We start from the raw sequence: 144,179 nt of genomic DNA on the forward strand, positions 1-144,179 counted from the left end.
TTTATCAGGATACAGTGCGGAAAATGGGCATAGATACCTCAAGGATTAAGCCCACAAGAATGACCTTTAAAGGCGTTATACCAGGTGTAGAAGCCAACTGTACAGGCTCAGTAACACTTGACGTGGTCTTCGGATCCCCGGACAATTTCTGAAGCGAAGAGTTAATCTTCGATATAGTCCAATTTCGCAGTGGCTATCATGCCCTGCTCGGACGAACCGCATTTGCAAAGTTCAATGCGGTGCCGCACTACGCATATCTCAAGCTCAAGATGCCAGGCCCTCGAGGAGTAATTACGGTCAACGGAAACACCGAACGCTCCCTCCGTACGGAGGAGCATACGGCGGCTCTCGCAACGGAGGTACGAAGTAGCCTTCTCAGGCAATTCTCCAGTCCGGCTATCAAAAAACCAGACACTGCCAAGCGCGCCCGGAGTAACCCACAGCAGGACCGCCTGGCACACCCAGAGCAAGCGTAGCAATGTGGCCCCAACCCCAGCTTTCGCGACATAGCGAAACCAGTACCTCGCGTACATAACTATGCCCTTGAAATACCATGGGCACAGGGGAAGGGGCACAATAACGGCACGCCCAGAATACGGCTTAAAACGTACTAGGGGCTGCCGGATTTTTTTTTATTTTTTCTTACTTTCAGGACTCCATACTTCGGACGACCTGTTCGGCAATTCGACTGCCGCACAAATGATGCAAGATCCAGGGAGGCAGACAAGCAATGCCGCATTATGGAACTCCCAGGTGGTCTCTGTTACGAGTGGTATACCTGTTTTAAATACAATTCCGCGGCCTGCCCCTGGTCAGGACATACTGAATAGTCCAAATATCTTTTTGCTTATCGCACTCCTTGTATCGTTCGGCTTTGATAAATAGCCTCTCTATAAACAATGCATAGCTTTTGTCTATTTTTTGCATTACTCTCTTTTATATATGTTCATTAATGACATGTTGCACCCGTACACTGTGGTACGGCAAGTACGCCAGGGGCTTCAGTACCCTTTAATATGGTGTGAGAAGTCCGTACACTTTCACAAGTGCGGCACCCCGAACTTATAGCACTATATGCATCGGCTCCGAATCATGATTTGGGTCAATAGTTGGGTTTGCCCGGCTCCTATGTTTTGGTGCCTTACGTTCCGCTCTATCGGCTAAGGTAGCACTAGGAGAACCACTGCGATTGTGCCCCGGTTGAGCTGGGTTAAGCACCTCAGTGGAGAAAGCTAAAACTGACTGTCATGATGAGGCGAGAGAACGGTCGCTGTTCGAGAGGTTTTCCGAGTCCCTAAAGACTTATGCCGCTTCGAGCGAGGAGCCGGATTTTGTCCGGCCAAGGCGTGGATAGCGCTTCGAACTCGGTCTTCCGAACTAGGGGCTTCGCCGAAATTTAAAATTATAAAGTTCTATGGCTAAGTGAGAGTGTTCAAGCATTATAGTCCGATGGCCTGGTTCGTTGTGCTGAGCGCCTCCCTCGAAGGACCCAACTATGGGAAAAAGAGCGCTCAGGTTTATCCCGAACACCCCAGCACTAGTGGCATGGGGGCAGAAGCCGACGACTGGCCATCTCTCAATTTTTTGATAAACGGCCGCACAGAAAATAATATTTTAAATTCAACAAGCATTGCTTAAAGCGCCTATGAACAAGTTTTCAGCGCACAGGATAAAAATGAGCGAGTTTATTCAAAAATTACATCCTTGGTACATTCATCTGCCACAAGGCGGGCACCTGCAAGAACATCCTTCTAATAGTTCTCGGGCTTGCGATGCTCCTTCCCCAGCGGCGGCCCGTCCCTCACAAGCTTCTCACCGTCCAGCTTACCCCAGTGCACCTTCGCACGGGCAAGGGCCCTATGGGCTCCTTCGATGCAGACGGACTGCTTGATGACCTCGAGCCTTGGACAGGCCTCCACCAGCCACCGCACCAGCCCGAAGTAGCTCCCAGGCAGGGCCTCTCCAGGCCACAGCCGAACTATGAAACCCTTCATGGCCTGTTCGGCCGCCTTGTGGAGCTCGACCAGCTGTTTCAGCTGGTCGCTCAAGGGCACAGGGTGTCCGGCCTCAGCATACTGAGACCAGAACACCTTCTCCGTCGAGTTGCCCTCTTCAGCTCGGTAGAATGCGGCAGCGTCGGATACGCTGCGGGGAAGATCTGCGAACGCCCCTGGAGAGCTCCGGATTCGGGTAAGTAACAAGTAGTTTACTTTTATATTTCTACTTTGCATAAAGAATGCCTTACCCGCTGCTATCTTCTTCATCTCCTACAACTCTTGGAGGGCCTTTTGGGCTTCGGCCTTGGCAGACTTGGCAGTCTCAAGGGCCGCCGCGAGCTCGGACGCTTGGGTCTTTGACTCAAGCTCCAAACTCTCATGTTTTTCATGAGAGCCTGAAGCTCTTGCTGCACCTCGCCGACCTGAGCCCCAAGTTTCTCTCGCTCGGTGCGCTCCGCGGACGTTTTCTTTTCGGCCTCGGACAACGCCTGCTTGAGGGTCGCCACCTCAGTCGTGGCCCCTATAATAAGCAGTGCAATCCTGTTATTTTTTGCAATCACGCCTCTCTATAGGCACTTTTTCTGTAAGGTATTTCCTACCTTCTTTTTCCTCGAGCTGCCGCTTGGCAAGGCCGAGCTCTTGCTTGGTCCGCTCGAGTCCCTGTTTCAGGGCACCCACCTCCACAGTCAGTGCGGCGGTGGCTAGCAGCGAAGCCTGCATACGCATATTGACTCTTTTTGTTAGACTCCTACGAAATTTACTAGATCCTCTATTCGGCTTTTCTTTCCGAACGCCAAACAGAGCATCAGGGGCTACTGTCTATGTGGTAATATTTTTACATATCTTTTACTTACCTCGAAGCCTGTTAGGAGGCTAGCGCAAGCTTCACTCAGTCCGCTCTTGGCGGACTGAACCTTCTGGATCAACGTACTCATAATAGTACGGTGCTCCTCGTCGATGGAGGCGCCGTCAAGCACCTCGAGCAGATTGTCCGGCACCTCCGGTTGGACGGAGGCCGCCGGTTCAGAAGTCTTGCTCCTCTTGGAAGGAGTTCGCCTACCGCGGTCCGGAACTTTTGAAGATTCCGGCGCGGTGTCCGGCACAAAGCCGGACTTGGAGCCCTGGGGGGTCTTGTCCCCTTTACTACTGGAGTCCGGGAGGTCGCCTTGCGGCTCCTCCAGGACCACCTCCTCCTGCCCCGGAGCTTGTTGCGACGCCACTTCGGCGTCATCCGCAGTGCGGGGGGAGACAGCGGGCGGAACTGAGTTCACGTCCGATGAATCCAGGGAGCCGCTCGACGACTCGTTGAGTTCGGCCCAAGGCGGGCTGCATGATTATATTCGACGTTAGGGAAAGCTGTGCAACAAAAGGAATATCATGAGTTACTCTGGTATCCGAACACTTACGATTTCTCCGGACGCCTGGTCCTGTCCGGCCACTCCTCTTCATCCTCGTTGGCGTCGGGGGCGTAGTCCGGCGGAGGGGTTTTCCTCTTCTTGGACCCTTCGGCCCCCCTACTGGGGCGGCCTTCCTCTTCTTGCCTCCCCCCGCTGGAGGGGGAGAGGTTTCTTCTTCCTCCTCCTCGTCTCCACGGGAGGGGTGCGTCTCGGACTCGTCGGACGACGAGTCCGACACCACCATATGCCGGGAACTCTTTTGAGTCCCCGTGGCCTTCTTCTTCTTGGCCTTCTTCTCCGGCACCACATAAGGTGCCGGAACCAGCAGCTTCGCTAGTAGAGCGGGGGCTGGGTCTTCGGGCAAGGGAGCCGGACAGTTAATCGATCCGGACTTTGCCCGCCAAGCCTGTCAAAGGTAAGGGAGCTTAGATCCCGCATAGAGTCAAACTATGAAAAAACTTAACATCCTGTAAAAGGTGAAAATGGCTTACCTCGCTAGCGTGACGCTGCGAGCTGTATCCGCGGTCCTCGGAAGCAGATGTGGGAGCCTCGGCGCCTTTGGTTAGCACCCTCCAGACGTCTTCATACGTTGTGTCGAAGAGCCTGTTAAGGGTTCGGTGCTGTGCCGGGTCGAACTCCCACAGACTAAAGTCCCGTTGTTGACACGGGAGGATCCGGTGGACGAGTATAACCTGGACTGCATCGACGAGCTTGATCGGCTTGCTCACCAGGGACTGGATGCATGTCTGCAGTCCGGTCAGCTCTTTTTCGTCGCCCCATGACAGGCCCGTCTCTTTCCAGGACATAAGCCGCGTGGGGGGTCCGGATCAGAACTCGGGGGCTGCGATCCATTTCGGATCGCGCGGCTCGGTGATGTAAAACCACCACGATTGCCACCCCTTCAGGGTCTCCACGAGGGAGCCCTCGAGCCATAGGACGTTGGCCATCTTGCCCGCCATGGCACCTCCGCATTCCGCCTGGCGGCCGCGCACCACCTTGGGCTTGACGTTGAAGGTCTTGAGCCAGAGGCCGAAATGGGGGTGGATGCGGAGGAAGGCCTCGCACACGACGATAAACGCCGAGATGTTGAGGACGAAGTTTGGGGCCAGATCGTGGAAATCCAGGCCATAGTAAAACATGAGCCCCCGGACAAATGGGTGGAGTGGAAAACCCAGTCCGCGGAGGAAGTGGGGAAGGAATACTACCCTCTCATGGGGCCTTGGGGTGGGGAGAAGCTGCCCCTCCTCGGGAAGCCGGTGCGTGATGTCTTTGGACAAGTATCCGGCCTTCCTTAGCTTTTTGACATGGCCCTCCGTGACGGAGGAGACCATCCACTTGCCTCCCGCTCCGGACATTGCTGGAGAAGGTTGAGGTGGGAAGTGCGGGCTTGGGCGCTGGAGTTCGAGTGCGCAGGAGATGGATAGGCAAAGGAGGAAGAAGGCATAGGTAAAAAGGTGGATCCTTATCCCCTTATATGGGCGGATGCAGTTGTGCGTCCCCACCAGCCTAGTAAAACTCGCTTGCCTCCCAAGCGCCGTGATAAATGGCGCGGTTAGGGTTACCCACGTCCGTATTGATGAGAATCCCGTAAGGGGGGTACACGATCTCTGCTTTGACAAGACGTGCCAAGGAAACCGCCTCGCAAAACATGCTGAGGTGGAAAAGTAAAAACGATTCAAGTAAAGGACTTGGCCGTAGTGTGATGACACACTGCGGAATACGTCGGCAGATTAGATTTGTGTCAATGTTATTCTCTCTATGGCAATATGTGGAAACTTATTTTGCAGAGCCGGACACTACTCTTGGTGTTTACAATCTTCTATGAAGGACTTGGAGGAGGAACCCGCCTTGCAATGCCGAAGACAATTTGCGCGTCGGACTCGTCGTCATTGAAGCCTGGTTCAGGGGCTACTGAGGGAGTCCTAGATTAGGGGGTTTTTGGGTAGCCGGACTATACCTTCAGCCGGACTCCTGGACTATGAAGATACAAGATTGAAGACTTCGTCCCGTGTCCGGATGGGACTTTCCTTGGCATGGAAGGCAAGCTTGGCGATGCAGATATTCAAGATCTCCTACCATTGTAACCGACTTTATGTAACCCTAACCCTATCCGGTGTCTATATAAACTGGAGGGTTGTAGTCCGTAGGCAATCAACTCCATACACAACTATCATACCATAGGCTAGCTTCTAGGGTTTAGCCTCCTTGATCTCGTGGTAGATCTACTCTTGTACTACCCATATCATCAATATTAATCAAGCAGGAGTAGGGTATTACCTCCATTGAGAGGGCCCGAACCTGGGTAAAACAAAGTGTTCCCTGCCTCCTGTTACCATCCGGTCTAGACGCACAGTTCGGGACCCCCTACCCGAGATCCGCCGGTTTTGACACCGACATCGGTCAAACCGCATAACAACATACGTTGTTCCCTTTGTCATCGGTATGTTACTTGCCCGAGATTCGATCGTCGGTATCTCAATACCTAGTTCAATCTCGTTACCGGCAAGTCTCTTTACTCATTCTGTAATATATCATCCCGCAACTAACTCATCAGTTGCAATGCTTGCAAGGCTTAAGTGATGTGTATTACCGAGTGGGCCCAGAGATACCTCTCCGACAATCGGAGTGACAAATCCTAATCTCGAAATACGCCAACCCAACAAGTACCTTCGGAGACACATGTAGAGCACCTTTATAATCACCCAGTTACGTTGTGACGTTTGGTAGCACACAAAGTGTTCCTCCGGTAAACGGGAGTTGCATAATCTCATAGTCATAGGAACATGTATAAGTCATGAAGAAAGCAATAGCAACATACTAAACGATCAAGTGCTAAGCTAACGGAATGGGTCAAGTCAATCACATCATTCTTCTAATGATGTGATCCCGTTAATCAAATGACAACTCATGTCTATGGTTAGGAAACTTAGCCATCTTTGATTAACGAGCTAGTCAAGTAGAGGCATACTAGTGACACTATGTGTGTCTATGTATTCACACATGTATTACGTTTCCGGTTAATACAATTCTAGCATGAATAGTAAACATTTATCATGAAATAAGGAAATAAATAATAACTTTATTATTGCCTCTAGGGCATATTTCCTTCAGTTCAGACATCGTAAGGGTTCCGGGAGGTTTTAGACACATACCGGAGTACCGGGGGTTACCGGACCCCCCCCCCGGAAGCTATTGGGCCTTATGGGCCTTAGTGGAGAAGAGAGAGGGCAGCCAGCAGGTGGCGCGCACCCCCCTTGCCCCAATCCGAATTGGACAAGGGGAAGGGGCGGCGGCCCCCTCTACTTCCTTCTCTCCACCTCCACCTCCTCCTTCCCCCTTCTCCTTCTTGGAATAGGAAAGGGAGGGGGCAAACCTACTTGGAGTAGGATTGCCCCCCCCTTGGGCACGCCTCTCCCCTGGCCGGCCCTATCCTCCTCCCCCCTTTATATACGGGGGTAGGGGCACCCCAAAGACACAACAATTGATCTGTTGATCACTTAGCCGTGTGCGGTGCCCCCTCCACCATAATCCACCTCGGTTATATTGTAGCGGTGCTTAGGCGAAGCCCTGCGACGGTAGTTTCATCAACATCGTCACCACGCCGTCATGCTGACAAAAATCTTCCCCGAGCTCTACTGGATCGTGAGTTCGCGGGACGTCACCGAGCTGAACGTGTGCTGAACGCGGAGGTGTCGTACGTTCGGTGCTAAGGATCGGTCGATCGTGAAGACGTATGACTACATCAACCGCGTTGTTATAACGCTTCCGCTTAACGGTCTACGAGGGTACGTGGACGACACTCTCCCCTCTCGTTGCTATGCATCATCATGATCTTGCGTGTGCGTAGGAAAATTTTGAAATTACTACGTTCCCCAACACTGCCGCCACATGAGAAGCAACAACGGTTGTTTGGGCTGCCTTGGCTGCACGGTCGCAGATTGCGTCCGCGCTCACGCAGCCTGTTAGCACGTGCATGGCAACTGCGGCCGCGCTGTCGCCGGAGTGGGCCGCCAAAGTTTCCCTCACGACGCGGGTCCACGTCCCCATCTTTCACCGGCGACGATTGAACAGTAAAATAATATTTGGGGAGCGAGCTGGTGTGCTTGACACGCCGATTGTGGACTGTAGCCGACACACCTTCTCGTGTAAGCCATATGCGCACTATACTCCGACGGTGCTCTAAGATATTTTGTACTACATCTCACACGGTTGGTGATAAACCTGTGTGTGATCTACTTGATTTTTCATCTTGATTTGAATTACATAATGGGGTCACAGCTATAAAGGAGGGTGTTTAAATTGCTAGAACTTTTATCTGCAGTGAACATGCAACCATATGTGTGTCATCAAAAAAATTGAAATTATTCAGGATTCGTTTGGACTTTTTATACATTAACTTAGTTTCTAGGCATTTCAGGTGCGTAATTCAAAATTAAACTACATGCACATACTCCGGTGCATCAAAATGGATTGTAAAATCACGATGATGAGGGGAGGTAGGGGGCACATGAAGAGACCTGTCGGCGCCCGATCTAGGGTTCTGCCTGGGTCGTCCCGAAGGCGACACGGGACGGGAGAAAGTAATGTATTATGATACCATTTCGTAGTTCATATAAATTGAACATAAATTTGTGTATCAAGGTTGAGTAATTTGTGTCCTCGACGGCTAACGAGCTCCAATGTTCACCTCCCTCCAATCATGAACGCTACTGAATTGGAAATTTGAAGTATTTTTGTGAAATTCGGCAAAACAAAGGGGCTTTATAAACCGGAGTCCGGTCGACACAAGGATACACCAAGGAGCCATGGTGGTCCCCCACATGACCTTGACCCCACTGGTCAGCGTCTCGTCACGCCCCTTATCGTTCGACCTCCTTTTCTTCCTCCCGGCGTCAACCTCACTCCAAGCGCCCCAATTTACCAAACCAGTACTCCTCGCCGCTCCGATCCGCCAAATTCTCCAGTCGCTCAAACCCTAGAAGCTATCCCCTGACGGCGAACCACAGAGCTCCAATCGAAGAAGCGGCCGATCAGGGCCATCTACTGCTATTTCTAGCGCCGGATTTGGGTTCGGCGCGATGTCTTGGGCCGGGCCCGACGAGATCCTCCTCTCCACCTCCCTGGCCGGCTTCTTAGATAGTGAGATTTCTCTCCCAGATGCTTGTTTTGTCCCCATTAGTTTCCCCGGTACTGGCAGTGGTTCGTGTCAGGAGCAAGAGTCGATTTTTACGGGGATCTTGGATCCGACTGCGTAGGTTCCGGCTTGCCTAGCCCTCGATGCTTAGCCAGTGTCGGTTGCGCTGATTTGCTTTTGACAGTTTTTCTTGCCAAGAGTTGTTGAATTTGTGCCAAGGTGAGCCCTTTTGATGGGCTATGCAGGCTAAGGACGAACTTGGCGCAGCATGTTTCTATGTGTATTAGCCCCAAATTGGTGTAGATGTGTCAAAAATTCATATGGCCCATTCAAAGTTGGAAGCTTTTTGGTAGAGGGTTACTCTGACTAGAGTTCAGACTTCAGAATCAAGAGCCTGTGGCGGAATACTTTGTATTATTGCTCGAAATATTACATTGAACTGCTTATGGCTATCAATTGAACATGCTGTTGGATTATGTAATTAATTGAACATGCTGTTGGATTATGTTAACACTTGGCAACGTCCCATAGCTTTCACTATAATTCTGGTGGCTAAGCATAAAGATAAGTTATTAATTGGACCCAACTAGTGTAGATTTGGGTTGTTGATGGGGGCCATGGAGCACTTCTATGCAAATTATTGTATGATTTGAATGCGGTAGATTTAGTTGGTTGGGTGGAGCAGATCAGAAAATGTTATATTTCAGTAATTTGTGATGATGTTCCAAACATAAAATGACATATTTTCCTTTAGGTGTCTGGAGATTCAAATGTGACATACTGAATTTTATATTAGGTTGGAAGTATTAGTACTAAAACTGTATTTCCTAAGAAGAGAGAAAAAGAACAATGTGGTTTAAACAGAGTCTCATGAATCAACACAAATTAACCCCTTTGGTTACTGATTATGTATGGAAACCTTAGTGCATTCTTTAATTTCTAGTTTCTACTCGCTGTGCTTGACTTGCTATAAAAGCTGGAATTTCACTTGCTAACTGTGCTGTAATAGATTACAGATTATGTACTTTTACTAACTTAAATATAGAGTATATGCTGTTGGTCTGTTAGTTAGTTGTAGTTATATTGAGCCCTGTGTTTGATGTTCATTGTTCAAAGGGTTTCATCTTTGGTATCCCCAGTAGCATGGCTGAATTGGTTCACCTGAGCTTCTCTGGATTACTTGGCGGCTTTGATGTATTTACATACGTGTTAGATTCTAACCGTATTGACATGTGCTTGGCAGTAGAATCTCTGATGGGTTCTCTAAGGCGATGTGCTCATGACACTTCATACTTATGCATTATTCAATATAAAGTATTTTTTTCATGAACATCATGATTGCTTTATTATTTGGTCGGTACATTGTGATGAATAATGGAACTTATACAGTGCAAGCTACAGGGCTCCAACCGCTTTATCAATTTTTTATATTTGAAGTAAATCATCCCTGGAGCTAAACTGTATCTGTGAAGTTTTTGAAGTGTCTATGAATACCTAGTTTTTGGGTTTTGCATCATTGTTGAGCTAGAAATATTTCTGTTGACCAAATAATTGAAAATGCGGAGACATACAAAATAGTAGAATACAAACAGAAACACCTACACCTATTTGTTCTGCAGCCTGTACCTCCCTTGCATAACTAGCTTTGCATCAGACACACCCTGTTTGTTTGGCAATGCTATTATGATATTAACAGTTTATGCGTCTTCTTCTTGATTACAGAAAAACTTATTGTCCTACTACGAGATGGACGAAAGCTGCTTGGCACTCTCTGCTCATTCGATCAGTTTGGTATGCCACTTCCTACATCCTCTTTTCTTTGCATATTTTTCTGCCATCAAATCTTTAATGTTGTATTTTGCAGCAAATGTTGTTCTTCAGGGTGCTTGTGAACGAGTAATTGTGGGCGAATTATATTGTGATGTTCCTCTTGGTTTATATGTGATCCGCGGAGAGAATGTTGTATTAATTGGAGAACTGGTAATTATCTCTTGTGCACTATGAAATGACCATGGCCAAATCCATTCTCCCATATTAATGCTATAGATCTGGTATTGCATTGAGCAGGATCGCGAGAAGGACGAACTCCCTAGTCACATGACTTGTGTTTCAGAGGCTGAAATAAGAACGGTACACACTTCACTTCACAGAATCTTGTTTGAAGCTCTAGTTTTTTTCTCTTCTGATTTGTAGCTAAAGATGTAAGGCTAATAAAATCATTATCCGAGGAAAAGATGTCACATGTGAGATTGTGCTCATCATTTGGTCCTTCCCTCTTGGCGCAGTCCCCTGTGCACTCTTATGTACACTCAAGCGATCTATACTTTAAGTGGACTTGAACAAGAAACATGACAAGCGTTTTATCTCCCTTTGGAGCAAAATGGCATTATGTATCTAACAAGTGGCATAGGACACAAATAATGAAGAAAGAAGAGTTTTTGTAGGCGTTTGCTGTTCTTGTTGCTTGTGCTGATATTTGTAGTAGCTGCCGGTATTGCTCAAGCAGAGGATCTTGCAACTGATACTACTACGTTTGTGTTTCTCCCTTTTCCCCAGGCCGAGAAAGCCGAAAAGGAAGCAAGGGATCTGAAAGGCACAATGAGGAAGAGGATGGAGTTCCTAGACTTCGATTAGCGTCCATCCATTAGTCAGTCATGTTGATTGATAGTTGGTGCTCCCTTTGTGGCCGCTGGTTTTTAATGGCGGCATTTGCTATGTTTGTGGGCAATGGAAGCTCCTGATTGCACTGTGTCTTATACTTGTTGTTCAGCCCTAATGATGCTCTGGACCGAGGGGCTCTTCCTCAGTAGCAATGTACCGGCCCTGTATTCTTATCTTCTGTTGCAGTTTGTTTCTCTTTCTTGAGAGCTGTTACTTGGCCATGCAATTCTCTGCTCGGATTCTTGGCATTTTTCCGTCTTTGGTGAATCGCATTGCGCCGTAAATTATTACCTGGGACCGTTCCCTATTACTTCCTTGGGCGGGCGGGTTTATTAGGCCCCCTCTTATTTTAGGCCAAATTTTGATCTCGGATTTAACTAACAAAATATGTTATATACTACAAAAATAATATCAGACTCCTTTTGAATACAAATCCAACAATATAATTTTTATGAGATGCAACTTATATGTTGATAGACAAATCTATGGCTAAACTTTGACACAATATAAGGGTGACCAATAAACCCAGGGTGAGGGAGTATTATACATAAACTCTCTATGTTTCTTTTACTTTGCATGTACGAATTGTCTGAAGTCAAACTACGCAAAGTTTAATGAATTTATATTAAAAGTTATCAACACCTACAATACTATGTTGTATAGTATGAAATTAATTTCATAATGCATCTAATAATATTGATTTTGTATTGCAAATGTTTATTTAAAAAAATTGATAAAACTTTTCAAAGTTTGATTTCACACAAATTTTATATACATGACTAAAAAGAAGCGGAAGAAGTATTTTTTTCGGGGTAAGAGAATCTCCAACAGAGGCGCTAAATAAGCGGCGCGCTCGAAAAAACGGCTATTTAGTGTGCATGCGACCGAATCTACAGCTCCAACATATGCGCAAAAATCGTGCGCGCTCTAAAAGCGGCTTAGCGCGTCGAACAAAACTGCATTGCGCCCTGTTAATTTCGAGCGCCCGCTACCGCGCGCTGGACAGCCAATCGGGCGCACGAATCTCCACCAACCGTCGGATCTGAAATATCCACGCGCGCGGCTTCCCCATTTGCTCCGGCGACCCGTCGGCGCTTCCCTCGCCTATCCCCAGTGGGCGCGCCGCTTCCCCTGCTTCTCCGATGGCCGCCGCAGCTTCCTCCGCCTTCTCTCCTCGCCGTCACCTCTCGAGCGCCCGTTCCTCCGACAAACAACGTCCGACGGGGGTTTGCAGCTCGGCGTCCACAAGGTGTTCGACAAAACGCTTGTAAGGTATATATTGCTTCTAACTTCATATTTGTAGATAAATTTGGAGCATGTTGTTTGTAGATTGAAATTTTAGTTTGAATTCAAGTTTGTAGATGAGTTCGCCCTACGATTCTTCCGATGAAGAATATGATCTTCAAGAGGAGGATGTCGCAATGATCCTAGCTATGCACATCAATAGAAAGCAGAAGCATGATGGTTCAATTTTTGGTCGTCAGAAATTATGGAGGGAAAGGATCGATGCCCACAACAGATTGATGAGGAACTATTTTGTGGAGTGTAACGCCCTCGATGCGGCTATATCTCCCACGTGTCGAAGCACGACTTAGAGGCATAACCGCATTGAAAGCAATGTCGCAAGTGAGGTAATCTTCACACAACCCATGTAATACATAAGGGAAAGAGATACATAGTTGGCTTACAATCGCCACTTCACACAATTACATGAATAAAGCATTACATCAACCAGATACAATCAAGGTCCGACTACGGAACCAAAATAAAAGAAGACTACCCCAAAAGCTACACAGATCCCCGATCGTCCCGACTGGGCTCCACTACTGATCAACTAGAATGAAGCAACACAAAGGACAAGATCTTCATCGAGCTCCTCCTTGAGCTTGGTTGCGTCACCTGCTCGGTAACATCGGCACCTGCAAACTGGTTTTGGAAGTATCTGTGAGTCACGGGGACTCAGCAATCTCACAACCTCGCGATCAAGACTATTTAAGCTCATAGGTAAGGTAAAAGGTATGAGGTGGAGCTGCAGCAAGCAACTAGCATATATGGTGGCTAACATACGCAAAAGAGAGCGAGAAGAGAAGGCAAGGCACGATCGAGAAACTATGATCAAGAAGTGATTCTAGAACAACCTACGTCAAGCATTACTCCAACACCGTGTTCACTTCCCGGACCCCGCCTAGAAGAGACCATCACGGTTACACACGTGGTCGATGCATTTTAATTAAGATCAACTTCAGGTTTTCTACAACCGGACATTAACAAATTCCCATTTGCCCATAATCGTGGGTACGACTTTCGAAAGTTCATAACCCTGCAGGGGTGTCCCAACTTAGCCCATCACAAGCTCTCACGATCAACTAAGGATATTCCTTCTCCCGAGACATTTCGATCAGACTCGGCATCCCGGTTACAAGACATCCTCGACAATGGTAAAACAAGTCCAGCAACACCGCCCGAATGTGCCGACAAATCCCGATAGGAGCTGCACATATCTCGTTCTCAGGGCACACTCAGATGAGCTCTCCATACAACTAAAACCAAACCTCGAGTTTCCCCGAGGGGGCGCTGCACATGGCTCTAGTTTGGACCAACACTCAGAGGAGCACTGGCCCGGGGGATTAAAATAAAGATGACCTTGGGCAGGCCTATCCAAGGGAAAGAAAAGGCTAGGTGGCGAATGGTAAAACTAATGTTGGGAATTGCTGGAGGAGTTTTATTCAAGGAGAACTGTCAAGGGGTTCCCATTATGACGGAAACTAGGGCGGCAAGAGTGGAACAAAACACCAGGCATAAGGCCGAGCCTTCCACCCTTTACCAAGTATATAGATGCATTAATTAAATAAGAGATATTGTGATATCCCAACAAAATATCCATGTTCCCACATGGAACAAGCTCCAATCTTCATCTACAACTAACAACGCTATAAGAGGGGCTGAGCAAAGCGGTAACATAGCCAAAACAACGGTTTGCTAGGAAAAGGCGGGTTAGAGGTTTGGTTCAACAATATAGGAGGCATGATTAGCAAGTGGTAGGTATCGCAGCATAGGCATAGCAAAAGAGCGAGCAACTAGCAAGCAAAGATAGAAGTGATTTTGAGGGTATGGTCATCTTGCCTGAAATCCCGCAAGGAAAAAGAACGAGTACATGAAGAAGACAAACAGACGTAGTCGAACGGGTCCTCACAAACGCGACGTTAACGAAACCAATCCGAAGAAGCTACACCGGAAAGAAGCACACAACATAGTAAACAACCAACACATGAACATGGTATGATATGCGGGATGCGGTATGCGGTGCATATGCATGATTTGACAAGTAATGATTGAACCTGGCCTCAACTTGGAAATCCAAGAGTGCCACTGGAAAGGTGAGGTGATTTCGGTTGAAATCGATAATAAAGATCACCGGAATCAGATGCACGGTTTGGAAATGGCAAGCAAAACAAATATGGCACCGGTCTGCGATTAACAACAAGTGACCATCTAAATGCAACAAGATAAATATGCTACATCACTCAAACATGGCAACAAAATACATGACAGGGATCCGCTCATGATGCTTAACAAAAGATGAACACTGAGCTACGGCTAATTCACTCAATAACAGGTTCAAACAAGCATGGCAAAAGTGCAAAAGATAACATGTTTCAGACTTAGTGAAATTAACACAAGTCTGGAATTTATCATCAGGTAGCAATCTTTAGAGCATGAAAACTACATGCTACAGGAACATAACATGGCAAAGCAAGGCATGAAATGAAGCTACTCAAAGCACTTAACAAAAGTACCTTAGTGACCTTGAGCCAAAAGGGATCAGAAAATAGAATTACAAGCATGTGAACATGGCAAAAACATAAACAGATTCAGACTTAGTGAAAAACTGGAGCATGTAAAACAGTTAACAAGTAGGCATGTTTACGAGCTCGATACACTCACTACAGAGTATTGCATGACAAACTAAGCATACACCCATGAAGAAGACATGACATAGAAGCTAGACATGGCAAGAACAACAACATAGCATGCACGGATCAACAACAACAGCCTCGGCAAAATCGCTAAACATGTCAACGATCTGCCAGTAACATTTTATAGCAAAAGTAGAGCTCGATTGGCTCAAGCTAGGGTGCTCCATAATTGCAAACAAAGACATGGATAGATATAGCACAACAATATTAACAAAACATCCTTACTGATCATCCTCAAAAGAGGCACGGATCACTAGGAAACAACATGGACATATGACATAACAACAAAATCAGACAAGGACTTAGAGAAATTCTAAGTCCCTGAAATCAGCATTATCGATTACGCTACTTTGCATGCTCGTGCTAGTCACCACAAATATCACGAAAATACATGGCATACACCCCTGTAAAGATGGCATGGCACATTACAAAACACATGTAGAGCTCAGGATCATAGCATGCACACATTAATTATGGCAAAAATGACAAAATGGCATTTGCTGAAACAGATCTGACAAAATCCTCACATAGCCCTCTTCCAACAACATTTCGAGCATCAAGATGAGCTCAAATGAAAATGATGCAATGATATTAAATGATGTACTCATTGAGATGAACATTTTGATATGCTACACGCACGAATTGGAGCCACGGTGAGGGAGTTATGATGTAATGAAAAATGCCAAAAAATAGGGTTCGGAGGAAAAAGTGAACCGAGTGGAATCTCCAGATCCAGATCTTGATCGCACGCGGACCGATGTGCTCGCTGGAGAAGTCGCCGGAAACAAAGATGGTGGTGGTCGGAGCTGCACCAGCTCGCCGGCCGGAGCTCACGCCGGAGCTCGCCGAAGAGGAGGCCGGAGTGGAAGCGCGGTGGAGGAGGAAGCCCACGGCGGCGGGGCCACGCTGGCGAAGGGCGGCGCCGGTGGGAAGGAGGCGAGACGCGGTGGCGATAGCCGGAGGCGGCGGGGCGCGCCGGCGAGCAGCGGTGGCCGACGGGAGAGGAGCCGTGGCGCGGCGCTCTCCTCGGGTGGCGGCGGCGACGTTTGGGCCCCGCGGGCCCGATTCGGGCCGCGCGGGCCAGCGGCGGGGCTGAGGAGAGAGAGGCGGCGGTGGGACAAGTGGCGATCTCTGATTCGCCCGGGGTGGTGTCGCGGTGACGTGGCGTGCTCCAATAGGCCGGAGTGAGGTGGCGGTGGCGGCGGACATGTCCGGCCGGTGGTGGGGAGTTTTGTCCGGCGGCGCGAGGAGCGGGGCTAGGGTTTCATCTGCGCGAAAAATTCGGGAGGCACACATATATATAGGTAGAGGGAGCTAGGAGAGTCCAAATGAGGTGCGGTTTGCGGCCACGCGATCGTGATCGAACGACCGAGATGATGGAGGAGGTTTAGGTGGGTTTTGGGCCACTTTGGAGGGGTGTTGGGCTGCAACACACACGAGGCCTTTTCGGTCCCTCGGTTAACCGTTGGAGTATCAAACGAAGTCCAAATGGCACGAAACTTGACAGGCGGTCTACCGGTAGTAAACCAAGGCCGCATGACAAGTCTCGGTCCAATCCGAAAACGTTTAACACCCGCACACGAAAAGAGGTAGAAAGGACCACCGGAGGACATAGGAGCGCCGGATTGCAAAACGGATAACGGGGAAAATGCTCAGATGCATGAGACGAACATGAATGCAAATGAAATGCACATGATGACATGATATGCAAAGCGTGACTCGCAAGCAATGACAAGGCAACAACAGCGAATAACTGAAGGACACCTGGCACATCGGTCTCGGGGCGTTACAACACTCCACCACTACGAAAGGATCTCGTCGCGAGATCTTGAATGGCACCGGAGGGAAAACGGAAGAGAAAGAGAAGAGGTAAAACTAAGTTGCTTCTTTGACAAACGAGTGAAACCAAAGAACCTTGCAATGGTTAAGCCATTTCGAGAAAAGAATACAACAGAGATGAACGAAGTTGAAAGTACTCCGTTAGGAAAGAGGAACAAGGAAGAACCGATTCGAGTAGCACTTCGGTTGAAAAGAGATGAAAGACTTGATAAAATGAAAGAGCTTGAGCAAAAGGACACAACCATCCAGTTAAATGGATAAACCAAGAAAAGAACACGATCCTGACAAAATGAAAAGATGGGTTAAAGAGAGCAACATCACAAAGCCTCCGGAACAAAAGTAAGAATGGAATGGAATGAACGACGAGAAATAAGATCTTGAGGGAGCACGCTTACAACAAATGCTAGAACGGAGTTGTTGGAAAACCAACAACAAAAAAACAAGGTTTTAGTGGGCTTATGGAGCACATCTCAAAATTACGAGGTGAAATTCTTCCACTAACGAAAACAATAGATTGGATTGATATAAACAAGGAGACGAGAAACTATTTCACCGAGAGGGTAAAAGAAGAACTTGGGTCAAACATAAGCTCCATAAATAGCAAGAATCCTTAGGGAAAGCTTTAGGTGAAATATAAACCAAGATAACTCGAATGAGGAGATTGATGGGTTTAAATACCTCATTCTTAACAACATGTGAATCATGAAACATGAACTCAAATTATCAAGAATGACATAATACCACCTCCAATGATACGGAAGAAAGAATTGCACTCTGGATAGCAAGATGGAGAATGCTTGAGCTCCTCTGAATAGAATCTTGATGAACACTTTGAGAAGGAATTAAAACCTTTATGAACCAACATGTAGAGCCTCCATGAAGAACTCCGGTAAACAAAAGGATAACGAAAAGAAAGAGAAGTTGAAAACACAAGGTGAAACCTTGCAATGATTTGATGGATCTTTGGAATGATATAATTGAAATAACTTTGAGCTCCGGAAAAGAAAGATGGACAACTTGAATCGAGAATTTGATGAACCTCCGGAATAAGGAATTAATCACTTGGGTGAAACAAGAGTAAGAATTATGTTATGCGTATCCTTCACCAATTAAATTGATGAACATCAACGGATTTGACATATTACTTATTCTCGTAGAAAGGATTAAGATAGATATAGCGTCAACTTGGAAGGTCTTCAATGAACCACCGGTAGGATTAGGAAACAACGAATGAATTGGTATGATAAGGAAGGAAGAGAAATCTTAAACGAACCACCGTAAGGATTGAAAATGAACGAAGATAACATAAAGAAACACCGGAAAGAATTAGCAAATGAGCGAAGATGCTTGAGAGAATTTAGATACATGAGAACGAAGAGATCAAGAGCTGGTAATAGAATACTTGAATGATGCACCGGTAAGATTTAGAGAAAGAGAGTTGAAAGTTGAGAATTAATAAATCTGAGATGATGGACTCCGGATGATCAAACTGAAAAGACTCCTGAATTGCTCCGGATAGGTGAAAAGAATTTTCGCGATCAAAACAATTAAGAGAGGATGGCCTTGAACTAGAACCACGAATCTCTGAGAGAACGGATAAGATATGGATGTAAACTCTTCTTCGATCTTCAAAATCCGAGAAAAACTATGAGAAACACCACCAAATTGTTGAGGCACTCCGGAATGAAGAATAGAAAGGTTGATCCAACGATGAAAAGAGTTTGGAAGATCTTGGAGAAGGCATTTGGCTGATGATAATTCATTCTTACGTCAAACTTGGAAAATAATTTTAGAGTAACTCCGGGAAGATTAGAAGAGTCAGGTAAGATCCTGGAAAAAGACCTGTGGGTTAGGGCCCACTCAAAAGAAACACCGTTGAAATGATTTAAAAGAGAGGCTGCACCGGTTGAATTAAATGAGTTGAGTGAGATAACAACCTCGAAAGATCTTGAACGAATGCAGAGTGGAAAACACGAATCTTCGAGATATCTTGAGCACTCCGGAACAAATGGATAGCGAGAGGTGAATAATTAAGAAGTGCACCGGCAAGAGAAAACATTTGGAACGAGGAAAAGATATGATCGACAAGGCTTGACTTGAATCCACCGGAGAAGAAAAAGAACGAATAATGATTAACTAGAAGCTCCGTTAGAATCTTCATGAGAAAACACCGGGTAAGAACATTGAAAGGAAAGAAAGAAGAGACTTCACAACAATAAAATGATACTTGATTGAGATATATGAGTCCTTCAAGTCAAGCAAGGGTGGGAGGGTGGGAAAACAAAGGCAACTTGGGATGGATGAAACAAACAACGTTGAGAGCTTAGATTGAATCTTGCGGATGTTGAAAATGGACGGATCCGCTTGAAGAGAAGCACACCGGTTGAAAAGAAATTGAAATGACAAACTCGATGATCGAGAAGGATTAGTATTCACATAGAAATATGAGAACACCGCTTAGGAAAGGTATGGGATCAACACTTGACTTCGAAGCAACTCGAATACCACAACTCGAAACAAAGGATTGGCTCGCTGAATAAGCCAGAACAAACATATGATAGAGATTTCGTCCGAAGTTTTCGTGGTGGGGCCTACACGGGCTCGATCGTACAACACCATCATGTACAAGGCAGTGCACATGACATATGAAGCGTCCCCGAGTCGGCATAGCCAAGGACTCTTTAAGACACAACGAGACCACTGTAAAACCAACCGTGGATAGGCAGACCACTAGACGTCGAACCCCAATATCATATCATACATTTGTCGAGAAGATATCCTAGGAGCTACTTGAATTCCCACTTATAAACTCCCGAAACTTCCCGGTTATGCAATCAGGTGTTGGGGATACAGGGGAAGCATAATATCTCGCCCAAACTAGCAAATCCTACATCCAGCTGTATCCATCCTTCAACACATAACCAAGAAACCTTCGGAAATCGTCTACCTCAACCTTCGAAAAGCATCCATTATACGAGTTATGGAAATACTCCCGAACTCCCGCCCCAGTACTGGGTGGCGTCGAGGTTATCTCACCAACAACTGCATAAAAGAGATTTTTGATGTCGGCGAAACTAATCTCAGGTATTCCAGAACTGCAACGATAAAATTGTGACAACAACACCTTGGAGCTCAACTCCCCGGGACACTGCCACAACCCCTAAATGTCAGGAGGCACCAAGAACAATGTTCTCGTCACAAAACCATCAGAACAATTCCAAGATACCCGCGTGATCCTAAATTTTTTAGTGAAATTTGAGAAGAGAAGAGTCAAAACTCTACGTCAGAATGCCTCAGCAGAGCGATGAAGGGACTGGGGAGTAAAAACAATTCCTAACTCTCCGATATATATAATCCTAAATGACTCAAAACATTTTTCTAGACTCAACAACGCCAACGATTCGATCAAGCAGGGGGCTCCTAAGGTCGGGGATGGCTCTGATACCAACTTGTAACGCCCTCGATGCAACTATATCTCCCACGTGTCAAAGCACAACTTAGAGGGATAACCGCATTGAAAGCAATGTCGCAAGTGAGGTAATCTTCACACAACCCATGTAATACATACGGGAAAGAGATACAGCGTTGGCTTACAATCGCCACTTCACACAATTACATGAATAAAGCATTACATGAACCAGATACAATCAAGGTCCGACTACGGAACCAAAATAAAAGAAGACTACCACGAAAGCTACACAGATCCCCGATCGTCCCGACTGGGCTCCACTTCTGATCAACTAGAACGAAGCAACACAAAGGACAAGATCTTCATCGAGCTCCTCCTTGAGCTTGGTTGCGTCACCTGCTCGGTAACATCGGCACCTACAAACTGGTTTTGGAAGTATCTGTGAGTCACGGGGACTCAGCAATCTCACACCCTCGCGATCAAGACTATTTAAGCTCATAGGTAAGGTAAAAGGTATGAGGTGGAGCTGCAGCAAGCGACTAGCATATATGGTGGCTAACATACGCAAAAGAGAGCGAGAAGAGAAGGCAAGGCACGATCGAGAAACTATGATCAAGAAGTGATTCTAGAACAACCTACGTCAAGCATTACTCCAACACCGTGTTCACTTCCCGGACCCCGCTGAGAAGAGACCATCACGGTTACACACACGGTTGATGCATTTTAATTAAGATCAACTTCAGGTTTTCTACAACCGGACATTAACAAATTCCCATCTGCCCATAACCGCGGGCACGGCTTTCGAAAGTTCATAACCCTGCAGGGGTGTCCCAACTTAGCCCATCACAAGCTCTCACGGTCAACGAAGGATATTCCTTCTCCCGAGACATTCCGATCAGACTCGGCATCCCGGTTACAAGACATCCTCGACAATGGTAAAACAAGTCCAGCAACACCGCCCGAATGTGCCGACAAATCCCGATAGGAGCTGCACATATCTCGTTCTCAGGGCACACTACATGAGCTCTCCATACAACTAAAATTAAACCTCGAGTTTCCCTGAGGGGGCGCTGCACAGGGCTCTAGTTTGGACCAAGACTCAGAGGAGCACTGGCCCGCGGGGGGGGGGGGGGGGGGTAAAATAAAGATGACCCTTGGGCAGGCCTACCCAAGGGAAAGAAAAGGCTCGGTGGCGAATGGTAAAACCAATGTTGGGCATTGCTGGAGGAGTTTTATTCAAGGCGAACTGTCAAGGGGTTCCCATTATAACCCAACCGCGTAAGGAACGCAAAATCCGGGAACATAACACCGATATGACGGAAACTAGGGCGGCAAGAGTGGAACAAAACACCAGGCATAAGGCCGAGCCTTCCACCCTTTACCAAGTATATAGATGCATTAATTAAATAAGAGATATTGTGATATCCCAACAAAATATCCATGTTCCCACATGGAACAAGCTCCAATCTTCATCTGCAACTAACAACGCTATAAGAGGGGGCTGAGCAAAGCGGTAACATAGCCAAAACAATGGTTTGCTAGGACAAGGTGGGTTAGAGGCTTGGTTCAACAATATAGGAGGCATGATTAGCAAGTGGTAGGTATCGCAGCATAGGCATAGCAAAAGAGCGAGCAACTAGCAAGCAAAGATAGAAGTGATTTCGAGGGTATGGTCATCTTGCCTGAAATCCCGCAAGGAAAAAGAACGAGTCCATGAAGAAGACAAACGGACGTAGTCGAACGGGTCCTCACAAACGCGACGTTAATGGAACCAACCCGAAGAAGCAACACCGGAAAGAAGCACACAACATAGTAAACAACCAACACATGAACATGGTATGATATGTGGGATGCGGTATGCGGTGCATATGCATGATTTGACAAGGAATGATTGAACCTGGCCTCAACATGGAAATCCAAGAGTGCCACTGGAAAGGTGAGGTGATTTCGGTTGAAATCGATAATAAAGATCACCGGAATCGGATGCACGGTTTGGAAATGGCAAGCAAAACAAATATGGCACCGATCTGCGATTAACAGCAAGTGACCATCTAAATGCAACAAGATAAATATGCTACAACACTCAAACATGGCAACAAAATACATGGCAGGGATCCACTCATGATGTTTAACAAAAGATGAACACTGAGCTACGGCTAATTCACTCAATAACAGGTTCAAACAAGCATGGCAAAAGTGCAAAAGATAACATGTTTCAGACTTAGTGAAATTAACACAAGTCTGGAATTTATCATCAGGTAGCAATCTTTAGAGCATGAAAACTACATGCTACAGGAACATAACATAGCAAAGCAAGGCATGAAATGAAGCTACTCAAAGCACTTAACAAAAGTCCCTTAGTGACCTTGAGCCAAAAGGGATCAGAAAATAGAATTGCAAGCATGTGAACATGGAAAAACCATAAACAGATTCAGACTTAGTGAAAAACTGGAGCATGCAAAACAGTTAACGAGTAGACATGTTTATGAGCTCGATGCACTCACTACAGAGCATTGCATGACAAACTAAGCATACACCCATGAAGAAGACATGGCATAGAAGCTAGACATGGCAAGAACAACAACATAGCATGCACGGATCAACAACAACAGCCTCGGCAAAATTGCTAAACTTGTCAACGATCTGCCAGGAACATTTTATAGCAAAAGTAGAGCTCGATTGGCTCAAGCTAGGGTGACATGGATAGATATAGCACAACAATATTAACAAAACATCCTTACTGATCATCCTCAAAAGAGGCATGGATCACTAGGAAACAACATGAACATATGGCATAACAACAAAATCAAGACAAGGACTTAGAGAAATTCTAAGTCCCTGAAATCAGCATTACCGATTACGCTACTTTGCATGCTCGTGCTAGTCACCACAAATATCATGAAAATACATGGCATACACCCCTGTAAAGATGGCATGGCATATTACAAAACACATGTAGAGCTCAGGATCATAGCATGCACACATTAATTATGGCAAAAATGACAAAATGGCATTTGCTGAAACAGATCTAACAAAATCCTTACATAGCCCTCTTCCAACGACATTTCAGGCATCAAGATGAGCTCAAATGAAAATGATGCAATGAGATTAAATGATGTACTCGTCGTGACGAACATTTTGATATGCTACACGCATGAATTGGAGCCACGGTGAGGGAGTTATGGAGTTATGATGCAATGAAAAATGCCAAAAGATTAGGGTTCGGAGGGAAAAGTCAACCGAGTGGAATCTCCAGATCCAGATCTGGATCACACGCGGACCGATGTGCTCGCCGAGAAGTCGCCGGAAACGAAGATGGTGGTGGTCGGAGCTGCACCAGCTCGCCGGAGAGGAGGGCTCGCCGGCCGAAGCTCACGCCGGAGCTCGCCGGAGAGGAGGCCGGAATGGAGGCGCGGTGGAGGAGGAGGCCCGTGGCGGTGGGGCGCCTGGCGGCGGCGGCGGGGCCACGCCGGCGAAGGGCGGTGCCGGCGGGAAGGAGGCGAGGCGCGCTGGCGAGCAGCGGTGGCCGGCGGGAGAGGAGTCGTGGCGCGGCGCTCTCCTCGGGTGGCGGTGGCGACATTTGGGCCCCGCGGGCCCGATCCGGGCCGCGCGGGCCGGCGGCGGGGCTGAGGAGAGAGAGGCGGCGGTGGGACAGGTGGCGATCTCCGATTCGCCCGGGGCGGCGGCGCGGTGACGTGGTGTGCTCCGGTAGGCCGGAGTGAGGTGGCGGTGGCGGCGGACATGTCCGGCCGGTGGTGGGGAGTTTTGTCCGGCGGCGCGAGGAGCGGGGCTAGGGTTTCATCTGCGCAAAAAATTCGGGAGGCACGCATATATATAGGTAGAGGGAGCTAGGAGAGTCCAAATAAGGTGTGGTTTGCGGCCACGCGATTATGATCGAACGACCGAGATGATGGAGGAGGTTTAGGTGGGTTTTGGGCCACTTTGGAGGGGTGTTGGGCTGCAACACACACGAGGCCTTTTCGGTCCCTCAGTTAACCGTTGGAGTATCAAACGAAGTCCAAATGGCACGAAACTTGACAGGCGGTCTACCGGTAGTAAACCAAGGCCGCATGACAAGTCTTGGTCCAATCCGAAAACGTTTAACACCCGCACACGAAAAGAGGTAGAAAGGACCACCGGAGGATATAGGAGCGCCGGATTGCAAAATGGACAACGGGGAAAATGCTCGGATGCATGAGACGAACATGAATGCAAATGAAATGCACATGATGACATGATATGCAAAGCGTGACACACAAGCAATGACAAGGCAACAACAGCGAATAACTGAAGGACACCTGGCACATCGGTCTCGGGGCGTTACATGGAGAATCCCACATACCCCGAGTCCTACTTTCGCGCCGTTTTAGGATGAGCATCGAGTTGTTCAAACACATTGTGGAGAAACCGGTGGGCCATGATCGGTTTTTCAGCAAAGGAGGAATGCCGCTGGAAGACTCGAGCATAGCACCTCTCAAAAGGTGACCGCCGCTTTGTGTATGTTGGCATACGGTATTCCGGCGGATCTAGTTGATGATCACTTGGGCATAGGTGAGTGTCAAGCCATCATGTGTGTCAAGCGCTTCACAATTGGAATTATGCAAGTGTTTGGTCCGAAGACGCCGCAAGGCTTTTGGAGATGAACCAAGCTTGCGTGTTCTATGTATGCTTGGCTCAATAGATTGAATGCATTGGAGTTGAAAGAACTGTCCTAAGGCATGGCATGAACAATTCCACGGTCAGAAAAAGGGTTCCACTATAATCCTTAAAGCGGTGGCCGATCGGGAGACTTGGATTTGAAATATATATTTTTGAATGCCAGGATCTTTGAATGACATCAATGTTGTTCAACGGTCACCACTCATGAATAGGATTGCAAATGGTGAGATGCCACCGTTGCAGTTTGTAGCAAATGGCCATACATACAACTATGGCTACTATCTTACGGATGACATCTACCCAAGGCGGCAAATATTTGTGAAGCCGTTGACGACACCGCAAGTTAAGAAAAATCTTGATTTCCACAATGCTCAAGCGGCGGCTAGGAAAGATACAGAGAGAGCTTTTGGGATTTTGCAAGCCCAATTTGCTATCGTGAGAGGACCGACTAGATTTTAGGATCAAAAGATCCTTTGATACATCATGAATGCTTGTGTGATCATGCATAACATGATCACCGAGAACAAGCGTGGGCAAGATTTACACTATTCTCAGTATGAGTTGATGGGACACCTCGTGCGAGTGCAGAGGAGGGCTGAGAGGGTGGCTCGCTTTTGTTGCCTCCTATCATGCCATTCGATGTGCCGAAACACATGATGACCTTCAAAAGGATCTAATCGAGGAGTGATGGTCCTGGAATAGGCGACAAAACTAGTTTGATGTTGTATGTTTGTTGTATTGTTGACTATTTGTTGTATTGGCCATGAAGTATTTGTTGTATTGGTCATAACTATTTGTTGTATTGAAGATAAATTATTTGTTTGACTTGTAATAATAATTGAACTATTTATTGTTGATTTATTTTGTGTGTGTTTGATCTTTTGGTTTCACATTGAGTGAGAAATGTTGTTTGTGTTGGGCGCGCGCTGGATTTTACCGCGCCTGCCAGCGGCGAAGCTACGTATTAGTCAGTGGGGTCAGTTGACCCCACAGATTTTTAGAAAATAAGTCTAAAAACACCGTCCAGTTACTGTTCATACTGAAGAAGAAAAAAATCCAAAAAATACCATTGACCCCACAGAAACTTTAGACTGGCCTCGTCGCTGGCGCCCGCTGAAGTGCTACAGCGCCACGCTAAAATTTTGCAGCGTCTGGTGAAGCAACCTTCCTATCCGTCGCGCTAAAACGCACTTTCGGCACGGTAAAAGCGCTGTAGCGGCTCTGTTGAAGATGCTCTGAGTATTACCGACTGCCAGCTTGCGGCACTTATGATGGTCGCTGCTAGATTGGTGAAAGAAAGCATGGCGTCGACCACCTCGCCTACGCCTGCGCCTGCGCCTGGCCCATTCTCTGGAAATGAATTCCCGGAGCGCTTGGAAAGCTTGCAGTCGATGATGATCCGAAATTGGTCTGGGGAATTGATGATAATCGCGGCTGACAAACAGGTCAAGGTCGTTCACATTATACTCTATCTTGTTTGGCATTGCGATAATATCCCCAGTCTGTTGCTGTTGCTGTCTGGGCGTCCCTATCCTTTCCCGCTTCTTTTCGCTGTATCAATCCGGAAGAGGTAAAAGCACCCGAAGTACCCTAACTTGCATGGGATGTGATGTTTTAGTCCCAAACTTGCACAATGCAACTCCACCATACCCTAACTTGCATTGGATGTGATGATTTAGTCCCCGGCCTATCACAGAGTGACAAGTGACAGCCAGGTGGCTGGACAGTCATCGTTTGCACTTTTGCAAAAAACACCCTGCCGTTTTACCTAATCAACCCAAGCTACAGGAGAGCACCTGAATTAATTCTCCCTGAAATCCACTGCACGTCCAAGGATATAGTTGTTGTCCATTCAATTAACATTAGCACGACCATTCAATGAACGAGGAGCTGGGCCAAGTATACACGATTCTCACGGATAAGACTGGGACTTTGAGAGTACGTATAATGTGCAGTATAATGTACGAGAGGCTGTCAAACTCTCAGAGTACGTATGGTGAAGCGACACAGAAGCACATAAATGATTACGCTGATGCTGGCCTGAGGACACTAGTTCTTGCATACCGTCAACTTGAGGAGATCGAATACACTAAATTCGAAAGGAACTTCACAACAGCTAAGAATTCTGTCAGCGCTGATCGGGATGAGCTGATTGACGAAGCGACAGATTTGATAGAGAGGGATTTGATTCTGTTTGGAGCCGCCGCCGTTGAGGACAAGCTGCAAAAGGGGGTGAGTAAATCTTATCTTCTTTCATGCTGCAAAATGGAACAGTTCAAGACTTCTCTTTGGTTTGCGCATGCTAATTTCCCTTTTTCTAGGTACCTGACTCACTAACTGCATCGACAAACTTGCTAAGGCCGGCATCAAGATATGGGTGCTAACGGGCGACAAGACGGAGACCGCCCTCAACATCGGGTATAGCATCTCTCCTAGATGTTTTGATGCTTATAGCGATATTTGGCCAATTTTATGAACTTAAAATCAGATGCTCTTTTTCACAGATATGCCTGCAGTCTACTCAGACAAGGGATGAAACAAATAACCATCACACTGGATACACCAGATATCATTGCCTTGGAGAAAGGTGGTGACAAAGGAGCCATTAATAAGGTAGATAAAGTATTGCAGATTATAGTTACCGAGTCCTCTGTCTAGTACACTGACCAATTCTTATGTAGTTTATACTATCTATGTGTTCATTTTCGGTTCTGTAGTGCATTAAGTTTGGTAACAAATTAACTACATAACTGCCTGCATATTGATCAAACACTGGTTTGTTTCTCTTCTTTTTTGACATGGAACACTCTTATTCCATTTATGACACGGCTGAGATGCTGGTTACATAACGGGTTACATCACCAGGAAAATTTTCCAACCACAAACGCATTTCAGCATTAGCTAATCCTGCGCCCCTTGCTGCCAGTACATGTGATGGCATGTTACAGTCACGTGAGACATGGATTACACTTGTGCTAATGAATTGTGAATTGAGTTTGGCCTTGATATCTCGAAACATTTGTCCCAGTGGAGCAAAGTCATAAGAGTTGGAGGTCACTGCTTGTTGCAAGTTGAGACTGTCAGTCTCAAAAATTACCCGCCCCACGCCCAGTTGGTCAGCTAGCTGAACAACATGTGAGAGGGATATGGTTTCAGCATGTAGAGCATCAGAAACGTCATCAGCAGATCCTGCTGCCAGGAACTTAATGTCTGATTCCGAATCTATGCAAATCATACCCCACCCTCGATGGCCCAAACTTGCGTTAAATGAGGCGTCTACATTGATCTTAACACAGTCTTGTGGAGGGGTCTCCCATCTAGTTTGCGTTGATGTGTGAGCTACTTTTTTCGACGCGAAGAATTCCATCCAATCCCTGACATGGCGTCTCACAGCAAACTGAAACGCATCAACCTCCATTCCTTTCCTTCCATGATTTCCCCCATTCCGTTCAGACCACCACTGCCAGAGGCAAGCAAGTGTCAGTAATTTCTTTTCTTCCGGCAGATCAAAAAATGTCTGGAGAACTTGTTTTGGATTGGTGAATTGGACTAGCTCAGATCAGACATCATCAAGTAGCAGGGCTCTCCAGCGTTGTTTTGCTAGTTTGCATTTGAAGAATAAATGGCCTCCATCCTCAAAGTATTTCCCGCAGACTGCGCATCTAGTGTCCAGATCAACACCACTCCTATTTTATATTCATATAAGTTGGGTGGCTGTTGTGTGCAAACCTCCACAGAAAATGGTGCACTTTTGGCGGGCATCTAATCTTCCATAAAGAAGAGAACAACGATGAAAACTAGTCCTTCTTATCTGAACTTTGGCCAGCCTGCTTGCTCGCCTCCCTTTTAAGCACTACAACGTGAATCTTATATGCGGATTTGACTGAAAACAGACCCTAATTATCGAAGTTAATGCTAATGCTATCTGCAATGCAGTTTCAGTTAATTGAATGGTCGTGCTAATGTTAATTGAATGAACAACAACTATATCCTTGAAACGGACGCGAAGTGGATTTCAGGCAGAATTAATGCAGGTGCTCTCCTGTAGCGCGGGTTGATTATGAAAAACTGTAGGGTGTTTTTTGTAAAAGTGCGGGCGATGACCGAACCAGCCACCTGGCTGCCACTTGTCACGCTACGATAGGTCGGGGACTAAATCATCACATCGAGTGCAAGTTGGGGTATGATGAAGGTGCATTTTGCAAGTTTAGGACTAAAACATCACATTCCATGCAAGTTAGGGTACCTGGGTGCTTTTACCTCAATCCGGAAGCACCCATCCATCAATCATTATCTACCATCGTGACAAGGTGATCTCGCAGTAAGATCTTGCACGATGTGTCTGCCCCCCTTTGGATCCGCAGATCCACGGCAGCGTTGGCCTCTCTCTGTCTGTCTCTCTCATTTACAGCTGCATTTTCACCAGTGATCCGCGGCGCTGTCACCGAAAACGCATGAGGAGGTGCGCGCCGTGGCAGCGCCATCCAGACACAGCACATACTCCTATCTATCTACCCCAACCCCCCTGCCAAACCGATGACCCGCACGTTCCAGCTTGCACGCACGCAGACGGCTGCTCGATCGACCGGGCACCGAGTCGAGAAGCAGATGGGTGATCTGATCACGGGTTAGGCAATGCACGCGACAAGGATCGGCTTCTCTTCCCTTTGAGAACCCACGCACGCACGTAACCTGGGCGGATGCAACGGCCCCGTGATGAGGGTAGTAGGTCTTGGCTGGCGTCGACGAGGACGCATCATGCAGCATGCCCTGCCCACCCCGGCCGAGCATTAGCATCGGCAAGCAGCAGGGCAGGGCGGTGCACATGGCAGTGCAAGGCGGGCAGGGCACCTCTCCCTATCCCTATCCTCGCATTCATGGCGACAACAGTGCAACATGCCGCATGCGTGCTCCGCCCGGTAACTCGTCTATCTATCTCCTGTTGGCTCGGCTTTTTTTTTTGAAACGAATGTTGGCTCGGCTTCGTTCAGCTACGACTCCATCATCACCTCGGCTGGCCCGACTTCAATCCTCCTCTTTTTCTTTCTTTTTTGCGAGAGACTGGCCTGACATCACTCCTGCCTCTGCCTGCCAAACACACATGCACAGAACGGGGGCCGGCGCCCATGGCGGATCGGCCGGTGTGCCGTATACCAGAACTTGGGATTTCTGCAACGACTTTGCCGACTAGCTTTGCTTGCCGTTTACGAACGCGGAATTTCGGCAACCCTTGCTTTGCTTCATTGCTTCTACTCTCCGGCATTATTGGTGAGCATGGAGCAGACTCTCGACATAATCCTCCGAGAATATCGGCCGGGCACGGAATCACGGATCAATTATCGCTTCGCAGTACAAATGTACTGCTCAAGTCCACTAGTAGGTCACAAGCAAACCATGGTTTGTACTCCCAACATGATTGGAATTTGGAATTGCTATAGCACAGTCGTACCATACAGCACCAAACTTGCCTCTGCTTTGGAAGCAAAAAAAAAGGGTCTTAAAAAGAATGAAATGTAGCAATGCAATCTTCAGATTTTCAGACATCAACAAATCGCTTGAGTCGCGGTTAAAAAATTCGTTACATATAATCAATCTACTTCTCCATTGAGCAGTAGTGAGTAGTGTATATACATTAGTGCTGTTGTCTTCATGACCACAGTCACAGGGCAGCACCGTCACCAGCTAGGCTGGCTACTCCTGCCCCGCGCGCCTCACCAGCGCGGCCGGCAGGAAGGGCGCGGCGAAGCACGGCTCCACGCCGGTCCACGACGGCGGGGCGTCGGCCGTCCCCGGGGGCCCCGACAGCACCGCCACGCAGAGCTCGGCCAGGCGCCACATGGCGCTGCGGAACCATCGGAGCTTGATCCGACGCCGGAGGCCGCAAAGGCCGCGGACCCCGCCAGCCCGTGCGCCGGCACCGTCACCGCCGTTCCCGAGCCGGACGACGTGGACCTTGCGGCGCAGCCCGTGGCGCGGCAGGCGGAAGCGCGCCGGGGAACGGCGCGGCGCCACCACGCTGCACGGCGCCTCCCCCATTCTTCTCCTTCTTCTTGATTGGGCTTTTGCTTTCTTGGTTGGTGCAGGCAGAGGCAGTACAGTAGCCTCAGCTCGACCGTGGTTTCTGTTTTCCCGGCCCCTCTCGTGTTGGCGTGTGGTATATAAAGAGGGCGGGAGGAGGAGAGGGGATCAGGGGATGATGGGCTGTGCGTTTGGTGACTTGCTCTGCATGTGCATAGCTCTTGATGAAATAAAGTGTACTATATTAAGATGCTTGTTGGCAAATGCTGTTACGCTGAAATGACAATATGAACATGCATGAACGAATCTTGGGAAAAGAACATACGTGTGGGTCTCTTGGATATTGGTAATCAATTCGATTAGAATTGAGGCAGTTCAGATGTGTCTTTGAAAAGAGCTACTGATAATTGTACTGAGTTTCACCAGAAGGTGACTTTATACATACCTGCCTCTCTTTGTTTTTTTTAATTTTTTGTAATTACACACATGTCCGATTATATTGATAAGTATTACACTAGTTGGTACTAGCTCATAATTGTTGGTAGAGCCATAGAGCTGAACCATATTCTCCTAGAAAAGTTGGCTTCCTAATTGCATTTGTTCTAGCCTCATATGTTAGATTTTAGTTAAGAGTGCTTGAGGATGGCATGTAGTGTGGAATAGCCAAACGTATTTAAACTGAAAAGCCACACTTATCCAAATTAAGTAGTACTACTGTACTGTTTGTGTAGCGTACAGTTCAGGTAAAGCTCGAAGCAAACATTAATAATATCCAGAAAGCAGTACATTAGTTTTCAGTTGTCGATCAGATGCTTCATGCTTGCTCACCGTACACTTGACACGTCCAGGCAACAAGTAGTGGTTCAAACACGTTTGTCAGTACTGACCATATGCTCATGCTCACGGTAGGTGAAATGGAACAAGGGAGAAAAGAAAGAAACGAAAAAGCTGCTAAAAAAGTGTAACGGACCATGTGCATGCATTAAGTCTTTTATTTTCCTTTTGTACGACCACAACTCATTTTCTTTACTTAAGAAGAAAATATGGCTGCTTGGATGTATCAGGCTTCACCCTTTCGTGCCTCTCTGCAGAAATTAAGTAGCGTTTTGCAGTTGTAGAGGTAGTAAATATATGGACTAATGGTTCTCGGAATGTACTCTCTGTCCCGGATTACTCGTTGCAGAAATAGATAATGCGACAAATAATTCGAGGCCGAGGGAGTAGTACAGTACCGCATTCATGTCTTCTTGTGGATTTTGTATAAGCAACCAACTTATACTGTATACGTACAGCTTGAGCTCCACGGTTATTAGTCGCCATCAGCTGCGAAGACCGGAATTAAGAGGGACCGGCGGGCGATTGGAGTACAGTTGGTGACAAGACAAAATATAAAAAAAACTAACTTCCCATCAATGGCTAAAAAGGAATTAACAGCACTCACCATGACATAAAAAAGGAATTCTGAACTTGCCTAGCTGCATCGTCCCATTTGCCTTGGCGGCGTAGTGCGTGTAAACAAGGATGCTATCAGCAGAAATACTGTGAGAAAAATGTGTTGACCGGTGGCATCAACTCTCGGCAGCTCGAATCGTGGGTGCTTCCGTTTCCTTTGCTCGTTCACTCGATTTGTAAAGCAAGATGCACCAAGATCGTCCGTGTTTGTTAGGTTCTCAAAGTGTCGGTATTGAACATGCTTTATCTTATACGCACTCTTTGACATGACTGACGAACCGCTCGGTGTTAGGTGATCACTGACAGTGACCAATTTATTTATGACAAGCACGCGATAGTAGGACGGCAAAAGTGGCTCATGTGAAGAAGTTGCGCACGAGGCCATGGACCGTAGCTGGTACGTATGTGTATTCCAATACCATAGCCCACAACAACCGAGCGAGCGACATGTGGATAAGGTGAAGCACCCGATGGCGCAATCAGCTTAGGGCATTTCTAATCGATCTCCTAAAAGGTAGAGGACATAAAGTTCCCTAACGGTGACCGCACGTAGCCGATCTTCTATAATTAGTGGAGTAAAAATAAAAGGGCTTATTCCATCTATGCCCCCAATTCCTTAGTTGTGCTCAGTTTTTCCCACGCTTTAAACTTTTGCTCACTTTTCTCCATTCCCTTAACTAAAACTCTCACAAATATTCATAACAGACGTTTGCCGTCTTGGCCGTTAACTGACTTGTAGGGCCACGTTGGACTCTGTTGACTGTGGCTGTGGCTTCGCTGGTTGGGCCGTGTTTGTGTTCATAGGACGGGCCCGTTAGTTTGTTGGTAATAAATTAGAAAAGCCTGCTATCGATGGATGCAGCCTGCTATGCATGCCCGGCTTTGGCATCGATGTAGCCTGCTATGCATGCGAACACCGCCACGCACGCATCTAGTGATCTAAACCTAATCGCATGCATGCACGCCGACACGCACGCATCGATCCGTGCCGCACGGTTGCTGGTGGATTCAGTCGCTCCGCAGCGTCGTTTCACACGTCACAGGCATACGTGCCGGTGGCAGAAGGGGCAGGCTGCACGCACGGTCGCGTCCATATGTCGAGGCATTGGTTCACGCCGCAGGCTGCACGCACGCTCGTGAATGGGAGGCAGGCAGCCGCCAACGCAGAGCACACAGAAGGGGAGGCAGGCAGCCGCCAACGTAGAGCACGCAAAGCATGCTCGCATCGATTCACGTTCACACATTGATGATCGCATCGGTTCACGCACGCACTGAGTCACGATCTACGCCGGCCGTTTGCGCGTGTACCACTTCATCTTCCCCGGCTATTTAAACTGCCCTCCATTGCCTCTTCTTCTACAGATCCATCTGCGCCTCCAACTTCTTCTCTTCTTCCCCCAAAAGCCAAAGCCGTTCCACTCAGCGAAGCGAGCAAGATGCAGTACAACGGGCCAACGTTCCAAGCACCGCCCACCGTGCCGGAACGGCGGTACCCCGCCAACGTCGTCGTCGAGGAATCCCTCCGCGTGTGGGCGTTCTCCCGCTGGAGGGGAAGCACTGAGCTTGCACGGGGGTTCCTCCGTGCAGGCTTCCACCACCTCCCGGCGGGCTCGCCGCCCATGTTCAACCTCGTGGAGCAGCTTCCCCACGCCAACGCTCCAGTGGTAGGGCTCGTCGTCCACTTCACCAACAGGTTCGATGCCTACTACCTGCTCGGCAAGGTGTATTGGTGTGGGTGCGAGTTCATCGCATTCACGACCTATAACATCTTCACCAACTTCGAGAGCATCTTCCCCGCTCGCAATCACATGCACAGCCTCCCGTACTACCTCGGCGACAACGGCCTTGAGGAGGAGGAGTACTGAAGCCGGCGGCGAAGAAGACGGTGTTGCCCTAGCTACCCTATCTATCTACTATGTAGTGTGAGTTTGGTGTGTGTGTTGCCCGAGCTATCTATGTAAGGTTAAACTATTATCTATCGGTGTCTATGTAAGAACTTATGTTGCCCTAGCAACCCTATCTAAGTTAAGTTATGTGTGTTATATTAATGCTTTGTTATGTTTGTATTTTGTTTGTCCCAAGTTTAGACACGGCTAATTGGCGTGGGAAAAATTAACCAAACAAACTAAAAATGATGTGTTTATAGATGCCTTCTAAAAATAAGAACATATTGTATATTTGTACACGGCTTTGGTTTGAGAGCTCTGTATTTTTTAGGTATTCAAAGAATACTTTGGTTTTCAGAAATATTGAAGTATCAAATACTTTGAGATATTTGGCTTTAGTCAAAAGTGTAGTTTTAACTACACTATGTTTGAAGTATATAAAAAAGAGGGTTAGACCTCTTTTTCTAACCATGAAGTATTGGTTCGCTAGGCATAATAATACTGCGGTTTGCAAATACTTTGATTCTAAAAAATGAAGGGACCCATAAAGGAAAGCCAAAAAAATTCCTCAATGAGACAGAAGAGATTGGGCAATCAAATTAATGAAAAAAGCAATCAGAAACAAAAAAGAACAAAGCAATCCTTCCTAAACAAAAAAAGAAACATCGCTTGTTTCTGGGCTTCTTTTTGGGCCAGCGAACTAGGTTTTTTTAGCAGAACTGACGAACTCGAGGACAAAAGTTTGGCAAGTGCGAGAGAGAAGAGATGAACTTGATGTATATTCCTTGTGCTGCTCAAGTACTACTTACTGTCATCTGACGAGCTATGGTATGATCCAATACTCGAGGTTATTAGCTAACAAAATAATCCTATCACTGAACTGGTAGTTGTTTTCTGCCGAAACTGAAAGTGTCGAAACTTAACAGTAAACTGCATACATTCAGTGATCCACTAAACAGAGTTGCATTTGAGATAAACAGACTTGGATTCCTAAACAGTGGCAACAACAGTAGACAAACATCTCTAACGAGAGATGGCCATCAAGTAAAAAAATTCCTAGAGCAAGTATTCCTAAAGCTATCAGATTGGATAGCTTCTTCAACTCAATTAGCTTCTTGAAGTTCTTGTTCATCTTCTTCAATTCCGTCTTCAGTTCGACATCTACCACCATCGGGTATTCCGGACGCGCTACTGCTGCCGGAGCGACACTGTCATGGGGCAGATTGGACTCGCGGATTGCATTCCCCCTCGAATCCAGCAAGCCCGACCCTTGAAGCCTCTGGATGTAATCGTCCATCCACTCGAAATGGTGGCATTTCTTCACGATCTGAAAACGAAATCATGTAACCTAAATCCAAACCTGACAGATTTTTTGAGAAATTAGAGATAAAGGATGCGAGGAAAACTTAGATCTAACCTGCCCCTCCGGCTTGCTCTCGCATTTGACGAACTCGCGCCCAAAGTTCCCATTCTTCTTCTCCTTCGAAGTCAACCGCTTCAGTGGCGCAGTCCGTGGGCAGTCAGTGCATCGAGTCATCGGCACTGGACCATACACCGGCCACGTGGAACGGGGGGCTTACGAGGAGGTCGACATATCGCCCGAGAGGAAGAAACAGAGGAATTGCTCGAGAGGAAGAAGAACGAGAAGATGGGGAAAGAAACAGAGGAATTGCTCCATCTGCTCGACGCCTTTGTCTGTCAGATGGAGAAGAGGAGAAGGGGAAGCTATATTGATGATTTGCCACATTGTATTTTGCAGTTTCAATTTTTGAACCAACTCTTAACACTGACATGTGGTGGTCATGTGCGAAAAATACAATTTCATATGTAAAGTGGGGCAGATCGTAAAAAACCCGAGAAGGACAGTGCAATAGCCAATCAGGATGCATCACGCGGATTGCGCATGCCTGCCCCACATCTGACGGGTGGTGTTTGGCGCTTGGTAGGATCCGACGGCGCACGTTCGACGCTAGGGTTTGGAGCATTTCTGCGGGGTTATGAGCGAGTCAACGGGGTTATTAGGGTTTGACCAGATTTCAAATGGCCATAACTAAATTAGAAAAAATCGCAAAAATATAAAACAAACGTAGTTCGTCTGTTTATGAGACCTAGTTACCATAAAAAATATAAACTCAGTATAGGGGCATTTTTTTGAAAAATCATTTTTTGAAGTGATCTGTCGAAATCAAGTTCAAATGTTTTTAAAAAAATTCAAAAAAAACCAAAATGTTGTAATTCTTGCGCACATAGCCGTCATATGTGACAAGGTTATGAGAAAAAAATATAAACTTGGTGTAGGTCATTTTCATGAAAAAAGTCTTCACACAAATGAGCTATCACCTATGAACATTTTCAGAGTTCGTAGAATAGGGAGAGAGGGTTTAGGGTTTGAAAAAAAATCAAAATAATTAAAAAAATCAGAAAAATCTCCATAGCTTCATTTTGGAGTGAGTAAGAAGGATCTGAACTTACTTTTTCATTTTCATATCTAAAACGTGTTATTTGACGGTTTTGAATTAAAAGCATATTTTTTTCAAAAAAATGTAGTAATATGAATATTAATCAATAAATAGTGAGACTTCGTTTTTACCCTATATATATGGAACAAGTGTTAATAAAAATATATATGCCTCATTTAGGCAAGGTCAAAAAAAACTTGATTTCAAATAGGGCTGTTTACCCTAGTTTTCGAGCTCGTTTCTAGCACATTTCTCATTCGGACTATTCACCTACGAATATTGGACTTCAAATGCTCGATCAAATACACCGCACAGAGCAATGAACCTCCAATGTTCAACTTCAACTTTGACTCGAATCCAAATTTTGGCCCAAATTCAAATATTGATTTAAATTCAAATTTTGATGGAAATTTGAATTCTGACTCAAATAAGAAACCAAAGTAGAAGCAACATTATTACAACTGATAAGTTATCACAGTAGCTCAAATCTACCAAGTTTTAAGATGCCAACATCTTAATACAAATCTACCAAGTTTTAAGCGATCCACTCGCCCTCAAATTGACAACACAAATATTTCCCAACAACTTAATTCAAAATTTCGACTTGCTCCTTGTGTTTGCAGCTGGCTTCACCGTCTTGCTCCTGGTTTCCCTAGTTGAGATGCTCTTTTCTTTCAGACTCTTGTTCCTTTTGATCTTGGGATTTACTTGGGGTTTTTCTCGTGGAGGTGCTGATGGAGTAGTTGCACTCGCCGAGCACTTGACGACCATTTGACGGTCATCTATGGGTTCAGTAATCTTTAAAGGCACAATTGGAAAAATTACGCCCTCCTCTTCCTCTCTTATAGATTCAAAACCATCAAAGGCCATGGTTTCAAAATCTTCTGCTTCTTCATCTCTTGGCCTTTTCTCCCTAGAGCTGGTAAATAAAATTATAAGCCATAGGCAAAAAAGAGAACAAATGCAAACAAAAGGGTAGCTGCATTCTACAAAGGGTGCAAACACGTACCAAGATGCTTCATTTGCTGCTGCATTCTCCACTGCTTCATTTGCTGCTGCATTCTCCACTGCATCTTCAGTCTCCATTGCTGCTGCATTCTCCTCAGCATTGGCTGCTGTCCATCTTTCCTCCTCTCCAAATGATGCATCCACTGCATTGGTACAAAGCCTAGCAATATGCCCCAGAACTCCACATTTTTTGCAAGCACGCTTCTTTGGTAGACGACCCTCCTCACCTGCTCTAATCCTCTGGTTCCTTGGTCTTCCTGGTAGTCTAGTAATGACAGGAGCGTGGAGTTTGAACCCTGGATCTACTATGTTCCATTGATCTTTCCCCAATAGTGCAGGCACATTGTCAGCATAAGCAGCCATAAATTTGGCAACAGAGAAATACTCAGAGCAATATTGATCAACTTCACCATCTGCAGCCCCGATAACGGTCATCAGATGTAGGGCATGTATGCATGGCTTCCCACGGATCTTCCATTGCCTACAGGTACATTCTCTAGTACTTAGGGTCACAGGATACCTCCATACCCTATTTTTAGTGTCAGTATAGGTAACCTCTCCCTCATATGTACCAGATCGAATACATTTCATCTTTAGTCCTCTTGCCTTCAAGTGCAATGCCTTAATCAGTGATGGGAGAATTTGATGACCAACATATTGTGTTTCTGCAATTCTTTTGCGAAGAGCCATCTTTATCATGATCATTTGCCTCATCTTGTCAAATGCTTGCCACAACAAGAGCCCTTTCACTGACTTGAACTTTGAATTGAAGCATTCTGCAAGGTTACTGGTCACATAATCTACTTTGCAGATTTCGTTTAATTTGCTTCTTGACCACACCTTGCCATGATGTGCATCCATGTACTCCTTCACAAGAGGATTTTGAGCATACAACACTCTCAAATGGTGTTCATGCTTCCTTTTGCTGCATGTGTATGATGCTGGCCATAAGTTCTCATCATAAACTTTACCTTTGAACTTCTTTTTGAAATTATGCGCTAGGTGTCGCATACATTCCCTATGCTCCACTCCAGGGAATAAAATTTCCACTGCACTCTCTAAACCCTTGCAAGCATCTGTGTGTATAGCTAAACCTGGGGGTGTGCCTATAATGTTGCGCAACTGCTGCAGAAACCAGACCCAACTTTCCTCAGACTCTGCCTCCACCACACCAAATGCAACTGGGAATAGCCAGTTGTGTCCATCAACTGCAGAAGCTGCTACTAGCGGTCCTCTCCATCTTCCAGTCAAATGCGTAGCATCTGCAGCCAAATAGGGTCTGCAACCATCTAGAAACCCCTGCCAGCAAGCCTTGAAACAAACAAAAGCCCTTCTGAAGCACTCCTTCTGAAATGACTTTCCTTTTATTTTGAATGGAACTGTATGCTTGTCAATCTCTACAACACTCCCTGGACTTGCCATCTCCACTTCAGCTTTGAAAGTGTAAAGCAGCTGAAAACTGTCATTCCATTGACCATTAATTCTGTCAAGAGCCTTTTCCCTAGCATTGAAAATTCTCATGTAAGGAATTTCTATCTTGTACTTCTCAAAAAGCTTCCCATGGAGTGATGTTGGACCAAGTCCAGGTTCTTCTCTCAGCCAATCCAATATAGCATCTGCCACCCACCTAGTTTTTGCTAGCTTGGTTTTGGCCTTCCCCCCTCCCCCTCCAGGTGGACAGGTGTGCTTGTGTGGGTTATTCTTTATCTGAAACAAAATAAAAGGGTAAAGAACAGTTAAGAAATCTTACTCAACGATCTGAAACTAAATTACTAACTGAACTTGGATTACCTGAATATATTTGCTCTTTCTCATACGAGATGCATGCAACTTCCACCTACACCTAGGATATGGACAAAAAACTGTGAACCTTGCTGGCTCACTCCTTTTAATCTTATAGGTGTTTTCAGATATAATGCACCATGTTGTCACTGCATTCCGACAGTCCACCATTGATTGGAAAATGGTACCTACACTAAGCTCAGGTTTTTCCCTGTTCCACTCAATTGTTGTCATGTCATCACCATCGTATTCATCCTCGATTAAGCTGTCCATGTTCTCCACCTTCTCTTCATCGTCAGTGTCATCAAACCTAGCTTGGCTGATGGGCTCCTCCATATATTCATCATCCACTGCTTGCTGACTGGCTACATCGACCAGTTCAGGAAATATCATCTCGTCTTCATCATCATTTGTAGGCACTGCCTCGTCAGGTTCTGCATCTTCTTCTACACCAACTGCAGAAGGTACACGAGAAGCAGCAGCTGAATCGGAACCAGAATTGGCAGCAGGCATGTTGTGGCTCCATGAACCACTTGCTTTACTTGGTGTCGACCTACAAGGAGTGCCGGGGTGCTGGCTATTAGCACAGATATATGATGTCTGAACTCCCTTCCCCTTCGCCCGTTCTACGCGCGGCTGAAGCACATCGATTTGGAGTTTACCGAATCGGCAGCCAGCAATCCCAGCAAAAAGCAACGGCATATGATCGTCGCAAGTTAGTGGGAGAAATCTTTGCTCATCACTGCTGAAGTAATTCAGTTCAACAACATGGGCATCACTCCAGGGATAGGTGTTTCGGAGCTCAGCTCGCAAATCTTTGAAAGACATGCTGGTTTCTACCACTTTGGGATAGAAAAATGATGAAATCAAATGCGGTTTAGTACCACGCAGCACACTAGTTTCCATTCTAATCGCCAGCCGGAAAGCCAGCGCAGGATCAATCCTATTTTGCCGGGGAAGGAAACAAAGGCTTCAGTTAGCTGGGTAAAATCAAGCACAAATTCGAACAATTCAAGCAAACAGAAGTCAAATACGGCCTATAATACGACTTAGAACGTCAATTTGAGAGGAAACAATGCTTACCCAGGTTTAATCCATGAATTATCTCCCGCGGATTCGACCCAATCCTCTCCACGATCGACTGCATCCGGGCGTCCTCACTCAACATCGCCATGTAACCCCAGATGGGGGGGGCTATATCTGGCGGAGACGCGGCATCGCCGACGAACGAACGAGGGCATAGGGTGGAGGAAACAACTGCGGTGGACGCGGCAAGACGCCGACGGAGGGGGCGGGGCGGCGCTGTGCAGTGCGGCCTGTCTATATCTGTTTCAGATTCAGACAAGCTGCCCAATACGTGTCTCCTTGCGGTCCCACCCGTCAGCAAGCAACAGTCAGACGAAGACTCAGCCCCACTCGTCAGCAATTAACGGTCAATGGACGGTCAAGACGGCAAACGCCCGCTATGAGCATTTGTGAGAGTTTCAGCTAAGGAACAGGGGAAAAGTGAGCAAATGTTTGGAGCGTGGGGAAAAGTGAGCACAACTAAGGAACCAGGGGCACTAATTTAAATATCCCAAAATAAAATTATGTAGATTTTGTGCTCTAACCGCATGAACTTCAAACACTACACAATACATATCTTAAAAACATCCAAATTAAAACATGCATATCATAGCCATCATAACGTAAAGTTTTATCATCACGTTTATCAAATTAAAACATGTGAAGTTCATCCAAAAGACATCACTTCAAACACAATGTTTGACCCCAAATCACTACAAACATATCATGTATATGTTGTGGATCGAGCCACCCAATGACATGCAGCACCACCCCCTCGACCACCACCACTCAAATGAGGTCCTCGGCGAAGAAATCAACTCCAACTGTTAGGGAACGTAGCAGAAATTCAAAATTTTCCTACGTGTCACCAAGATCTATCTATGGAGAAACCAGCAACGAGGGAAAGGAGAGTGCATCTACATACCCTTGTAGATCGCTAAGCGGAAGCGTTCAAGAGAACGGGGTTGAAGGAGTCGTACTCGTCGTGATCCAAATCACCGGAGATCCTAGTGCCGAACGGACGACACCTTCGCGTTCAACACACGTACAGCCCGACAACGTCTCCCATGCCTTGATCCAGCAAGGAGAGAGGGAGAGGTTAAGGAAGACTCCATCCAGCAGCAGCACAACAGCGTGGTGGTGGTGGAGGAGCGTGGTACTCCAGCAGGGCTTCGCCAAACACCGCAAGAGACGAGGAGGGAGAGGGGTAGGGCTGCGCCAAGAAGGAGAGGAACTCATGTGTGTTGGGCAGCCCAAACCTCAAGTATATATAGGGGGAGGGGAGGGGCTGCGCCCCCAACTAGGTTTCCACCCCTAGGGATGGCGGTCAGCCTAGATCCCATCTAAGGGGGGCGGCCAAGGGGGGAGAGAGGGGGGCGCACCACTAGGTGGGCCTTAGGCCCATCTGAGCCTAGGGTTTGCCCCCTTCCACTCTCCCTTGCGCCTTGGGCCTTGGTGGAGGGGGCGCACCAGCCCACCTGGGGCTGGTCCCCTCCCACACTTGGCCCATGCAGCCCTCCGGGACTGGTGGCCCCACTTGGTGGACCCCCGGGACCCTCCCGGTGGTCCCGGTACGTTACCGATAAAACCTGAAACTTTTCCGGTGACCAAAATAGGACTTCCCATATATAAATCTTTACCTCCGAACCACTCCGGAATTCCTCGTGACGTCCGGGATCTCATCCGGGACTCCGAACAACATTCGGTAACCACGTATATCTATTCCCTATAACCCTAGCGTCATCGAACCTTAAGTGTGTAGACCCTACGGGTTCGGGAACCATGCAGACATGACCGAGACGTTCTCCGGTCAATAACCAACAGCAGGATCTGGATACCCATGTTGGTTCCTACATGTTCCACGATGATCTCATCGGATGAACCACGATGTCGAGGATTCGATCAATCCCGTATACAATTCCCTTTGTCTAGCGGTATTGTACTTGCCCGAGATTCGATCGTCGGTATCCCGGTACTTTGTTCAATCTCGTTACCGGCAAGTCTCTTTTACTCGTTCCGTAACACATCATCCCGTGATCAACTCCTTGGTCACATTGTGCACATTATGATGATGTCCTACCGAGTGGGCCCAGAGATACCTCTCCGTTTACATGGAGTGACAAATCCCAGTCTCGATTCGTGCCAACCCAACAGACACTTTCGGAGATACCTGTAGTGTACCTTTATAGTCACCCAGTTACGTTGTGACGTTTGGCACACCCAAAGTATTCCTACGGTATCCATGAGTTGCGCAATCTCATGGTCTAAGGAAATGATACTTGACATTTAGAAAAGCTTTAGCATACGAACTACACGATCTTTGTGCTAGGCTTAGGATTGGGTCTTGTCCATCACATCATTCTCCTAATGATGTGATCCCGTTATCAACGACATCCAATGTCCATGGTCAGGAAACCATAACCATCTATTGATCAACGAGCTAGTCAACTAGAGGCTTACTAGGGACATGGTGTTGTCTATGTATCCACACATGTATCTGAGTTTCCTATCAATACAATTCTAGCATGGATAATAAACGATTATCATGAACAAGGAAATATAATAATAATCAATTTATTATTGCCTCTAGGGCATATTTCCAACACAACCATCCTTTCGGCCACCACCATCAACACCATCACCGCACCGCCCCCTCGGCCACCTCGATCAACACCATCACCGCCACCACCCCCTTGGTCACCACAAACATTCCGAAGAGAGGCTTCCAAGATCTCTCCACGAGTGAGCTCCCAATACTTTCTTGCAGTTTCGTCCATTGTGTTTGGATTCATGAACATGATAACACATTCTTCGGCCTTCTTGGCATCACAAATCCTCTCCTCCTCAAGTGCAAGCCTACGCTCCTCCGCGTTCAACTTTCTATTTTCGGCCGCCAATTTGGCCTTCCATTTCTCATCCTCCAACACCCTGAGCTCATTCCGCCTTGCCATATTCTCTTCTTTGCGCTCGACCTCCAACACCTTATTGGTCTCGATCATTGCCACAAGTTCTTCTTTGTAAGTGCCACCGAATAATTTCTCTTCTTTCTTTCTTTTGCAATCTTGTTTCCCTCCGGTCTATTGTTGGCATCTTCGTCAACCTCGTCGTCATCCTCAACAGATAGGCTCAACCTTGATCTCTTTGGAGTGGTCTCTGCAATTCTTTGGATCCACTTCTCGTTTTTGCATAGCTCTTTATAGCAATGGTGCAACGTGAAGGGCTTGTGACCGAACTTGGTGTTTTTATGCTTGAATAGTTCTTGGATGTCAAGGGCATACTCCTCCACTTGCACACTGCTCGATGGCACATGATTCACTTGGTTGATGCACCCAGACCATCGATGGCATTGATCATGAATGGGGCCCCAACAATGCCCAAGAGAACCTTGCGTACAGCTTGATCACACATCGACGGAGTTGTTGTAGTGGTCGATAATTCTCTCCCAAAACATGGTTTTGGTTTGATCCATTCCGATCGTTGCATACATGAAGATCGCGCACCAAGCATCGCAAAGAGCAATATCCTCCTTTAGGTTGTCGTTTTGGGTGCGACACCTTGGCACCTTCGTGCTTGCTTCGGTTACCTCCGCAACCTCCTCTTCCTCGGCCACCACCTCTTCGGCCTCCATCTCCTCGGCCTCCTCCTCTTCCCCGGTCACCTCTTGCTCCATGTCTTGGACGACCTCCAAATGATCCCAAAACGAGTCATAGTTGAGCTCGTCAAGTCCAACGGTGGTCGAGGACTCCAAGGAGGCGAGGAATTCGACCGTGTTCATCTCCGCACTACAATAAACAAAGCAAACACTACCAACAATCACTATCGGATACCAACAAGACGCGAGGTTTTTCTTTTTACCTTGTAGGAATTTCATCGAGCACTTGGCGACCGTGATGCTTCTTGCCGGCTGAAGCCGCCGCCCGTGCCGGAGCAGTGGCCGTAGGGGCCGCCGGAGTTGCAGCACGAGGCGCCACTTTGGCCTTCTTCATCTTCTTCTTCGCGGCCGCCCCAGCGAGCGCCGGCGGCTTTCGAGCTCGTTTGGCTCCGACAGGTGCGGCGGGAGGGTGGCGGGCCGTTGCCGGAGAGGCGGTGGCCACCCTGGAGGCCATTGGAGCGGTTGGAGGAGCTTGGACGCGATGGGTTATTTTTCATCCCCAAACTCTCCTTCGGTGCGTGGGTGATTTCCGGCGACGATGGCCGGCGGGGTGAGGAAAGAGGCTGGGCTATCCATTCCGGCCAACCAGACGGTCATTGGTGGCGGCAGGGGAGGGGGGTGGGGCATGGCGGCTGCGTCGCCGGGAGACGGGCGACGCTGGGTAGGAGAAAGAGAGGCGCCAGTTTTACTCGGCCGTCGCGGGAGTGAGTATATTTAGGGAGATTTGAGGATATCGGGAGTTGGAGTAAAAAAATTACCCCACTATGCTTTTTAGGGGATCGGCTAGGTGCCCCATAAGGAAGTATAATCGATTTTTTACACCCTTATGGCCTTATGGCCTTTTAAGGGATGGGTTAGGAAGCCTTAGATACCTAAGCTGGGAAGAGGTTGATGAGGATGCAAGGCCACCAAAAGTTTTCAGTCAAACTGGCTGCTCTCCCCGATGGGCTGAATTAGCATAGCAGGCCACATTCAGAAGGCCACAACGACTGAATCTGAATGTCAGCCACCACGGCACATTCAGTTAAAAAAAATTCCCCATGGTTTCTCACTTAACAATAGCAGAACGTAACAGCTCGATGTACTGGCCATATTACCTGGTGGTTCAATTGAGAAATATGCTGCGAATATTCAGGCTGACACTGTAGGTCCGGAACAACTCACATGGTTCGTCAGCAAACTACAGCAAGGCCAAACTTCTCAGGTTAATCCTAACCCCAAAATGCGACCAAATTCCTAAAACAGCATGTTTCTCCAGGTTTTCCGCAAAACGAGAGTTCACCAAACTACCATCATCAGCTTCCTAAGCCATCAGAGCACCTGCACCTGTTAGTTCTAAGAAATGAACACGGAAAGTTAGTGAAATATACAGTATGAAACTTCAGGGATGTTTCAATATGAGCATGAGGTGCATTTCGACAAGGAAAACGTGATATAAAAAAAGATAGCGCAGTGTGTTATTTTAAACAAACAGTCACTACTACAGTAGTACTTGGCCAGTGTGCAACATGTTTATTTTCTACTTGATTGAAGCAGAAAAACGGTGATCACTTGTTGAGAAATAACAAGCTTGAGTTTCAGGCTTGACTAGTGGTAATACTTCAGGAAAAGGAAAGACTAGTGATGGCAATGCTATACATCCGTCATGGTCTTATACGCTACACAACTTCATGCCTAATTTGCACTTGCGAATTTAATCGGGTCTACTAGCTAAGAAACAAAAATACACCCATCTGAAAGGTGCACGGTAAAACAAACACAAATATTGTCAGCACCACCATCAATACAATATACAAGCTATTGATATAAGACTGCATTGTGAAATGAATATTTTTTATAACAAATGTGAGAAATATCATTAACACTAACATGTAATTATGCAACTAGTATTTTGAGTCCCAAACAAATTACTCATTCTGTTGAAATACCAACCAGATAAGCAATGACGGTCTAGTAGGATGCTGGTATATTGGACAACAACTAGTAGTCATTGAGAAACTACGCACAACATTTATATCAAGTCATGAACTCAATGCGCTGACTATATGTAAGACGAATACATCATCCTAAACATGTGAATGTATGATATATAGCAAGAGTGGGTCAATAAAAAGACTTCAACCAAGAGATACAATGGCTGGTAACTTGGTACCTTCATTTCTTCTAGCATTTGTCTGAACGAACCAGAACATCAGCTAAAGTTAGCTGTTTTGGGGCACCCTTCTTGCCTGAAAAGAAGTTCCTTTGGTCAAGATACAAGAATTTGAATGACAGCCACCATAATGACACATAATGTTTTTACAATGGGTGGCATCAACATCATAAAATTAGTGCTGCCTGAGAGCATCATTTAACATAATTTTGCTTTTGTTCTAATATCAGTGTTAGCGGAAACAATGCACTAAAATTTGGCTGTGTGATGAATTATTGATGCAGGGGCCAAGGGGTGTAAACTCTTCCTTGATCTAGAAAACAATAATTGAGCTATAAAGTAGTATTGAAGTTACAATGCATAGAGCAGGTTACCAGGAACTCTTAACACCTTACTCAACACACATAGCAACTAAGAGTATAAACAGCACACTACTTATACGGTAGATATCATGCTGTGATCCAGGGGCGGATCCACTATTGGTCATGGGTGTACAGATGTACACCCAAAATGTCCTGCAAAAAAAAACTATATATATGTAAATGACAAAAATACTAAGCTCTCGTGTGGCAAAACAGATCAATAAGCCCATCGGCTGCAGCGGCACAGCCCAGTAACCAGCAGCCCAAGAGCAGCAACAAACCGCCTCTGCTCTCACACTGTCACGCAGGACAACACTAGAGATACTCAGCAGCTCAACTTAGTTCAAATGCCCATTAAAAAACTCAGTCTAAATTCAGCAAATCCACCGGCACCAGAGCCGAACGATCACGGGGCCTGAGCGGGCGTGCGGCTGTGCCGGTGGAGGGCTCGACCAAGCCGACGGCACCGGAGGCGGACTGGATGGAGCCCCCATAGTCAAGCCGTGCAGTGCCATGCCTGCCGCGGATGCAACATCAGCACAAACGGGTCATGGAATGAGCGGCATGTACATTTGTAGGAGCTTATATTTGGATTTAGTCATTTAGAGATAGATAGCTCTACACATGACCACATTAGTAAAGAGGAAGACTGTTGATTTAAAAACAACAAATAAATTATCTTTGGATTGAATTCATTAGTAAAAAAATAACATATGAATTATTTTTGGAATTACTCCATCCGTTTCAAAATAGATGACCCAACTTTGTACTAACGTTAGTACAAAAGTTGAGTAATCTATTTTGGAACGGAGGGAGTAGATATATAGCTCTTTGTAAGTTTCTTCCTCTTTTGAGCTATTTTTGTTTTTGTGAACAATCTGTATTGCTATGGGCCAATGGACTTCTCTGTCAGGGTGAAAAAAAATTGAACACCCAAAGTTGATTTCCTGGATCCGCCACTGCTGTGATCACCTGGAAAAGCAGGCATCCTTTGATCAAGGTACAAGAACTTGAACGACAACTACAATATTAACAGGCAACACTTTGTAACAGTGTATATATATCTGTGCATTGCATACTGAATTGTGCTAGTGACAGAACTGATGCATAGAACATGTTATCATGAATTCAGCACACGATGCCCATAACTTATATATTGCCTTATTGTTAATCAGACTATCAGAGAATAAATCAATTTTGAAGACAATACTTGAGTAGTCGGTGAAATAAACAAAGTATAGAGGTGTGGTTATTAAGTGAATACAAAATACTTGAGGAGTGGCTATCATTTTCTAAAAAAGAACAAAGAAGGCTGCTACACTATGGAGCAGAAAATATCCACACTTCAACTTGTTCAGGCCAACATTTCAAAAAAAAATAAAAATTGTTCAGGCCAAAGCCATTGCCAAGAACCCATCAGATTTATTACTTCAGAGTTTCCATATGTTCAGAAAATAAAGTATAATGCCATACCACAAACCCCATTTTGATAAACTGTTATCGGAACATATGCACAATTTCGTAACTGAGAATACACACCATTGCTAACCATATATGGTTGTTCTTAGTCCAAGCTAAAGTGTACCATCACAGCAAACAAAAAGTTACGAATTTTCTGTAGACGAGCTAAATCACCCATATCAAAACTTTATTTAAGACCAAGTCAAAACCCAACTTTTGTTCGGAGACGCTGAACACCACAAACAAACATGATATCGAAGGCTAGAGACACAAGATCCAAGTAACATGTAAAATAGATAGACTAATTACCAGCCCAAAGTACCTAGTAGTAACTAGTAATAGTACATGCTTAGCAAGCATGGCAGGAGGATATCTTAACTAGTACACGAACTTAAGAGAAATGCTGTAGAGTATTGTGATTCACCTGGAATATGGCTTGATCCAAGAAATGACGGGAGCACACATGGCAAGAACACATTTGACCCGCAATAGCATGGATGGATACCACGGGCCAACACAGATGACTGAGCAATGATCCTGTTCCGGCGCATGTCCATGCTAACAATAACTTCAGCGCCCAAGTTGAGGTACAGCAAGTCAGCGTTGAGCGGATCAATGGCGCCAACCAAAGGCCTCTCCTTGGCATCCAGTGACACCTGGTGCTCCAACGTCCAGCGGCCGCTCTCGTCGTCCAGCACGAATGACCTGATCTGGTAGGGCGCCTCCATTGAAACCTCGACATACAGCAGCCTCCCGTCGCTGACACCCATCCGCCTGTATTTGATAAGGTCGCAAATCTCTGCGTGCGATTGGCGAGGAAGGACGCTGCCGGGAGGCAGCTTGATGTGGCGGAGCTCACACTTGTCACTGAACGGGTCCATGGAGAGGACGCCCAAGCTCACATCCACCCACCACAGACGTCCACCAAAGGCCAGCACCTCGTGATTCAACAAGTGCATCTCGCGCCCAGGCTGCAGCGGAGATGGCCGCACCGTGGCGTCCCATTTCCCTGTGTCCGAGGAGAAGCAAAACACCACGAAGCGCCCCTCGCCGTTGAGCTCTAGGAGCTCAACAACGGCGTACCTCTTAGGCGGCCCGTGCCCGCCGTCTGCTTGGGTGAGCAGGCCCGTGGCCGTCTGCAAGATCTCCTTCATGCCCAAGTAGTCCGGAAGGCGGACAAGCTGGCCAGTAACGGGGTTGCACATGTAGCGCACGAACTCCTTCTCGACGGCCTCATCCATCACCACCTTGGCTTTCTGTTCCGTGGGGCGGGCCAGGTTCAGCCCCGCGGCCGTGTGGGCGCTCAAACGGATCCTCGTGGTCTTCAAGAGGAGAAGGCCGTCCTGGCTCGCGGCGAAGACGACGCTGGCGTGCAAGTTAACGTACCTGCGGTCGGGGTTGCGCTTGCGTTCCTCCAGGTCGTACGCCCTCTCGGGGATGGAGAAGAGAGTGGCCGACGGCGGCGGCGCCAGCGAGAAGGACGCGCCTCGCGTGTAGTTCGTCGTCTCCGACAGGCGGTAGATCATCGCCCAGGGAGGGTTCGAGTCGGCGGTGGAGAGGGAGCGGCGGAGGTGGCCGGGCAGACGGCGGAGCGGGAGCAGCACATCAGCGGAGGCGGAGGCGGCGACGGCGCGGTAGAGGTGGCCGGAGAGGCGACGGAGAGGGAGCAGCATTGCGGCGGAGGCCGGGGAGGAGGCGGCGGCGATGGATTTGGTAGCAGGCGAAGAGGAGAGCAGACCGGAGAGGGTTTTGGGTGGTTTTGGGGAGAGGGAGAGGGAGCGGGGTGGAATGGCTTCCGGTCGGAGAAGCCGAGGAGGGAGGGGCGGGCGCTTTGCTGGCTCTGACAGAACGTTTCGTGCAAGTTTCCCCATCCCATGTGTTTCACTGCTCGGTATGCTTCCGTTGGATACTGGGCAAGATTTTGGATTATGATTCGTGATCTACGTGAGTGACAGATTGAGACTACTCCTATCATCGAGACATCGACACACACTGCAGTGCTTATACTGTACAAGATACAGGTCACCAATTAACAATCACGTAATCCTTCCTCTTCCAAAATTTTGCAATTGATTGTGCAATACTATGCAAATACCTATAATTTTTCGGAAATCTTATTTGGCTGACATTCTCTGGGAGAGTAATGGAAAACGATCCCTTTTTTATCACAGTTTTAGTTCCGAGATCAAACAGTAACAATTTTAAACGAAAATTTGCATTCTTTGACAGAAACTGCCGTGTGGTTCTGAAGAAACTGCCATATTCAGAATTAAAACTGCCAGCGAAATCATTCGCACATGCCATCCCTCCCGACCAACGTCTAAGTGGGTCCATATTTTTTTTAAATACATAGGAAAAGATTTGGAACTTGGTGTTGAGAAACGCAATACTCCCTCCTGCCCATAGTCCTATAAAATGTTATTACAACTAATATGTACTTCCTCCGTTTCATAATATAAGAATGTTTTTGACACTAGTATAATATCAAAAACGTTCTTATATTATGAGATAGAGGGAGTACTAAATTGCCTGTTGTGAACACATCCAACGAATCTCATTAGTTATCCATCAGCACCCTGCCATGTGGGGTTCATAGTTTAAATATTGGATGTGTGTGATAGTTTCGAGATTATTTCTCTAGTACACTCGGACTAGCTAATTTTTCAAGGTAGCGGCCAGATTTCTGTCGAGCTTTGTATGTAGACTTGCATACCTCTTCGTTATGGCAATCGTATCACTTCATTCCACTCCATTTCAACCATCACTCCATCATTCCAGGGAGTCTCAAGATAAGAAGAGAAGAAAGGAAGTTGTTGAGTGATTCCAAGAACACGTCCTTGATTCTACGAAGGCCTGAATCCTCTTTTTCTCGAACCCCCCAAGTGTTTCTCTCTTCTTACACCAATCATATCCTTTGTTAGAGAGAGATCCTATGTGTTTTTGGAAGTGCACTGATTGGAGATCTTTTGAATTCGTCCAAGTGACTTTTCTTTGTTTATTACTCTTGTTGTAGGGTGTGCGCCTCCTAGATAGTTACGAGTTACTTGAGAGTTTTCAATCATAGTATTGTGAATCAATTAGGAGCTTGTACAAGGTACGAAGTCCTGCAAGTTCTACCCCAAGTGATGGGATTTTGGCGCTTCATGATGGGATCTTAGTGTTTCATGAGATTGTTCAAGAGGTTAAGGTGTTGGGGAACGTAGTAATTTCAAAAAAATTCCTACGCACAGACAGGATCATGGTGATGCATAGCAACGAGAGGAGAGAGTGTGTCCACGTACCCTCGTAAACCGAATGCGGAAGCGTTAGCACAACGCGGTTGATGTAGTTGTACGTCTTCACGATCCGACCGATCCAAGTACCGAACACACGGCACCTCCGAGTTCTGCACACGTTCAACTCGATGACGTCCCGCGAGCTCCGATCCAGCAAAGCTTCACAGGGGAGTTTCGTCAGCACGACGACGTGGTGACGGTGATGATGATGCTACCGACGCAGGGCTTCGCCTAAGCACCGCTACGATATAACCGAGGTGGAATATGGTGGAGTGGGCACCGCACACGGCTGGAATAGATCAACTGATCAACTTGTGTCTAGAGGTGCCTCCTGCCCTCGTATATAAAGGAGTGGAGGAGGGGAGGGTCGAGCCTCTCTAGGGCGCGCCATGGGGAGTCCTATTCCCATCAGGAGTAGGATTCCCCCCTTTCCAACTTGGAGTAGGAGAGGGAAGGAAGAGGAAGGAGGGAGGAAGGAAAGGGGGGGCCGTCCCCCTCCCAATTCGGATTGGGCTTGGGGGGGGGGCACCACCTCCCTTGCTCCTTTCCCCTCCTTTCCACTAAAGCCCAATAAGGCCCATATACCTCCTGGGGGGTTCCGATAACATCCCGGTGCTCCGGTATATTCCCGATCTCACCCGGAACCATTTCGGTATCCAAATATAGTCGTCCAATATATGGATCTTTATGTCTCGACCATTTCGAGACTCCTCGTCATGTCTGCGATCATATCCGGGACTTCGAACTACCTTCGGTACATCAAAAACACAAAAACTCACAATACGATCGTCACCGAACTTTAAGCGTACGGACCCTACGGGTTCGAGAACTATGTAGACATGACTGAGACACGTCTCTGGTCAATAACCAATAGCGGAACCTGGATGCTCATATTTGCTCCCACATATTCTACGAAGATCTTTATCGGTCAAACCGCATAGCAACATACGTTGTTCCCTTTGTCATCGGTATGTTACTTGCCCGAGATTCGATCGCCGGTATCTCAATACCTAGTTCAATCTCGTTACTGGCAAGTCTCTTTAGTCGTTCTGTAATGCATCATTCCTCAACTAACTCATTAGTTACAATGCTTGCAAGGCTTATAGTGATGTGCATTACCGAGAGGCCCCAGAGATACCTCTCCAACAATCGGAGTGACAAATCCTAATCTCGAAATATGCCAACTCAACAAGTACCTTCGGAGACACCTGTAGAGCACCTTTATAATCACCTAGTTACATTGTGACGTTTGGTAGCACACAAAGTGTTCCTCCGGTAAACGGGAGTTGCATAATCTCATAGTCATAGGAACATGTATGAGTCATGAAGAAAGCAATAGCAACATACTAAAACGATCAAGTGCTAAGCTAACGGAATGGGTCAAGCCAATCACATCATTCTCCTAATGATGTGATCCCATTAATAAAATGACAACTCATGTCTATGGCTAGGAAACATAACCATCTTTGATCAACGAGCTAGTCAAGTAGAGGCATACTAGTGACACTCTGTTTGTCTGTGTATTCACACATGTATTATGTTTCCCGTTAATAAAATTCTAGCATGAATAATAAACATTTATCATGATATAAGGAAATAAATAATAACTTTATTATTGCCTCTAGGACATATTTCCTTCAGTCTCCCACTTGCACTAGAGTCAATAATCTAGATTACACAGTAATGATTCTAACACCCATGGAGCCTTGGTGCTGATCATGTTTTGCTCGTGGAAGAGGCTTAGTCAATGGGTCTGCAACATTCAGATCCGTGTGTATCTTGCAAATCTCTATGTCTCCCACCTGGACTTGATCCCGGATGGAGTTGAAGCGTCTCTTGATGTGCTTGGTTCTCTTGTGAAATCTGGATTCCTTTGCCAAGGCAATTGCACCAGTATTGTCACAAAATATTTTCATTGGACCCGATGCACTAGGTATGACACCTAGATTGGATATGAACTCCTTCATCCAGACTCCTTCATTTGCTGCTTCCGAAGCAGCAATGTACTCCACTTCACATGTAGATCCCACCACGACGCTCTGTTTAGAACTGCTCCAACTGACAGCTCCACCGTTTAATATAAACATGTATCCGGTTTGCGATTTAGAATCATCCGGATCAGTGTCAAAGCTTGCATCAACGTAACCATTTATGATGAGCTCTTTGTCACCTCCATAAACGAGAAACATATCCTTAGTCCTTTTCTGGTACTTCAGGATGTTCTTGACCGTTGTCCAGTGATCCACTCCTAGATTACTTTGGTATCTCCCTGCTAAACTAATAGCAAGGCACACATCAGGTCTGGTACACAGCATTGCATACATGATAGAGCCTATGGCTGAAGCATAGGGAACATCTTTCATTTTCTCTCTATCTTCTGCAGTGCTCGGGCATTGAGTCTTACTCAACTTCACACCTTGTAATACAGGCAAGAACCCTTTCTTTGCTTGATCCATTTTGAACTTCTTCAAAACTTTGTCAAGGTATGTGCTTTGTGAAAGTCCAATTAAGCGTCTTGATCTATCTCTATAGATATTGATGCCTAATATGTAAGAAGCTTCGCCGAGGTCTTTCATTGAAAAACTTTTATTCAAGTATCCTTTTATGCTATCCAGAAATTCTATATCATTTCCAATAAAAAATATGTCATCCACATAGAATATTAGAAATGCTACAGAGCTCCCACTCACTTTCTTGTAAATACAGGCTTCTCCAAAAGTCTGTATAAAACCATATGCTTTGATCACACTATCAAAACGTTTATTCCAACTCCGAGAGGCTTGCACCAGTCCATAAATGGATCGCTGGAGCTTGCACACTTTGTTAGCACCTTTTGGATCGATAAAACCTTCAGGTTGCATCATATACAACTCTTCTTCCAGAAATCCATTCAGGAATGCAGTATTTACATCCATTTGCCAAATTTCATAATCATAAAATGCGGCAATAGCTAACATGATTCAGATGGACTAAGCATCGCTACGGGTGAGAAGGTATCATCGTAGTCAACTCCTTGAACTTGTCGAAAACCTTTCGCAACAAGTCGAGCTTTGTAGACAGTAATATTACCATCAGCGTCTGTCTTCTTCTTAAAGATCCATTTATTATCGATGGCTTGCCGATCATCGGGCAAGTCAACCAAAGTCCACACTTTGTTCTCATACATGGATCCCATCTCAGATTTCATGGCCTCAAGCCATTTTGCGGAATCTGGGCTCATCATCGCTTCCTCATAGTTCGTAGGTTCGTCATGGTCTAGCAACATGACCTTCAGAACAGGATTACCGTACCACTCTGGTGCGGATCTTACTCTGGTTGACCTACGAGGTTCGGTAGTAACTTGATCTGAAGTTTCATGATCATCATCATTAGCTTCCTCACTAATTGGTGTAGGTGTCACAGGAACTGGTTTCTGTGATGAACTACTTTCCAATAAGGGAGCAGGTACACTTACCTCATCAAGTTCTACTTTCCTCCCACTCACTTCTTTCGAGAGAAACTCCTTCTCTAGAAAGGATCCATTCTTAGCAACAAATGTTTTGCCTTCGGATTTGTGATAGAAGGTGTACCCAACAGTTTCCTTTTGGTATCCTATGAAGACACATTTCTCCGATTTGGGTTTGAGATTATCATGTTGAAGCTTTTTTACATAAGCATCGCAGCCCCAAACTTTAAGAAACGACAACTTTGGTCTCTTGCCAAACCATAGTTCATAAGGAGTCGTCTCAACGGATTTTGATGGTGCCCTATTTAATGTGAATGCAGCCGTCTCTAAAGCATAACCCCAAAACGATAGCGGTAAATCAGTAAGAGACATCATAGATCACACCATATCTAGTAAAGTACGATTACGACGTTCGGACACACCATTACGCTGTGGTGTTCCGGGTGGCATGAGTTGCGAAACTATTCCGCATTGTTTCAAATGTAGACCAAACTCGTAACTCAAATATTCTCCTCCACGATCAGATCGTAGAAACTTTATTTTCTTGTTATGATGATTTTCCACTTCACTCTGAAATTATTTGAACTTTTGAAATGTTTCAGACTTATGTTGCATTAAGTAGATATACCCATATCTGCTCAAATCATCTGTGAAGGTGAGAAAATAACGATACCCGCCACGAGCCTCAATATTCATTGGACCACATACATCAGTATGTATGATTTCCAACAAATCTGTTGCTCGCTCCATAGTTCCGGAGAACGGCGTTTTAGTCATCTTGCCCATAAGGCATGGTTTGCAAGTACCAAGTGATTCATAATCAAGTGATTCCAAAAGTCCATCAGTATGGAGTTTCTTCATGCGCTTTATACCAATATGACCCAAACGGCAGTGCCACAAATAAGTTGCACTATCATTATCAACTCTGCATCTTTTGACTTCAACATTATGAATATGTGTATCACTACTATAGAGATTCAACAAAAATAGACCACTCTTCAAGGGTGCATGACCATAAAAGATATTACTCATATAAATAGAACAACCATTATTATCAGATTTAAATGAATAACCGTCTCGCATCAAACAAGATCCAGATATAATGTTCATGCTTAACGCTGGCACCAAATAACAATTATTTAGGTCTAAAACTAATCCCGAAGTTAGATGTAGAGGTAGCGTGACGACGGCGATCACATCGACTTTGGAACCATTTCCCACGCGCATCGTCACCTCGCCCTTAGCCAATCTTCACTTAATCCGTAGCCCTTGTTTCGAGTTGCAAATATTAGCAACAGAACCAGTATCAAATACCCAGGTGCTACTGCGAGCTCTGGTAAGGTACACTTCAATAACATGTATATCACATATACCTTTGTTCACCTTGCCATCCTTCTTATCCGCCAAATACTTGGGGCAGTTCCGCTTCCAGTGACCAGTCTGTTTGCAGTAGAAGCACTCAGTCTCAGGCTTAGGTCCAGACTTGGGTTTCTTCTCCTGAGAAGCAACTTGTTTGCTGTTCTTTTTGAAGTTCCTCTTCTTCTTCCCTTTGCCCTTTTTCTTGAAACTAGTGGTCTTGTTGACCATCAACACTTGATGCTCCTTCTTGATTTCTACCTCCGCTGCCTTCAGCATTGCGAAGAGCTCGGAATTGTCTTGTTCATCCCTTGCATATTATAGTTCATCACGAAGCTTTTGTAGCTTGGTGGCAGTGATTGAGGAACTCTGTCAATGACACTATCAACAGGAAGATTAACGCCCAGTTGAGTCAAGTGATTATGATACCCAGACATTTTGATTATATGTTCACTGACAAAACTATTCTCCTCCATCTTGCAGCTATAGAACTTATTGGAGACTTCATATCTCTCAACCCGGGCATTTGCTTGAAATATTAGCTTCAACTCCTGGAACATCTCATATGCTCCATGATGTTCAAAACATCGTTGAAGTCCCGGTTCTAAGCCGTAAAGCATGGCACATTGAACTATCGAGTAGTCATCAGCTTTACTCTGCCAGACGTTCTTAATGTCATCAACAGCATCTGCAGCAGGCCTGGCACTGATGACCCACAAGTATAGGGGATCTATCGTAGTCCTTTCGATAAGTAAGAGTGTCGAACCCAATGAGGAGCAGAAGGAAATGATAAGCGGTTTTCAGCAAGGTATTCTCTGTAAGTACTGAAATAAGTGGTAACAGATAGTTGTGTGATAGGATAAATTGTAACGAGCAACAAGTAACAAAAGTAAACAAAGTGCAGCAAGGTGGCCCAATCATTTTGTATCAAAGGACAAGCCGGAACAAACTCTTATAATAGGAAAAGCGCTCCCGAGGACACATGGGAATATCGTCAAGCTAGTTTTCATCACGTTCATATGATTCGCGTTCGATACTTTGATAATTTGATATGTGGGTGGACCGGTGCTTGGGTGCTGTTTTTACTTGAACAATCATCCCACTTATGATTAACCTCTATTGCAAGCATCCGCAACTACAACAAAAGTATTAAGGTAAACCTAACCATAGCATGAAACATATGGATCCAAATCAGCCCCTTACGAAGCAACGCATAAACTAGGGTTTAAGCTTCTGTCACTCTAGCTACTCATCATCTACTTATTACTTCCCAATGCCTTCCTCTAGGCCCAAATAATGGTGAAGTGTTATGTAGTCGACGTTCACATAACACCACTAGAGGCTAGACGACATACATCTTATCAAAATATCAAACGAATACCAAGTTCACATGACTACTCATAGCAAGACTTCTCCCTTGTCCTCAGGAACGAACGTAATTACTCACAAAGCATATTCATGTTCATAATCAGAGGGGTAATAATATGCATATAGGATCTGAACATATGATCTTCCACCAATTAAACCAACTAGCATCAACTACAAGGAGTAATCAACACTACTAGCAACCTACTAGCACCAATCCCGGACTTTGAGACAAGAATTGGATACAAGAGATGAACTAGGGTTTGGAGATGAGATGGTGCTGGTGAAGATGTTGATGGAGATTGCCATCTCCCGATGAGAGGAGTGTTGGTGATGATGATGGTGATGATTTCCCCCTCCGGGAGGGAAGTTTCTCCGACAGAACAGCTCTGCCGGAGCTCTAGATTGGATCCGCCAAGGTTCCGCCTCGTGGCGGCGGAGTCTCGTCCCGAAAAGTTCCTTCTTAATTTTTTTTCATTGAAAGACCTCATATAGGAGAAGATGGGCATCGGAGAGCCACTAGGGGGTCCATGAGATAGGGGGGCGCGCCCTAGGGGGGGCGTCCCCCACCCTCGTGAGCAGGGTGTGGGCCCCCTGGCCTTCATCTTTGGCGTGGATTTTTCTTTATTTCTTTTAAGACGTTCCATGGAGTTTCAGGACTTTTGGAGTTGCGCAGAATAGGTCTCTAATATTTGCTCCTTTTTTAGACTAGAATTCCAGCTGCCGGCATTCTCCCTCTTTATGTAAACCTTGTAAAATAACAGAGAATAGCCATAAGTATTGTGACATAAAGTGAAATAACAGTCCACAATGCAATAAATATCGATATAAAAGCATGATGCAAAATGGATGTATCAGGCACCCAGCGGTGCTTCCAGGACGTAATTCTTCTGTGCAGCAATGAGGATAATCCTCAAGTTACGGACCCAGTCCGTGTAATTTCTACCATCATCTTTCAACTTTGCTTTCTCAAGGAACGCATTAAAATTCAACGGAACAACAACACGGGCCATCTATCTACAATCAACATAGACAAGCAAAATACTATTAGGTACTAAGTTCATGATAAATTTAAGTTCAATTAATCATATTACTTGAGAACTCCCACTTAGATAGACATCCCTCTAATCATCTAAGAACTAAACCATGTCCGATCATCACATGAGATGGAGTAGTTTTCAGTGGTGAACATCACTATGTTGATCATATCTACTATATGATTCACGCTCGACCTTTCGGTCTCAGTGTTCTGAGGCCATATCTGCATATGCTAGGCTCGTCAAGTTTAACCCGAGTATTCTGCAAGTGCAAAAATGGCTTGCATCCATTGTAGATGAACGTAGAGCTTATCACACCCGATCATCACGTGGTGTCTCGGCACGACGAACTTTGGCAACGGTGCATACTCAGGGAGAACACTTTTATCTTGAAATTTAGTGAGAGATCATCTTATAATGCTACCGCCAATCAAGGCAAAATAAGATGCATAAAAGATAAACATCACATGCAATCAATATAAGTGATATGATATGGCCATCATCATCTTGTGCTTGTGATCTCCATCTCCAAAGCACCGTCATGATCACCATCGTCACCCGCGCGACACCTTGATCTCCATCGTAGTATCGTTCTCGTCTCGCCAACTATTGCTTCTATGACTATGGCTACCGCTTAGTGATAAAGTAAAGGAATTACAGGGTGATTGCATTGCATACAATAAAGTGACAACCATATGGCTCCTGCCAGTTGCCGATAACTCCGTTACAAAACATGATCATCTCATACAATAAATATAGCATCATGTCTTGACCATATCACATCACAACATGCCCTGCAAAAACAAGTTAGACATCCTCTACTTTGTTGTTGCAAGTTTTACGTGGCTGCTACGGGCTGAGCAAGAACCGTTCTTACCTACGCATCAAAAGCACAACGATAGTTCGTCAAGTTAGTGATGTTTTAACCTTCTCAAGGACCGGGCGTAGCCACACTTGGTTCAACTAAAGTTGGAGAAACTAACATCCGCCAGCCACCTATGTGCAAAGCACGTTGGTAGAACCAGTCTCGTGTAAGCGTACGCGTAATGTCGGTCTGGGCCGCTTCATCCAACAATACCGCTGAACCAAAGTATGACATGCTGGTAAGCAGTATGACTTGTATCGCCCACAACTCACTTGTGTTCTACTCGTGCATATAACATCTACGCATAAAACCAGGCTCTGATGCCACTGTTGGGGAACGTAGTAATTTCAAAAAAATCCTACGCACAGACAGGATCATGGTGATGCATAACAATGAGAGGGGAGAGTGTGTCCACGTACCCTCGTAGACCGAATGCGGAAGCGTTAGCACAACGCGGTTGATGTAGTTGTACGTCTTCACGATCCAACTGATCCAAGTACCGAACACACGGCACCTCCGAGTTCTGCACACGTTCAACTTGATGACGTCCCGCGAGCTCCGATCCAGCAAAGCTTCACAGGGGAGTTTCGTCAGCACGATGGCGTGGTGACGGTGATGATGATGCTACCGACGCAGGGCTTCGCCTATGCACCGCTATGATATAACGGAGTTGGAATATGGTGGAGGGGGGCATCGCACACGGCTGGAATAGATCAACTGATCAACTTGTGTCTAGAGGTGCCCCTGCCCCCGTATATAAAGGAGTGGAGGAGGGGAGGGCCGGCCCTCTCTAGGGCACGCCATGGGGAGTCCTCCCATCGGGAGTAGGATTCCCCCCTTTCCAACTTGGAGTAGGAGAGGGAAGGAGGGAGGAAGGAAAGGGGGGCCGGCCCCCCTCCCAATTCGGATTGGGCTTGGGGGGGGGGAGGCGCCACCTCCCTTGCTCCTTTTCCCTCCTTTCCACTAAAGCCCAATAAGGCCCATATACCTCCCGGGGGGTTCCGATAACATCCCGGTGCTCCGGTATATTCCCGATCTCACCCGGAACCATTCCGGTATCCAAATATAGTCGTCCAATATATTGATCTTTATGTCTCGACCACTTTGAGACTCCTCGTCATGTCTGTGATCATATCCGAGACTCCGAACTACCTTCGGTACATGAAAAACACAAAAACTCATAATACGACCGTCAGCGAACTTTAAGCGTGCGGACCCTACGGGTTCGAGAACTATGTAGACATGACCGAGACATGTCTCTGGTCAATAACCAATAGCGGAACCTGGATGGTCATATTGGCTCCCACATATTCTACAAAGATCTTTATCGGTCAAACCGCATAACAACATACGTTGTTCCCTTTGTCATCGGTATGTTACTTGCCCGAGATTCGATCGTCGGTATCTCAATACCTAGTTCAATCTCGTTACCGACAAGTCTCTTTACTCGTTTTGTAATGCACCATCCCGCAACTAACTCATTAGTTACAATGCTTGCAAGGCTTATAGTGATGTGCATTACCGAGAGGGCCCAGAGATACCTCTCCGACAATCGGAGTGACAAATCCTAATCACGAAATATGCCAACTCAACAAGTACCTTCGGAGACACCTGTAGAGCACATTTATAATCACCCAGTTACATTGTGACGTTTGGTAGCACACAAAGTGTTCCTCCGATAAACGGGAGTTGCATAATCTCATAGTCATAGAAACATGTATAAGTCATGAAGAAAGCAATAGCAACATACTAAAATGATCAAGTGCTAAGCTAACGGAATGGGTCAAGTCAATCACATCATTTTCCTAATGATGTGATCCTGTTAATCAAATGACAACTGATGTATATGGCTAGGAAACATAATCATCTTTGATCAACGAGCTAGTCAAGTAGAGGCATACTAGTGATACTCTGTTTGTCTATGTATTCACACATGTATTATGTTTCCGGTTAATACAATTCTAGCATGAATAATAAACATTTATCATGATATAAGGAAATAAATAATAACTTTATTATTTCCTCTAGGGCATATTTCCTTCATAAGGTTCAACGTCAGAATGGTGTGTTCCTTAAGCTGGATTTCCAGAACACCATGATCGCCTGGACTGGTCCTTTCTCCGCTGGATCTTGGAGTTGTGGGGGTTCGATGATCATTGGTTTAGTTGAATCAGCAAGTTGGTCATGAGTGGTAGCACATCCATTAATGTTAGCGCGGAGGTGGGCCTCTATTTTAGGTCTTCGTGTGGGGTGAGGCAGGGGGTTCTATCTTCCCATCCTCTTCAACCTTGCAGTTGACACCCTGACGGCCCTGGATAAAGCCAGGATGGTCAGCCACATCTCTGTTGTGGTTGGGCATATTATCCATGGAGGTGGGGTGACCCATCTTCAATATGCTAACAATATCACAATACTATGATCATGGTGGAGGGATCGGAGATTTGATATGATCAATCTCAAGTTCCTCCTCCTTTTCTTTGAGGGCATATCACGCCTTAAGGTCAACTTCGATAAGAGCGAGGTTGTGGCCTTGGGGTACTCGCTCATGAGTTAATAGCGGATAACAAACACGCTTAATTGTAGGTTATCCTCCTTCCTTGTCTCTTACTTGGGGATGCCGCTCTCTTATTCTAGGATCCGGATCTGGGACTTTGACCCGCTTATGGGACGGGTGGCATCCAAAGCGGAGCCGTGGCGTGGGAGGTTCACCTCCAAATTATGGGAGCAAATATATGCTCGTTGACTCTTGCCCGACTATGTTTGTGATGGGGTTATATATTTTGCATGAAGGAGTGCATAGCTCCTTCGACAAGGATATATCATGCTTCTTCTGGCAGGAGGCTAGTGGGAGGCAGAAATACTATTGTTGGAAATATGCCTTAGAGGCAATAATATTTGTATTATTATATTTCCATATTCATAATTAAAGAGTTTATATTTCATGTTCCTAGAATATGCGATTCAGTGGAAAACTCATATCCACGTGTGGAGTGAGAAACGGTTAAATAAAAGGTTCCTAGTCCCTCCTCTAGGACTAGCTCAAGTGTTGTTGGTGAACACGTTTTCTGAATCTTAGGATATCGTTAAGTGTAATGATAGTCCTAAAACAACATTGAGATTATGACATTGGAAGAACGATCATACTGAATCGACTCAATCTTGTCTGTTATGAATTGCATTAATATCATCTGTAATCAATTGTAATAACATTGAGTTTTAGCGTGTGATTTTGCTCCTTAGACCATGAGAGTATCGTAGTCACTTCTTAACGTACGGTGGGCTTTGGGGTTGCTCAAATGTCACTTGTAACACCGTGATCATAACGACAACTTACATGTTCATCAGAAAGTTTGACAAGGGACTAGATAGCTCGAGAATGGGATTTTCTCCTTGGACGATGGAGAGATATTCTTAGGGCCCTCTCAGTGTGACGACATCCATTATTACTAGCCAGACACCGGTGACTACGTCACGTGGATGCCGGAACACAATAACGAGAAAGAAAAACAAAATCGGTAACGAGGATTTCAGTACAGTGAGCATGGTGATGACTCAGGAGGATACCGATGCATCCCAGGTTTTGTGAAGTATCGCGAGCAAAGGGAACAGCACATGATAACCAAAGTCTCACTCGAATATCATTCGTGTGCTCATAGGGATCGATATGGACATTCGTCGTTCTGCTATCGGTCATTGAATGAACGGTTTCGTTCACATCTATGAGTTATCGAACCTACGGGTCACAAGCTTAAGGCAATCATGATCTGCTAAGTGTTAGTAGGACGGGAGTAATAAAAATATATTTGTGAATTTTTTGGTTAATATTCGGAATAATTTCGAGAGGATCCGGAAGTGTTTTGGGGTCACCGGAAGGGTTTCAGTGAATATCAGGTAATACCGGGTATTATCGATAAATAATATATAGGTGGAAAATGTTTCTGGGGATGTTAAATCATATATAAAATGGTCTGAAAGTATCGAGAACAATTTTATATTTAATTTAATATCAACGGGTCTGAGAAAGGCCAAGAGGTGGGACTCAACTTGGGCCACAAGGACCCAAGAGGGGAGGCGCCCCTTCCTCTAAGGAAGGAGGCCGAATTGGGGAGGGGGAGGAGTCAGACTCCTCCTCCTCGTGGCTGGCGCACCAAGGGGGAAACATTCCCCCTTGGTGGCAGCCCTGCCTCTCCCCTCTATCCTATATATACACACGAGGATATGTGCTCTTTTGAACACAAGTTTGGAGACTCCTCTAGTTCTTCTAGTTCTAATTTTAGTTGGTCCTAGTTGACTAATTAGAGCTAGACTAAACCCTCTAATCCTCATAAGTAGAAGTCCTGTGTAGTTCTAATCTCCTCCCTCTAATTCTTCGGTGACGATTAACTCTGGAGGCGAAGCGCTGCTGGACCGTGAAGGTTGCACGCTTGCAACCAAGTAGAGAGGTCGTTCTTTCAGTCTTCGGTTCGAGGGACTGTTCATGGGTAGTTCGTGGGATCGTTCATCAACGGTTCGAGGGACTCCAAGTACGATCTATACCGACACGTTCTTCTTCCGCTGCAACTCGGTGACGGTAACGGTTGTGATCCCAACACGTTATGCATCTTCATACTGATCTTGGTGTGTGTAGGCGCGGACTTTTTTTGTTTTCTACTACGTTTCCCAACAACCGTATGATGAAGTGGGCTGATATCTGCTTCCCTAAGGACCAAGGTGGTTAGGTAGTCAGGCATCGATGAATGTGGACCATATGCTGAGATGGGGGTGGTGAATTCTCAGGGATGAAGGGGGTCTATAGTTGTAGCTTATTAAAGGTAAAGACCTACACGATGTCTTGGGCCATTTGAACGACACGTAACAAGATGGGGAGCGAGGGGTCTTTTTACTGCGTGCCACTGACTCTGTGTTCGAATTTCTGGCCTTCTGTTCGCATTGGCGTCCGCTTTCTTGGCACCAGGACATGTATCGGTTAGGCGGCATGGTTGATGCTCTGGTGGCGGCAGGACGTGGACTTGCTTCGTCACGTAGTCTTTGAGTTGTCAGCTCCTGGGAGCCTTGTATCTCCTTTTGTTTTTGTTTTTGGGAATGTTCGTGTTGTTGACCAAGCATCCTTATTTTTCTCTTTCCTGCGTTTGCCCTTGTCGAATGGACATGGTGGTTTGCTCTATATATAAAGCAAGATAAAAGCCTATTTAGAGGAGATCTATTTCAAGTGAAGCTTTACCTTTGTGGTTGACAAGTCATGATGGAATAAATTACCTACGTGACCAGATATCGCGAGCATCATGCTCAGGTGCCACAATGCCAACCCCAGTGTTTTGGCTCTTTAGTTCTTTTATCATGGATGGTGGTGCTATTCGAGCACTTAGTCTCGACCTCCGAGATGAAAGACTAGGTCTAACTTGAATTAGTCATAGCTAGAATGCAAAGTTTTTACGCCATTACCTTATTGTAGGCATTGCTCGTACATGCTCGGTCTGTTTTTTCAAGGTTAAAATCTAGAATCTGGCTATGAATGATTGGGTCCGGTGACGGTGGCGCTTGAGCGTCGCTCCTTTCTTGAAGACATTGTTGTTACCTATCGTCTGTGTGATGTCATGATATTGTTGGTGCGGATATGATCATTGTTGTAGTTTGTCGACCACAGATCTGATCATTTTATTTTTTTCCTTGCCTACGTATAGCTTTAGTCTTATATGACTTTGTTATTTGTTGGCGTGTTTTTTTAAGTGTGTTGCTGTTAGTTGCGTGCATCCTAACTATGCAGAGGGCGGATATGTTCTTTTTATTTGTATTCTCTTGATGGTCCATTTTAAACCAATTAAAATCCACCCTTTGTTGGAAAAATTCTTTTAACGTCGGATAGTGAATATTGGTGAATTGATGGGTAGACAAAGATCCCATAATAGAAAAACAAGCGAATGCGTCGAACTTTTCTGATGAAAAGGTTAGAGCACTGTCTTTGCAAATGAACATAACATTCTGCAATGGTCATACTACATGCTGATCTAATAGAGTAATAAATCTACTGAAATGTTCCAGCTTAACTGGAAGCGCAGAACAATTCCCGTATTTTCCAGGAGATGGTTCATCAGCAAACTACAACAAGGCCAAACTTCTCAAGTTTATCCCCAAAACGTGACCAACTCTACAAACACCCAGAGACCTCCAGATTTTCCACAAAACGAGAGTTGAGCAAACTACTGCCATCAGCTTCAGAAATCACTAGAGCAAGTACATTTGTTAGTTCTAGGCAACCTGAAAAATAAAATAAGAAAAGTTAGTGAACAGCAACGAGATGGATTTCTCAACAAGAGGTGATATAGAAAAAACAAGACGACCTGTGTAAACAGCAGTCAGTACCACCATAGTATTTGGAATATGTGCAACATATTTATTTCTAGTATATCTTGATTGAAGAAGAAAATTACGCGGTGATCAATTCTTAACAGAATAACGTTTGAATTTCAGGCTGACCAGTGACAATATTTCAGGAAAACGAATACTATAGTCATAATGATGACACTGCAAAGTGTATGTCAGGCTCTTGTACACTATATAAGGTCTTGCCTAATTTGTAGTTTTTGTACTGCTAGTTCAGAAATTCTAATACACTTGGATGAAAGGTCCAGCTAAAATAAACATTGATCAATAATTTTCAGCAGCACCATCAATACAGGTTGTTGATATAAGGCACTGTTGTGAAATGAATATTTTTTAACAGGTCAAAGAATATGGCATTGCCACTGAAATCTAATTCTGTAACTTAGTTCAGTATTTTTTTACATTTTTTTATCCAAGTCAAACTGCATGGGTTGAATGAGAGATATATGTTTTTTTTTTTGAAACGGAGGCCAAAGATTTGCCTCATCAATTAATTAAGAGGAGAATAGAGTTTGATTGTTTACAACTCACGATAACACGCCACCTAGCAACTACTCACGAATGTATGTTAGAAGAATACAACATCCTAAGAATGCGAATGTATGTAATATGAATGGGTCAATAAAGAAGCTTTAGCCATACATATTACATACATTGGCTGGTAACTTAGTAGTTAGTACCTTCATTTCTTGCATCTGTCTACACGAACCAGAGTATCCGCTATAGTTTTCCGCTTGCCTGGAAAAAAAGTTCATTGGTCAAGGTACTAGAATTTGAATGATACATACCACAATAGGACACAGGGATTTATAGCTGCACACACACAGGTGGACTCCGTAAAATAATTGAGCTGCGATATGCTGGTCTATTTGGTTTTGTCGGAATAACCAGAGCATCAGGATATAGTTTTTCTAGGTAGCTATAACTTGGGGGGTCGTGCTCAAGGAGTTACTTACTAGACACTGAGTGGCGTCATCATCTTAAAATCAGTGATGCTTAAGAGCATCAGTTCAATATAATTTTGGTTTTGTCGTAATATGTACTCCTACATATTAGCGGAAACAATGTAATAAAACTTGGCTGTGTGATGAATCCTTGATGCAGATGCAACTCTTCACTATCTGAAAAAATGCTATGAAGTTACCAGGAACTCAGCACGTGTTTCAAACAACACTTATGACAATTAGAGTCTAACCAGTAACCAGGACAATACTTATGTGGTAGACATATCATGTGCCGATGTGATCACCTGGAATCAGGCATCCTTTGATCAAGGTAGAAGTTACAATAACTTGAACAACAGCTAGAATATTATTATGTTAACAAGGAAAGCTTTAAATAGTACATATTTCGTGGCTACAATATTATTATGTCAACAACAGCTACAATATATTGTACAAGAACTTGAATTATGTGTCATTTTTTGTGGGAATGTGATTTCGCAGTGCAATGCCGGGATTTTGTCTGCCCTAAGCCCCTAACAGAGGAAGGGAACTATCGGCTCTTGGGGCTTTTGGGGATATCAAGAAGAAGCGAACTGTGCCTTCCTATATGGAGATCATGATCTTAGCTGCCTGGGTCATTCGGATAATAAGAAACAACAAAATCTTCAGAAATGGAAAGACCACTTCTCAGCGATGGAAAATGATATATATAGAGGAGCTAGGCATGGTTAGCCACAGAACTAGAAGCAAATATGCCCTCAGTTTTAAGGAATGGTTAAGCCTATGTTATGACCGGTTTGGTCTATACTAGGAAGAGGCCCACCGGGCATTAGTATTAGGGGCTTGGCCCACAAGTTATCTTAGGCAAATTATTTTAGGCAAGTTATCTTAGGCTAAAGTTATAAATACTAGTTGTAAGACACGGTTGAAACCAAGCAATAAAGATATTATCATCTTCTGTTGCCCGGCTCCCTGAGGAGCCGGAACCCTAGCCGCCGCCGCCTCTAAACCCTAGCCGCGACGGCGCCTGTCCGCCGGCGCGCCCGCTCAAGCCCTCGTTCCCCTCCTCCTTGCCCATACAATCTGCGCCGGAGGCCTGGTAGGAACCCTAGTCCTACCAATTTGGTATCCAGAGACACCAGCTCGATCATGTCGCTTCCTCCATCACCGCCGCCGCTGCCAAACACCACCGCCTTGCCCACGCTGCCGCCAGCCCCGTCCGCGTCCATGCCGGCGCTCACATCCGGGACGGCCACCCCGACAGCGCCGACCGCCACCGCGGCAGAGCCGCTCCCATCCTCTCGCCCGAGGAGGTCTCGGGCACCCTTCGGGAGCTCGTCCAGGCGGTCAAGGGCATCAGCCTCTACCTCGCTGGGAACCAGCCCCCGCCGCCGAGCTCCGCCACCACCGCCTATGGGCCGCTGCCGCTTCCGTGGGCCGCCCCGACCTTCCAGTCGCCCTCCGGAGGGCCGCCCCCGCCGCCGCTGCTGCAGCATTACCCGACCGCGGGGCACCCTTGGGCCGCGTGGCCGGCTGCCACCGCACCGCTGGGGGACCCCTCCCAGCAGCTTCTCCAGGCGCCTCCGCCGGCTACTTCGATGCTGGCTGCAGGGCCGCAGCTCCTCCAGGCGCCGCCACCGTCGACTACATCACCACCCGCGCCCAGGCCCATGGGTCGGCCCCTGCACCAGGTGCAGTTTCCGCCATCACCGTCGCCAATTCCCGCATGGGCGGCCGGCTCGTCTCCGGGCCCGGTGTATACCACGGCGCCGGAGCACCCGACGCCCTCCCTCCGGTTTGACCGTCCCTCCGGCTCGGCGACCTACGCCCCGGAGATCCCCGACCCAGCACACTCGTTGCCGCCGACTGCAGCAACCCCCGGGCACAGCGGTCCGACACCCCCTCGCTTCGCCAAACTGGATTTCGCCACCTACGAGGGCACGGAGGACCCGCTCAACTGGCTCAACCAGTGCGAGCAGTTCTTTCGCGGGCAGCGGACGCTCGCTTCGGATCGTACCTGGCTCGCGTCCTATCATCTCCGCGGCGTGACGCAGACCTGGTACTACGCCCTCGAGCAGGACGAGGGCGGCATGCCACCATGGGAGCGCTTCCGGGAGCTCTGTCTTCTCCGGTTCGGGCCTCCTATCCGCGGGAGTTGCCTGGCGGCCCTCGGCCGTTTACAGTTCACCTCCATGGTTCAGGACTACGCCGACCGCTTCCAGGCCCTGGCGTGCCACGCGCCGAGCGTCTCCGGGATTCAACGCGCCGAGTTATTTGTGGGCGGTCTGCCGAACCATATTCGCGTGGACGTCGAGCTCCGGGATCCCCCCGACCTCCAGACGGCCATGTACTACGCCCGAGTTTTCGAGCAGCGGGCCCAGGCACTGCAGCAACAGCCCGGACGGGGCGGCCGCCAGCCCAGTCGACCAGCGCCGACTTCCCCAGCACCGGGCCGGCCTCCTCCAACCGCGACGACCACGCCCCCGGCCACCACGCGGACTTTCCGCCGGTTGTCACCGGCCGAGCAGCAGGAGCGTCGCCGTCAGGGACTCTGCTTCAACTGCGATGAGCCCTACACGCCGACCCATGTCTGCCCCCGCCTCTTTTACTTGGAGACGGTCGACTACACCGAGGCGGACGACTCGACCAATGCGACACCACCACCCGAGGCGGCCGCGGACACGCCCGCGGATCCCACGGCGACGGCGTGCGTCGTCTCCCTCCACGCCCTCGCCGGCATCCGTGGCGAGCGGACCATGCTGCTGCCGGTGACGATCCATGGCGAGCGGCTGGTGGCACTGCTGGATACTGGCTCCACCCATAACTTCTTGCCCGAGGCAACCATGCGTCGGCTAGCACTTCCGACGACGGGTGGGGAGCGCCTGCGGATCACGGTGGCGAACGACGATCGCCTCCGGTGTCATGGGCTCGCCCGTGACGTTCCCATCTCCATTAGTGGCGAACACTTCTCCATTACCTGCGCAGGGATCGACCTCGGCTGCTTCGACTTCAACCTCGGGGTGGATTTTCTACGGACCCTCGGTCCCATCCTATGGGACTTCGACGCGCTCACAATGACGTTCTGGCGGCTGGGCCGCTGCATCCGGTGGGACGGCATTGGGGGGGCCGCGACGGCTGTGCCACATCTCCAGCTGGTCGCCGCGTCCTCGGAGGCCGAGAAACCCCTGCTGGATTCCCTTCTGCAGCAGCACAGCGACCTCTTCGAGGAGCCACGGGGTCTTCCGCCTGCCTGGGTGTACGACCGTCATATTCACCTCATGCCGGGTACCCCTCCCGTGGCGGTTCGGTCCTACCGCTACCCTCAGCTGCAGAAGGATGAGTTGGAGCGCCAGTGTGCCCTGATGCTCGCCGCGGGCATCATCCGGATCTCCACGTCACCCTTCACCGCCCCGGTGCTGCTTGTCCGCAAGTCGGACGGCACTTGGCGTTTCTGCATCGACTACCGCGCCCTGAACGCGCTCACGCTCAAGGACAAGTTCCCTATACCGGTGGTCGACGAGCTCTTGGATGAGCTTCATGGGGCGCGCTTCTTCACCAAGCTCGATCTCCGGTCGGGCTATCATCAGGTGCGTATGCATCCCGACGATATCGCCAAGACGGCGTTTCGCACCCATCATGGCCACTTCGAGTTCTTGGTGATGCCCTTCGGCCTCGCCAACGCCCCAGCGACTTTCCAGGCCTTGATGAACGACGTCCTTCGGCCCTACTTATGGCGGTTTGTGCTTGTTTTCTTTGATGACATTCTTATCTACAGCGCCACCTGGGCCGAGCACCTCCAGCACGTCGCCATCGTCTTCAACGAGCTTCGGGTGCACCACCTCCACCTTAAGCGCTCGAAGTGCTCGTTCGGGACACCTACCGTCGCCTACCTTGGCCATGTCATCTCTGCCGACGGGGTGGCTATGGACGCCGACAAGGTGGCGGCCGTCTCCGCATGGCCGACACCTCGCTCACCGCGGGCTCTCCGCGGGTTCCTCGGCCTCGCCGGCTACTACCGGAAATTTATCCAGGAGTTCGGGCTCATCGCGGCGCCCCTCACACGGTTGCTTCGCCGCGACGCTTTCGCTTGGGACGATGAGGCGACGACGGCGTTCGAGGCCCTCAAGGGGGCCCTCACGACGGGCCCCGTACTTCAGATGCCCGACTTCGACCGCCCGTTCGTGGTGGACTGTGACGCCTCGGGCGTTGGTTTCGGCGCCGTGCTTCATTAGGGCGATGGACCCCTCGCCTTCTTCAGCCGGCCTTTCGCTCCTCGCCATCTCAAGCTAGTGGCATACGAGCGGGAGCTCATTGGCCTTGTGCAGGCCGTTCGTCATTGGCGGCCGTACTTGTGGGGACGGTCCTTCCACATTCGCACGGACCACTATAGCCTGAAGTTCTTGCTGGACCAATGGCTGTCGACCGTGCCACAGCACTAGTGGATCAGCAAGCTCTTCGGCTTCAACTTCTCCGTCGAGTATCGGCCGGGCCGCCTTAACACCGTGGCCGACGCGCTGTCCCGTCGTGACTCCGACATCGCTCCCTCCGTCGACGAGTCCGCCGGGGCGGTCCTGTGCATCCGCTCCGTGCTGACGTTCGGTCTCTTCGCCGACATCCGCCGCGCAACTGCGATGGTCGACGACGCCGTCCTTCTTCGGCAGCAGCTCACGCCGACGACCTGGAGGAGCCGTGGCGCTTCTCTGACGGACTGCTTCTCCATGGGCGCCGAATCTTTGTTCCGGCGCATGATGATCTCCGTCACTAGGTGTTACAGCTCGCCCACTCGGCCGGTCATGAGGGTGTGCAGAAAACCCTCCATCGTCTTCGCGCCGACTTCTACATCCCTGGCGATCGCGCCCTGGTCCGCGACTAGGTTCGGTCTTGTCAGACATGCCAGCGCAACAAGACGGAGACCCTGCGGCCGGCTGGGTTACTTCAGCCCTTAGAGGTGCCGTCTCAGGTCTGCGCGGATATCTCCATGGACTTCATCGAGGGCCTTCCCAAGGTGGGCGGCAAGTCGGTCATCCTCACGGTGGTCGACCGCTTCTCCAAGTACGCCCATTTCATCGCACTCGTCCATCCGTACACGGCGGCGTCCGTGGTCCGGGCCTCCTTCGACGGCATTGTCCGTCTACACGGGTTCCCTACTTCGATCATCAGTGATCGGGACCCTGTATTCACGGGCCATGTCTGGCGCGACCTCTTCAGGATGGCGGGTGTCCAGCTCCGCGTGAGTATGGCGTTCCATCCTTAGACAGACGGTCAGTCCGAGGTGGTTAACAAGGTCATTGCCATGTATTTGCATTGTGTGACAGGTGATCGGCCTCGCGCTTGGGTGGACTGGCTTTCTTGGGCGGAGTACTGCTACAACAGCTCCTATCACTCCGCCCTGCGCGCTACGCCATTTGAGGTGGTCTATGGTCGACCACCCCCGCCTATACTACCGGTGGACCCGGAGACGGCTCGGACAGCTGTTGCGGGTGACCTTATCCGCACCCGCGACGAGATGCTTGCTGAGGTCCGTCAGCGTCTCCTTCAGGCCCAGCAGCTGGCCAAGCATTACTACGACGATCATCATCGCGAGGCGGAGTTCGCGGTGGGTGACTGGGTGTGGCTGCGTCTTCTCCACCGCTCTACGCAGTCGCTTGACCCGCGCGCCAAGCGCAAGCTCAGGCCTCGCTACGCCGGGCCCTTCCCTATCTTGGAGCACATTGGGAAGGTGGCCTATCGTCTTCAGCTTCTAGCCCGTGCTCGCATCCACGACGTCTTCCATGTGGGGTTGCTCAAGCCTTTTCGTGGCGAGCCACCGGCGGCTCCTCCAGCGCTTCCGCCAACCGCCGATGGTCGCATTCTTCCAGAGCCGGCAAAGGTGTTGCAGGCACAGCTCCGTCGTGGCGTCTGGTTCGTCCTCATTCAGTGGGCAGGCCTTCCGAAGGAGGAGGCTACTTGGGAGCAGCGTGAGGATTTTCGCCAACACTATCCAGACTTTCAGCTCGAGGACGAGCTGTTTGCGCAGGCGGGGAGAGATGTTATGACCGGTTTGGTCTATACTAGGAAGAGGCCCACCGGGCATTAGTATTAGGGGCTTGGCCCACAAGTTATCTTAGGCAAGTTATTTTAGGCAAGTTATCTTAGGCTAAAGTTATAAATACTAGTTGTAAGACACGGTTGAAACCAAGCAATAAAGATATTATCATCTTCTGTTGCCCGGCTCCCTGAGGAGCCGGAACCCTAGCCGCCGCCGCCTCTAAACCCTAGCCGCGACGGTGCCTGTCCGCCGGCGCGCCCGCTCAAGCACTCGTCCCCCTCCTCCTTGCCCATACAATCTGCGCCGGAGGCCTGGTAGGAACCCTAGTCCTACCAGCCTACTTCCTCCATTGCTACATAGCTTCTCTTCTCTTCTCTTCTCATATCTTTTCATTTTATTTAACTCTCTGGGTTAATCTTTGTAAATCTGTACTCTCTGTATATATTTGTCGGGGGTTTGGTGCGACATATGCCAACGGATGGCTTATCATGGTGGGGGCGAGTAGAACGTCGCCGGTGCCTGGAAACGGGATGAGGCGAAGACATGCACGCCGCTGAATCTTACCCAGCTTCGGGGCTCTCCGGGGAGATAATACCCCTACTGCTGCTCTGCGGGGTCTCCGCATGATCACTATGGCCAAGTGTTTACACGGTTGCTCCTTGAGTTGTTTCTGGTGGTAGAAGAGGGCAAGGCTAGCTCTCTCCTTCTATCTGGTATGGTCTAGAACTACTGGCATCCAACCCCTTGCATGGGTGCCCTGGGAGTTTATATAGGCCTACCCCCAGGGGTACAATGGTAATTCGACTGGGCGCGGGCCCCGCCGTCAGTGCCTCCGACCTCTGACTTCTCCGCCGACTGCTGGGGCCCACCGATTGGTCTGGTACGGAGCCGACAGGCCGCGTCCGCCGCGGGCGGGTCTTGCCGGCCGCTGATTACTGTAGCCGTGCTTCTGATGACGCAGGCTTGGTCATGGGGTCGTGGCAACAGCCCCGCCGCCTGGCGGGCGATCACTGTGACCACTCCCCATCTCATCTTGATTAATGGCGCGTGGGCCCCGGGGGAGGGCTCGGCCGACTCCCAACGGGTCCGACTGGCGGTTCTCCCACCGTCTCCCGAGGTCTCGCTGACTGGTGGGCCCCGCTGCCTCCAGGCCGTACAGACAGGCCGTCGTGGGAGCAGGACTTGGTACTGTGGTGCTGATGTCAGGGCCGGCCGGGCAACAGTGCCACGCCGCACGGAGATCTTCCCGGGTACGGCGTGCTGTGGCCATGCCTGCCCTTGGTAAGGGGCGGGGAGTCGGCTTCACTGTAGCCACGCCCCTGCCCCGTCCCCTTCGATGAGGTCATGGTTTGTTGGAGTCGCCGGCCGACTCCCCAAAGCCGGTTTCTCTGGAAGTCGTCCCAGGGACTCGGCCGTGAGCGGGCAGTCGGCCGCCCTACCGTCGACTCCTCAGGAGGCGGCTCTTCGCCCCGGGGTCTTGAGGGGCGCAGCCTACCCCGATGTCTTGAAAGGTTATGGGATTCGGCTTGGCCTACCCGTGGCCCATTACTCCGACAGTAGTCCTCGAAGCTGGTGAGGCGCCGCGGACGATCGGCCGAGAAGCCTCAGCAGTTTCTCTTTCCAGGTGCTCAACACATGGTCTTGATTGACTTTTGTTGGGCTGACTAGAAGGAATCGGTCTTGCTCAACTCGGATTCACTTGATTCCGGCTCGCTCAGCATCTCGAACGCCGCGGCGGGATTTAAGCGGCGTGCTAGCTAAGCCTCCAGGCCGCCGCCCGTTCTTGGCTTGTTACGCAAGGGCACGTGGCTAGGCCGTCCTGCCAGCCCACGCGCGCGACGGGACAGGCCCACAGGCGGGGCCCGCCACTACCGCGCCTCGGCGCCCGAGCGGATCCGCTGCGCCCCGGTGGACGGTTGGGATTCCCTTGGAGTTACTGCGCGCAGTAACTTTACGTGGATCATGGGGGTCGTGGGGTTATGGGCGCAGTAAATCCCCACGTCCGCCCCCTCGGCTTCGCAGCCCACGGGGCTATAAGTAGGGGGAAGAGGGGGACACGCGCGCCCCTCCTTCCCACTACCCCTCGCTCTCTTCCTCCTTGCTCTCCTCCTTGCTCTTCTCTTCTTCGCTCCGCCGCACGCCCAAGCTCCGGCGAACGCCGCGGTGACAGCTCGCGATGAGTTCTTCCTCCGCTGCCGCGCCTCCCCAAGTGCGTTCCGGCACCTAGGACGGTTCTGAAGTTCATGAAGACCACATTGAGTTCCTCCGCCGGACCCGTCGGCTTCCCGGCGAGGATCGCGTGCAGGTGCGTCTTGCGCCGGAGGGGGAGATTTCCCCCGCCCCGTAGGAGAGCGAGCGGGTCATCTTCTGCTCGCACTGCCTCTTGGGCTGGGGCTGCCGGCGAGCAGCTTTTTCCGGTCTTTCTTGGAGTTCTATGGCCTCCAGCCGCACCACCTCACCCCCAACACAGTGGTGCTGCTGTCCGCCTTCATGGCCTTGTGCGAAGGCTTCCTCGGAGTCCTCCCCACCCTCGAGCTCTGGGGGGAGTTCTTCTTCTCCAAGCTCGGCACCCAGGCCGCGGGCGTGCCGGCTCAATGCGGCGCCTTCATCGCCGTGCGAAGGTCAGGAGCCGACAACCCCTTCCCCTCCATCTCGCTGATAAAGTCGGTGAAGGTGTGGCAGAGATCCTACTTCTACGAGGGGCGACTGGGTCAACCTGCCGGCTTTCGAAGCCGGCCCGCCGGCTGGGAGACTGCCCAACTGGTCGTACCGGGCCAGGTCGCTGACGCCTGCGGGAGCCGGCGCCATCACACGACTCCGAGTGCTGACGCAGTCGGAGGGTTTGACTGGTCCGGACCTGCTGGCCGCCTTCGTTTCGCGCCGAGTTCTCCCACTCCAAGGCCGCCCTCACATGATATGCCAGATGAGTGGGCACCGCGAACCGAGTCGGATGTGCACCAAGGACATGCCTCATGAAGAGGTGGCCCTCATGGTGAACTACCTCTCGGACAGCAGGCTCCCGGAGGACTGGCGATTCGGCAAGGAGCCGTACTCCCGCGCCAACCCCCCACCCATGGTGAGTCGCCTTTCTTTTCTTTCTTTAGATTGTCTTTTTCTTGCCGGGTTTTGTTTTGACCAGTCGGCTTTGGTTAGAATCCCCTTCTTCACACACCAGCCGGCACCTCGGGGCCGGTCCGTGAGTTCGTCGCCGACCGGGCGGAGAGCGACGTCGACGACCCCGATCTGGGGGCGGCGGCTCTGGAAGAAGACGCTGAGGGAGGAGGGACAGCAGGCGACTTCAGGCCCTCGGCTACCTTCGCCGACTGGCCTGGAGACAACGCCGAGGGAGAAGTCGCCCCTCGCCATCGGCCAGGAGCCAGCCAGCCTGGCGCGGGCTCTTCTGCCGTGCCGGGCGCTCCAGGCGGCGGGAAGAAGCACAGGGCCGCGCCGACTTTGTTCGGCAGTCGGCCAAAGAAGCACAAGGGCTCGGCTGCGGCGACCCGGCGGGACGAGGCAGCCGCGAAGGCCATCCGCTTCCGTAAGGAAGTGAAGAAGCCGTCGTTGGTCTCCGCGTAAATATTTTGTCTTCAAAGTTTTATTCTTTCTTCGTGATTTGTCTGAGTCTCTGCTTGCCCCTCTTTCTTCAGGGCTCCCCTCTCTCTTGAGCGGGTCGCCGCCGCCTCCGTCATGGGGTCAGCGGAGACGTCCGCCACCACTCGGCGGATTGACCCCACTGCTGACCTCCGGGAGGCGACGGAGCGGAATGCGCAGGAGAGGCGCAACGAAGAAGACGCCCTCCGCCTGGAGAAGGCGGAGGCCGACAGGGCGGAGGCCTTCGCTAAGAAAAAACTAGCAGAGGCCGAAGCCACCGCCGCGGCGAAGCAGCAGGCTGAGGAAGCCGCACGCCGCCAGTCGGCCTTGCTCGTCACCCCGCTGAACTCTGCGTCATCGCCTCCGGAGTTCACGGGGCCAACTGGAGAAGCCGGCGGGAAGAACCTCGTCGAGGAGAGGGAAGGCGGCGACCCCTCTACTCCGGACGCGAACGTTCCTCCGCCGCCTCCGCCGCCGTCTGAAGGCGCACAAGGCGAGCAGCCAGCGGACCCTCCGGTGCCGCCGACCGAAGACGAGGCCGTGGCGAGGCTACTCCTCCAAGTCGGCTCGCCAACGCGCCGTCGTCTGGAGAAGGCGACTTCGGCACCCCGCCCCCTGGAAGCCGGCACCGCCAGCTCGGCGGCCCCAGATGCCGAAGCGACGAGCGCCGCACCTGTTGGGTGGGTGCGAGGAGGCGGCACAGGGCCGCTGAACCGGGCGCTCCTGGACGTCCAGGCGAAGCTCCGTGCTGAGGGCGACGCTCTCCAGAGTTGCACCAAGGTGTTCCTAGTGTCGCCGGCAGCCGTCCGGGTATGTTTTTTTCCTTTGGTCTTTGTTTTCATGCTCCTCTCTGTGGGGGCGCGCCAGCGCACCCACTGGGTGTAGTCCCCGAGTTTCGGGCCGGCTGCTGAGCAGGCGGCCCGGAACTCCAATTGACGAACTTCTGGGTACTAACTTTGTCTGAAATGCTTGTTGCAGGATTACCACAACCTCCGCATCACTGCCTTCAACCGTAATGTTGAAGAGCTGGGCAAGCGGACCGCCGACTTGGCGGAGAGCCAGAGTAAGTCCCCCTTTTTTTTCTGTGGGGTAGCGCTAGCGCACCCGCGGCCTGTAGTACCCGAGATTCGGGCCGGCTACTGAGCAGCCGGGCCGGATCTCCCTCGCAACCTACTTTATTGATGACTGTTGTCTTTCTTCCTTTCCTTCAGGAGCCAACGCTGCTCTTCAACAGCAGCTGAGCGAAGCCAACTCCGCCCTGCGCACCAAAGGGGAGGAGTGCAGCAAGCTCGCCACAGAGCGCGATCTGCTGGCCACTCAGTTGGCAGAGCAGAAGGAGCTGCTTGTGAAGTCGCAGAGGGAGGCGGAGGAGACGGAAACCGCCCTCTTGGCCGAGTTCGCGAGCAAGCGCTCCTCCTGGTCTGACAAGGAGGCGCTGCTGTCCTCCGGCTTCCACGAGATTGAAGACATCGTTGATGGTGAGCCTCTTTATTTTCTTTCTTCGAGCTGCCGACTTAGATCGTGCTGACTCCTGGTTTTTGGCTTGCTTCTTCGTTTCTTCGTGTCTGTGCAGACTTCTTCCCTGGGCATTCGCAGGCCGCCATCGAAGCCATCGAGGCTGACGTGAAGGTCAGAAGGCGGAGGGCGCAGAGATCGCCGCCAATGCCCCCCGAACTCTTGACGAGCACATCCTGAGCATCGAGGCTCGCCTCCGGCCGGCTCACCGGATGCTACGCCGGCTCTAGCGCGTCGGTGCCCAGGCGATTGCCGCCCTTTGGCCGGATATGCAGGCTCCGCGCACCCCCAGCCTAACGGCCAACTGGCTGGAGGTCGCGGCTGGTCGTCTTGAGGCCTGGAAGGGCTCTTCGGCCCGGGCTGGAGCGCGCCGGGCCTTGGAGTTCGTCAAGGCGTGGTACCCGGGGCTGGATCTAGACCGGTTGGCCACGCTTCGGTCGGAGGCCCAGCCGGAGCTGGCAGCTGCGGAAGATGCCCTCGTCAAACGTGCTGCGGCGATCGCCGAGTACACCGACACCAGCATCTTCGTCCCCGAGTGGTCTGAAGACGACGAGGAGGTACCGCCGGAGTGGTTTGGGATGAACCCAGACTACGGCGAAGACTCGGCGGAGGTGATTGGCTCCAGCGTCGAGGAGGAGGACGAGGCGGAGGATGGGGGCGAGGCGGAGGCACCAGAAGGCAGAGCAGACGGCCAGCCTCAGCCCGACCGCGCCTCCAGCAACGAGCCGCGTGCGACCGAGTCGACTGCCGCCGGAGGTGATCAAGCCGAGACTAGCCAGCCGGCTGCCCCGACGCCTAACGCTGGCGCCTCCTCCGACCCTCCGAATCCGTCTGCTGCCTCCTAAGCTGCTGCTGTATCTTTTATTTTATCTGCTTCAGTAGTCTTTGAAGAACTTGTTAATTCGCACAATTCCACCCGCGGGGTGTATTTTGAACCTCTACTCGACAATTCGGCCAAGGGCCTATGTTATGTAAATATATATATCTATCTTTTCTTGCTCATTATTCTTTTGGCTTTTTTCCTTTGCCGCTTTCTCTTAGTTGCCTGCCTTGCCAATCGGACAGCCGCTCTGCGGACTGTTGCTGGATTAAGTGCTAGGCTACTTTGCGAAAGCAAGTACTTAGCCGATTTCAAGAGATTTTGTTTGAGCAAGTTGGATAGGAGTCGGCAGTTCGACTATCCGAGAGTCGGTTTGCGAGAAAGGCTGGAGGCCATCTTGAGCTATGTTTTATACTTTGAGTCCTTAGCCATTTTTCATGCGAGTGCCCATTCTACCTTACTGCTGCCCACCGTACAGTCGCTCTGCGAGTTGCGGCTTCTGACAGGAGACGATTTAGGCGTTTACACACTACTTATCCGACTGCAGGAAGCATTTCATAGTGCAAGGCGGCAAGTCCCCGGGTCGACTTGTCGAGCCCGGTGCCAAACGGCATGACGAAGAGTAACATACTTGTAGGCATAATTTTTATCATACAGACAAAAGAGGGCAGTCCCCGAGCTCTTCTCGGGGGGCCCAAAGTCTTGGTACTTTGATACAAAAGGTAGCGTGGTACATACTGCATCAACTGTAAAATCTTCGGAGGAGATTTGCATTCCATGGCTGCTCTGTCTCCTTGCCGGAGTCGTCCCTCTTGCGTTCTCGGGGCTTCTGAGCGTCGATCAGGTAGTAGGAATCGTTGCCCAGTACTTTGCTGATGATGAAAGGGCCTTCCCAAGGCGCCGACAGCTTGTGCTAGCCGGCTGTTCGCTGGATCAGCCGGAGCACAAGGTCGCCTTCTTGGAAAGATCTTGGCCTGACCTTCCTGTTGTGGTATCGGCGCAGGCTCTGCTGGTAGATGCTGGACCGGCTGAGTGCCAACAGCCGGCCCTCTTCCAGCAGATCGACGCCGTCTTGTCGTGCTTCTTCTGCTTCCTCCTCGGTGTACATGGTGACTCGTGGGGAGTCAAACTCTATGTCCGTTGGGATGACGGCTTCGGCACCATAGACGAGGAAGAAGGGCGTGAAGCCGGTTGACTTGTTTGGAGTCGTGCGCAGACTCCAGAGGACGGCTGGCAGCTCGTCGAGCCAGCAGCCAGCCGAGCGCTCCAGAGGCTCGATCAACCGAGGCTTGATGCCGGACAGGATGAGGCCGTTTGCTCGCTCCACTTGGCCGTTTGACTGCGGATGGGCGACGGACGCTAGGTCCAGTCGGATGCCCTGTGTTGCGCAGAAACGGTCCAAGGCGCCTTTGGCAAAATTTGTGCCGTTGTCGGTGATGATGCTGTGTGGTATGCCGTACCGAATTGTGATATCGGTGATGAAGGTCACGGCAGTCAGACCGTTCAGTTTCTTAATTGGCTTCGCTTCCACCCACTTGGTGAACTTGTCCACTGCGACAAGTAGGTGAGTTAAACCACCTCATGTTGTCTTGAATGGTCCCACCATGTCTAGACCCCAAACTGCGAAAGGCCAGCCAATGGGGATGGTCTTGAGCGCAGAAGCCGGCTGGTGCGGCTTGAGCTGAACTTCTGGCACCCTTTGCATTTTTGGACCAACTCCTTGGCCTCTTCCAAGGCAGTCGGCCAGAAGAAACCGTGCCGAAAGGCTTTGGCGACGAGTGCTCTTGAAGCCGCATGGTGGCCGCATTCGCCTTGATGGATGTCTTTGAGAATCGCCTGGCCTTGCTCTGGCTCTACGCAGCGCTGGTAAACACCAGTGACGCTGCGCCTGACCAGCTCTCTGTTGACTATGGTATAGGCTGCCGCCCGGCGTTGTACTTGCCGAGCTGAGGTCTCATCAGTTGGTAGCTCTTTGTTCACCAGGAATTTGAGGATGGGCTGGGCCCATGAGGGTGCTGCTATTTCTTCGACTACCAGAACTGCGACTTGGACGAGGGCGGCTGGGCTGGGAGGCGGCGGGTTGGAGTCAGCAGCCGCTTGCTGGGTTGATGAAGTCCCCAGGCCGACTGGCGCGGTCCTTGGGCCGAGTTCTGGAATCTTCGAGTCCGCCACCGCAGTCCCCGGGCCGGGCTCGACTGTGGCGGCTTTGGAGTCATCCGCCAAAGTCCCCGTTCTGTCTGCCGGAGCTCTGGAGTCGGATCCGCCGTCTTCGGGAGGAGCCGGCACAAAAATGGAGCCTGATTCTGGTGAAGGCTTGACAGACGGCTTGAGGAGGCGTTGAAGGGCGACGCCAGATGGTATCGGTTGGCGGGTAGAGCCGATTCGTGCCAAGGCGTCTGCTTGGTCGTTGTCGTTTCTTGGCACATGAAGAAACTCGCACCCTTCGAAATACCCGCTGAGTTGCTGCACGAGGAAACGATAGCTCGCCATGTTTGCGTCTTTCGCGTCCCAGTCACCAGATGACTGCTGGACCACTAAATCCGAGTCGCCATAACACAAGATCCGGCGGATGCCAAGTTCTTTGGCAAGCCGGAGCCCGTGAATGAGCGCCTCGTACTCGACAACATTGTTGGAGGCGGCAAAATGGATTTGCAGTGCATATTTGAGCTTGTCGCCTTTAGGAGAGGTGAGGACGATGCCGGCTCCCAAGCCGGTGCGCATCTTGGAGCCGTCGTAGTGCATTCGCCAATGGGTGGAGTTAGGCGCTGGAGGTAGGTACTGGGTCTCGGCCCAGTCGACGAGGAAGTCGGCCAGCGCTTGTGATTTGATAGCGGTGCGGGGCTGGTAGTAGATGGTGTAAGGAGCCAGCTCTATGGCCCACTTGGCCACTCGACCAGAGGCATCTCGGCTACCGATGATCTCGGCAAGTGGGGCCGTGCAGACCACTGTGATTGGATGCTCTTGAAAGTAAGGCTTCAATTTCTTGGCAGCAAAGTGTACGCCATAGCACATCTTCTGGTAGTGGGGGTAGTTCTTCTTGGAGGTCGACAGTATCTCGCTCAGGTAATATACTGGTCTCTGGACAAGCAACGCCTTGCCTTCCTCCTTGCGCTCCACTACCATGACTGTGCTCACTACTCGGCTGGTGGCGGCGATGTACAGGAGCATAGGTTCCTTGGGAGTTGGAGCCGCCAGGACGGGTGGAGTAGTCAGCATCTTCTTCAACTGGTGAAAAGCTTCGTCCGCCTTATGGTTCCACTCGAAAAAAGTGGTCTTCTTCATGAGTTGGTATAAGGGGAGAGCTTTCTCGCCCAGCCGACTGATGGATCGGCTGATGGACGCTAAGCAGCCGGTGAACCTCTGCACATCCAGCAGTCGGCTAGGTACCTCCATTCTCTCGATGGCCTTAATTTTTACTGGGTTGCATTCTATGCTGCGTTTAGAGACCAGGAAACCTAGTAGCTGGCCGGCTGGTACTCCGAAGACACACTTCTCGGGGTTGAGCTTGATCTGGAATCGGCGCAGGTTCTTAAAGGTCTCCTTGAGGTCTTCCAGCAGTGTTCCACGCTTTTCCGTCTTCACCACCACGTCGTCCACGTAAACGTGGGCGTTCCGGCCGAGCTGCTCGAGGAGACACTTCTGCATGCAACGCTGAAAGGTGGCGCCGGCATTCCTCAAGCCGAACGTCATGGTGAGGTAGCAGAATGCTCCAAACGGCGTGATGAAGGCGGTCTTCAATCTGTCAGCCGGGTTCAGCTTGATCTGGTGATATCCTGAGTATGCATCCAAGAAACTCAACAGCTCGCATCCGGCTGTGGAGTCTATCACCTGATCAATTCTTGGCAGAGCAAACGGGTCCTTGGGGCAGGCCTTGTTGAGGCTCGTGTAGTCAATACACATTCGCCACTGCTTGTTCTTTTTTAGTACCAGGACCGGATTTGCCAGCCATTCCGGAAAGAGAACTTCCATAATGAAGCCGGCTGCTAGGAGTCGGGCTATCTCTTCTCCGACAACTCTTCTCTTCTCTTCTGATAAGCGGCGCAGGGGCTGCCTGACCGGCTTTGCATCAGATCGGACATGTAACTTGTGCTCGGCGAAATCCGTCGGTACACCTGGCATGTCTTTGGGGGACCATGCGAAGATGTCCCGATTCTCACGGAGGAAATCGACGAGCTCGCCTTCCTATTTGCTGTCGAGGTTCGCACCTATGACAGCGTACCTCTCCGGGTGCTCCGGATCCAAGGGTATCTTCTTTGTCTCTTTGGCCGGCTTGAACGAACCTTTGGCTTCCGACTCTTTCGGGTCGGGCGATATCTCCGGCTGCTTGCCGGCCATCGCCACAACTCGTTCAAGGAGTCGCTTCTCGGCTGTGATCACCAGGGACTCGGCCAGCCGACTGCTCTCGGCCGCGCAAGCGGACGACTTTCGGTAGTCGCCGGCCACAGTCAGAATTCCCCTGGAACTGGGCATCTTCATCTTGAGGTAGGCGTAGTGGGGGACCACCATGAACTTGGCCAAGGCGGGTCGGCCAAGTAGCGCATGGTATGGGCTCTCAAGGTCCACCACCTCAAACCAAATAGACTCTCTTTGGAAGTGATCTTTGTCCCCAAAGAGGACGTCCATCAGGATCTTGCTGATTGGTGAGCAGGAAAGCCCAGGAACAATGCCGTGGAACACAGTCCGACTGTTCTGAAGCTGTCTTTACTTGATTCCTAACTTCTTCATGGTGTCCTTGTACAGGATATTGATGCTGCTACCCCCGTCTATCAGAACTCGCGAGAAATGCGCGACCCGTTTGTCCGTAGCAAAGGTGGCGTCCAGGACCAAGGCGTAGGAGCCCGGACTTGGCATCACTTCTGGGTGGTCAGCCCTGCTCCAGCTGATGGGCTTCTCGGACTAGTGCATGAATTCTGGCGTCTCTGAGGCTACTGCGTTCACCTCTTGTCGTTGCAGCCGCCTGCTGCGTCGATCATCAGCCACACTGGTGAACACCACATATGCTCCATGCTCTTCAGGGTATTCGTCTTGTACTGCGCCGACTGGCCTGACTGCCGGCTGCTGGGGCGGAGGCGGAGGCGGCTGCCCAGCAGGCGGGGGTGGCAGGAGGCCGTCTCCCTTGGCGATCCTGGTGAGCCAGTGACACTTCCGGGTGGTGTGATTCGACGGCTTCGCGCCGCTGTGGAACTTGCAAGGTCCATCCAAGGTCTGCTCATAGGAGAAGGCCGGCAACCAGTTTGGCTTGCCGCCTTTCTGTCGCTTGGGCGGAGGTTGCTCTTCTGGCTGCTGGGCATCAACGGTCGCGACCTGCCGGCTGCCGGAAGCCGGCTGCGGGGCCTTGCGCTTGTTGTCGCCCTGCTGTTGTCGCCGGCCGGCGTCTGCCGCCGGAGTTCTTGGAGCTTGAGGAGCTACTTTGCCAGTCGTGCTGATTTGAATTTCCGCCTTCATGGAGGAGTCGGCTGTGGCGTACTTGTCCGCTATGATCAGCAGCTCGTCGAGGGTTTCTGGCTCGTCGCAGAGGAACTTGTGCTTGAGAAGGGTGCCTTCTCGGCACCCGGCTGTGAAGTACTCGATGGCCTGCACCTCGTGCACGCCCTCGCAGGAGTTCCGGAGCTCAGCCCAACGCGTGAGGTAGTCGCGAGTCGACTCGTCAGGACCTTGCACGCACAAGGAGAGCTGACGAGGCTTGGGAGGACGCTTGTACGTGCTGGTGAAGTTGCGGACGAATGCTTCAGTGAAGTTGACACAGCTGTTGATACTGCGGGGCTTTAGGCTGTTCAGCCATGTCCGGGCCGTGCCCTGGAGCATGAGCGGAACGTACTTTACGGCGACACGCTTGTTGCCGTTTGCTATGCTGACAGCCGTGGAGTAGTCGACTAGCCAGTCTTCCGGCTTCACGGAGCCGGTATACTTGGGCGTGTCTCTTGGGAGCGTGAACCCTCTGGGAAAGGGCTCATCCCGAATGCGGGGCCCGAAACAAGGCGGACCCAGCTCGTCTTCTTCTTCCAGCGCCAGGGACCGGTGAAGTCGGTCGATCCGGTGGCGGGCGTCATTCTCTCCAACTCCCTCTCGGCGGCCAAGGCGGTCACCGAGAGTCGGATGGTCAACAGGCGGCGGGGAGACTCGCCTCTCCTTGCGGGGAGGGGGAGGCGAACAGTCGTCCCGTCGTTCCACTGCTCTCGGGCGGCCATCTTGGTCGCGCTCTATGGTAATGCGAGTCCGACTGTGGCTGACAGCCGGCTCCGCGTCAGCACCTTCCGGAATGGGCGCAGCTAGGTCTTGCAGCGCCGCGCCGAGTGAGTCGGGCGCTCCTCCGCCAGGGAACTCGTCATGACTGATGACTAGCACCTCAGTGACGGTGCTTCCGTCGCTCTCTGCGTGGGGGAGAGGTTCGTCATAGACCACCACGTTGGTGGGGAACGCGTCGATCGACGCGGTGTCGGAGTCGACCAGCATCGGGTCGGTGGAGCCTACGGACTCCAAGTCTATGGCGGGCTCGCCAGAAACATGGAGTTGATCGAGGAGGCCCGCGAGGAGGTTCTCGGGGCCGCCCGCGCCTGTGTCGGACGCAGGTTCATCGGAGAGGCGGACCTCGCCGACAAGTTCGGCTAAGGAGCTGGCTACGCAGGCGATCTCAACGCCGCGCAGCGCGTCGATGCAAACTTCGCCTGGCGTGCCTGGCTGGCTGCGCTCGCCAGGGAGGAAAATGGTTCCCGTCCAGAATAGATCTCCGGATGGCGGTGCACCAGGCCCCACGGCGGGCGCCAAATGTCGGGGGTTTGGTGCGACATATGCCAACGGACGGCTTATCATGGTGGGGGCGAGTAGAACGTCGCCGGTGCCTGGAAACGGGATGAGGCGAAGACATACACGCCGGCGAATCTTACCCAGCTTCAGGGCTCTCCGGGAAGATAATACCCCTACTGCTGCTCTGCGGGGTCTCCGCATGATCACTATGGCCAAGTGTTTACACGGTTGCTCCTTGAGCTGTTTCTGGTGGTAGAAAAGGGCAAGGCTAGCTCTCTCCTTCTATCTGGTATGGTCTAGAACTACTGGCATCCAACCCCTTGCATGGGTGCCCTGGGGAGTTTATATAGGCCTACCCCCCAGGGGTACAATGGTAATTCGACTGGGCGCGGGCCCCGCCGTCAGTGCCTCCGACCTCCGACTTCTCCGCCGACTGCTGGGGCCCGCCGACTGGTGGGCCCCGCCGACTGGTCTGGTACGGAGCCGACAGGCCGCGTCCGCCGCGGGCGGGTCTTGCCGGCCGCTGATTACTGTAGCCGTGCTTTTGATGACGCAGGCTTGGTCATGGGATCGTGGCAACAGCCCCGGCGCCTGGCGGGCGATCACTGTGGCCACTCCCCATCTCATCTTGATTAATGGCGCGTGGGCCCCGGGGGAGGGCTCGGCCGACTCCCCCGGGCCGACTCCCGACGGGTCCGACTGGCGGTTCTCCCGCCGTCTCCCGAGGTCTCGCTGACTGGTGGGCCCCGCTGCCTCCAGGCCGTACAGACAAGCCGTCGTGGGGGCAGGACTTGGTACTGTGGTGCTGATGTCAGGGCCGGCCGGGCAACAGTGCCACGCCGCACGGAGATCTTCCCGGGTACGGCATGCTGTGGCCATCCCTGCCCTTGGTAAGGGGCGGGGAGTGGGCTTCACTGTAGCCACGCCCCTGCCCCGTCCCCTTCGATGAGGTCATGATTTGTTGGAGTCGCCGGCCGACTCCTCAAAGCCGGTTTCTCTGGAAGGCGTCCCTGGGACTCGGCCGTGAGCGGGCAGTCGGCCGCCCTACCGTCGACTCCTCAGGAGGCGGCTCTTCGCTCCGGGGTCTTGAGGGGCGCAGCCTGCCCCGATGTCTTGAAAGGTTATGGGACTTAGCTTGGTCTACCCGTGGCCCATTACTTCGACAATATTGCTTTATTATTTCAATTAAAAAATGCAATGGGGATTTCCCCACTGTTTCCCTTCAACAAAAAGTATATATTTCTGTACATTGCATCATCGAACTGAGACAGTGAAATAACTGATACATAGAACAGTTTATCATGAATTCAGGCACGGCATGCTTATAACTTAATGTCAAACAGACTAACTAGTATGCACGCAGGAAGCGTAACAGAACGGAAATGTGCGACTGTGAGCTCACCTGGAATCAGGCTTGATCCGAGGAATGAAGGGAGCACGCATGGCAGGAAGATATTTGCCAAGCGGCAGCCTGTAGGAATGTCACTGCTCAACACAGAATACGCATCAATGACCCTGTTCCTGCGCAAGTCGACGCTAACAATTTCTTCACTGCCCATGTTGAGGTACAGCAGGTCAGTGTTGAGGGGATCAATGGCCACAACCAAAGGCCTCTCCTTGGTACCATCCCCTCCATTGGGCCACAGCGTGTCAAGAGACACCTGGTGCTGCAGCGCCCAGGGGCCGCTCTCGCCATCCAGCATGAACGACTTGATCTGAAATGGCTCCTCCTCTGAAACCTCCACATATAGCAGTCTGCCATCGCTGACCCCCATGCGTCTGTGCTTGGTAAGCTCTAACCCCTCATTGGCGTCTTGGTCAGGAAGCTCGCTGCCTTCCGGCAGCTTGACGTGGCCGAGCTGAGGCTCGTCCTTGAACGGGTCGGCGGAGACGGCGCCCCAGCTCACGTCCACCCACCACAGACGGCCTGCGAAAGCCAGCACTTCGTGATTCCACATGCGCATCACTCGCCCAGGCGGCAGCGGGGACAGCCGCTCCTTGACGTCCCACTCCCCAGTCTCGGAGCGGAACCGACACAACACGAAGTGACCCACGTCCTTGGCCTCGATGAGCTCGGCGGCGGCGTACCTCTTAGGCGGCCCGCGCCCACGGTCGGCTTGGGTGAGGAGCCCCGTGGCCGTTGTCAAATGCTTCGTGCCCCAGGAGGGCGGGAGGCGGACCAGCTGGCCGGTAACGGGGTTGCACACGTAGCTCACGTGCTCCTCCTCGACGAGATCCTTGGCGAGCACTTCCCTTGGCCTTGGGCTGTCCAGGCTGGCGTGAGCGCTGAAGCGATGCCAGGTAGCTTTGAGGAGGAGGAGGCCGTCGCCGCTCGAGGCGAAGACGATGCTGCCGTAGTTGTCGATGTACCCGCCGGCGCGGCGGTGCTCCATGCTGCTGAAGACCCGCACGGGGAGGGAGAAGGAGTGGCTGACGGCGGCGGCGCGAGCGAGAAGGACGCGTCTCGGGTGGAGTTGGGCGTGACCGATATGCGGCAGATCATCGCCCAGGGAGGGGGCGAGGCGGCGGCGGAGAGGGGGCGGCGGAGGTGGCCGTGCAGGCGACGGGGCGGGAGCAGCGCGGAGGCGGAGGTGGCCGGAGAGGCGACGGAGCGGGAGCAGCATTTCGGCGGAGGCGGGAGAGGAGGCGGCGGCGATGGATTTGGTAGCAGGTGAAGAGGAGACCGGGCCGGAGAGGGTTTTGGGTGATTTTGGGGGAGGGAATGCTTTGGTGAAGCCGGTCGAAGAGTCCGAGGGAAGGGAAGGGCGCTCGCTCTGATCTGACAGAAGGAACAGCCTTTGCCATGTGCTTGGCATGCCCCCGCCTGGCCGCCTCACTCTCCTTCCTTCCAATCACCCTTTGCCATGTCAGCATGTAATCAATCCCAGCCGGTAATTGCCTGTATGTGTAGCATTACTGAGGTTTATCAGACTGTAAAGTGTCACTCGGCCAGCGCGGTCCATTTCTTTCTCTACCTCGCTTCCAATAATGCTAAGCATACAAAGAGTTACACGTAATTACACACTAACTATGATTTCTTTTTCTAACTAACCATCCCCGATTTTCATGAGGGTGGGCCCCTCCTCCCTCTTAACCTTCAATCACAATCCATCTTTTTGTAAAACCCATGTAAACCTATGTATGTGTAGCATTACTCCCTGGCTTCAGGACATAGTTGCTCACATATTACAGTAAAATGCCCCCAATTCCCGTTCATCATGAAAACGGGTAAAAGCATCGGTTCCAATCCCCGGTTACACTAACACAACAGGGCAAAAACATGATAACCAAAGCAAAAGCATGCCTCCTAAAGGGCGTCTAGTCTAGATTCGTAGTGGCATGGCCTTGACCGGCCGGCGGTGCGCCGGTGAGGGGCGGCTGGAGGCTCTCTGCCGGCGTGCCGGCGGCAGCGCACATCTTCATGGCGAGGCTCCGCACGGATCCGGTCAGCTGTGGGATTAGGGCGACGCGACTTCCGGTTAAAATCACGCTGATTGCAGTCATGGCAGACGATGGCGACGTCTCTGACGTCGTTTCCTTCTCGAGGCACCGCTGTTGCAGTTTGTGTCATCACGCTCGGAATGTTCTGGGGGAAACCCTAGATCTGGGTCTACCAGATCGGACGATGACGACGCCTTCGGTGTCGTTCTCCCTTCTTGGGGCATCGTTTTGAAACAGGAGTTGATTGGAGGGGACAACAGGAGGAGCGGTGTTACATCTACCGCATTGAAGATAGCAGGTCTTGGCGCCGTGGAGGGACAGCAGATGGGCCTGGTCTATGCAGTGATCCCTCTTGGAAATGGGATGGCGGAAGATGGCGACGGCGAATCCTAGAGCATGTGCATGCAATGCGCGTTGTGGGACGCCTAGACTGGTTGGTGCTCTCAGCTTGCCTAGCAGGCGGCATCTTGAGACCACTGGATTAGATAGTGTTCGATGACGCGGCATGGCACATCTTTTTACCTGCAGGTGTAGCGACTTTCGCCTCGTATGCGGCTTTGGATTGATCTTTGCATTACTTTGTCATACTCTGGTGAATAACTTAATAAATATGGTTGTATGCATCATCCTAGTGCAGAGGTTGGGATATCCTTTTTTTTAAAAAGGCATGTTTTTGCTTCAGTAGGTTAAATATAAACTTAAGACTATAAACTCAGTAGGTTGTAGGTATAATTTGAATCCGAATTTCGGCCGCTCTAAACTTGAGACCCATCCGCATAAGGGCAACTGTGTACACTTTGAATGTTTTTTTGTGAAACTTTCAATCTATTCAATCATGGTAGTACAAAGAACAAGAGAGGTAATAAAAATTACAACCATGTTCGTGGACCACCTAGCGACGACTACAAGCACTGGAGTGAGATCAAGACGCGTCGCCGTCATCGGCCCTTCCTCACCGGTGTCGGGCAAACCTTATTGTAGTACACAGTCAGAAAGTCGTCATGGTAAAGCCCCATAGGGCCAGCGCACCAGAGCAGCAACCATTACCGATAAAGAAATTAGTAGATCAAAAGGATCAAACCTGTAAACGCTCAAACAAATATGAGCGAAGACCGGATCAAAACAGATCAACCGAAGGCCAGCACTGACCGAATCCTGCGAGATCCGACGAAGACACACCTCCACACGCCCTTCGATTATGCTAGACACACCATCGAGATGGGGATAGAATATAGGGGACATTATTCGTACTAAGGAACATCACCACTGCCACACAACCCCAACTAAGAAGCTGAATCTAACAATAACAATATTTTTTTAGAAAATGAGGATTACCCCTGGCCTCTGCATCTGGGCGATGCATGCAGCCATTTTATTAATTATTCTCAGAGACCTCACAAAGCATTACATCAGTAAGCCTGAAGCCACCATCTAGGCGACACCTGTCGCTACTCCTATCCCCTTGATGCAGGGGTGCCGAATGTCCGAGCCTAATACCAAACAGACATCGCACCAAAGGCTAACATCTAATGCCGGATGCCCCATCCCAGCCACTGTTGGGGAACGTAGTAATTTCAAAAAAATTCCAACGCACACGCAAGATCATGGTGATGCATAGCAACGAGAGGGGAGAGTGTGTCCACGTACCCTTGTAGACCGAAAGCGGAAGCGTTATGACAACGCGGTTGATGTAGTCGTGCATCTTCACGATCCGACCAATCCAAGTACCAAATGCACGGCACCTTCGAGTTCAGCACACGTTCAGCTCGATGACGTCCCACGAACTCCGATCCAGCAGAGCTTCGAGGGAGAGTTCCGTCAGCACAACGGTGTGATGACGGTGATGATGATGCTATCGACGCACGGCTTCGCCTAAGCACTGCTACGATATGACCGAGGTGGATTATGGTGGAGGGGGGCACCGCACACGGCTAAGAGAGATCAATGATCAACTTGTGTGTCTATGGGGTGCCCCCTCCCCCGTGTATAAAGGAGTGGACGAGGGGGCGGGCCGGCCCTCTCTATGGCGCGCCCTAGGGGAGTCCTACTCCCACCGGGAGTAGGATTCCCCCTTTCCTAGTAGAACTAGGAGCCCTTCCAAGTAGTAGGAGTAGGAGAGAAGGAAAGGGAAAAGAGAAGAGAAGGAAGGAGGGGGCGCCGCCCCCCCTAGTCCAATTCGGACTAAGCCTTGGGGGGGGCGCAGCCTCCTCTCTCTCTTTCCCCTAAAGCCCAATAAGGCCCATATACTCCCCGGCGAATTCCCGTAACTCTCCGGTACTCCGAAAAATACCCGAATCACTCGGAACCTTTCCGATGTCCGAATATAGTTGTCCAATATATCGATCTTTACGTCTCAACCATTTCGAGACTCCTCCTCATGTCCCCGATCTCATCCGGGACTCCGAACTACCTTCGGTACATCAAATCACATAAACTCATAATACCGATCGTCACCGAACGTTAAGCGTGCGGACCCTACGGGTTTGAGAACTATGTAGACATGACCGATACTCATCTCCGGTCAATAACCAATAGTGGAACCTGGATGCTCATATTGGCTCCCACATATTCTACGAAGATCTTTATCGGTCAAACCACATAACAACATACGTTGTTCCCTTTGTCATCGGTATGTTACTTGCCCGAGATTTGATCATCGGTATCTCAATACCTAGTTCAATCTCTTTACCGACAACTCTCTTTACTCGTTCCGTAATGCATCATCCCGCAACTAACTCATTAGTCACATTGCTTGCAAGTCTTATAGTGATGTGCATTACCGAGAGGGCCCAGAGATACCTCTCCGACAATCGGAGTGACAAATCCTAATCTCGATCTATGCCAACTCAACAAACACCATTGGAGACACCTTTAGAGCACCTTTATAATCACCCAGTTACGTTGTGATGTTTGGTAGCACACAAAGTGTTCCTCCGGTATTCGGGAGTTGCATAATCTCATAGTCATAGGAACATGTAAAGTCATGAAGAAAGCAATAGCAATAAACTAAATGATCATAGTGCTAAGCTAACGAATGGGTCTTGTACATCACATCATTCCTAATGATGTGATCCCGTTCATCAAATGACAACACATGTCTATGGTCAGGAAACATAACCATCTTTAATAAACAAGCTAGTCAAGTAGAGGCATACTAGGGACACTCTGTTTTGTCTATGTATTCACACATGTATCAAGTTTTCGGTTAATACAATTCTAGCATGAATAATAAACATTTATCATGAAATAAGGAAATAAATAATAACTTTATTATTGCCTCTAGGGCATATTTCCTTCAGCCACATGCCGGGAATGGGTCACACACCGGTCCAGTGCACTCACCGAGGCTACCGCCGTCGTTATCCACCTAACCATCTTCATAGCAGGTACTGGCGCAATGACCTTGCCAGGTCAGCTGTCGACGCCAACATGGCGCCAGACAGCGCCACCGCCCTGCGCAAGGCCATCAGGCCACGTCCAGCGCCGAGACCCCGCTACTCCATGCTTGCATCGACGTAACTCTTTACGACGAACTCTTTATCGCCTCCATAACCAAGAAATATTTCCTTAGTCTTCTAAGGATAATTTTGACCGTTGTCCAGTGATCTACTCCTAGATCAAAATTGTACTCCCTTGCCAAACTCAGGGCAGGGTATACAATAGGTCTGGTACACAGCATGGCATACTTTATAGAACCTATGCCTGAGGCATAGGGAATGACTTTCATTCTCTCTCTATCTTCTGCCGTGATCAGGCTTTGAGTCTTACTCAACTTCACACCTTGCAACACAGGTAAGAACTCTTTATTTGACTGTTCCATTTTGAACTACTTGAAAAAACTTGTCAAGGTATGTACTCATTGAAAAAACTTATCAAGCGTCATGACCTATCTCTATAGATCTTGATGCTCAATATGTAAGCAACTTCATCGAGGTCTTTCTTTGAAAACCTCCTTTCAAACACTCCTTTAGGCTTTCCAGAAAATTCTACATCATATCCGATCATCGATATGTCATTCACATATACTTATCAGAAAGGCTGTAGTGCTCCTACTCACTTTCTTGTAAATACAGGCTTCACCGTAAGTCTGTATAAAACGAGATGCTTTGATCAACTCATCAAAGCGTATATTCCAACTCCGAGATGCTTGCACCAATCCATAGATGGATCGCTGGAGCTTGCACATTTTGTTAGCACCTTTCGGATTAACAAAACCTTCTGGTTGCATCATATACAACTCTTCTATAATAAATCCATTAAGGAATGTAGTTTTGACATCCATTTGCCAGATTTCATAAAATGTGGCAATTGCTAACATGATTTGAACAGACTTAAGCATCGATAAGAGTGAGAAAATCTCATCGTAGTCAACACATTGAACTTGTCAAAAACCTTTTTCGACAATTCGAGCTTTGTAAATAGTAACACTACTATCAACGTCCGTCTTCCTCTTGAAGATCCATTTATTTTCTATGGCTTGCCTATCATCGGGCAAGTCAACCAAAGTCCACACTTTGTTCTCATACATGGATCCCATCTCAGATTTCATGGCCTCAAGCCATTTCGCGGAATCTGGGCTCATCATCGCTTCCTCATAGTTCGTAGGTCGTCATGGTCAAGTAACATGACCTCCAGAACAGTATTACCGAACCACTCTGGTGCGGACCTTACTCTGGCTGACCTACGAGGTTCGGTAGTAACTTGATCTAAAGTTACATGATCATCATCATTAGCTTCCTCACTAATTGGTGTAGGACGCACAGAAACTGATTTCTGTGATGAACTACTTTCCAATAAGGGAGCAGGTACAGTTACCTCATCAAGTTCTACTTTCCTCCGACTCACTTCTTTCGAGAGAAACTCCTTCTCCAGAAAGGATCCATTCTTAGCAACAAAGATCTTGCCTTCGGATCTGTGATAGAAGGTGTACCCAACAGTCTCCTCTGGGTATCCTATGAAGACACAATTCTTCGATTTGGGTTTGAGCTTTATCAGGATGAAACCTTTTCATATAAGCATCACAACCCCAAACTTTAAGAAATGACAACTTTGGTTTCTTGCCAAACCACAGTTCATATGGTGTCGTTTCAACGGATTTAGATGGTGCCCTATTTAACGTGAATGTAGTTGTCTCTAATGCATAACCCCAAAATGATAGTGGTAAATCGGTAAGAGACATCATAGATTGCACCATATCTAATAAAGTACGGTTATGATGTTCGGACACACCATTACGCTGTGGTGTTACAGGTGGCGTGAGTTGCGAAACTATTCCGCATTGTTTCAAATGAAGACCAAACTCGTAACTCAAATATTCTCCTCCACGATCAGATTGTAGAAACTTTATTTTCTTGTTATGATGATTTTCCACTTCACTCTAAAATTATATGAACTTTTCAAATGTTTCAGACTTATGTTTCATCAAGTAGATATATCCATATCTGCTCAAATCATCTGTGAAGGTCAGAAAATAACGATACCCGCGGCGAGCCTCAATATTCATCGGACCACATACATCAGTATGTATGATTTCCAACAAATCTGTTGCTTGCTCCATTGTTCCGGAGAACGGCGTTTTAGTCATCTTGCCCAAGAGGCATGGTTCGCAAGCATCAAGTGATACATAATCAAGTGATTCCAAAAGCCCATCCGCATGGAGTTTCTTCATGCGCTTTACACCAATATGACCTAAACGGCAGTGCCACAAATAAGTTGCACTATCATTATTAACTTTGCATTTTTGGCTTCAATATTATGAATATGTGTATCATTACGATCGAGATCGAACAAACCATTTTCATTGGGTGTGTAACCATATAAGGTTTTATTCATGTAAACATAACAACAATTATTCTCTAACTTAAATGAATAACCGTATTGCAATAAACATGATCAAATCATATTCATGCTCAACGCAAGCACCAAATAACACTTATTTAGGTTCCACACTAATCCTGAAAGTATAGGGAGTGTGCGATGATGATCATATCAATGTTGGAACCACTTCCAACTCACATCGTGACTTCATCCTTAACTAGTCTCTGTTCATTCTGCAACTCCCATTTCGAGTTACTAATCTTAGCAACTGAACTAGTATCAAATACCGAGGGGTTGCTATAAACACTAGTAAACTACACATCAATAACATGTATATCCAATATACCTTTGTTCACTTTTCCATCCTTCTTATCCTAAAGTATCTAGGGTAATTCCGCTTCCAGTGACCAGTCCATTTGCAGTATAAGCACTCAGTCTCAGGCTTAGGTCCAAATGTGGGCTTCTTCACTTGAGTAGCAACTTGCTTGCCGTTCTTCTTGAAGTTTCCCTTCTTTCCTTTGCCCTGTTCCTTGAAACTAGTGGTCTTGTTAACCATCAACACTTGATGCTCTTTCTTGATTTCTACCTTTGCCGATTTCAGCATCGCGAAGAGCTCGAGAATTACTTCCGTCATCCCTTGCATATTATAGTTCATCACGAAGTTCTATTAACTTGGTGATAGTGACTAGAGAACATTATCAATTAATATCTTATCTGCAAGATTAACTCCCACTTGATTCAAGTAATTGTAGTACTCAGACAATCTGAGCACATGCTCACTGGTCGAGCTATTCTCCTCCATCTTATAGGAGAAGTACTGTCAGAGGTCTCATACCTCTTAACACGGGCATGAGTATGAAATACCAATTTCAACTCTTGGAACATCTTATATGCTTCATGGTTTTCAAAACAATTTTTGAAATCCCGGTTCTAAGCTGTAAAGCATGGTGCACTTAAATTGTCAAGTAGTCATCATATCGAGCTTGCCAAACGTTCATAACGTATGCATCTGCTCCTGCAATCGGTCTGTCACCTAGCGGTGCATCAAGGACATAATTCTTTTGTGCAGCAATGAGGATAATCCTCAGATCACGGATCCAATCCGCATCATTGCTACTAACATATTTCAACTTAGTTTCTCTAGGAACATATCAAAAATAAATTAGGGGAGCTAAACGCGAGCTATTGATCTACAACATAGATATGCTAATACTACCAGGACTAAGTTCATGATAAATTAAAGTTCAATTAATCATATTACTTAAGAACTCCCACTTAGATAGACATCCATCTAATCTTCTAAGTGATCACGTGATCCATATCAACTAAACCATGTCCGATCATCACATGAGATGGAGTAGTTTTCAATGGTGAACATCACTATGTTTATCATATCTACTATATGATTCCTCGACCTTTCGGTCTCAGTGTTCCGAGGCGATATCTGCATATGCTAGGCTCGTCAAGTTTAACCTGAGTATTCCGCGTGTGCAAAACTGTCTTGCACCTGTTGTATTTGAACGTAGAGCTTATCACACCCGATCATCACGTGGTGTCTCAGCACGAAGAACTTTCGCAACGGTGCATACTCAGGGAGAACACTTATACCTTGAAATTTAGTGAGAGATCATCTTATAATGCTACCGTCAATCTAAGCAAAATAAGATGCATAAAAGATAAACATCACATGCAATCAATATAAGTGATATGATATGACCATCATCATCTTGTGTTTGTGATCTCCATCTCCGAAGCACCGTCATGATCACCATCGTCACCGGCGCGACACCTTGATCTCCATCGTAGCATCGTTGTCATCTCACCAACTATTGCTTCTACGACTATCGCTACCGCTTAGTGATAAAGTAAAGCAATTACAGGGCGATTGCATTGCATACAATAAAGCGACAACCATATGGCTCCTGCCAGTTGCCGATAACTTGGTTACAAAAACATGATCATCTCATACAATAAAATATAGCATCATGTCTTGACCATATCACATCACAACACACTACAAAAAAAGACACATCCGTGACATTTTGGGCCGAATGAATTTTTTTTCTATCATACATATGACACTTCTATGACGATAATTGTGACAAAACCCGGTATCATCATAGATGTGGTGGGCTCCTACTTCTATGACAAAAATCATGACAGAAAATGGGCTTTTCGTCCTGGGCGGGCCGGAGACGCAGCTGCATGACATTCTTTAGGCCATCCATGACGGAAAAAACCGTGGTAGAAGCGAGGGGAGGAAAATTTCAGGGAGTTCCCGGTTACGGTGGGAGGTCGGGGGCCGAGCGATGCACGTTTCTCTCGTACACGTACGCGCGTGTGTGCGAGGCGTTGGCTCTAACTGAACCCGAGCGAGGCGTTGGGCTCTAACTGAACCCGAGCGATTGCACTGCAGGCTACGCGTTACTGAACCCGAGCGATCGATCGATGGCTGTTAACTAAACCCGGTCAAGCGATTCCTTGGCTACTGCTGCTAACTGAAGCCGATCGATGCTGCCTCTGGATGTACAGTGAGCGTTGCGGGGGGTGGGGGGGGGGTGGATGAACAGTTCCCGGTGGGGGTGGATGAACAGGACCCCATGGTGTTGCCTCTGGATGAACAGGACCCCGATCGATTGAGCCGGTTGGCACTACTAGGGAAAAGCCTAGCAGCAGCGCGGGTTTTCAGCCTTTTAGTAGCGCAGGGGCCGGCGCTACTAATAAGGTGCTACAGCTAATGTATAGCAGTAGCGCTGGTCCACCTGCGCTACTGCTACACAAGTGTTGGAGCAGCGCGCTTAAAGGAACCTCGCTGCTGCTAATAGCTATAGCGCGCTACTGCTACAACCACGCTGCTGCTAACTTTTCTCCACTCGCTACTGCTAATTTTAGTAGTTTTTTGTTTTTTTCCGGCATATTTGTTTTGTATTTGAACAGGCTTTATAGAAGAATCTTTAGCACATACAAATGTCATCATGATACACATAGAAATGCCTGCGAGACCACAAATATAATCATAGCATATACATACAAATAGTCTCGTCATAATCATCATCCAACACAAAGTGGTATCTTGTCATCATCTCGAAAATAGCGATACATGCAAGTCTCGAATACTTGCAACTACAACATCATCCATCTAAACAAAGGTATACGCGAGAAGAGCTATCCCTATGAGTGAGAGCGGAACTATGCAGTACATGAGATGGCGGTTACGAGTCCTCTCTCGCGCTAGCGTGAACCTCAAGTAACTAGCTTCTCCTTCTTGTCTGCTTTTGAAGCCTTTATGGCTGGCGTCCGAGAACCCATTCACTTGCGCCTGACACTCATGCCACTCGTTGTACACCCCCGGAACCTTCCCTTTGTACACGACATAGCAGTTCCATCTCGCCATCAAGAAACTAGGTACCTGTTAGAGATGCATGTTCATGAAGAGGATGTACAATCATATATATGCAACAAAATATACTAGAGAACACCGAAAAAGAAAGGGTTAGCAACTAGATGCAATATACAGTATGCAAATTAATTAACTAGAGGTACGCAAGTCATCGTACGCAAACTAACAAAGTAGCGTTACGCAAGTTCGGCAGGGATCGTGGACATCACAAAGTTGCATCGCTACAAATAGTATACAAGTTCAACCGACACATATCATCATCATCGGCATCATAAATCACTAGAAGTTCCATCCTTCCATATCATCGAGGATGGACCCTAGCTTCTTGAACGGCATGAGGTCTAGACGTTGCATGCCTATGCGAGTTCGGACGTCAGCTCGCGATATAGGGCCGTGGTGGAACATCCCCTTCTCATCGACGACTTCTTTCATGATGATCGTCGCAATGTCGCTTCGGATGCGAAAGAAGTCATCTCTAAGTTTATAATCCGCTTCTCCATGAGATTCTAGCCACTTGTGGATATGATCATCATTTCTGCTTCTCATGCGAAGCTTTTGGTGATCCGTGTTGAACTGAATCATGAGATGGAGGATGTACAATCCATCCTTCTTGCTTGGTTTTGGGACTTGGATGCAGGAGAAGTTAGTTTTATGCGCGAAACCCATCTTCTTGTTCCTTTGTTTCCTGATCTGCATGTGGCCACCTCTAAAGCTGAAGCCTTGGAGAGCATCATCTAGAATATTCATTATGTGGGTGTAGTCTTTTTTCTCGTAGTCTATGGAAGGGTCAAAATACACGGCGTGGGAGACTTGCGGATAAAGAGCGATAAGGACGGCGCGCCCGTTGCTGCGGGGAAAAGACACCTCAAATTATTCCCCATAGAGAGAGAAGGAATGATTGAAATGTATGAAAGGGTTGTTCGAAACTGACTTACTTTGGATGATAAGGCACGAGGACAATTTCCTGGTCCTTATTCTGTACCATGAAGTTTTGGAGGTAGTCCCTAGCAGTTTCACGCTCAAAGTCGCCGAGACTCAAGAAAGACTCGTGCATGTAGTACGGATCCGCCACACAGATTTGCGAGACTTCTTCACTGTTCATGACAGAGCTCATATGTAGCGCCAAAAGGCGGACGATTGTAAAATCGAGCCGCCTTGTCAGAAACATCTCAAAGATATGGTCAAACCGCAGGAAGAACACCTCCGCGGGTCGTGTCTCGACGTAGCACTTCCCCTCAGGCACACGAGCCGCGTATGTCGGATATCCTGGATCCTTTGAGGCTAGTAGGCTTTTCTCAGTCGACAACACATGGTCGTGTAGTCTCCTAAGATCCCCTGATAGTGCCTCTAGCGGTTTCGGCGGTAGCATTGGCTCGCCCGTGAGATGGAACATGGCCGCACCTTTCACGGGTACACACTCTTCAGAATGCATCGTTTGGCTGCTATGTGCTCTGGCTTGTTTGGAGGCAGCTATCTTCCCCGATCTCTTTCTCTCCTTTTTCTTGGGCACACCTTCTAGACCCTTCCTTAACCCCTGCCCCAGTGTTCCCGGGCTAAGTACTGTACGACCCTCGCGCTGGGATAGTTGAGCCTGTGTTGAGGCAGCATCTTCAGGCATGTCCTGTGAGGATTTCATGAAGAGAGACTTTTTGCAATCCCTACTACGACCTTCCTGCCCGGCCATATCATCCATATCCTCATTAGCAAGCTGATAGCCCGATTCGTCATATGGTTGACTCATCAATTCTATGTCACAGTCATACGCGTTTGTATTGAGGAAATCCATAGGGTCGACCTCCGTCTCATAATCCATTCTCTGTTCTACAGGACAAATTACATCAGCCAGCACTATTGCACCCCCTTCATCATGTCGTCCGCCGCTCTCACCCGGCACTACAGGAGCTGATAATTGCGTAGGCGGGGTGGTGGTCTCCGCACATGCTTGTTGATGTGTGGTTATTAGTGTGCTCTCGGCCGGCTCCAGACGAATAAGATTCTTCGGCCATAGCAGCACCCAACCCTTGCAGCTTCCAATCCGCGGCGGGGTCTCGTCGTCCGCTCCCACATGCTGTACTGGAGGAGGCAAATCCTCGTGCCCCGATTTCACACTGGACAAGCTAACCCTGAAGTGCCCAGCAGGGATCGGCTGGTTGTGGAACGTGGGTTGCAAGGGGTCCATTATCATCCCCTTTCCCACGTCCACCTTCTGACTTTGATCAAGTAGAGTATGGTGCACGGGGTTTCTTTCGCCTGCAAACACATATGTCTGGGGCGTAAAACATCCGAAAGGCAACAAAAATGGAATATTATATATATATATGGTGGTGCGACATGTAATTACCGTGATGGCGTCGAGCTTAGCCAAGGACGAAGGCCCACCGAGCGCGCTAGAGATTGAGGACGGGCTGCTATGAGCGGGAGCGGCTGCGAGAGGAGGCCCGGTTGCGTGGGCAAGTGATGGTGCGATGATGTTGTTGTTCATGGAGTTGCTCCCGTTGAAACTCGGCAACGGGAAATCATGTACCGTCTTGTCTGGATTTTCCTTCGTCCAGTTGATGATAACTGGAACCAAGTTAGTAGCGAAATCATTTCTGCAGGCAGTTACAGCTGCATTGACTGCCTGCTGTAACAACTCATATTTGTCCTCGGCAGCTTTTTTCGCGTCCTCAGCTACTTTTTTCTCGACCGCAAGCTTCACCTTCGCGTCGATGTCCGCCTGACTAAACTTCTTTTTCTGCTTCTTGGCCTCCGGGCCCTCGTTGTAAAACACCTTCCACGTGGCGCCATCTCCAGCACCGTGCACACGACCATATTGCGGCCGCTGGCCCAAAGGGAGTCCCTTATGTTCGTTCAAGGCCCGGTTGAGAGGGGTGTCCCACTTGGGCCTCATCGGAGAAGTAGGGTTTTCGGCTGCAAGCTGGTGTTGCTTCTCCAGTAGTCTAATCAATTTCCTCGTGATCTTGTCTATGTAAAAAACCTTTTTCTCCTTGTCCCACTTGTAGCGGGCCCTGATGAAGTCATGCTCCAAGGGGTTGGTGAACTTCGCGAAGGGGTCTGGGAGACCCGCGGCTTCACGTTCCGCGTCCTCCTTATCCCATATGGGCCTTTTACCGAGGTAGCCACGGCTTCCGAGGCGATGCTTCCCCGTGTTCCTTTGCTGAAGGCTCTTGAATTTTGCAGCCTTAGACTTGGCGTCCTCGGTAGCGCAAGTGTCCTTGAACTTTTTGAACTCCTCTTCCGTAAGTGTTGGATTTTCCTCCAGAATCTTGGACAGGGGTTTCTCAGCCTCAATAGCTCGTTTCACCCTTGATTTCCAGGAGGCCAAATCATTGCTGAACATGCCCATGGCGTGATTGTTAATCTTTTTCATCTTCGGATCATCCCACGGTTGTTCTATGTTATCATCCCAATCGGGGAACTTGAATCTCTTGTGCAACTTCGTTAGGAGCAACTGCGTCAAATGTTCTTTACTCCTTAAGTGATCGTCATTGATGCTCGCGCATTCCCGTAGGATGCATCCTACTTGGTTCCCATAGCACTTGCGAGGTTCTTTCGGCTCTAACGGCTCAAACTTGCCAGGTGCCATCTTTGTGATCACAAGTCGTCCAATCCCTAGTTTGTTAGGTTTTTCGTATCCTCTGCTTCTTATGCCTCTTTTCGGTACCGGCATCGGCGCCGGTATCTTCCCCGGCGGTACCTTCCCCACCGGTCTCGGCGCCGCCATCGGTGCCGGCGCCGTCGGTGTCGGTGTCGGCGTCAGTACCATCATCGAGGCGGACCTGCAAACCTTGCTTAGCAGTCAAAAAGTCGAGGTAGTCTTGTTCACCCTCATAATCCATCTCGTCTGCATCTTGGTCAGAAGGCCCAGTTTCTTCGTTGTTCAACATGTTTCCTATGATTAAGTGTCCTCATTTATTTCTAGAAGTATGAATAAATGAGAAATGAGATAAAAAAGAAATCTATGTGCCAGCACTCGATATGCCAACTATGTAGCAAAAATCATGCCTTTATTCACGGGAAATTTCGGCATGACCTTTGCTAAAAAATGGACATATCGAGCACCTGAAATTCACCAGAACGGAAATGAATCAACATTTCGTCGTAACATAGGCAACTCGGATCATTTACCAAAACATGACATGTCCAAAACATGACATATCCACATATCACATGTCCAGTTCAAATTTGCATATAAATTCAGCAAATTTTGAAACCTATCTAAATTCATAACTAAATAGATAACCTAATTAACATAACTAAAACCTAAGTAAATTAACCCTAGCTAGCAGAGAGAGAGAGAGGGGGGGTGGTTTACAGAGGGTGCAGGGCGAGGAGGCAGGCCCGACGACGGCCGAGGTTGGGAGGGGAGGAAGCAGAGGAGGGAGGCGAGGGCCGACGGGTCGGGGGCGAGCGCCGGCGCCGGGGGCGAGCGCGCCTGGGTCGGGGGCGGCGGGGTTGGGGGCGAGCGCGCCGGGGTCGAGCGCGGCGGGGTCAGGGGCGGCGGGGTCGGGGGCGAGCGCGCCAAGGTCGGGGGCGGGCGCGGCGGTGCGACGGGGCCAGGGAAGAGAGAGTGGGGATTTGGGGGAAAAGTGGCGGGATGAAGCAGGGAGAGGGAGAATTTTGGGTTAAGTGGACGTAGCAGTAGCGCGTTTACACGAAACGTGCTACTACTATTACGAGCAGCTATAGCGATTTTCTGCAGAAACCGCTACTGCTACCTTGACTAGCTGTAGCTCTTTTTCACTAAAGCGCTATTGCTATAGCCAGTTTCCCTTTTTTCTTTTCCTCAGCATAATAGGAACATATATATATTACATTATTGGACCCTTGCATAATAATGGCTAAGTGTGTATACAAAAAAGGAACATATATATATATATATTACATCATTGGACCCATGCATAATAATGACTAATTAAGCGTGTATACAAAATAGGAACATATATTCCCATTTTGCAAAAGCATGAAATATTAATCACACCTCTATCTCGAGATCGAGCACACGGTGGAGATGATGATGTAGGGAGGTCAAAAGTGCACAAAGCTCTTCTTGACAAAGAAAGATCTAGTTAGGGGGCAAATAGGTCACTTAACTAAATGCTACATCTACCTAGCTAGCTAATTTGGGAGGAGACAACTTCAACTAGTGGAGGGGGGAGGAAAAAGAGAAAGGAGATGAATTAATGGAGGTGGTGTAGTTATAGCTAGGAGTAATGAAGAGAGAGAAAGGTAGGTAGAAGAGGGAGAGTAATGGGGGGAGAAGTATTGAGGAAGAAGAAGAGTGAGAGAGGGAGGATGTGGGAGGTAGGGGAAAGGGAGGAGAGGAGATGGGGAGGGGAGGTGGAAAAGGTGGTGGGTGTTGCGTCTTAGCAGTAGCGCGGGAGAGAAAGCGCGCTGCTGCTAAGAGCGTAGCAACAACGCGCTTTCCTGTCACGCGCTACTGCTAAACGGGCCAACCCTGTGCACAATTTCAAAATTAGCAGCAGCGAGGTGACAAAAAAGCGCGCTGCTACTATGGCATTAGCAGCAGCGCGCTCCCTGGCACCGTGCTACTGGTAGACTTATGTCGTTGTGTACTGTCGGTGGATTTTTGTAGCAGCACAGTTTAAGCGTCACGCGCTACTGCTAAGTTTGCACCAGTAGCGAGCTTTCCGTAGCCGCACTGCTACTACTTAGCAGCATCGCCTGTTTTTATGCCGCGCTGCTGCTAAGATTCTGTGTATAAGGTTTTCCCTAGTAGTGTGGGGCTGGATGAACATGACCCCATGGAGGGCTGGATGAACAGGACCACCCCGTGGAGGGCAGGATGAACAGTAGATGGTGGAGGGGTGCCCGTGGAGGGGTGGTTGAACAGGACCCCGTGGTGTGGAGGGCTAGATGAACAGTAGACGGTGGAGGGGTGGTTGAACAGTAGCCGGTGGAGTAGCGCGCAGTGGAGGCTGGATGAACAGGAGCCCATGGAGGCTGGAGGAGGTCGACGGTGGATGAACAGTAGCTCGTGGAGTCTGGAGGGGGTCGTCGGTGGAGATGAACAGTATCCCGTGGAGTCCCGTTTTGCGGTACGCCACACCCCTCCCGATGAACAGGACCCCCGTTTCGACCGTAGCGCTCCAGCACAAGTCCGTTTCCTCCATTTTGCGGTACGCCACACCCCTCCCGATCAACAGGACCCCCATTTCGACCATAGGAGGTCCGTTTCCTCCGTTTTGCGGTACACCACACCCCTTTCGATCAACAGGACCCCCGTTTCGACCGTAGGAGGTCCGTTTCCTCCGTTTTGCGGTACGCCACACCCCTCCCGATCAACAGGACCCCTATTTCGACCGTAGGAAGTCCGTTTCCTCTGTTGTGCGGTACGCCAGGCCTCGTTTCCATCGCCTCTTCCGTCCAAGCCCTCCCGATGAACACGACCACGCATTCCGTTCTGACCCATGAACACGACGACGATGCTGTTTCTTCGTTCCGACCCAGCCATGTACACGAGCCCTCGCCGTACGTATGCGCAAGTAGGCGTTCGAGACCCCGCCCGTATGCACACATACGTGGCCGTATTTTCTTTCTTGCACCCTGGCCGCCTCTACTACGACACGTGCGCGCCTCTACATCCACCATTATATATGTACGTACACGTTCACGACCAGAATGACAACGCTACGTACGCTTCGACCAGGTGGGTCCGGACTGTTAGGCACTTCCTTGCGTGCGAAGGTGTAGCTGGTGGGTCCCAGCAGTCAGAGGGGAAACATTTTTTTCGCGAAATACGGTGGCCCGTCCGATGGGTCCCTGCTGTCAGGTGGAGGAATCATTATTTTCCATGTAATAAGGAGGCACTTCCTTGCTGCCGCCGTGGACCCAGCTGTCAGCCTCTCCACGTACAGTCCACGTCCGATGGAAGTCGTTCATTGACCACATTGACCACGCCGTGCCGAGAGCACCAGGGCAGTGGACAATGGCGAGGCCTAGGAAGGGGACGACGCGGAGCCGGTGAAGACGCGGCAGTGGATGCCCATGCGGAGAGGAGTATGAGGGTTCACTCGTTCGGCTGCGGTGTGAGGCTGCCGTCGCCGCAGGGCCTGGCCAACGGTGGGAATAGTAGGGGGCGGTGAGGCCTCCGCGGCAGCACAGCCGACCACGGGAGGCAGGAGCAGGCGGCACGACCGGCGCTGCTTTGCGCGGCTGGAGCAAGAAGACCAGAGGTTGAAGAAGCACTACGACCATTGGATGGACATCGTACGGTCACTGGAGCTAGAATCATGCATATTGACTAAGTTGACAAAGCCCTCCGTCCCCGTCAACTTAGTAGGCCCACAAGTCAGCCTCCCACCAAGGTGGGTCCCAGCTAGCAGGGGGTATTCATTTTTTTTGCGTAATAAGGAGGCACTTCCGGTGGGTCCGAGCTGACAGTAGGGGGAACGTTTTTTTGCGAAATACGGTGGCTCGTCGGGTAGGTCCCAGCAGTCAGGGGAAAACGTTTTTTTCGCGATATACTGGTGGGCGTCCGGTGGGTCCCAGTTGTCAGGTGGAGGAATAATTATTTTCCGCGTAATAAGGAGGCACTTCCTTGCGGCTGCCGTGGACCCAGCTGTCAGCCTCTCCACGTACAGTATTCTTCCGATGGAATTCGGTCGTTGACCACATTGACCACGCCACGCCGACAGCACCACGGCGGTGGACGACAGCGAGGCCTAGGAAGGGGACGACACGGAGTCGAGGAAGACGCGGCAATGGATGCCCACGCGGAGAGGAGTATGAGGGTTCACTGGTTTGGCTGCGCTGCCGTCGCCGCAGAATAACAGGGGGTGTGGGTGAGTGGAGTGGAGGGATGGCCTGGCCAGCGGTGGGAGTAGTATGGGGGCGGTGAGGCCTCCGTGGCAGCACAACCGGCCAGGGGAGGCAGGAGCAAGCGGCACGACCGACGCTACTTTGGGCGGCTGGAGCAAGAAGACCAGAGGTTGAAGAAGCACTACGGCCGTTGGATGGACATCGTACGGTCAGTCGAGCTAGAATCGTGCATATTGACTAAGTTGACAAAGCCCTTCGTCCCCGTCAACTTAGTAGGCCCACTATACTGGGTCCCAGCTAGCAGGGGGAGTATTCATTTTTTTGTGTGTAATAAGGAGGCACTTCCTTGCGTGCGAAGATATAGCTGGTGGGTCCGAGCTGTCAGCGGCGGTAACATTTTTTTCGAGAAATACAGAGGCCGTTTTGGTGGGTCCTAGATGTCAGGTGGAGGAAATCATTATTTTGCGCGTAATAAGGAGGCATTTCCTTGCGTGCGGCCGTGGACCCAGCTGTCAGCCTCTCCACGTACAGTCCACTTCAGATGCATGTCGGTCGTTGACCACGCTGACCACGCCACACCGAGAGCACCAGGGCGGTGGACGACGGCGAGGCCTAGGAAGGGAACGACACGGAGGCAGGGAAGACTCGGTCGTTGTTTTTGTTTCCCACGCGGAGGGGAGTACGACTGTACGAGGGTTTACTGGTTCGTCTGCCATCGCCGGAGAATAACAACAGGTGTGGGTGAGTAGAGGGATGGCTAGGCCAGCGATGGGAGTACGGTGGGGCAGTGAGGCTTGCGCGGCAGCACAGCCGGCCGCAGGGAGGAGGGAGCAGGCAGTCCCGCCGGCGCTTGTTTGAGCGGCTGGAGCAGGAAGAGCAGAGATTGAAGAAGCACGACGGCCGTTGGATGGACATCCAACAGTCACTGCTTGTGCGTCAACCTTTTTTTAGGAAAGCCTCAAATCTGTGGAAAACAGCATACAGCCCATCTGCCATTATTTCTAATAATTTTCAGCCCATTTGGTAATTCTTAAGGTTTTTTTGGAGCCCATATTCTTTTTGTTAGCATTACAGCCCAAATTGTGGCCACGGTTAAAAAATTATACGAAATTTTGCATATTTCGGTGCGGTCCGAACTGTTTTTGATCCCAAAATTTGGACTCACATTCAAACTGATTTAAAAAAATGTATATCGATATAAAATCCAACAAATTCTCCACGCATAAAAATTAATGTAATTTAAAATCTTGAAATGAAAAAAAGATATTTGAAACTAATTGCCGGTTTGATGTGTTTTAAAAATGTACAACCCATTTCTCATTACTGATGGGCCATTTTCTCGGCCAGCCGAATGAAAGCTCTCCTCGTCTTAAAAGATTTGCAGCCCAACAGGCCTGACAAAGCGACTTGCTTGGCAAATCACAAAAAAAACTGGGGTGTGGCCGTGGACCCAGATGTCAGCCTCTCCACGTACAGTACTCTTCCGATGGAAGTCATTCCTTGACCACGTTGACCATGCCGCGTGGAGAGCACCACTGCGGTGGACGATGGCGAGGCCTAGGAAGGGGACGACGCGGCAGTGGAAGCCCGCGAGGAGAGGAGTACGAGGGTTCACTGGTTCGGCTGTGGTGTGAGGCTGCCATCGCCGCAGGGCCTGGCCAGCGGTGGGAATAGTAGGGGGCAATGAGGCCTCTGCGGCAGCACAGCCGGCCACGGGAGGCAGGAGCATGCGGCACGACCGACGCTGCTTTGGGTGGCCGGAGCAGGAAGACCAGAGGTTGAAGAAGCACTACGGCCGTTGGATGGACATCGTTATTTTGCGCGTAATAAGGAGGCACTTCCTTGCGTGCGAAGATATAGCTGGTGGGTCCGACCTGTCAGCGGGGGGAACGTTTTTTTAGTCCATTTGGTGGGCTGGGTGAAACAATGATGTAGCATCTATGCAGCCCGTTTAAATCCCATTTGCATTTTTCTCGAAATCCGCGGACTTGCTGGGCTGGGTGAAAATATCATGTTGGGCTAGACGGAGAAATGTTATAAAAACATAAACACATGATTGCACGTCAGTAAAATCTTTGCAAGCTTATGTACGCAATCACTAGGAGTTAACTTGCCAAGTTATATATAAACAATTATTATTATTATTTTGTAAGAACTTTCAACTTACGAAATAAAATATCATTTTAATTTGATGAGTTAATAGTACGTGGGGTATTATTATTTTTTAGGCTAGACGTGGGACAATTGAGTTGGTTCTAGGGGAAAGTACTGGGAGAAAACTCAGTTTACATCGAAAAAGAAAGTGGGAGAAAATTCAGAGACCTGCTGGGTCCACCTGAGGAGGGGAATATGTTGGGAGGAAGGAGATTCAAAGCACGGCAGCCGAGTGAACTAGTTTTTTTTACGGAAAAGTGAACTAGTTTACATACATAAGCAAATAGCCACTAAAAAAAGCAATCAGGTTAATGGGTTCTTAAAATAAATATTTCGGACAAAACAGATAATTACGACACATAGGCTAATGCATGAAACACTCAGATGATAAAGGTGCTTATAAACAGATAAAGTACAACATCTAGACCTTCCTGGCATGCTTGATCATGACGCTGCGGCTGTCCGTGTACTCGTCGGTTACGGGAAGCAGACACGCCCTCATGTCCAAGATCTGCTTGTACATGTCGTAGCATGCGTATGCGTCCTTGGACGCGTAGGTTATGTAGGCTAGATTCAGAGGTACCTCCCACGTGTTCAGGTCGTCTTCTTTCATGTTGGCGTATCAGGGGTCGATGATGGTCTCAGCAAGGTCAACCACGGAGTCCTTCTCCTGCCCGTTGCTGATGATCTTGTATTGCTTCTGGATGTCGACAAGCTTATTGCACCAGATGGTCGAATCGTCGCGTTCTTCCTTCTCTCCACCATAGCGAAGGTGCAGTCGGCACTGCCGATGAAAAGGGCGAATGCTCCAGAACCTGGTGCAGCCATAGGACCAAGGCGAGGCAGAGCTTCACCGAGTCCGTATCGTTGGTGTACATCACATTCAACTTGGTGCAGCCATAGGACTGAACGGCAAACTCAAAGGGGAACTCCTTGGTGAAGTCCATATCCAGCAGGCTCACCCCTCGGATCGCCATTGGAGTCTCTTCGAGTGAACAAGTGTGTAGGCGGTGGCAGCAGTTCGTTTTTCAGCTCCTGGGGAACTGGATTCAATAGTAAGCTGAGTGTGTATAGGCGACAACAGTTACTACCCCTCCCTCGTCTTCTGCATGCCCGACAGAAGATGCACCCTCGGCCACACGTCGGTTCATGAGCGGGTCTGTATTGGTACTGTAATAACAGGAGTTAGTGGTCACTTTACTTAAATTTAATTAGCTCTAAAAGAAATTTATACTTAAAACAAGCAATTCATTCGCTCGTTCTATCAGTGCCACAGGTTCAACATGCACAACAATTAGAATTATTATTCTCGGGACGCACACGATCAGCACATTTGTCGCACTTTCACAAAGATAATACTACCAAGTTTGAACTGTTTGTTATGGTTGTTGTCCTCTGCATCATCATGCCGTGTTTCCCAGCTTGCAAGATTCAGAACCAACAAATAAGATCCAAATAATAAGTACAACAAAGATGCCTACACATCTCATTGATTCCCAGCTTGCAAGATTCAGAACCAACAAATAAGATCCAAATAATAAGGACAACAAAGATGCCTACACATCTCATTGATTCCCAGCTTGCAAGATTCAGAACCAACAAATAAGATTCAAATAATAAGTACAACAAAGATGCCTACACATCTCACTGATTCCCAGCTTGCAAGATTCAGAACCAACCCATTAGAGCCTTTTGATAAAGTGAATATCGGGATTAAATCCATCTTCGCTAGCCATGTCATACAATCGAAGAACTTGGCGAATGCTCTTGACCGTCACAACATCTGTAGTTGAGTATTCCTGTTTGCATAGCACAAACCAGGAGAGCATGATTTCACTTTAATAGTGGCCTCCTTTACTCAACCTGCAGCTCCACTCAGATGAAGCCTGCCTGGACTTCCATGATTCAATTCATGTGCCTTTTTCTGCAGTTCACCTGAAATGAAGCAAAGATTGCATCATTCAGCTAGCAAGAAGTACTTGCTCTCGTGAGCTGGCAGGTTCTTCTTTAGTAGTTGCACTAAAATTGAGGAACATTAAGGTTGGCTTTCCGGCTCATGTAAGGTGCAACTATAATTTTGTTATCCTTTTGTGCAGTTCCACTAAAATAAAGTGCCATTGTGGTGACAGTGACGACTCATCTTGCAAAGGCTAATAAAATGTTGCATGAGATTACCAACAGAACTAGATGGAGATTTTGGAAACTCCAATCACCATTTTATGCAGTTCCACCAAAATTGAGAGATGTTGCCCACATTTAGTTGAACTCCACAAGACACTCATTCCAAAAAAAGTGTTTTGTGCAGTTCACCAAAAGGTCACAATAGCAACATGGTGAAATGGATATCCCTATCTGCACAAAAAGATAGAAAGTAACAGTTGCTGGTCAATAAGAATATATGAAACATATACAAAATGAAAAGAAGCATCTTAATTATGTTCATGGCAATCACGCAAGGACAGTATAAATTTTAAAACGTCAGCAATGCTTCATGTTACCAGAAGCATTACGATCAACAATGAGATTCCTCAAATATGGGATTACTTTAATGGTGGCATTTCTTATTTACCAGACACAGTAAATCAAGAATAGCTAAAGAGTTGGTTTAAGGGCATGGGACCATGGGGACACCAGGACACTCAGCAGTGTAAAGGAGCAACTTACTTATCATACTGGGGAAAACAGCAGGAGTGCCATTTGTAACACAGTTTAATTGCATCTTATCACTGGAGGCATTAGATTAACAATAACACTGATTAGACATGTCCCTAAGGTAACAGTGTGATCGCTTCATTTTACATGCACCCTTACATTAACAACAGCAAAAGGTTGGTATAAGGACATGCGACAGTGGACGCATCAGCACAATGTACCTACAAGGAGGCATAAAGTGGTGATGCCGAGTTTGTTCATGCTATGTGAGGGCAGCAAACCTAATCCTGGAGACCTTGTACTATGTGAGGGCAGCAAATCTAAACCTGGAGACCTTTTACTATGTGAGGGCAGCAAATCTAATCCTGGAGACCTTTTACTATGTGAGGGCAGCAAATCTAATCCTGGAGACCTTTTAATATGTGAGGGCAGCAAATCTAATCCTGGAGACCTTTTACTATGTGAGGGCAGCAAATCTAATCCTGGAGACCTTTTACTATGTGATGGCAGCAAATATAATCCTGGAGACCTTTTACTATGTGATGGAAGCAAATCTAATCCTGGACATACTCTGTTGACTTGTCTACCAGCCGCCACTTCCTATCCTTTTTTCAACCAATAATAGATCTGTTCCTTATCCAGTTTGTACTGCATTTTCCCATTATTTCCCTTTTCAGCCAAGAGACCGGTTGGGTATCCGGTCTCTACTACTTTCACCATATTATTTCCTCTTTGAATCAAGTCCTAGATTCATGCTACAACTTTCCCCCCTTTCTTCGTTGTTTGAACAAAGCCCTAGATTTGAATGCATGAAGTAGCTTTACCTCTAATAATACTAAAAATTTAGGTGGCTTTGTAAGAGCTGATGGGAGTAGAAAAAGATGCACATGCAGACACGTGGGGAGCTGGGGCAGTAGAGCAAGGCCGCTTTCGAAGAACTTATACCTGAGGGTCGCCGGGATGTCGGCGGTGGCAGGTCGGATCTGCGGACAATACGGCAGGGAGGAAGAAGGGTCGGAGGACCTCCCGAGCCGGCGCTGTGTTGGAGATAACGGCATGGGCAAAGGATCAGGTCCCTCCGGCAGCTGTGGGTTTCCTCCCTCGGCGGCGATGACCGCGTGAACGATGCACCTTTTAGTCCTCTACACACACCGGCCGAAGGGATCCGGCCGGATCTGTGACCAGCAGTGAGCAGAGAGAAAATGTCGCTACCGCTATCTTGTTTATATCTGGAGAGGATGAGAGAATGAAGAGAGCAACCCTAGTAAAGCAAGCGCTCAGGCCCCTGCGTCCATATATAGTGGAGTGATTATCTTTTTTCTCTCCACAACAAGCATTTCAATTTGTGTACGTGGCATTAAAGAAAAGAAACTCTATATTTAAGGTGACTACTATACGACTCCTACTTACTACTACTAGTAGTACTACAGTATTGTTCACTTGTGCTCCCCGCCCCTCCATTCATTGAACAACCCCATGGGTGAATAAACATATAGTACTTACTGTATTTATATAGAACGAACAAGCTCGAACTATTTTCACGTAGTTAAAAGTTGAGGGCGGGGCTTTTCCCGGGCAGTACGCGCGGCAGTTTTCAGGTAGGCGGCTGACAGAGAGGCGAGAAGGGTGAGCGAGTGGGGCTGTGCGATTTGACGGCGCGTTACTGTTGGAAAGACTTGTGATATGACCACTCACTATAGTCATGAATTACTGGCGCTCCGACCGGGGTGATGCCCCCCTTCCGTTCCGCGCTCTAATTTGGTGTATGACACGTCGACCCGGATGCTGGCGGCCACATAGCATGGAGCCGACCCCAACGATTTTAAGCTTACAGTCACGGTACACGCTATCCTAGACTACTCTACACATGAAACTGCCACACGAGCGTCCGGGCTGCGCTTGGCTCTTCGCCTCTTTGGGAAGTCAAACAATGATGGGGTACTATTGCACTGGAGGAGTACTACAATACGCTTCTAGCCATCTGACACCGATTGAACTGCTGCATGTCCACCGCGTGCGGGAGGGAGAGCATGTAGCGAAAGCTTCTCCAAGTCTTGCCAGCCACCACGCTCATGGGCGAGGGAGGGACGCTCCTGCCTTTGCATGTATGACAGGTGGGCCCGACAGGTGTGTGGCCAACCTGTCATACAACCAAAGGCAGGTGCAGTTAAGTCGGCGAGGGAGAGGATAATCAAACTTCTCGTTGATGTACGAGTTGACGCGACACATGAAAGCACTGCACTCGATATATTTCAATAATTTGTGTTTACCGATGCATTAATTACAACGCATGCATGCATTCCGTGACTCTCCTTTTGATACTTGCATGTGTTGATTTAATGCACCTTGAAGTAGTATAAAATATGTGACAGTAAAGCTTTGTAATACCCCGGCCCAAGTTGAGAGATGGTTGTGCATGAAGAGGGCGAGATCATGCAGACCGAACAGGACCCGACGATGGAGCTCTTAAGGTCTCGATGGACCTCACCGTGCTCCACTGCCCCTTGTGCCTCCGCCCCTTGACGCCTCCAGTGTATGAGGTTCGAATACACCTCGTCCGTTCGGCTGATTGAGCAAGGTGCAGGTTTCTTGATTGATGTGTTGTTCGATTGATTTCTGCAGTGCAAGGGAGGGCACCTGGCCTGCGCGGACTGCCGCGTCGAGCGCCCCGGGAACCAGCGGCAGTGCCAGAAGTGCGAGCGCGGCGGTGGCTTCGACGTGCGGAACACGACGGTGGACTCCGTCCTTTCGTTGGTGAGGGTGGAGTGCCCGCATGAAGGTTGTGGGCTCTACGTCACTTACTACGTCAATTTTCTCTTAATACTTGCAAGCAATGATTTAATGCACCTTGGAATCTGAACATGTGTTGGGGAACAACCAAATTGAGCCTTATAAAATGGAAAAACTAAAATTTTGAGATAAGCCCTATAAAACCGGAAAGGAGAGAGAGTAGAAAAAGAAGTACTCCATTCGGGAATAGTGCCGCACTTCGAAACTTGAACCGTCAATAAATTTTGAGCTTGCGTCTGGTCACATTCCAAATTACTCCACGCTATATTGAATTTCAAACCTGTTCACACCAATCACAACCTAAACGGTTTCCCACTTAGGAGTGTATTAGTACTCGGTTATAAATACTAGTATGCCAAGATGACTGCGCATTCCTCCTCAACTCCTCATCCACAAAAACAAACAAGCCATTCAGCATCCTTCCCTTGCGTCTGCCATGGCCAGCATGAGTTCTGGGTCGAGAGATTGCCACCAGGGAGAGGCGAGCATGGAAGAGGAAGCACGAGAGATCTCCCGCCTCGCTGCGAGAGCAGCCGACATGTCCCGCAGCGTGGAAGTAGCAGCACAGAGGTCCCGCCGCGCCGCTGAAGCAGCACGGAGGTCCCGCCACGCCGTTGATGCAGCAGACTGGTCCGGCCGTGCCGCGGAAGCAGCAGAGATGTCCCGCCGTGCCGCGGAAGCAGCAGAGATGTCCCGCCGCGCCACGAATGCGGCAGAGATGTCCCGCCGTGCCGCGGCAGCCTGGGAAAATTTCTCGCGTGCAGGCGACGGCTGTTACACGCGCATGCATGCGACCGTCCATGGCCAGATGGATCTGATCTCCCGTTTTGCGAGGTTGCAGGATGACATGAAAGCCTCATTTGAACAGGCTATCGGTGCACTAAGGGAGGGCAATGAGAGGCTCTGGGCCGAGCGCGACTTGCTGAGGGAGAAGATCGTCCGAAGTGCAGACCAGCAGGAGGAGACCAGTGCCTTGTTGAAGAGGACCGGCGTCATCGTCAAGAAACTTATGGACGAGAATGACATGCTCCGCAAGAAGCGCCAAAGGCTGGTGGAGGAATCCGTGGATGTTCTCAAGCAGCGTCTTGAGGACACGAAAGAGCTCATCTCCGCTTGTCGCGGAGACTAGTTCCCGTGGCCTGCAGCAACGCATCAAGAAAGTAGAGATCAGCGAGCCAGATCCTTGTCTTCCTTCTTCTTTTACCCTCGTGTTTTTCGGGCATAGCCGCATGTGGCATTTTAATTATCTTTCTAATTATGTAAGACAATTAATCGTCCTTATCTTTCTGTGGAAGATCAATGTTGCGAGGCTGGGATGGAGAAAACTCTTGCTATGGCAACCCTGGCGTTGCTGTTCTTCTAGTTGCTGCTGGGCTTCCTTCAGTTTCCTGGTTTCTTTTGATGTAATAATCGGTTTAGGATGTGGATTGTGTCATCGGTTGTAATGTTGGGTTCTAGCGCGGATGTTTGGCCTTTGTTGGCCTCTTGGGATGTTGCGATTTCAATCTGGTAGCTTTTAGTCCTTCGTGTTAGGCTGGAGTTGTGCTGAACTTCTTGTGAATTGTGTGGTTTTCAGTAATGAAAATCGGAAGGGACAAGCCCTTCTTTGATAAAAAAAAATTAACCATCCTTATATATTCATCAGTCTTCCTATAAGTCGCAGTAGATGCTATATAGGTCCGTCGGATCTTACATCAAGTTCCGTGCTTTCAGATTTTCCTTTTTCTCTCTTAAATCTCAGTCGAGTGAGACATAGCCACGCCATTAAACAGAGGCTCGGGCGCCATTAATGGAGACCTTGGGAGAGAGGTGGACGGTAGATGGAGGTCAAAGGGCTCTCCTCCCGATAAGCACGCGCAGGGGTCTGATCGCACGCCTCTCGTACTACTCAAATAGCTACCCTGCACGGCGCCTCCTAGCTAATAAAAAATGGGGACGCGTGGCGGCACGTAAATGGTACTAGTAAGTAGAACGCCCGCGGTTTCAACAATACTTGTGTTTCCGATTGTAACGTGACATCACTTGTTCCAAAATGACTTTGTTGATTGTTAATGTGTGTGCCTTCGCAAATCAGACTGCAAATTTACCACAGCATGTTGGTGCCATGTCATGGCACCAAGCCAAGTTTCATTGTTTTCATGCGTGTTTTGGATTTACAGGAATTAAAAAACTAAGTTTCTCAATGTTTCCAACCCAGCCACGATGCCCAGAATTTTGAATTTCATTCCCATTTCTTGCATGTAACCTAGAAATTTACCCGAGGACACACATGTGATTTTTCAACCAACTTTGGTGCACTGGAACATGTGCTTGTATTTCAAATTTGAATTATGCACACAAAGGTGACACGTTCCCTCCTAGAACCACGAGCCTTCTTGAGAGAAGCTCCAATTTGCAAGAAGCTTATACCAAAATTTGTTCCTATTCGGCCATTTTTTTTACCACGGCATGGTACTACCATCACATGACACCATGCCAAGTTTCATGATTTTAAAACAAAGTTTCTCAATGTTCTCGACCGAGCCACGATGCCCAGATGTTTGAATTTGATTCTCATTTTTTGCATGGGACCTAGAAATTCACCTAGGACACAAATGTGATTTTCAACAAACTTTGGTGCACGGGAGCATGTGCTTGTAGTTCAAATTTGAATTATGCACATTAAATGACCAAAAACTCAATTAATGTGTAAATAAGGCCAAACGAAGCCGGAATAATTCCAAAATTTAACAGGTCACTCATGTAGTTCTATGTTGCCTTTGTAAATAAACTCAAGGGGGACAACGTATATCATTTCGCACTCAAAGGTGGCACGTTCCCTCTCAGAACCACAAGCCTTCTTGAGAGAAGCTTGGGTTTGCAAGAAGCTTATACCAAAATCTGTTCCTATTCGGCCAATTTTTTTACCACAACATGGTAGTACCATGACATGACATCCACGCCAAGTTTCATGATTTTCAGACGTGTTTTGGATTTACAAGAATTTTAAAACCAAGTTTCTCAATGTTCTCGGCCGAGCCACGATGCCCAGATGTTTGAATTTGATTCTCATTTCTTGCATGGGACCTAGAAATTCACCCGAGGACACAAATGTGATTTTTCAACCAACTTTGGTGCACGAGAGCATGTGCTTGTAGTTCAAATTTGACTTATGCACATTAAATGACCAGAAACTCAATTAATGTATAAAAAACAACAAACGAACCCGGAATAATTCCAAAATTTAACAGGGCACTAATGTAGTTCTATGTTGCCTTTGTTAAACTCAAAGGGGGGCAGCATATATCGTTTCACACTCAAAGGTGGCACGTTCCCTCTTAGAACCACGAGCTTCCAAATCGGCCCAATTTTTTACCACAACATGTTAGTGCCATGACATGACACCATGCCAAGTTTCATGATTTCCGGGCGAGTTTTGGATTTACATGAATTTAAAATCAAAGTTTCTCGATGTTCTCGGCCGAGTCATGACGCCCAGATGTTTGAATTTCATTCTCATTTCTTCCATGGGACCTAGAAATTCAACCAAGGACACACATGTGATTTTTCAACCCACTTTGGTGCACCGGAGCATGTGCATGCAATTCATATTTAGATTATGCACATTAAAAGTCCAGAAACTCAATTAATGTATAAAAAGGCCAAATGAACCCAAAATAATTCCAAATTTAACAGGGCACTCATATTGTTCCATGTTGCCTCTGTAAATAAAATCAGGGGGGAGGCAGCGTATATCGTTTCGCACACAAAGGTGACACGTTCCCTCTCGGAACCACGAGGCTTGTTGAGAGAATCTCCAGTTTTGCAAGAGGCTTATACGAAAACTTGTCCCAATTCAGCCAAAAATTATACGTATGAAAACAGGGTTTAGATTATCCCAAACATCTCGCTACCTAGACCAATAATGTACTATGATTTGAATTCAACATAAAATGGATACAAATATTTGAATTGGAGAGTGTATGGTACATGTAGTTCATAGTGAAATATGATTACTGCTATATGTATGTTTTTTGTTATCAAGATAATATTTAAATTATTGTATAACTCGACAACAATCGTATTCAAATAAGGAAAATTGATTCAAATTTAGTCCATATGGTAGACGACAATATATATGTTCACATGGTGGAGTAAAATGTTCATATATGATGGAATATCAAAATGTACGACTACATCAATTATAAACCGCAAGGTCACCTAACGATATATTCGAATTCAACATAACATGGATTCAAAAATTGAAATTCGAGATCATGGCATCTGTAATCATATAAAAAGGGACCTTACTCTTTCTTTGGTGGGAATTGATTTGTTTTTTGTTCTTGTTGAGGGAAGTGCGAATCGATTTGGTACTGTGCAGGGTAATCTTGTTCTCCCGATTTTTTTACATTTTTCTTGTAGTTTTTTCAATGGCATCTATAGCAATATAGTAAAAGGGACATGACTCTCTTGTGTCTTGTATGAATTGTTTTTTTATACGTTAAGTTTGTTCTGCCGAACAAGGAATCCGCACCTTGTTATCCCGAAATTTTCAAGCTCGAGTATCTTTTGTCTCACCTGCTTTGAAACTCCCGCTTCTTCAACCCGCGCCGCGCCTTGTTATCCCAAAATTTGGACGCGCGCGAGAACTCCTTCCTCATCCGAAATCGCTCCCGCAGCCCAGACACGCGAAATCCCCCTTCTACCCCTCAGCCGGAAATGAAGCTCCACGTCGCGGTGTCAAAACCGGTGGGGGTACGCTGGTAACTTACCCTACATTTCGGACAAGCGCGTCCCTAAGCTTGGCTCCCCCCTCCCCCTTTGCCCCCCATTCGTACGCCGAGGCCGCCAAAACCCGCGAAACCCCATGCTCCTCCGTCGGCCTCCCGACCGCCGCCCAGCCGGAGACTCTTCCCCGACTACATCGTCCACCGCAACAGCTCGCCGTCCCTCATCCACCGCACTAGACGAGGATCCGTTGTTGACCTCGTCGTCCCGCTGGATCAGCCGCCCCGTCCTCCACCTCCAAGGAGCTGCCCCGACGTTCGCCTCATCTCTCGCGCCACCTCAATCCTCACAGCGCCGTCTTGACCTGCCCCACCGGAACCGCAGCACCCTCACCAATTCCTTCGATGAAGCCGAGGCCAACTCGACACAACCAAGGAGGTTCTGCACTCACCACTGCATTTTATCTTTTATTCGATCTCACGGGGCTGCCGGTGCTCGATGCCGAGCAGACATGGCGTGTCTCCATCGACGGCGCCGTCGCCGGCCACATCATCCACGACGTCTCTCCCCCATGTCGTTGCTTCCTCGGCGGCGACTTCCACAACGGCACTAGCTGCAGCTGCTCCGGCTCTCGCTCGCGCTGCGGCTCTGTTCTTGCTGTCGGTCGCGCTGCTGCACTGCTCCTGCTTTCGTTCGTGCCGCTGCTCTGCTCTTGCTCTCGCTTGCGCTGCTGCTGCTGCTGCACGACCTCTGGCAGCTACATGAGTTGCTTCTTTAGCACTCGCTCGCGGTGCTACTACACGACTTGCTCTCTGCTAGTGCGTTCCCTGCTCAAGCGTCTGCTGATTTAGATCACTGCTTCTCTGCTACTAGTGCTCAAACGCCCTAAACATCTATTGCAATGCTCTGTTACTAGTTCAATTAGTTTCGACAGTAAAATTCAGTTTCGACTATGAAGTTCATTTTCTCCAGTTAAGTTCAGAGTGAACAGTACTTACAGCATCTGTCGGAGCGGCCGTGGCGCGGCTGATGCGTTTTACATCTAGCACTTTTTGGTGATGTATTTTACATCATCTATTGCAGATGATATTAGGGTCCCACTTCAGATTAACGTTGTCTGTCTTGTCATGCTTCAGCCTCGTCGCCGTACACCTTAGCAGAGCTGCTCCAACGACGGAACCGTCCATCACAGCGGAGCAGTACCCTCGGCGCTGTTTCCATAGGCCTTGGATCTTCTTCCCCGCCTCCGACAATCACACCAGCATCATCACCATCCTCCACGTCCAACCCAATGATGCTGAGGTCCACAAGGCTATGCCAAAGAGGTTGTACACTCGTCACCACTTTGTTTCTCCATTCCTCTGTTCTTCCAATTCATGCGAGCCAAACACCCAGGTTGACTGAAATCCTATGTTTCCAAATGCTCTGTTTTGCACGTGCATTCCTATCCTATTCCTGTGTTTTTCCTGTCCCTGCATTTATAGAATCCTCCAATTCTAAGGAGCCCTTACAGATTTACTTCATTTTCAGATAGGCGTCAAAGAAAACTCTGTGTGTTACGTCCTGCTCCTGCCGTGCCGTCATCTGCCCCACCTGAGGTGCACCATCGACAGAAGCGTTCACTGCAGCAGAGATCCCCCTGCAGACTTCCTTTCGCTGCCTCAGATCATCTTCCCCATTGCCGACAGCCACGCCAACCACATTACCATCACTGACTGAGCAGATGAACCTGAGGACTACACAGTTCCGGAAGAGAGGTCGCAGTCTTTCGTGTTTGCTTACGTTATACATCAGTTATTATTACCTGCTACTTTATCGTTCAATCTTGAGTTTTGAATTGCCCATGGGTCTCATATCGAGCCAACAACGAATAGTATTTGTCTACTATCTGGTTCATCTGGGGTCTTCTATGTGGTTCATGTTGGGTGGGCAACAAACAATAGATGATCCATTGTCTATCTTTTTAAACTGAAGCTATAATCTACCTGGTATCATTAGTTTTGGATCCATCCACTCGTTTGCTACCATCAGTCTTGATTTTTGCATGCACCCCTTAGGCCTTACAAAATCTAACTATTTTTTATTATGCATGTCAAATATTGTACACAATCGTACTGAACATGTAGAGAAAAAGAGAAGACCGTTGCATGCGAATATAATGTCATGCAGACGCCGCTCCATGGTGGGCGAAGTGCCCCCCTCCTGCATTTCCAGATTGTATTCCAGATGAAGATAACTGTTCAGATGGAGATTCAGAAGGAGCCGACCACGCCTGTTTACCACCTGAGGTGTTTGCTCTAACCTGGCATGCTGATGTTGGTCATATCATGCATATGGCGCCTTGCATTGCTTACATTATACATCTTATATGTCATCAGCTTAGTTTAGATTTGCTTTGTGTGAATGCCACCTGTTTGGTTTCTATATCATACTCCCACCATTCCTAAATATTTGTCTTTTTAGAGATTTCAACAAGTGACTACATACGAAACAAAATCAGTGAATCTACACTCTAAAATATGTCTTTATACATCCGTATGTGGTAGTCCATTTGAAATCTCTAAAAAGACAATTATTTAGGAACGGAGGGAGTATATGGGAATTATGCAATGCCATCTTCTTTAGCCAGGCATCATATACGTGAATCATGCAATGCCATCCTGTTTAGCCAGTCATCGTATATGTGAATTGTATCGTGCCATATGTTTTCCATAATGTATTCCATTTGTCAACAATGTTTATACATTCATCTACTCTTCCTGTGCATCAGCCATTTGAGTCGGTCATTGGAAAATCTGGAGTGAAAACAAGGTCTTCTGAGCAGTCAGTGCTACCTGTCGATGCAGATTTCTTGCTGGTTACAGATAGCTCCTCAGAGGAGGATTCACAGAGAGATGACCAATCGTATTCCCCTCCCCCCGAGGTGCATGCTCTAACTTGGCTGGGTTATATTGCTCATATCTTGCATATCTTGCATTGCCATGCCATCTGCTTAGATTAGACATGCTTTGTGTGAATGCCTCATGTTTGCTTTCTATATCAGATACGTGAATTATGCAATGCCATGTTTTTCAGCCAGTTATCATATATGTGAATTATGCACCGCCATGGAGCCATGCACCATATATGTGAATTATCTCATGCCATCTTTTTTTTCATTACGTATTCCATTTGTCGACAATCTGTGTATATTGAACTACTCTTCATGTGTATCAGCCATTTGAGCCGGTTATGGAAAAATCTGGAGTGAAAACAAGGTCTTCAGAGCAGGCAATGGTACCTGTTGAAGCATATATCTCGATGGTTATAGGGAGCTCCTCAGAGGAGGATTCAGAGACAGACGACCAGTCCTATATCCCACCTGAGGTGTATGCTCTAAGTTGCAATATTTATATTTCTCATATGATGCATATGGTGTCTTGCATTGCTTAGTTTAGACATCATATGCACACTATTGAATTCTATCTGCTTAGTTTAGAGATCATAGATGCGAGTGCCAGTTGCTTAGTATATGAATCAATTATGTCAATTATATCATGCCATCCTGTATACTTAGACAACATTTATGTGAATTATTTCATCCCAACCTATTTTAGAAAGACATCATATAGTTTTGTCATGTCATCCTGTTTAGGTACTCATCATATGTTGAATTATGCCATTATATCCTGTTAAGTTATCCATCATATATCTGAAACTGTGTCATGCTATCCTGTTTAGTTAGGCATCATATATGTGAAATTGTGTCATGTTGTCCTGTTTGGTTAGACAACATACATGTGAATTACCACATCTGTCTATCATACAATGTCTGTACGTTCAATTTCTTTTCTTGTTTATCAGCCATTTGAATTGGAGGGGGTGATGGCAGTATCTAAGGGAGCAAAAACCCGTTCTTCACAAAAGACAGTGCTACCCGTTGGTGCAGATAGAACCATGGTTGTACTGGCCCACAAACTAGCCCCACCACACATAATCGAGACTCTTACAGATTGCACACTTACACCGTTGGGCAGAGAACCAGCTACAACCCATCTAACCGCAACCCCAGCGGATAGTAACCCACTTATAGTTGACAAAGCACCATGTCCACCACAGAGTACCCCCACGCGAGTAGTTTGTAAAGCTACTGCAGTGCCCAAAGCACGAAGACCACCATAGCTAACCCAAACTCCACGTTTAAAGCAGAAGAGCAACTGTTCTCAGGTCAGATTCCGTAGCTATGGTCCATACTCCTTTGCTGTTGCATCACTATTTACTCATACCAACTACTTTCGAATTTGAAGGATCCAATTGAAACTCCAATGGCGCAACAGGTATGTTTTAAACCTATTTCTTTAACTGGATTGCTGTTCTAACTTCTTGCTCTATGTTGATTTCAATTTAAGTTGCATAAACAATTATGTTCTCATGTGATGTACATTACAAGTGCTGCCAATGCCGTGTAGTTTCTCACACTTATATTCTATCTATGCTGTCGTGTCTTAAAAATATATGAGTTGAACTGTGTCTCTATCTTGATTAGGGAACATATACTGGAATGATATGGACAATACAGTGACCATAGTACATAGATATATGTTTGTTTCATGCTGTTATCCTGTCCACCTTACTACTGAACCGGTTTACCAAAATGAGTTTCGTATACTACAAGCTAAACCTGTGATGTGTCTGCTTGTTTCTCTTGTAGTATGCAAACAGAATATTGGAGAAGAGCACTCCACTATGCAATGGTAGAGAAAGTAATGCAGATAAGGTTCAAGATAGTGAGACAACCCTGTTAGTCTCCAAGAAAGGTGATAAAAACGATCTTGTAGACAGTGAGAAAACCCCACAGTCCTGCGTTGATGTAGTGTTCGAGTTACTGGCCAGTACCGCTGGCACAAGCTCTTCCAACTCGCTGCCTGAATCACTTCGGCTTCTTCAGTCTCAGCTACAAGTTGAAAGGCATCAGTCAGCTGTGCTACGTCAAGAAGCCGAAGGACTGAGGAAGTCCCTGCAGAATTCAGATGCGTACTTTCTTGTGCAACAGCAAGCGCTGGAGGATTTAAGCGCCAAACAAGAGAAAGTTAATAAGGTTTCTAAGCATCTTGCCAGCATTATGGGTACCCAGGATATTGTTTCTTGAGCTCTCCTGAAGTGGTTTCAGTTCTGGACTTGTTTTGCTGCGGCGTTTATATGCTGGTGTGTTCCCTATATTTGCACTGGTGGCGAACTTTGATGCCCAGTGGATGTAATATGTGTAATAGCCGTGATAGCCTAGCATAAGTTGCTCGCTTATTTATTTCCTTGTTTTGTTTATTTGTTTGCTTTTAGTCAATGCAGTTCTTTTTCCGCGGTTTGCTAGTGGCTGCAATAACCTATTTTTTAAAACTAGGCCACAATAACCATGGGCTAATATTTACTGTAGTGACACTAGGCCTCCTATGGGCCGTAGAAACAGTGGGCCTTCTACGGGCTGTAGAAACAGTAGGCCTTCTACGGGCCATAGAAACAATGGGCCTTCTACGGGCCATATCATCAATGGGCCTTATACGGGCCGTATGATCGATTGGCCAAACATGGGCCAATAACAGGCCTCATTATGGCCGTAAACGGGCTAGAGTTGGAATCGTCCGTTCATGGGCCGACCATAACGGGCCATCGTTAATAGGCCGTATTTGATGATGCTATGAAAATGGCCCAGTGAATTAACGGACCACAAACGGGCCGACTGTAACCACGGGCTGAATTTGGCCCACAAGCAGAAAATGACAGTAACGGGCCGTAAGTAAACGAATGCTGGAAATGAGCCCAAGAATAAATCGGCTCTGAGAAGGCCGAAAGATAACATGGGCTGGAAACGGCCCAACGGAATAACGGGCCGTCAATGGGTATAAAGTGATACACTGTTCATCACGGGCCAGTTTCACCCCATGCCGTTAATGGGTGTAAAGTGATACACTGTTCATTACGGGCCAGTTTCACCACGGGCTGTTAGTAGGCCAAGAGTTACATAGGGCCTCATATGGGCCGAAAGACGTCATGGGCCATACATGGGCCAGAAGTGAAAACGGGCTGGAATCATATTGGATGGCCCAGATGGCGCTACTGGGCCTAATTCGGATAGGGCGTAACGGGCCTTGGGTTAGCAGGCTGTAAATGGGCTATATTCGAACAGGCCGTTAACAGTCTTTCCATGGGCCGGCCTGCCAGCTTTTGACCAAGTCAAACGGGCCGGCCTTTACACAGGAATGGGCCTCTGTTGGGTCGTGCCACGTGTCGACGTATCATAGGCGCCTATCTGACCCACTGACGAGCAGACACGTGTTTCGTCCGGCCATTAAGAATTTTACACGTGGAAATTTCCCATTGGTCGGGGCTGTTAACGGGTTATCGGATCCAAAACCCGACCCGATAGCTTAACGGAAGTGACATCCAGCACGGGTCCAATAATTTGATCGATCCGTTACGGTGGATGCCACGTGTCGGTCACCCTTGATGAAAGCACTTCTGTGACGCGCGATTTATCGTCATGGAAGTGGACACTTCCGCGATGATAATTTTGGTAATGTCATGGAACACTTCTACGACAGCACAGGTATGACTATCTTGATTCTGTCATAAATTTGTCATGGATGTACATGCATGACAAAAAAAGCGACCTACTGTGACAAACACGTATCATCACGGAAGTGTATTTTTTTTGTAGTGACATGCCCTGCAAAAACAAGTTAGACATCCTCTACTTTGTTGTTGCGAGTTTTACGTGGCTGCTACGGGCTGAGCAAGAACCGTTCTTACCTACGCATCAAAACCACAATGATAGTTTGTCAAGTTAGTGCTGTTTTAACCTTCTCAAGGACCGGGCGTAGCCACACTCGGTTCAACTAAAGTTGGAGAAACTGACACCCGCCAGCCACCTGTGTGCAAAGCACATCAGTAGAACCAGTCTCGTGTAAGCGTATGCGTAATGTCGGTCCGAGCCGCTTCATCCAACAATACCGCCGAATCACCAAGCTCGGATGCCATTGTTGGGGAACATAGTAATTTCAAAAAATTTCCTATGCACACGCAAGATCATGGTGATGCATAGCAACGAGAGGGGAGAGTGTGTCCACGTACCCTCGTAGACCGAAAGCGGAAGTGTTATGACAATGCGGTTGATGTAGTCGTACGTCTTCACGATCCGACCGATCCAAGTACCAAACACACGACACCTCCGAGTTCAGCACATGTTCAGCTCGATGACGTCCCACGAACTCCTACCGACGCAGGGCTTCACCTAAGCACCGCTACGATATCACCGAGGTGGATTATGGTGGAGGGGGGCACCGCACACGGCTAAGAGAGATCAATGATCAACTTGTGTGTCTATGAGGTGCTCCCCTCCCCCATATATAAAGGAGTGGACGATGGGGAGGGCCAGCCCTCTCTATGGCGCACCCTAGGGGAGTCCTACTCCGACCGGGAGTAGGATCCCCCCTTTCCTCGTAGAACTAGGAGCCCTTCCAAGTAGTAGGAGTAGGAGAGAAGGAAAGGGAAAAGAGAAGAGAAGGAAGGAGGGGGCGCTGCCCCCCTAGTCCAATTCGGACTAAGCCTTGGGGGGCGCGTAGCCTCCTCTCTCTCTTTCCCCTAAAGCCCAATAAGGCCCATATACTCCCTGGCGAATTCCCGTAACTCTCCGGTACTCCGAAAAATACCCGAATCACTTAGAACCTTTCTGATGTCCAAATATAGTCGTCCACTATATCGATCTTTACGTCTCGACCATTTCGAGACTCCTCGTCATGTCCCCGATCTCATCTGGGACTCCGAACTACCTTCGGTACATCAACTCACATAAACTCATAATACCGATCATCACCGAACGTTAAGCGTGCGGACCCTACGGGTTCGAGAACTATGTAGACATGACTGAGACTCATCTTCGGTCAATAACCAATAGCGGAACCTGGATGCTCATATTGGCTCCCACATATTCTACGAAGATCTTTATCGGTCAAACCGCATAACAACATACGTTGTTCCCTTTGTCACAGGTATGTTACTTGCCCGAGATTCGATCGTCGGTATCTCAATACCTAGTTCAATCTCGTTATTGGCAAGTCTCTTTACTTATTCTGTAGTGCATCATCCCGCAACTAACTCATTAGTCACATTGCTTGCAAGGCTTATAGTGATGTGCATTACCGAGAGGGCCCAGAGATACCTCTCCGACAATCGGAGTGACAAATCCTAATCTCGATCTATGCCAACTCAACAAACACCATTGGAGACACCTGTAGAGCACCTTTATAATCACCCAGTTACGTTGTGAAGTTTGGTAGCACACAAAGTGTTCCTTCGGTATTCGAGAGTTGCATAATCTCATAGTCATAGGAACATGTATAAGTCATGAAGAAAGCAATAGCAATAAGCTAAACGATCATAGTGCTAAGCTAACGAATGGGTCTTGTCCATCACATCATTCTCCTAATGATGTGATCTCGTTCATCAAATGACAACACATGTCTACGGTCAGGAAACATAACCATCTTTGATAAACAAGCTAGTCAAGTAGAGGCATACTAGGGACACTCTATTTTTTCTATGTATTCACACATGTATCAAGTTTTCGGTTAATACAATTCTAGCATGAATAATAAACATTTATCATGAAATAAGGAAATAAATAATAACTTTATTATTGCCTCTAGGGCATATTTCCTTCAGCCACATGCCGGGAATGGGTCACACACCGGTCCAGCGCACTCACCGAGGCTACCACCGTCGTTATCCACCTAACCATCTTCATAGCAGGTACTGATGCAAAGACCTTGCCAGGTCAGCTGTCGACGCCAACATGGCACCAGACAGCGCCACCGCCCTGCGTGAGGCCATCAGGCCACGTCCAGCCCCGAGACCCCGCTACTCCATGCCGCCGGGACCCGCCGTTGTCGACGCGAGAGTATGCAGGCCACACCACCTCACGCCTCTTCCATCCGGCGTCGCTCCACAAACTATGCCCCCAAGAGGGAACACAACACCACAACGCGCCATCGTCCGATCAGGTGATCTTAGGATTTCTCCCGGAGCGGCACGAGAAGGTTGACAATAGTTGCTTGACGATGTCTTCATCAAGGTAATGACGTAGACGCCGCCATCGCCCGCCATGACCGGAGTCGGCTCGGTTTTCACTGGCGACTATGGCTCCCCAACTCACCGCCGGTTCTAATAGTGGGACCCAAGATCACTACCAGCCAGGCCAACCGCATTCGGTGGAGAAGGCAGCCACCACCACCATGCCCGGGCCAAGAGACCCAGACGTCCTCGTGCCACGAAGATTACCCTGGGGGTTTCTCCTCTTGCCGTTGTCGAGACGAGGCGCAACTGTAGTGGATCTCGATCAAAACCCCTCAGGCCCAAATCAAATTTCATCGCAGCCAAAATCTCATCCGCCAACGGACGCCGGAGATCTCCTGGCCACCGCCAACCCGCTGTGCACTGCCGTTGGAGGAGGAAGGAGATGGATGCCGCTGCCCCCACGCATTACCGCCGGCCGAGGACTGCGGCACCGCCGCCGCCTCACGACAGGGGCTTTGCCCCGCGGCATCCTCAGTGACGGTGGCGGTAGTGGGAGGCGATGGAGGAGGAGGGCTGAGGGCGGTGTGGACGGGGACTCGCCGGGGGCGGCGCGGCGCCGCCTCCTCGGGGGAGAGAGGTCACTTGAACAAGAACGAGATGATCTATGTATTCAGCACAAGACAAAAATGTATCACTTCCTGCAAAAGTATCTAGGGCATCCGACCTTGTGGTCCTACCGATGCACCGCTCATCTAAAATACACTATACAAGCACCCAAAGATCTGAAAAGAATTTCGTACGTATAAAGACATATATCTATCATGTCACAAAAATTTAAATTCAAATTAGACCTGCAACTCTTGAAACAAAAATAAATAAAATCATGTTATGAATAGTACTCATTTTTATAAAGAGCAATAATTTTGGCCCGTTGAATTTGTTTTTTGAATTTGTGATTTAAATTTACATTTGATTTATTTTTTACATCATAGATGTATTGTATGTGTATGATAAATTATTTTCAGACTTTGTGGACCCTAATAGAGTGACTTTTGGACGACCGGTGCATTGTTAGCACCACGGGGGTAGGTGCACTGAATACATTCCCCTCCCTCCCCAACCTCTCTTAAGCAAGGTATCTAATCAAACACCTACCCAAATATGAGATTTCGGGATTAGCGCTATGTGACAATTCTTAAGTGGATGAGTGAAATACAAAATAAAAATAAAACAATGTATGTATGTTATCATTGACGACGTCAATAAGATCGTAGAGACACGGTTGCTATCATCTCCGGAGACTAATCTTAAGAGTCGGTCCAATGAGCAACTGGCACGTCTTGTATGTGAAGTCAAGTACCAACAGTTAAAGGCTCAATTCATCCTTGAAGGAGAGAGTAACACGAGATATTTTTATCCAACGGGATGAGAGTCAGATTAAAGGTCGGAGAGAAATTAAAGGTTTCATTACCAAATATTACAAGTCCCTCATTCGGGGCTCCTAAGGATGGACATTTATCTCCCGATGAGTCTCGTGTTGGGGACATTCTGCTACCCAAACTTTTGGGAAGTTATAAAGTCATACCTTATGGAGTTTGTTTGATTCCATGAACGTCGGACAACTTGGCCTGTCTAGGCTAAATTTTGATGAAATCCTTCTGTTGACAAAGACTAAGGAGGCACAATGGATCTAACAAGACATACCGTTGTGCTTTCTCAGTGTCAGCTTCAAAATTTGTGAGCAGGCAGCCACAAATAGGATTAATGCAGTGGTCGATCATGTGGTATGTCTGTTCCAAACGACATTCATGCAAGGTAGAAACATACTTTATGGTTTTTCTTCTGAGATGGTAGATGTACTATATGTGTATATGCTAAATTATTCTCAGATTTTTTAAACCCTTATAGAGTGACTTTTGGACAACCGGTGCACTGTTAGCACCACAAGGATGGGTGCAAAGGATACATTCCTTACCAAAAGGAACCAGTTCATAGACTGCTCCGATGCCAAAGCTATCGCCACATTCAAGAAAAATATCCGAGATGAATGGCTTGCTCGCCAGCTCGGTCAGGATAAGCCGAGGACCATGGCAACCCTTACTTCGTCGATGACCCGTTTTTGTGCGGGGGAGGAAAGCTGGCTTGCCCGTAGTACCCACAATGATGAGGCAGGCACCTTAGAGACACGAGATGCCAATGGAAAACCTCGACATAATAAAAACAAATGCATGCATAAAAATGGCGAGAGTGACACAGAGGACGCCGCAGTCAATGCATGGTTCAGCAGACTTAGATCCGGATAGAAAATAAAACCCTTTAAAGGGGGCAAGGATGGACCTAGCCAACTAGACAAGATCCTGGATCGACCGTGCCAAATCCATGGCACTTAGGACAAACCAGTAACCCACACTAACAGGAACTGCTGGGTCTTCAAACAAGCTGGCAAGGTAGCGACCAAGGGTCAAAGTAAACCCCAAAATTGCAGTGAAGACGAGGATGAACCTCAGCGGCCCAACAATGGAGGCCAAAAACAGTTTCCTAATGAGGTAACAAAAGTAAACATGATCTATGTTACCCATATCCCTAAAAGGGAGAGGAAGAGCGTACTTCGGGGCATCTATGCGCTAGAGCCAGCCACCCCGAAATTCAACCTGTGGTCGGCTTACCTGATCAAATTCGACAAGCATGATCATCCGACCACCGTCAGGCATGGCAGATCGGCTGCACTCATCCTGGACCCAATCGTCGATGGTTTCCATCTAACACACGTCCTTATGGATGGAGGAAGCAACCTCAACTTAATATACGAGGACACGGTTAGGAATATGGGCATCGACTCATCTCGGATCAAGCCGAGCAGCACCACCTTTAAAGGTGTCATACTAGGCGTCAAGGCCCGTTGTGCCGGAACTGTGACATTGGAGGTAGTCTTCGGGTCAATCTAGAACTTCAGGAGCGAGGAATTAATATTTAATGTGCTCCTAGGGTGCACAACGTTTGCTCGCTTCAACGCAGTCCCACATTATGCTTACCTCAAGCTTAAAACGACATGAATGGTAAGACGAAACGCTCCCTCTGGACGGAGGAGCAGACCACCGCCTTTGCAGCCGAGGTGTAGGCATCCGAGAAGGCAACCCATTGCAGTAAACACACCCTAGCTCTTTGAAGCGTATGCGGGCCACGCTAGTCGACCTCGGACAGCTAACCCACACCCTAAATAGGGGTATGGGCTCCTCGCGCGCTCCCCTTGGAAGGGGCACTACGTCCCCAAGGTGCACAACTCCGCACTAAAGATTCCTTGGGCCACCGAGGAGCCAAATTCATGGAAATGTCGGATCGGCTAGACCAAGGAGTGACAGAGCTTCGAGCTTCCACATCGGAAAGGTTCTATCAAAGATCTAGCCAGCAAAAGTATATTCATGTGGCTTCAACCACACAACGGACATCTGCATACCTCTTTAAAGGACTCGGCCAGCGAACACTTCAAGCACATGCAGGGTCGAGGTTGCATACAATCCATATTAATCTTTGCCATCAACGAAGGACGAACTAGTCAACAACATGGAGACGCAGACATGTGACAGGAAGCGGCCCCGGGTTCATAAACTTGATGGCATGATCCGCCCTGTTTTTATTTGCTCCTTCATTTACTCTTAAATTGCATTGTATCTTCTTAGTTTCTCTTGTTACAGCTCGGCATGTAAAGCTTGAACTTATAAAATAAAGAAACCATGCCCTTTAAGGTCATTAATGTATTTCTGCACAAGCATTGCCTGTAAGCTACAAGTACGTCTTTAAAACACAAATGCCAAAGGGCTTTTTTTGCCTGTCCTGAAATACAAGTCTGAAGTACTCGGCGTCTCGGATGTTGCATTATATGCATCAGTTTCGAACCTGGAATTTGGTCAATAGTTGGGTTGCCCGGCTCCTATGTGTACCCCTTACGTTCCCGACAAATTCAGCGAAGGGTGTAACATGAGAACCACTGCGATAGGTCCGCCAGTTTAATTGGCAGAGTGACTCAGTGGAGAAAGTTGAAAACTGACTATTCGGGTAAGCGAAAACTGGTCGGCAATCCGACGACCATGTTAAGTGGAGTGACGATAGCGATCACCCATGTTAAACGATGGGCTTCTTCATAGCATAGCCGAAGTGTATGATGGCTTAGACCTCGGCTATCTAAGCCAATCATTTCACAGGCCGGGGGCTCGTCATCAGCCCCCACTATGAAACTCCTATGACTAAATGAAAGTTACAAAGATGTTATAGTCTGATTGCCTAGTTCCAATGAGCACAGACCACCTTCGAGTACCGAGGCGTGGGCTAATTAAGGGTCATAAACTGCCCCATGGAACACCCTCTTGTATATTCTACACTGGGGTAGAAGCCGACGACTGGCCACTTTCACTTCAATATGGTCACACAGGAGGAATGTTAAGTAAATAACAACACAATCATATGAGGGAATTTAAAGCCATACTCATTCAAACAAAATATAGTTTTTGTACATCCCACATACTTCGGCATTCCGAAGTACTAAAACAAATACAAAGTGTCCTTTTGACACATGGCCTCGGTAGCCCGGGTGCCCTCTTCCACTTCGGCAAAGAACTGCTCCGTGGTGCGCAGCTTCCCTTCGGGAGGTCCTGCAGCGATGACCGCCACGTCAACCTTCCGGAAGGGGTCTTCACGCAGGCATACGCTCGCCGTGCTCCATCGAAGCATGCATATTGCTTCCAGCTATCCACTTGCGCGCCGTCCACCTGTAGCCGAGCTAGAAGACTGAAGAAGGTGGTCAGCAATGCTTCGGTGGGCCATAATTTGATACAGATGTCCTGGAGTGCCAACCTTGCCATGTGGAATAGCTTCACCAGCTGCTTCATCTGATGATTCAGCAGCTGTGACTGCGGCGACTCCTGGAACTATCGCCAAAACGCCTTCTCCGCCTCATGACCCTCTAATTGGCCGAAGTGATGACGAGCGTCCGTCGCTCCTCGGGAGATCTGGGAAGACCTCTGTGGAGCGCCACATCTGGGTGAGCTCGACGAACCCCTTGCTGCCAAACACACATTGAAGTAAATAGGGTTTACTCGCAGCTATCTGCTCCACTTGTTGGATCACCTCGCGGTTAGCTCGGGCATTGGTGTAGAGCTCAGAGTGTGCAAGACTGAGCTTTTTGAGATCTTCCTTTGCCTTCTACTCCTTGGACCAAAGGGCATTACGTGCTTCGAACACGCCCTTCAAGGTCTCCTCGACCTCTACGACCCGCGCCTGATCTTTTCCCCTAGCCACCTTTTCAGCGGCTAGGTCTTTCTCCTCCTTGGCAGCAGCAGCCTTCTGCTGCTTGGCCTCCTGCCGAGCCTTCAACAGCTCGGCCTTGAGCCCCTCAAGCTCAGCTAAACCCACTATCATTCAAATAGTTCAGCATCATCTTCTACTTCAAAAAAATGATACACTATCCATGTTCAAAATAACACGAAGGACAGGTCGCTTACCTTGAGACTGCCGGACCTGCCTGTTCATCAGGTCTATGTCCTTCTCGGACCTCTTGAGCTTACGGTTCATCTATGTAATCTCCTCGGAGATGGAGCTCAGAGCCGAGGTGGAAACCTGCAAACAGGTACTTTGTGATAAGCCCCATGATCTATCCATTGATACTCCAGACAAAGTCCCGGGGCCACTCTATCTACTCCTCTTCTACTTTGATCCCAATGCTAGTTTCCTAAAACTAGACTTGGGTTTGGGGGCTACTCACTGGGTGTGCTGTCTAAATGCTAAGCAAAAGCATCTTCAGACAGATTTGTAAAATAAACCCAAACAAAGAAATTAGTTTTCAAGGGCAGAAGATTACCTCGAAGCTCATAATGAGGCCCTTGAAGACCTCGTTGTAGGATCGAAAGTATGTCTAGAGGGGGGGTGATTAGACAACTTGACCAAATAAAAATCGCCTTTTCCCAAATTTAAGTCTTGGCAGATTTTAGCAACTTAGCGCAAGTCAAGCAATCAACCTACACATGCAATTCTAAGAGTATAGCAGCGGAATGTAAATCATTACATATGAAGGTAAAGGGGAGGAGTTTGGAGGGAGAAAACTCAATGTAGACACGAAGATTTTTCCCGTGGTTCCGATATGTGGTGCTATCATACATCCACGTTGATGGAGACTTCAACCCAAGAAGGGTAACGGTTGCGCGAGTCCACGGAGGGCTCCACCCACCAAGGGTCCACGAAGAAGCAACCTTGTCTATCTCACCATGGCCATCGCCCACGAAGGACTTGCCTCACTAGGGTAGATCTTCACGAAGTAGGCGATCTCCTTGCTCGTACAAACTCCTTGGTTCAACTCCACAATCTTGACGGAGGCTCCCAAGTGACACCTAACCAATCTAGGAGACACCACTCTCCAAAAGGTAATAGATGGTGTGTTGATGATGAACGCCTTGCTATTGTCCTTCAAATGATAGTCTCCCCAACACTCAACTATCTCTCACAGATTTGGATTTGGTGGAAACATGATTTGAGTGGAAAGCAACTTGGGGAAGGCTAGAGATCAAGATTCTTGTGGTTGGATTAGGATATCTTGGTCTCAACACATGAGTAGGTGGTTCTCTCTCAGAAAATGAATGCTGGAAGTATAGGCACGTTCTGATGGCTCTCCCCATGAATGGAGGAAGGGTGGAGGGGTATATATAGCCTCCACACAAAATCAAACTGTTACACACAATTTACCAAACTCGGTGGGAACGAATAGTGAAACTCGGTCAGACAGATTTAGTTCAAAATGTGAACGTTAGGCTTTTCGGTGGGACTGACATGTTAACTCGGTGGAACCGATTTCATTAGGGTTTGGGCATAACGTAATCTCGGTGAGACCGATCACATGAACTCGGTGAGACCGATTTCTGTAATAGGCACATAGAGGGTTGGTCAGGCAAACTCGGTGGGACCGATCGCTCATTTTGGTGAGACCCAAACGTTATGAAAAGGAAATAGAGAGTTTCCATTGTGAACTCGGTGGGACCGATCGCTCATCTCAGTTAGACGAAACGTTACGAAGGGAAACAGAGAGTTTGCAATCCCATCTCGGTGAGACCAAGATCCCTATCGGTGAGACCGAACTGATTAGGGTTTCTGGTTATGGCTATGTCAAATGAACTCAATGGCGCTGGATAGATCAAATCGGTGGGGCCGAGTTTGACTTTAGGTTTAGGACATATGTGGAAATGAGAAAGTGGTTGAGGGCTTTTGGAGCATATCACTAAGCATTTTGAGCAAGCAAGCCATTAAGGAACACCTCATCCCCTTTTAATAGTATTGGCTTTTCCTATGGACTTAATGTGATCTTGGATCACTAAAATGAAAATGTAGAGTCTTGAGCTTTTTCCAATATGTGTCCTTAGCATTTTGAGGGGTCCACATCTCTAGTCCATGCCATGCCAATCATTGAACTTTCTGAAATGATCATCTTGAAAGAGTATTAGTTCAATGAGCTATATGTTGTTAAGAATTACCAAAACCACCCAGGGATTAGTTGCACTTTCAATCTCCCCTTTTTGGTAATTGATGGCAACATATAGATCAAAGCTTCGACAAATGATAATAAGAATGAAATACATCATCGCTTTGAGAAGTATGTGATAAGCAAGAGCTCCCCCTAAATTTGTGCATTATTTAAAATTTTCTTTTGAATGCAAATGCACAATCGATTAGGACCATGGGTTACTCTTCCATGTCACACACATCTTGGTGGAGTGCTCAAAATGGTAGTAAATAAAATATGCACTCATCACCAAGGCAAAGTGAATGATCATACAAAGGAGATAAATAATATCATCATTCAAGCACAAACATTAATGTAGGATATTGTCGTGGGTTTGTCACGGCAGATGTCCTCGTGAAAGGACTTAATCATGGAGCCATCGCTGCGGGTTAGCTTAAAGGGGTTAAACTGGACAAGGGACACGAGGGTTTTTATACTAGTTCGGCCCCTTCGATGAAGGTAAAAGCCTACGTCTAGTTGTGTTTGGTATTGCTGGGGATTCGATGACCAGGGAGCGAATCCTCTTTGCCTGGCTCTTGAGTTGTTGTGTGTTGTTCCTAAACCGCTCCCGGGTCGTCCCTTTATATACATAGGTTGACGCCCGCCGGTTTACAGAGTCCCGAGGCTGGATCATAAACGTGTCCGGCTCGGTCTCTATCCTTCCTATCTTTACAATGAAAGTTACATATAAGGCCGGTTTACATCTACAGGCCTTAACTCGCCTTTGGGCCTTGGGCCTTCATAAAGCACCATCATTCTTACGTCTTCATGGGCATCTAATCTTCATAAAGTTAATCCGGCTACTCCTGGCCGGTTTACGTCCAGTAGTAATATCCCCAACATTAGGCCCCAGATTGGTTTGAACTTGTTCATGTCAATCTTCAACACTTAGAAAAATTCCTCCTTTGCATCTTCACCTTGATCTTGTAAACCGCCGTGACTTCATACTCCAGGATCATGATAAACCACCGTGACGTCAACTTGTTATTTAAAAATGATACATCTTACCTTCAGTTAATGACCCTTTGATAATCGAGGCGACCTCTCCTGTTAGGTATCAATATTCCGCCTCCTTGATAATCATGACTATCACCTCGCCCCTTTACCTTATAAATAGGGCCAAGGGTTGTTTCCTTTTTTCCCTCCGTCTCTTTGCTTCTTCTTCCTCCTCGCAACGCCCCTGCACTTGAGCACCACCGTCGTCGCCGAGCTTCACTTTTGCTTCTCCGTTGGCCACTGCATCGACCTGGTTGCACCAGAAAGCCGCGATGTACCTCCACTGCTTCAACAGCCACTGTAAGTCCTTCCCTTTCCTCCTCTATAGATCTACCTAGGGTTTCAGTGTTCATCGAAGTTCATCGAAGCTCCAACACTGTTCTTCCCTATTCCTCCTTAGTCCATGGATAAAAACTTCAAGCTTGATATATTCCGTGTAATGGCTATAGCATTCCTTATTTTCTGCTTATCACATCAAACCCTTATGCGCATAAAACTGATCTGGACCTTTGTGAACCAGTTCGGGATCAACCTTTTTAGGTCTAAATCTTTTTGCTTTTCCTGTCTTACGGTAGATCCAAAATTTCCATGTAATCTTGTGAAACCTGTTTTTACCTTATTTAGTCGTTCTTGCCTTAGATCTGTATCTTCTTTATCACGTAGGCGGTTTACCTTTGTAGAAAGCAATCTATCACATACCATTAGTCCCCTTGTAAACCGGCAATCCCTTCATCTCCATTGTCATACTCCAGTTTAACAGTATGCATATACCTTTGTTCCATTTATCGCTTTGTTATTCATCATTGTATCAGCCTCCGGTTTATGAAATTTATATACTTGGATTTGTTTATCCCGTTGCACCTTATGCACTACCATGAATGAATTATAAACCGGCATTTCTATTCAGCTTTTCACTTGCAATGGCCAAGCAGTTTATTCCTGCAACTGGGCTCCCTCCTAGGTTACCGAGGAGCAACTTAATGGAATGGTCAAGATCGGCACTTTACCAAAGAAGAATGAGATCCGGTGGCGAGTTCCTGGGCCGGAAAATCCTCCCACCCCTAAGCAGGGCGAGGCAGTGGTGTTTGTTGATCACATAGGCCGTGGTTTCAAACCGCCCGGATCAAAGTTTTTCTGGGACGTACTTGCCAGCTTTCAACTCCACCCTCAAGATATTGGACCCAACTCGGTATCCAATATATGCAACTTTCAAGTTTTCTGTGAAGTGTACCTACAAGAAGAGCCAACTGTTGAACTTCTCCGGGATTTCTTCCATCTAAACCGGTGCACTGAATTTGTAGACAGACCCAATACTGAACTTGGTGGCGTCTCCATTCAAAAAAGAAAAGAAGTTGAATTTCCTCATGCCAAGCTGCACAGTCACCCCAAAGAGTGGAATCAAACTTGGTTCTACTGTAAAGACACCTCTCCTGAAGACGAGAATCCTCTACCGGGTTACTGTGCCCACCGGCTTGCCAATACTCATCCACTTCCACAATGCCTAAGTGCCCAGGAACGGGCCCCGTATGCACCTCAACTCGCCAAGCTGAGGGCCTTCCTGGCCAATGGTTTAACAGGTGTAGACTTTGTCCGTTGTTGGATATCCTGGAGTATCTTGCCGCTAAGTCGCCGCTCTTGCTTAATGTGCGAGTACACTGGTGAAGTAGAAGACTCCCAACGTCATATCAATATTCAGCTAACAGATGAAGAGGTCACTGAGGCCGTCAAAAAGATATTGAATGAATCAGAAACTGTCTGTCGCCAAACCGGACTAGCCCCCTTTTACACGCAAAACAAACCGCCTGCTGTGAGTATTATTCTTCCGCTTTACACTTGATATCTTTAGACTGGACAATCCTTGAATACCCTTCTTTTTACTTTTAAATAGGGTGATGATCCGTTCTGGAAGAAGAAACTTCAAGAGAAAGCGGCAAAACCTTCCCTCCCTAAAACCAAAGCCGTCAATAAAACCACAAACCGGAAGGCACCTGAACGCATCAGCATGGAACTGGATGACGACCCAGATGAATTGGAAGTTGAGGTAGAACTTGATTCACTTGGTTCACTTTCACTACAAAAAAAATACACATCCATGACATTTTGGGCCGAACGAATTTTTTTTCTGTCATACATATGACACTTCTATGACGATAATTGTGACAAAACCCAGTATCATCATAGATGTGGTGGGCTCCTACTTATATGACAAAAAATCATGACAGAAAATGGGCTTTTCGTCCTGGGCGGGTCGGAGACGCAGGTGCATGACATTCTTTGGGCCGTCCATGACGGAAAAAATCGTGGTAGAAGCGAGGGGAGGAAAATTTCGGGGAGTTCCCGGTTACGGTGGGAGGTCGGGGGGCGAGCGATGCACGTTTCTCTCGTACACGTACGCGCGTGTGTGCGAGGCGTTGGCTCTAACTGAACCCGAGCGAGGCGTTGGGCTCTAACTGAACCCGAGCGATTGCACTGCAGGCTACGCGTTACTGAACCCGAGCGATCGATCGATGGCTGTTAACTGAACCCGATCGAGCGATTCCTTCGCTACTGCTGCTAACTGAAGCCGATCGAGTGGATGAACAGTGAGCGGTGCGGGGGGGGGGGGGGTTGGATGAACAGTGAGCGGTGGCGTTGCCTATGGATGAATAGGACCCCGTGGTGTGGAGGGTTGGATGAACAGTAGACGGTGGAGGGGTGCCCGTGGAGGGGTGGTTGAACAGGACCCCGTGGTGTGGAGGGCTGGATGAATAGCAGACGGTGGAGGGGTGCCCGTGGAGGGTGGTTGAACAGTAGCCGGTGGAGTAGCGCGCTGTGGAGGCTGGATGAACAGGAGCCTGTGGAGGCTGGAGGAGGTCGGCGGTAGCCCGTGGAGGCTGGAAGAGGTCGACGGTGGAGATGAACAGTATCCCGTGGAGTCCCGTTTTGCGGTATGCCACACCCCTCCCAATGAACAGGACCCCCGTTTCGACCGTAGGAGGTCCATTTCGTCCGTTTTGCGGTACGCCACACCCCTTCCCGATCAACAGGACCCCCGTTTCGACCGTAGGAGGTCTGTTTCGTCCGTTTTGCGGTACGCCACACCCCTCCCGATCAACAGGACCTCCGTTTCGACCGTAGGAGGTCCATTTCCTCGGTTTTTTGGTACGCCACACCCGTCCCGATCAACAGGACCCCGTTCCGAATGTAGGAGGTCCGTTTCCTCCGTTTTGCGGTACGCCAGGCCTCGTTTCCATCGCCTGTTCCATCTAAGCCCTCCCGATGAACACGACCACGCATTCCATTTCGACCCAGCCAGTTGGCTCCCACACGTTCCGTTGCCTCCCCATGAACACGACGCATTCCGTTGCCTCCCCATGAACACAACACATTTCGTTGCCTCCCCATGAACATGACGCATTCTGTTGCCTCCACATGAACACGATGACGACGCTGTTTCTCCGTTCTGGCCCAGCCATGTACACGAGCCCTGGCCGTACGTATGCGCGAGTCGGCATTCGAGACCCCGCCCGTATGTACAAATACGTGGCCGTATTTTCTTTCTTGCACCATGGCTGTTGTACGTACGTGTACATGCTACGTGCGCGCCTCTACTACGACATGTGCGCGCCTCTACATCCACCAGTATATATGTACGTACACGTTCGCGACCAGAATGACAACACTACGTACGCTTCGACCAGGTGGGTCCCGACTGTCAGGCACTTCTTGCGTGCGAAGATGTAGCTGGTGGGTCCCAGCAGTCAGGGGGGAAACGTTTTTTCGCGAAATACGGTGGCCCGTCTGGTGGGTCCCCGCTGTCAGGTGAAGGAATAATTACTTTGCACGTAATAAGGAGGCACTTCCTTGCTGCGGCCGTGGACCCAGCTGTCAGCCTCTCCATGTATAGTCCACGTCCGATGGAAGCCGTTCCTTGACCACGTTGACCACGCCGCGCCGAGAGCACCAGGGCGGTGGACGACGGCGAGGGCTAGGAAGGGGACGACGCGGAGCCGGGGAAGACGCGGCAGTGGATGCCCACGTGTAGAGGAGTACGAGAGTTCACTAGTTCACTGCGGTGTGAGGCTGCCGTCGCCGCAGAATAACAGGGGGTGTGGGTGAGTAGAGGGATGGCCTGGCCAGCGGTGGGAGTAGTAGGGGGCGGTGAGGCCTCCGCCGCATCGCAGCCGGCCACGGGAGGCAGGAGCACAAGGCACGACCGACGCTGGTTTGGGCGGCTGGAGCAAGAAGACCAGAGGTTGCAGAAGCACTACGGCCGTTGGATAGACATCGTGCGGTCACTGGAGCTAGAATCGTGCATATTGACTAAGTTGACAAAGCCCTCCGTCCACGTCAACTTAGTAGGCCCACAAGTCAGCCTGCCACTATACTAGGTCCCAGCTAACAGGGGGAGTATTCATTTTTTGTGCATAATAAGGAGGCACTTCCTTGCGTGCGAAGATATAGCTGGTGGGTCTGAGCTGTCAGTGGCGGTAACGTTTTTTTCACGAAATACAGAGGCCCTTTCGGTGGGTCCCTGATGTCAGGTGGAGGAATCATTATTTTGCGCGTAATAAGGAGGCATTTCCTTGTGTGCGGCCGTGGACCCAGCTGACGGCCTCTCCACGTACAGTCCACTTCAGATGCATGTCGGTCGTTGACCACGTTGACCAGGCCGCACCGAGAGCACGAGGGCGGTGGACGACGGCGAGGCCTAGGAAGGGAACGACACGGAGGCAGGGACGACTCGGCAGTTGTTTCCCACGCGGAGGGGAGTACGACTGTACGAGGGTTTACTGGTTCGTCTGCCGTCGCTGGAGAATAACAGCAGGTGTGGGTGAGTAGAGGGATGGCTAGGCCAACGATGGGAGTACGGTGGGGCGGTGAGGCCTGCGCGGCAGCAGAGTCGGCCGCGGGGAGGAGGGAGCAAGCAGTCGCACCGGCGCTTGTTTGAGCGGCTGGAGCAGGAAGAGCAGAGGTTGAAGAAGCACGACGGCCGTTGGATGGCCATCCAATAGTCACTGCTTGTGCGTCAACCTTTTTTTAGGAAAGCCTCAAATCTGTGGTAAACAACATACAACCCATCTGCCATTATTTCTAATAATTTAAGCCCATTTGCTAATTATTAAGGTTTTTTTGGAGCCCATATTCTTTTTGTTAGCATTACAGCCCATATTGTGGCCACGGTTAAAAAATTATACGAAATTTTGCATATTTCGGTGCGGTTCGAACTGTTTTTAATCCCGAAATTTCGACTCACATTCAAACTGATTTTAAAAATAAATGTATATCAATATAAAATCCAACAAATTCTCCACGCATAAAAATTAATGTAATTTAAAATCTCGAAATGAAAAAAAGATATTTGAAACTAATTGCCAGTTTGATGTGTTTTAAAAATGTACAACCCATTTCTCATTACTGATGGGCCATTTTCTCGGCCAGCCGAATGAAAGCTCTCCTCGTCTTGAAAGATTTGCAGCCCAACAGGCCTGACAAAGCGACTTACTTGGCAAATCACAAAAAAACTGGGCTGTGGCCATGGACCCAGCTGTCAGCCTCTCCACGTACAGTACTCTTCCGATGGAATGTCGTTGACCATGTTGACCACGCCGCGCCGAGAGCACCAAGGCGGTGGACGACGACGAGGCCTAGGAAGGGGACGATGCGGAGCTGGGGAAGACGCATCAGTGGATGCCCACGCAGAGAGGAGTACGAGGGTTCACTGGTTCGACTACAGTGTGAGGCTGCCATCGCCGTGGGGCCTGGATAATGGTGGGAGTAGTAGGGGGAGATGAGGCCTCAATGGCAGCACAGCCGGCCACTGGAGGCAGGAGCAGGCGGTCTCCCCGGCGCTGGTTTGGGTGGCTGGTGCAAGAAGAGCAGCGATTGAAGAAGCAACAGGACCGTTCGATTCAAATCCAACGGTTATTGCTGCTAGAATTGTTTGTTGACTAAGTTGACAAGCCCTACGTACACGTCAAGTTAGTAGGCCCACAATCAGCCTCCCAACCAGTGCGCCCCAGATGTCAGTGGGAGGAATCATTTTTTTCGCGTAATAAGGAGGCAGTTGATTGCGTGCGGCCAGGCCAGCGGAGGGAGTAGGGTGGGCCGGGGAAGCCTGCGCGGCATCACAACAGGCCACAAGAGGAGGGAGCAGGCAGTCCCGCCGATGCTAGTCTAGGCGGCTGGCCATCCAACAATCACTGCTGCTAGAATCGCGTGTTCACTGACAAAGCCTTGCGTAAACAAGTCAGCCTCGAAATCTGTGGTGTGTACAACCCATTTGCTATTATTTTTATAATTTTTACTCATTTTCTAATTCATATGGAATTTATTGCAGCCCGTTTTCCATTTTTAGAATTGCTGGCCATTTTCTGGTTAGTACCAGGGTCAAAAAATTAACTAAATATGTGGGAAATTTTCAAAAAATTCGCAAATTTTTGCTAGGGAATGAAATATTATTAATCCAAAAATTAATAGCCATACTAAAACAAATTTAAAAATAAATTAGTACTATGTCATGTTAAATCCAATGAAATATGTATAAGATATCTGTGAAGAACAAAAACAAAAAAAGAAACTTATATCCCATTTGCTATAATTTTTTTGGAATTTTGAACCCCTTTTGATATTACTTTTAACAGGCATTGACCATACTCTTAAGCCAGGCCGGAATGCATCCCTCCTCGTCTTGAAAGATTTGGAGCCCAGTAATTCGGAGAAAACAAATAGGCCTAGCTTGGGTATTCTTCAAAAAGAAGTACTGGGCTACCTATTTTCCCAAAGAACTAGTGCATGAACATTTAGCTTTATTTATTTACTTATTAATGTTTAGGGGACCATGAGCATGTACCTGGGCCAGATTCATGTGAGAGCCCCCTTCCAATTAATTATGGGCTTCTCTATTGGGCCTTCATCAGTGGGCTGCATGTTATGAACAGGTGGAAAATGTGTTCCGTACGAAAAATAGTATGCACTACGTACGGTACGGGGCACTAAAGGATCGAACCTTGCAACGACTTCCAAAACATTGTGTTTGTCATTCTGAGAACACATTTATTCAACCAACAGACGAAATATACTACTGATTGTACATTGAAAGCAGCAGCAGCAACCAGGGCTGGGGTGCAACAGAAGCAGTAAGCAGGCCAGAAGAGTGAAGACCTCCAAGAGCATCCAGCTGCCGCGACCGTCGACGAGCACCATCCAAGACGTGTTCATGCTGACCAAGTACATACCGTTAATGTAGTTGAGGCTGACGGGGATCGGATCGTAGTCAAGGGGCTTGATGCTCGCCACCCTACGATCGTTATGCTGCGTGACATGCCGTTTCTGAAGATCAAGAGGCATCAGCAAGCAAGGAGCTGGCTTAAAAAGCTATGTCCTGAGGGCTTTGAGTAAACGGTACAGCCCCGACAAGCACGCGGTGAGCGGCATGGTACTGAGATTGTCCACATGCGAAACAATGAGCTTGATTACCTCTGTGGGGAGCGAATTCCAGCCACTCTTTCGGCGGACGCTGCTCGGTTCTGCCATTGTTAGTGCTTGGGTTTCGGACGAGGAGGGGAGGCGCCTTAGAGGGGATGGAAGATTGGACGAGATTATGTGCGGACAAAGATGGAGAAGCGAATATGTGCTGCGGGAAGTGGACAGGTGATGATGACTACAGCACGCCGCTTGACTTACGAGACACATACCAGCAGCGTAGGGTCATGTCGATGCCAGAAAACTTGCTTGAGTGATCACAGTACTGGTACTCCCTACAGTGCTATGCCCTAACTTGCTTGAGTAGAGTAGTAGAGTAGGACTCTGCTCTACTACTAGCACCGGAGGAGTAGTATATTCTAATCTAAAATAGTTACAAACTTCAATGCCCGAGCGTGGAACGACTACGAACCGTGCTCAAAGACCGTGTCTACGTGGTGTTTGGACATGGGCGGCAACCTCAACGCCAACGGTGCTGCTCCCGTTGCACCGTATGTGTTTCTGTCATTCCTGTTCGAAATCGCTCAATGTAATCCGCTGTCTAAGCATGTGGAGACTTCCATGCAGGATCTTGCTCTGTTGGAGTATCGCGCATGAATAAAAGTGTATCCGTTTATGGTTTAGTCTAGAATCTTCCATGTATGAATTTTTA

General features: G+C 48.6%; 5 protein-coding genes and 1 pseudogene across 5 annotated transcripts; 1 reads left to right on the top strand and 5 right to left on the bottom strand.

Annotated features, from left to right (window-relative positions):
* Window positions 1–8,251: 8,251 nt before the first annotated feature.
* Window positions 8,252–11,389, top strand: LOC125528236 (sm-like protein LSM1B). Its single transcript, XM_048692732.2, has 5 exons — window positions 8,252–8,533; window positions 10,251–10,319; window positions 10,393–10,508; window positions 10,596–10,658; window positions 11,085–11,389. Exons 1-5 carry the CDS (start codon window positions 8,473–8,475, stop codon window positions 11,160–11,162), a joined length of 387 nt encoding a protein of 128 aa, XP_048548689.1. The 5' UTR covers window positions 8,252–8,472; the 3' UTR covers window positions 11,163–11,389.
* A 19,181-nt stretch (window positions 11,390–30,570) lies between these two features.
* On the bottom strand, window positions 30,571–31,227 carry LOC147985719 (uncharacterized). Its single transcript, XM_087544231.1, has one exon. The coding sequence runs from the start codon at window positions 31,107–31,109 to the stop codon at window positions 30,765–30,767; it is 345 nt and encodes a 114-aa protein (XP_087400357.1). The 5' UTR covers window positions 31,110–31,227; the 3' UTR covers window positions 30,571–30,764.
* A 6,252-nt stretch (window positions 31,228–37,479) lies between these two features.
* On the bottom strand, window positions 37,480–39,444 carry LOC147985720 (uncharacterized). The gene is made up of 2 exons (XM_087541716.1): window positions 37,898–39,444; window positions 37,480–37,807 (listed from the first exon to the last, which is right to left on the bottom strand). Exons 1-2 carry the CDS (start codon window positions 39,415–39,417, stop codon window positions 37,480–37,482), a joined length of 1,848 nt encoding a protein of 615 aa, XP_087397842.1. The 5' UTR covers window positions 39,418–39,444.
* Window positions 39,445–39,592: 148 nt separating this feature from the next.
* Window positions 39,593–44,892, bottom strand: LOC147985721 (uncharacterized; annotated as a pseudogene).
* Window positions 44,893–45,443: 551 nt separating this feature from the next.
* LOC125528235 (uncharacterized) lies at window positions 45,444–50,158 on the bottom strand. Its single transcript, XM_048692731.2, has 3 exons — window positions 48,795–50,158; window positions 46,548–46,623; window positions 45,444–45,730 (listed from the first exon to the last, which is right to left on the bottom strand). Exons 1-2 carry the CDS (start codon window positions 50,041–50,043, stop codon window positions 46,559–46,561), a joined length of 1,314 nt encoding a protein of 437 aa, XP_048548688.1. The 5' UTR covers window positions 50,044–50,158; the 3' UTR covers window positions 45,444–45,730; window positions 46,548–46,558.
* A 15,546-nt stretch (window positions 50,159–65,704) lies between these two features.
* Window positions 65,705–88,459, bottom strand: LOC125541749 (uncharacterized). The gene is made up of 3 exons (XM_087539924.1): window positions 87,139–88,459; window positions 66,775–66,832; window positions 65,705–65,968 (listed from the first exon to the last, which is right to left on the bottom strand). The coding sequence occupies exons 1-2, from the start codon at window positions 88,358–88,360 to the stop codon at window positions 66,777–66,779; spliced, it is 1,278 nt and encodes a 425-aa protein (XP_087396050.1). The 5' UTR covers window positions 88,361–88,459; the 3' UTR covers window positions 65,705–65,968; window positions 66,775–66,776.
* Between the last annotated feature and the right edge of the window lie 55,720 nt (window positions 88,460–144,179).

This window comes from Triticum urartu, chromosome 2A (assembly GCF_056163025.1).
Source record: "Triticum urartu cultivar PI428250 chromosome 2A, HENAU_Tu73, whole genome shotgun sequence".
In the NCBI taxonomy this organism is placed as follows: Eukaryota; Viridiplantae; Streptophyta; class Magnoliopsida; order Poales; family Poaceae; genus Triticum; species Triticum urartu.

Coding starts and splice junctions, on each gene's coding strand:
- LOC147985719 (XM_087544231.1), bottom strand. CDS start 31,109: ATGGGGGAGGCGCCGTGCAGCGTGGTGGCGCCGCGCCGTTCCCCGGCG.
- LOC125528235 (XM_048692731.2), bottom strand. CDS start 50,043: ATGCTGCTCCCTCTCCGTCGCCTCTCCGGCCACCTCTACCGCGCCGTC. Junction 46,624..48,794: donor TGGATCAAGCCATATTCCAG/GTGAATCACAAT, acceptor ACTTCTTTTCAG/GCAAGAAGGGTGCCCCAAAA.
- LOC125528236 (XM_048692732.2), top strand. CDS start 8,473: ATGTCTTGGGCCGGGCCCGACGAGATCCTCCTCTCCACCTCCCTGGCC. Junction 8,534..10,250: donor CCTGGCCGGCTTCTTAGATA/GTGAGATTTCTC, acceptor TCTTGATTACAG/AAAAACTTATTGTCCTACTA. Junction 10,320..10,392: donor CTGCTCATTCGATCAGTTTG/GTATGCCACTTC, acceptor TGTATTTTGCAG/CAAATGTTGTTCTTCAGGGT.
- LOC147985720 (XM_087541716.1), bottom strand. CDS start 39,417: ATGAGAATTTTCAATGCTAGGGAAAAGGCTCTTGACAGAATTAATGGT. Junction 37,808..37,897: donor GCAGCAAATGAAGCATCTTG/GTACGTGTTTGC, acceptor TTTATTTACCAG/CTCTAGGGAGAAAAGGCCAA.
- LOC125541749 (XM_087539924.1), bottom strand. CDS start 88,360: ATGCTGCTCCCGCTCCGTCGCCTCTCCGGCCACCTCCGCCTCCGCGCT. Junction 66,833..87,138: donor CGGATCAAGCCTGATTCCAG/GTGAGCTCACAG, acceptor CTTTTTTTCCAG/GCAAGCGGAAAACTATAGCG.